We start from the raw sequence: 128,803 nt of genomic DNA on the forward strand, positions 1-128,803 counted from the left end.
ACATGGAAGAAATTTTGTGTGATTATTAAAAAATAAAGTTTTAATATTTTTAATAGTAGCCTAGTAGTAGCAGTATGTACATTCTGCTAAACAACAGTAATATATTTCTGCCGCAGTGTTAAAGCGAAGTTAAACCGAACTTTTATTTTGACGGGTTGCCGTTAATACATTTACAGTTCTGTGTATATGATATGCAACCTAGCTAACGAAACGAAAGTGAAAGCAGATTGTTGTACATGCAGTGTTTACACTTGACCGTAAGATTATTATTATTATTATTTCTTTTCATTAAAAAAAATCTGATCATCAAACCGTTTTTATTACTGGCTGATGTGGGAATATACATGTAAATAATGGGAAACCAAGGACACTTTGAGAACTTGTCTAGTAGCTGAACATTTTGATCAAAGCAAGTCTTTAGCTGTGGAGCACAAAGGCACTTCCTTATTAATGTAAGCATAAAATACTAACTTCACCGTGAAGCACTCAAGAAACATGATTAATATGGACAAACAGGGATTACAAGATTGTAACATGTTTCACTCTAATGTCCTGTAATCATGTTTTAAACTTTTATATAACTAATATAATGATGATTTTAAAGTAGCCTACTGTTGTTACCCCATTGGTTGTTTTACACTGTAAGTAATATAAAATGTAAAATGTATTTGTGTCATAGATATTACTCATGCATTACCTTTCTTAATTACTATAAGGAGAATATATCACTTATGTTCTTTGTGTAATCGTGAGTCAGAAACACTTATTTACTTTATTTTCCTCTTGCAACTACTCAAAATGAATATGTGCTTCTAGAAACAATTTAAACACAAAGTGCATTTCATAAAATAATTACAACAGATACACCCATGATATTGGTTTGGACTAGAACACTGTATTTTCTGTAGTTGATGACACTATAAAATGGTTAATTTTCTAAGAGAAATTTCATTGCATAAAAAAAGCCATCAAACACTGTTTTATTTTTTAGGTATGTTCATAAAAAAGTGGCTATGACTCAGTGATCAAGCTGACATGTAACATGAAGTGAGGACTATATCTCTTCTATTTAAATGGCTTTAATATAGCAGTGTTATAATTTATGCTGTCTTGACTATATAACCTACAGGTTTTTACCTAACCAGAAGAAACGCAGGTTTATTATTGTACAAGACAATGGCCAGAGACATAGGCAAAAAAAGTGTAAATAGCAATTAGATGCTTGATTTACACTAAGTGAAAATAGCATATTTTGGTAACACTTTACTTAAACCCTTCATGTATAATGCATTATAAATTATTATTAAAGGGTTTAATCTGAAAGCAACTGACTGTTTTCAAAAACGTTTCAATGCCATTTTCTATTCATCTTACCTCCATATAATGCTGTTAAAGTAGTGTTTAATAAGCAGTGAGAATTATTCCCTGAAGTGTTACCTCAACAACAAATAAATTAGTTTCAAATTTGCTTAAAATTGGAAACCAGTTTTAGAATCAGCCCATTTGTTTTTGAAAAGGTGTAATCAGCCATCAGAAATCATGATTGGTGCATTCCTGTTTGTCAGTGTTGTTTTGTCTCTTTTTTTACCTGTAATTTGTCAATTATTTCACTTAATGGTCTGTCAGATATGTTGTGTGTGGGTCTGTTGATGGCAGACAGTGATTCTCCACATGGTTTACTCTCATCTCAAGCTTTCTTAAATTGTTCTGGTTTAACAGGTTTAAGTTCTGAAGAAAACGTCCCCCTCCAGAGTCCTATAAAAATGCAGAATTGAACGTTTCAGAACTTCTGCTCAAGACAGAGTTAACTGGAGAAACATCTGCATCATCATTATTCATGGTTAGCAAATAATACTACTTCATGAGATACTGAAACATATGGATTTGAAAGTGTCATGTGCTGTATTGATTCTACACTTATAGTATCAGACAGCATTGAGGTATTATTTACATCAGTTTTTTGTTTGTTTGTTTTTTGCTTACAAAACTCAAGGCAATTGTATCAGATTTGCTGAAAACAACTTTCTGATGATTCATGTCTCTATTCACAGCTTCATAATCCAAATAAAATTTGAGCACTTAGGTCCACATGTTAAGAGTTGAAGTACTTCAGATGTTTTCTTTTTCTTGACAGCCGTGAGTTGGTGAAGGATGATGGCGTCTGTTAAAAAACTGCTTGTGGACTCACTGAAGGAGCTGGTAGAAGCTGACCTGAAGGACTTTCAATGGCACTTAGTGAATTTATATCATAAGCGTATATCAAAGTCTGAATTGGAAAAGGCAGATAGACTGGACACAGTAGATATGATGGTAAAATGTTTTGGACCAGAAGAAGCTGTGAAGGTCATGGTGGACATTCTGAGAAAGATGAACCAAAATGATCTGGCTGAACAGTTGGAGAATGAACACAAGCAAGGTAACATTTAATTCACTGTGACTGTAACATGATTATTTACAAGTGAAATCTATTTTCCTTTTTGCTCTGCTTATGTGTTTGTGAGATAAATGTTTCCCAGTGAGTAATTCTTTCTCGCTCTCACAGCTCAGACTGAGGGCAATATGAAGACATCTGTTTCTGTTGGAGGTAATTCACAACATATCTGGAGTAAATATAAATCACTGTCTGTAAATGGAAAAAAAGAGAAAATATAACTGCAAGCAGCAATTACAGGGACCAGTCACATCAGCAGCAGATTTTATACAGATATATAGAATAGAACAGTGTGTCCCCAATGATACCCAGTTTACAATGGTCTAAAAGCCTTAATTAAACATCTTATAATGTGATTAAACAGTTTATTAAAGTTAACCAATAGGTGGCACTGTCACCAAATTGATTCAGTATCATCGAGACATGATTACAATCACACATGCTAAGGTTAATTTAACCCGAAGCCCACACTGGTGCATTCTGTCTGGTATTTTCTTTATGACCGCAAAAATAACTAAAAATACTTTGTCATTTTTGATCGTACAGATAAGAATAAGGTATCGTTTGAAACTGCAAAGGGTCTACTTTTATTTGTGTATAGTCATAATAACAAGAAAACAATGTACTTTTGTAAAATAAAGAAAATAAACAGGGTGCGTTCTCCACCATCTCGGTCTCTGTCACCTCTCTTCACAGACACGTAAATAAAACAACATGAATCTCCACGAATACTCACCTCAAAAGACATGAGAAATATATGTATAGAAAGCTTGAAATGTCTTTTAAATGAAGTAAGTCACGTCCAAAACAAATATTCTCAGATAAAGTAATCCGTATGAAACCAATGCGATGTCCAGTCTTCCTGTCTCAACTCATTATTCCTAATGCGGTCACGCCCACGAGCCGATCATGCTTTTCAAATTATAAACATCCACGTGAGACGTGCGCAAATGTAAATGCCCCAATCACCATAAACAAACGTGAAGAGTTCATACCGGCTACTTTTTGTTTCTAGAAGACGACGCGCTGAGAGGAATAACCCAGAATTTACCTCAGAAGAAGAACACAACGCGATGCATCGCGCAGCTAGATCCAGTGGAGAATATCATTCTGATGAGTAGCCTAAAGGCCTGGCTATACTTTCATTGCACGTTCCATTCCATCTCACGCACAGGACGACCTTGACACATGCGCAGCACCACCTACTTAACTTGCGCTGTCTCAACATTCACCTTGTGCATGCGTGGGTGTCCACTAGCCGTCCTGATGACGAAAATGACGGACGGTGCGAGGACACGGACGGCCGAAGTATACTTGGCCTTAAGATTACTATCTGTTATTGTGTTACTGTGACATAACTACACATTTTACTAGTTAGACTTTTCCCAAACCATAATTCCTGACTACATGTATGAAATCAAGTGAAACATGAGTAAACAGGATAATTTTCACATAATTTTGTAGCTAGTCTACCACATTCAGTTCTCAAAAGTCTTGTGAACAAGTATTCTGTATGTATTTTATGGCCTTATTTTAGTGACTTAAAACACTTAATACAGTGTTATCAGACTTTACCATAAATATGTTTTTAAGATACTGAAACCCTCCTCCCCCCCACAAATGTCAGGGCATGTCAAAACTTCTCCAGGACCCCAAAACACCCTCAGACCCCAGAGGGTTAAGCAGGTTAAAACACGTAAATACAGCCTCACATTCTGTTTGATATGCTAGATGTGAGCAGTTGGTCCAAAATGGCTAATTTGATGCAATATTAGTATAATCCAATAGATGGCGCCGTAGCCTTTATTGCGGTATATAAAACCTGATTTACACCGCCTGCGCGGCCACCGGAGCTGATTGTGGCCACTCTAGTCAATGCTTGTGTTCACACTAGCCGTGCCAGTACCACAGCATGTTTCAGCAGCGGCTCTCTGCACCGCTTTGCTAAAGATAGGCGCCTAGTCTATTTTTGACGGATGCTGCGTCCAAGAATAAAAAGTAAAATAAGATAGAGATGGTACAATAATAGAACTGCCATGTACGTACAAGTATACATTCAGTACAGTAGTGAGTGAGTGTCATTTTGGAATAAAAAAATAAATCAAAGCTTAATTTGTCATATATATTATGTGGCCCCTCACTTGATGTGGAAAACTTGATGTGGCCCTTGGGTCAAAAAGTTTGCCCATCGGTTTTTAGTAACACGGGCCAGCATGGCCTAAAGATGATCTCAATCAATACAATACGTGATCTGGAAAGCAGTATGAATTTTATCTGTCTGAATCAGTTACTAATAATGATAATCATGCTGATATGAAAAAATGTGTCAAATTTGTTAATGCTTTTTTTTTTTTTGTCTATTATTTGTTTTTAATTATAGATCTGCAAAACGTCTTGAAAACTCACAAAAACAACATGAAGAGAAAGGCTAAATATATTTTTGAGGGCAACAAAGAAAATGACACAGATCTCAAGGCTGTTTATACAGAACTGTTCATCACAGAGGGACATATGAAAGATGTCAATCAGGAACATGAGATTCTGAAAATTGATGATGCTTTCAAGAACAAAAAAACACATGACAAACCAATCAAATGCAATGATATATTTACTGAACTGAGGAAAAACAATGAGGAGAAGATTGTGCTGACCAAGGGAGTCGCTGGCATTGGAAAAACTGTCTCTGTGCATAAGTTCATCCTGGACTGGGCAGAAGGAAACACCAATCAGGATATAGACTGTGTGTTCCTGCTTCCATTCAGAGAGATCAGTGTGATTAAAGACAGAGAGGTCAATCTCCATGAGTTTCTGCTGAAATTTTATCCTGAATTTAAGGATCTGGTGAAATCAAAGCTATATGAGGAATGTAAGCTAGCATTTATATTTGATGGACTTGATGAGAGTCGATTGCTATTGAACTTTAAAAGCGAAACATTGAACACTGTTGAGGAAAGAGCATCTGTAGATGTGCTGTTTACAAGTCTGGTCAAAGGGACTCTGCTTCCATCAGCTCTTGTCTGGGTGACCTCACGACCAGCAGCAGCCAATCAGATTCCTCCTCGTTATGTGGGTTTGTTCACAGAGGTGCGAGGATTCACTGACCAGCAGAAGGAGCAGTACTTCAGAAAGAGAATCACAGATGAGACTTTGGCCTCCAGAATCATCTCACACATTAAGGCGTCTCGTAGTCTCTATATCATGTGCCACATTCCTGTGTTCTGCTGGATCACAGCCACAGTACTTCAGGATATTCTCATGGAGAACAATGCAGAGAACATCAGCACAACACTCACTGAAATGTACATTCACTTCCTGCGGATACAGATGAACATGAAGAGTCAGAAGTATGATGAAGAAGAAGAAAGAGAATGTTCAGAGCACTTACAATTAAATAGAGAGATGATTTTGAAGTTAGCCAAGCTAGCATTTGAACAGCTGAAGAAGGAAAACATATTGTTCTATGAGGAAGATCTGAGAGATTGTGGTATTAATGTGTGTCAAGACACGGAGTTCACAGGAATGATCGCTGAGATCTTTAAGAAAGAAGTCGGACTTTATAAGACAAAGGTCTTCTGCTTTGTGCATCTGAGTGTTCAAGAGTTTCTTGCTGCAGTGCATGTGTTTGTCTGTTACCTGAACAAGAACAAGCGAGAGCTTCAGTTTTTCTTTGAAGATTCACAAACTACAGTCATACAAAAGCTTAAATTCTCTTTTAGAAAAGTCAAATTTCATGACTTAACAAAGAGAGCCACTGATAAAGCAATGCAGAGTGAGAGAGGACATCTGGACCTGTTCCTGCGGTTTCTGATGGGAATTTCACTGGAGTCCAGTCAAAATCTGCTCAAAGGCCTGATCACACACACTGAAGACACCACAGAGAGCATCAGCCAAATAACTGAATACATTAAACAAGTACAAGACAAGAATATCACAGATGAAGCTTCAGTCAACCTATTCTACTGCTTACTTGAGCTCAAAGATCATTCATTATATGAGGAAATCCAGAGTTACCTCAGTTCAGATGACCATCCAGGAAGAAATCTCTCATCTTCAATGTGCACAGTGCTGACCTGCGTACTGCTGATGTCAGAGAAGGTGCTGGATGAGTTCAACCCAAAGAGGTTCACGTCGTCATCGTCAAACTACACAAGACTCATTCCAGCTGTAAGATGCTGCAGAAAAGCACTGTGAGTAATTCCACTGACTGTTGATCAATCAAACGTTTTGTTCTACATCTCTAAACAATTAAATGTCAGAATACAATGCAAAATATTTCCCCTGATTATAATGTTTTTGCAGGAAAACTGAACATCAGAAAATAATTTGGCTAAAAACATTCTGTTTTGGCAGATTTGACAGCTGTGGTTTTGATGAAACATGCTGTGAAACTGTGTCTTCTGCTCTACAATCATCAAACGCCCATCTGACTGAGCTGGACCTGAGTAACAATGACCTGAAAGATTCAGGAGTAAAGCTGCTTTCTGATGGACTGAAGAGTCCACACTGTCGACTGAACATACTGAGGTTTGACTTTCACTTTCACTGAATCACTATGTTCAAATATGTGGATAAATAGGTGTTTCGTAACTATAGCTAGCAGACATTTTTCCTGTCTATATTATAGTTTGATTGTATCAGTGGTATTTTCTCCAAGAACACAAGGCAGGCAATCCCTACTCAAAAAACCTGACAGGAAAATAGTCAGGGTCCCCAACCATCCTGGATAACCTGGAATAATGACTTCTTTCAACAGTTTGTTTGAAAAAAAACGTTCATTTTCATTTAAAAATATGTTCCCTTCCTTGTGGATTTAATTATTACAATACCTTTATTTTCACTTCATCAGTAAATCCTCAGTTCTGAGAATCATATTATTCTTGGCTCTTGCCTCATTTCAATAGGACAGATTCAGTGTGTTGACAACTTAACAACGACTGTGACCGGATCAGTTTGATTCATGAACAGTTTGCTGCAGTGTTGAGCACAAATGCACTGAGGTATTATTAGCTGAACCATCAGGAGTTGACCCTGAGGCTTTTATCAGGCCTTGGAGATGTTGTGACATTTGTATTTACTTAAGTTACTTTTTAATGGATATAATAAGTATACAGTAATAAAGTATTTACAAATTATTTGCAAACTATAGTTAAATCAATAGTTTATAAACTGTTGTTAATACATTAATAGACTATATACGAACAGTGAGTTCTTTATTCATTGTGACTAATTAACTGGGGTCTGAGGGTGTTTTTAGGCCCTGGAGAAATTTTGACATGCCCTGACATATACATGGCTAAAATCTAATAACACTGTAATCAGCACGAATTGGGATACAATAATATGTGAGCAGCATGTATGTACATGATTGAGTTTTTGAGAAAGCAATGTTTATGCATGGTTAGTGAAAAACTAAAAATTTAAAATCACTTGAATAAGGCCATAAAACACACATAGAACATTTGTTCACAATACTTTTGAGAACTGGATCTTGTAGTCTAGAGTTTTTGCTTAAAAATTATGTGAAAATTATCCTGTATTTTCTAAGTCTCTTTTTGTATAGAAAGCCAGTATGCGAGGAGGTGTGAATGATCATGAATAATAGTGTGATTCACACCTGAGAAGACAAAGGCCCGCATAAGATGAACAAAGATGGTGACAGTATATATACAGTATATAGGTTACATTACCAGTCATAAGTTTTTAAACAGTGAGATTTGTCATTTTTGAAGAAGTCTCTTCTGCTCAACAAACCTGAATTTATTTGATCCAAAGTACAGCAAAAACAGTAATACTTAGAAATATTTTTACTATTTAAAATAACGTGTTTCTATTTAAATATATTATAAAATATCATTTTTTTCCTGTGATTTCAAAGCTGAATTTTTAGCATCATTACTCCAGTCTTCAGTGTCACATGATCCTTCAGAAATCATTGTAATATTCTGATTTGCTGCTCAAAAACAATTACTATTACTATTATTATTATTATTATTATTATTACTACTACTACTACTACTGCTGTTATTATTTCTATTATTATTATCATTATTGTTGTTGAAAACAGCTGAGTAGAATTTTTTCAGGTTTCTTTGATGAATAGTACGTTCAGAAGAACAGCATTTTTCTGAAATGGAAATCTTTTGTAACATTATGAATGTCTTTATCTTCACTTTTGATCCATTTTTAAAGCATTCTTGCTAACTAAAAGTATTAATTTCTATAATTTCTTAACACCCCCACTAAAATAAGAAAATAAATAAATAAATAATTAAATAAGCAACTATATTATTGAATTAGCAATCACTAATATTGCCCACGTGATTTTATATCAGAGATGCACACATGCTTTGTACAGTACAAAAACGACATTCTATATCTGAGAAACTAAATTATTATTGTTAAAGCACATGTTTGAACGGATATTTGCAGACAGAGTATTTCACAATAATGACTGGTCTAAACATTCTTAGACATTACTTTTATATCGTCTAAACAATACTTTTATATAGTATTGTTTATAGAACATAAAACCATCCTTACGCCGTACAACATTTAGATGTAATGAAAGGTTGCCTATCATAGTTCAAAATTTTGCACTCTATTTCACACATTTTAGTCTGGAATTATAGTTTGGGAAAAGTCCAAATAAATGCCTTCAAGTTTTTGTCACAACAACACATTATCTAATGCAAATAAGAAACATTACATAGTCCGCACGAAAGATCTCCTCCGCTGGCTCTAGCCGCGCTCAAGTTCTGTTTGGGAGGTAAACAAAGCTTATTCCTCTCACCACGTCTTCTGAGGTAAAAACAAGGCTTTTTCCTCTCAGTGTCTTCTTCTAAAAACTAAAAGTATCTGAGATGAACATGTTGCTGCTTTGTTTACGGTGATGTGGGCGTTTACATGTTGCGTGTCTCACATGGAGATTTAGAATATCAATACTACGGCAAACAATGCGTGGGCGTGATCTAATTAGTGATAATGAGTTTAGAAAAACTGGACCTGTCGTTGGTTTCATATGGATTACTTTATCACAGAATATTTGTTTTCGGTAAGAGTTAACTTCATTTAAGAGTAACCATGTCAAGCTTTCTATAGACATATTTCTCATGCCTGTATGTAATGTATTTGCTGAGTTTTAGTTCATTTTAGTGATGTGTTTCTAAAAGCAGTTCGCGGAGACAGTGAAGACTGAGAGCACACCCTGTTTGTTTTCTTTATTTTACAAAAGCACAAAATTGTGTTGATATGGTGAGCATACACAAATAAAAGTAGACCCTTTACAGATTCAAGTGACGTATTACTTTTATGTGTCCAAACAAAAGTGACAAGAGCATTTTAATGTAGGGTTTGATACATAAATATAATTTAATTTAGCTCAAAGGGAATCATTTATTTTATAGGGAATTTGAACAGAATCACTGTTTTGCGGCTGATCACTGAGTCGGCAGCGATTCACTGAACGAGCCGTATAACATTAATTCTGCACTGGATATTAAAATCCAAAATATAGTGAAAACACTATTAATAAGCACAGTAACAAGATCGGCAGATTAAGACATTAACTTGTAAGCACAAAACACAAGATACTTCTCTTTTCAATATAAATAAGACTTTATTTATATAAACCTAAGACATAAACTAATCTAACATGAACACACGCATTCACACATTCACACGTTGCAGAAAGAGAGAAAGGATGAGTTTAGAGAATGAGAATGTGAAATCCCAAGTTTATAGCAATATGTGCTATCGCATAGACCTGAACAAACCATCAATCACTTAATTAACCTCGCATTGAGTTTCTCAATGAGGCTAAAACTTATATTAAATGCACCAGTTCAGTTAGAATCTGGGTTGTTTTACTGCGTTGCCTTGTGTTACAGGGATTCCCTTCTGTCGTCGTCGTTGCAGGAAAGGGGTTTTCCCGAGTTGGTGATTGGCTGGAAGTTCAGTAGTCTTTGAAGTGATGTCTTGGGAAGCTAATGGTTGGGCATTGGCTGAGGATGGTCGCGGAGTCAGTTGCTGGTTGAAGTTTGAAGCGGGTCCAGTCTGAGCTGGACTTTGCGGCAAACTTAACTTTTGAACACGAGACTCAACGGAAAGAAAAGAAACTAAAGTAAAAGAATAAAATGAGTAACGAGACTAGGTGGTTTTTCTTCTCATCGTGGTGTTAAGTGGCAACTAGCCTGTAGGCCAGAGCACGCTCAAAGAGCGCTAAAAAGCAGCGTCAAAACGCGGTGGCGAGAAGAGAAAAGAAGGGAAGAAGGGATGGTGTCCTGAGTTTTTAAACTCGGCTTTTGGACACATCCCATCTGGTGTCTTGACCAATTAGATAGGCTATTATCTTAGCTAGGGTTGTTTCTTTGCATCATAAATCAGCATGTTATCAGTCACATGGTCCGAATTTTACACACTCTTGCAAAGTATACATTTGGATGTGATTTCAAAGAATCAACTGGAAGAAACGTTTCAAGCTAGAATTGTCAAGCTCATACATACCAAACACGAATACCTTAAAGTCATTCAATAGTTATTAGAAAGACATACATAATATGTGCTTAAAACATGATAGTCTAATGTGTAGTTACATACATAATATAGTGTTATGCCTAGAAAAGGTCCTTTTAGGATGATTTTATATGCATATGAAAAAGAAAGTCTCTGTGTAGTTCTGTGGGGACCAAAAGACATGTTCTTTGGACAGAGGCATTTCAGTCTGGTTCTTTGTCTTCTATGTGTGGGGGAAAAGTCAATCTAAAGAAGCTTGTGATTTCTCTCGTGGAACACATGTGATGGCCATCTCTTTGACCATTAATCTTGATTATTTACCCCAAATTTGACTATCTCCTTCCTGCGTTGGACTTATCAATAAGTGTTCTTTTGTCTTAATGTTGTGAGCTGTTCTGTGAAAGAGGCTTGATGGTAAGGCTTGCTCCAGACTCATGGCGCTAGGAATCTGATTTATGATGTCCTGTTTTCTTGGGGCCTCTCCTGGAATTTCGGCTCCTCATGTTTCGATGTTCTGATCGAATCTTAGTTTTGTCTGACTCGTTCTGATGCTACATTAAGTTCTTTCCTCTGTCATCTGGAAAATATGCAAGTGCTCCTGCCAGCGCTTTGCCGACCCCAGGGGGTTAACTCCCTGGGGTCGGCTGTCTCGCCGGCGAGACCAACTCGTTTTTTTTAAGATCAGTGCAAAAGACACTAAAAATACTCTGTTGATTTTGGTCACACAAATAAGTGTTATCAATCGAAACTGTGAAGTGTCTACTTTTTTTTGTGTACACTCACAATAACAACACAACTTTGTGCTTTTGGAAAAATAAGAAAACAAACAGGGTGTGCACTCTGTCTTCTCCGTCTCTGCGAACTGTTTTTAGAAACGCGTCACTAAAATGAACTGTAACGCAGCAAATACTCAACACAGGGACATGGGAGTTATATCTATAGAAAGCTTGAAGTGTCTACTTTGTCTCCTATCGAAAAACAAACATTCTGTGATGAAGTAATCCTTATGAAACCAACACGATGTTCAATCTTTCCCGTCTGACTCATTATCTCTAATGTGATCCCGCCCGCTGCTCGCACAGTTCATATGTAAATAGCCGCGTGGGACGTGCGCACGTGCAAACGCCCAACACAAACAAAGAGACCAGATCCTCATCGCGGCTACTGTTACTGTTCGCGCTGAGTAAAGCAGGATTTCCCTCGAAAGAAGAACACGATTTCATCCAGAAGAGGAGCTCAATCTGATGAGTAAGTAATGTTTCTTTTTTGCATTAGTTACCGTTTTATTATGACATAAACTTGAACAGATTTACTAACAGTTGGGTTTTCCCCAAACGACAACATGATGAATGCTACGCGTCTAAGAATGTTTAGACCATGTTTATTATTAATACTCTGTTCACAAATAGATTTTAATAGCGTACTAAACAATAATAATTAGTTTCTCAGATATAAAATATCCTTTTTTATGGTACAAAGCATGATTGAGTCTGTGGCTACAGAATCATATCATAGGCTACTATAAAATGATACATACTAGACTATATGACTACAAAATCATAGTTGAGTTTTTCCCAAACTATAATTCCTGACTACAATGTTTGAAATCGTGTAAAACATGTTGAATATGATAGGCAATTCACTGTATTTAAATTTCTTACGGCGCGATGATGTTTTCATGCTCTATATAAAACAATAAAAGTAATATGAGTGTACACTGTAACATGATGAATGCTACAAGTCTAAGTATGTTTAGTACATGTTTATTATTAATAGCCTACTCTGTTCAGAAATAGATTTTAATAACGTGCTAAACAATAATAATTAGTTTCTCAGATATAAGATTTCTTTCTCTTTTTTTATTATAGTACAAAGCATGTGTGAGTCTATGGCTACAAAACCTATGTATATATATATATATATATATATATATATATACACACATACAGATGTTCCTGATATTAACATGCTCACAAATGTTTTTTTTTGTTTGTTTGTATTTTATTGAATCAGATACCAGCACCAGATGTATCCTGATGTCTCTTCAAACTGTTTTCCTCTGAGAGCGCTGTACCAACATCAGATGTTCAACTACACTGATATTCTATGTTAAAACAAGCTCCTTTTCTACTGATTATGTTTTTTTCTTCTTGAATCCATGGAAAGAAGTAGAAACACTTAAATAAAACACGTAAATATCAGGTATGATTTACTTGTTTCACTTGTTGAACAGAATCTGTTGCAGGAATGACTCAAAGTCTGTTAACATCTCTATGGTTAGATCAGTGTGCACAATAATGTGTCTTTGACCTTCATTATGTATGTTTTGATTATACTGTGTTGTAAATAAAATACAAATAATTAAAAAAAACCTTTTTTTCAATCTCCTCACATTCTCTCTTACCTGCCTCACAGTCACACTGATGGGGCATTAGGGGAGGGCCCTTTGTCTCTCAGGTGAGACTCACTTAATATTCACGGCCATTGCCACTCCCTCGCATATAGACCCTCGACCACAAAACATGTCTTGAAAATTTTAAATCAATATATTGTTTTCTGTGAATGAGTAAGCAGAATGATTTTCACATAATTTTGAAGTAAATATTCTAGCCTACAAGACTGATTACTCAAAAGTCTTGTTCAGGACTATTTAGTGTGGGTTTTATAGCCTTATTTCAGCTACATTTTTTTCCCAAAACGTACTAACCACGCATAATATTTTTTTTCTAAAAAATGCAAACATGTACATCCATCTTGGTCACATATTATTGTAGCACCGTTTGTGCTGAATACAAAAAAAATTGCATGTTGGTCAATAGTATGTTTTAAGTAGCTGAAATAAGCACAAATATCAGGGCATGTCAAAACATCTCAAGGGCCCCAAAATGACCTCAGACCCCAGAGGGTTAAATGCCAGAGACAACCTTGTGGCAGTCATGTTTAATTATGAATAATTGCTATACGCATTCACCCGTGTACACTGACACTTAAAACAGACACATTATAAATTAATATTAAATGACCTTTGGTCACCCAGTGTCATAAATCAAGCTTCCATCCAGTTTTTGCTGTTTTGTTATTGACAAAGAGTATGCGTTAAAAAAAAAAACTGCGAAATTTGCTGTCTACAGCTTGTTTCCATCCAACTGGCCTTTTACAGATAAAATGGTGTGCGTGATGACGTCATCATCCATAAAAAAAAACGAATTGTCGCATAAGTTTTGGTGTATCACAAAAAAAACAATTGCTCTTGAGCTGTTTCCATACATAATTTCACCTATTGCGTAAATTATACGCTATAGGCTAGTAGCCTGTTCTTCATCCATTTGAAACAAAACAGTCTATTATTAAATTGTATAGGCCTACATAAAATTATTTTTATTAACAAGTGTCATGAGTTTTTTTGTACTTTGTTATAGACTATATTAGATAGATAGGCTACTTGATAACCAAGCAATAATCATAAACAGGTGCAGTTGTATTATTATTATTTTTCTAATTAACTTTTATAGGAAATATGAATGTTCGTTTTGGTTATCTTATTTCTCCTAACCGACGGTCGTTATGCCATATTAACCGTTAACCGACAAGATTGTTAAATTACAATTAATTAATTGTGCTTATTGTTGTGTTTATTGCTATGTCCTGCTTTATGTTGTAGCCTACAGACAAAGTTAATACACTTAAAAGTCTAGTTATGAAAGATAAGGATGAAAACCTGTAGCCGTTTTAGTCATTTAAAATACATATTCAGTTAAGCTAATTGTGTGTGATGTAAGGGAAACAGGTTAATTTAGCTCAAAGGGAATTATTTGTTTTATAGGGAATTCTCTAGCAGGTATGATTCTGTCTTAAAGTGCCAGCAGCCTAATAAACTTGCTATCATAATTTTAATTAAACGAAAATCCAAAGTAAAAAAAAAAATACTTAGAAAGATTCAAGAAAAGATTGCTCACAGCTCTGAATAACAGTATCTTTAACAATAATTTGTTTATATTCAATTCACACAGTGAACTTTATGTTTTATTTTTACACTCATTCAGTGTCTTACATGAATGCTACTGTTATAGAAAATGCACCTACTGTAGTTGAAAATATTTATTTATTCGTAATTTTATAATTTTTTTTGTAGCTTTTGTTTGTTGTGTTATTTGTAATTTGCATCTTTGTTTTTATTTTAGATTTTAACAAATTTTTATTGATCAGTTAGCTCATATATAAAGAGTTAGATAATGCTTTGTAAACAACTTAAACGCAAATAGTTCTCACTTTAGGTTAGGTTATGGTATATCGAAACATACAAATACTTACTAGATCATGTTGTTAAAATACATCAGTTAGGATTAGGGGTAGGTTTACAGTTAGGCATAGAGGGGACAGGATATACAGTTTATACAGTATAAAACAACTATTTATATGGAAGGTCTCTATAAAACATGGAAACCCAATGTGTGTATTTGTGCTTAATGTATTTGTAAAGATTTTAAGGAACACTGAATATGAATGCAATTAATGTTCAACAAAGGCTGGTTTAAATCACTTAATGTATGACATTTTCGGATTTTCTGTGACCTAAAGTGAGAACACTCTATGGTTAATAAGTTGTCAACAAAGCATGATCTAACTCTTTACGTATGATGTATTGAAACATATTAATTACAGAGACAATCAATGATGAACTCACTACTTGTTCATAGTCTAATAATGTATTATCTACAGTTTATAAATTACTAATGAACTATAATATTTTTGAAATAATTTGTACGTGCTTTGTTATTGTATTCCTATTATAAAGAGTTATTCAGTACAAACATGCACTCCAGATTATAAACTATATAGCCTATCTGATACATTCACATTAATATGGCTATTTGTTTTGTTCTTTTCACAGGCTGTGTGGGTGTCATCTTACTGCTCAGTCCTGTGAAAGTTTATCTTCAGATTTACAGTCCTCAAACTCTGTCATGAGAGAGCTGGATCTGAGTAACAATGACCTTCAGGATCCTGGAGTGAGACTTCTTTCTGATGGATTGAAGGGTCCAAACTCTAAACTGGAGATATTGAGGTTTGAGTTTGAAATACTTGATTATTTATTTATTTTGATTTTTAAAAATCACAATGTTAAGATTAATTCTGTATGCAATTACTCTGTTTATCTTGTTCAGATTTTCCATATGTAATCTCACTGCACAGTCTTGTGGGAGTTTGTCATCAGTTTTACAATCCTCAAACTCTGTCCTGAAAGATCTGGATCTGAGTAACAATGACCTGCAGGATTCAGGAGTGACACTTCTTTCCGAAGGACTGAAGAGTCCAAACTCTAAGCTGGAGATATTGAGGTAAAATGGTTTTCCATAAAATAATTAACAAAATGCTACCACAATAAACATTGAATTTGAACATTGTCAACAAATGTTGTATCTGCTCTCAATGGTGTGCCAGAACAAGAGACAAAACATTTGCAGTCATTTGTTTTCATGTTTATTCAGTTGTCTGTAGATGTGGATTATATTGAGATTGAAATATCAAAAAAGTCTGAAACAATTACTGAACAAACTGCAAAACTGCTGCATTTTGAAGAATAACTTCTGACAGAACTGCACAAGCAATCAGCATTATCTAGTAGGGGTGGTACGCGTACCGAACCACACGGTTCATGGGGCAAATTCCAGATGGAAGTGATCATCCCTATCCCCTTGGAGTGGGGACTTTGGAGTGAACAGGGCACGTGCGCCATTTAGTCGTTTGAAATGCACTTGGCAAAGGGAGCGATCTAATTTCCTCATAATCTTCAGCTGGGATGCTCCTGTGACAACGCAGCACGGTGTGCGTCAGTAGATGTTGCTGTTTTAATGTCATGTCTTTTTATTGTTGTTAGCATAACTGTTGCAAATGAACATCCATTTTATATTTTAAAACGTTTTTCAAGTTTTTTGCTATAGAAATATATAAAAACTAATATGTATACAACTTTTTAAAATATAAAATGTATATTTTTTTATGCCGGTGTCAGTCAGCGAATCTGCTGTGCTGCGTACCGTGCTGCGTTGTCATGGGAACATCCCAGCTGAAGATTGAGGAAATTAGATCGCTCCCTTTGCCAAGTGCATTTCAAACGACTAAATAATGGATCACACGTGCTCTGCTCACTCCAAAGTCCCCACTCCAAGGGGATAGGGATGATCACTTCCATTTGGAATTTGCCCCGTGAACCGTACGGTTTGGTACGCAGGATGCCCTCAGCATCTTAACTTGGGTCCAAAATGAACATGGCTCTGTCGATTATAGAAATGTATGATTATACACATATACAATATACGAGTGAAGTCTGACACTGTATTTCACTGACACACAAGAAACTCAGTTTGCAGTAAATGCTGGTCGCATTAACTCATCTCTGCCAGCGCTGTGAGTTTGGGCCACTTATGATATGGATTTGAAAATAGTATTTACATCAGTGGCGTTCCGTCCATATAAGCTGCGAATGTGCCACATACCCAGGCCGTCTGAGAGAATGAGTTCACGGGCTAATTAATATAAACATGATTATATTATTAAAGTTTAATAAAGCGTTGGGAATAAGTATGTAAAATTATTTATGAAAAACAACTGTAATTTTCTGTAAATCTACGTCAGTGACGGAAGCTTCCGGGTAAGCGGATTCTCCGCAGCTTTGGCGCCTCCGCTCTGTTGCTGTTGATTGTAGCGCGTTCTCAGTGTTTTGTTGGTATGCGGCTGATTTCATGCGCGAGGTAAGCTGTCAGCGAAGCGCTCACCCAAGCGGAAAAATGCACTGTTGCTGCCAGATCTCGATTGACGAAAATTACATTGTGTTTGATGCAAAACCAACCCGACGAAATCATATGAAAAAAAACATCATAACTGTATATTTTCATGCTTTCTCAAGCAAAGCAAATTTTGAAAGTCCACTAAAAACATATCTGGTCATAGACAATATTGAAGATGTTATTGTCAACATGTCTAAGTAGTAAAAAAAAAAAAAAAAAGTTTATAAAAATGTGTATAAAATTTGAAATAACAAACATCAGGAAAAAAAAAATAGGAAACAATACCTTTGTTTTCCTTATACTTGTGTCGCAGAAGTTAAAGTCCTTCTGTGATTTTATTGTTGTTTGCAACGTTACTTGGCAATATTTTAAAGATATTATGTATTCACTGGGAATACAAAATAAATGGAAAAAAACCCCAAAATCATTCAGTTGATGTAGAGACAGGGGGAATCCCCCATCTCCCCACGCTCTGAATATTACGTATCATAACGTAATTACGTGTAAACGTTATTTGGCGGTTTTTACTTGGAAAATCAGCTGTTTTCTAGCATTCGAGTAACTATGGATAAACCTGAAACGATAGAAGAAGGATTGGAGATTAATTTCATTAACAAATAACCTAAGGTAGGAATGTGCATATTTTTAAATCGACACCTGCCACGGTGTTTTCCTCTTTGAGTGTGTCCTAAAAGCGATGGGGGGGCAGTGTTAAAAAAAAAAAAAAAAAAGTCACCGCTCACCACTGATTTACATATAATATGTTTAATTTTTAAAATACGTACACATTCACTCTTAATTGTTTGCCTAATATGCTGCAAATGACTCTGTTGAGTAGTGAGTTCACTGGATATTACTGATATTCATTTACTGTTTGCAGTTTCTGGAAATCGTAAAGCCCTGCCTGAGGCTTAAAAAAAAAAATTTTAACTTGTCATTCAGACAACAAAGTGGCTGGTGCATAATGAAGTTCAGCAGAGCACAATGAAGAATGTCAAATAATGGGGACAGTTTGTCCATATCTGATTATTGGTAAGCACGTGTGCTTCTCAGTGTCTGTGGTGGTTACAGTGAAACTTTACTGGATGAAAGTAAAGTAAACGGAGGCCCGGTTTCACAGACAGGGCTCAGACTAAACCAGGATTAGACCATAGTTCAATTAGGACATTTAAGTAATTTTCATAAACATGCTTAGAAAAAAAAAACATTACTGGAGTGCATCTTGAGACAAAACAAAGATCAGTCAGTGCAAGTTTATTTCAGTTGAAACAGCTAAGACTTACATTTCAGTCTAGGACTAGGCTTAAGCCTTGTCTGTGAAACCGGGGGAAAATGTTTTAAGTTTACACACATTTAGATTGAATATGCCACTCTCATGACCAGTCTGACCAGTCAAATGCCAAATGCACAATAATCTAAATGAATTGAAAATTAAAAACCGCTGTCGCAAATGATATGAAAATTAAAATGAAGTGTTGATTGTGGCATTAAATCTGCTCATGTTGCGTCATATTTCTTTTTATGCGTTTTTACAGTGTTGTTTAGTGTCTACAGAGTTTATGACATGACACCCATATCTTGTACTTGCCTAAAAAGATGGGTTTATGACGTACATAGTTAATAGATTACATTTGCATTAGGCTACTTCTTGGCTTACTGTGCGTTCACACCAGACACGACTTGCGCGAATAAATTGCGCTATTTGCGCGTAGTTGGACGCTTGAACATTTTGAGTTTACTTGCTTCATTCGCGCTTGAAATTCACTTCACAGCAAGGAGGGGCTTCTGCCAGGCGACTCCAGTCTCATTACACTACACTGTTCCAATCACAAATAACTATTTTTTACTATACTATTGTGAGTGTATTTGCAATAGGATATAATTAGAATGAAAGTACAAATGTTTGCCATAAGTAACCTATTCTAGTCTTAACATAGAAATAATATTTTTATGTAACAAATAGGCTATAAATTATGATTTACTATGTTGTGCACAAAGTAACACACCAAGCAAGATCCTTTTTATTCCTGTTTCTATAAAAGTACGAAGATGAATCGTACAGCTCCGGGTATCCACATACAGCGACGATGATTTTGTCCTCCATTGTTGTTTCGGATTTCTGCCTCCCTCGCTACGTCGTAATCACGTCACTACTAGAGCAAGCTCCTGATTGGTTAACGCGGCGCGAATTTTCCCCAAAGTTCAGATTTTTCTGAACGTTACGCGCGTCAAGCACAAATAAATAACTGTTGCAATGCTACTTTTTCACAAAAAAATGGCAATGTACAGTGAGAGAATTTCAAGATTTACAAGTCATTAATATTAAAATAATTGCAACCACATTTCAAAATATTTCGATATGAAAATTCAAAGATTTTTCTACTAATATATTAGTCTGCATTTGCCTATTTTGACAAATTATATCTTTCTCCCATCCACTGTTATGGTTATCCACTTGGCATGAAAAACAAAACATTTACTCATATTCTGAATGGATTATGCAAATAGCATACAAATAGCACTTCCTTTATAAAAGCTGTCCCTCACTTCAGTTCATCGTGATTTCCATTATAATCAATGAAATCAAAACAAATCTAGAGTTTTGAGTGATGAATGGATTGTAACTTGAAGGCAATGGCCAATCAGATATGTTTAATAAATAAACAGATGTGTGTTGTGATTGGCTCAATTGCTCAACACTACAAAACATGGGTCACACTTTATTTTAATCTAAATTTAAACAGAGAGAGTGTGTCTGAACCCCAAACGTTATGAGGAAGGTTACTCCAGAGTTTGGGAGCCAAATGCGAAAAAGCTCTACCTCTTTTAGTGGACTTTGCTATCCTAGGAACTACCAAGAGTCCAGAGTTTTGCGACCTTAGGGAGCGTGATGGATTGTAGCGTGATAGAAGACTAGTTAGGTTCGCAGGAGCTAGACCGTTAAGGGCCTTAAAAGTAAGTAGTAATATTTTGTAACTGATGCAGAGACTGTAAAATTGTGGTAATGTGATCATATTTTCTTGACATGGTAAGGATTCTAGCAGCTGGATTTTGAACTACCTGTGGCTTGTTTGTTGAAGATGCAGGACAACCACCTTGCATTATAATAGTCCAGTCTAGAGGTCATGAATGCATGAACTAGCTTTTCTGCATCAGAAACAGGTAACATGTTCCTTAGCTTGTTTCTAAGATGAAAAAATGCTGTTTTTGTAACATGAGAAATATGATTTTCAAAAGACAAGTTGCTGTCTAATATAACACCCAGATTTTTGACTGTAGAGGAATTAATAGTACATCCATCTAGATGCAAATTGTTATCCAAGAGATTCTGTGTACTGTTTTTTGGTCCAATAAGTAATATCCCTGTCTTATCTGAATTTAATTGGATGACCAATAATTTTCTCCTATCTTTTACATTTTTAACACACTCTGTTAGATTATACAATTTCGAAGTTTCATCTGGTCTTGTAGAAATATATAGTTGAGCATCATCAGCATAACAATGGAAACTAATCCTGTATTTACTAATAATATTACCAAGGGGCAACATGTACAGTATATTGAAAATAGCAGCGGACAGATCCTTGCGGCACTCCATACTTTACTGCCGATAATTGAGATGATTCGCCATTTCAATAGACAAAGTGATAACGATCGGACAGGCGGGATCTAAACCATATTAAAGCCTGCCCTTGAATACCCATATAAATAATAGTTTTGAATTTGATATGTGAGTATGTCATGATCTATAGTGTCGAACGCAGCACTAAGGTCAAGTAAAACTAGTAATGAGATGCAGCCTTGGTCTGATGCATGAAGCAAGTCATTTGTCATTTTAACAAGTGCAGTTTCTGTGCTATGATGAGGCCTGAAACCTGACTGAAATTATTTATAGATATTTTTTTGCAGGAAGGAGCACAATTGAGCAGACAACTTTTTCTAAAATTTTAGACATAAACGGAAGATTTGAAATGGGTCTGCACTTTGCCAGTCCACTAGGATCTAGTTGTGGTTTCTTAATAAGAGGCTTAATAACCGCCAGCTCGAATGGTTTTGGGACGTGACCTAGAGATAATGACGAGTTAATAATATTGAGTAGCAGTTCTTCTGCTACAGGTAACAATTCTTTCAATAGTTTAGTGGGTACAGGATCTAATAAACATGTTGTTGGCTTAGATGCAGTGATAAGTTTATTTAGCTCTTCTTGTCCTATAGTTGTAAAGCACTGCATTTTTTTCTTTGGGTGTGACAAATGAAACTGTATTACAAGACGATGTAGATCCTATATTTGTTATTGTATTTCTGATGCTATCCATTTTATCAGTAAAGAAATTCATATACTATTAAACTGTGAGGGAATATTTAGTTTGGGTGACGTCTGATTATTTGTTAATCTAGCCACTGTGCTAAATAAAAACCTTGGATTGTTTTGGTTATTTTCTAGGAGTTTGCAGATATCAGTTGTGGCAGCTTGTAAAGCCTGTCTATAGTTGGACATATTGTTTTTCCACGCAATTATAAAGACTTCCAAGTTAGTTTTTCTCCATTTACACTCAAGATTACAAGTTTGTTTCTTGAGAGAATGGGTATCACTGTTGTACCATGGTACAGTACGTTTTTCTCTAACATTTTTTAATTTGACGGGGGCAACAGCTTCTACTGTATTAGAGAAGATAGTGCCCGTATTGCTAGTCATTTAGTCTAGTTCATGTGTATTTATTTGTACACAGAGCAGTTGAGAAATCAGGCAGGTTATTCGTGAATCTATCTTTGGTGGTTGGAAAAATAGTTCTACCGGACGATAATGTGGAGCCATATAGTTAATATCAGTAATACGCAGCATGCAAGGTAGTGGTCAGTAACATCACCTCTTTGAGGTACAATATCTATATCAGTAAGAACAATTCCATGCAATATATATTTTAAATATATATACACATTAAATCTAGTGTATGATTAAAACGAGTTTAATAAATCTGTAAACACAAGTCCTAACGCATCATTTATATTATCAACGTGAATGTTAAAGTCTCTGACAATTAGCACTTTATCAACATTAATCAACAGGTCTGAAAGAAAATCTGCAAATTCTTTTGGGAAATATGCATATGGCTCTACGGTCAATACACAGTAGCCAGAGCAGGAGATAGGAGAGATTTCTTTTGCATATCTGACAGTGTAACATTAAGTAGAAGTATTTCGAATTAATTAAACATCTGTCCTCTTTTCTGAGTAACCACCGCTACGACCAATCTGACGGGGCTCACAGGAGTGTGTGTGTGCCATTCTTATAGTGTGTGACTGATGAAGTGATGAGAGACAGGTGACTGCAATTAATGAGTGCTGATGAGTCCGGGCAAAGGATTATGGGAAATGGAGTCTGAGGTAAAGTGGCAAGGTAAAGTGGGAGTCTGGAATGGAGTGCCCTCTAGCGAAGCTCACGGGCACTCCAGCTAGAGATTGTGACAAATACGCTATTAATAGTTAAAATGTTTTAATGTATACGAGATTAAAATAATTCTAAAGTAGTGATTTGGGCCTCTAGCGACCTGGCATACTCTGCACCCCCATAACAGTGCCCCTGACAGCAGCCTAGCCCTGGATTAAAAACTATTGGACAAAGAAGATTTTCTTTCACTGCCCCAAGGTCATGGAATATATTGCCTATTACAATTAGGAATACCCCTACTTTAAGCTATTTTAAGAAATTTTTATTATTATATTATTATTATTATTGCATGATTAATGCATTTGGTTCATTTTATGTACTTTTTTTTTTAAGTTATACTAATGTGTTTTGTACTAGCTAGGTGTACTAATATATATTTTTGACTTTTTACTTGTAGTTTTATCACACCGCATTGATTGTATAATATGCACTTTCATTTTTAAAAAGGTACTTTATAAATAAAATGTATTGTTTTTTTCTGCTCTCAGTCTTCACCTGCATCTTTGCTGATGGCTTTTCTTTTCTCTTTTTGTCTAAGTATCTCAGTTCTGTTTCCTTTTTTGCAAATACTCTGCTCTGTGCTCAGGCTCATCATGCATACATTGTCTGTAAAGTAGATTTGTGTTGAATGTTTCGTTCATCACTAAGCAAACTGTTCAGTAAACTAAGAAAAATCTAAATTAATTATTAATAAAAATATCTGAAACTGGAAAATTTTTGTGAACAACTGTTTTTATTGATCAATTAGTTCAATATAAAAAGGAACAACAAACAAACTATTCTCATGTGGACTGTTGTTGTATGTTTTTGTAGGTTGTCTGGCTGTATGGTGACAGAGAAAGGCTGCCATTATGTGTCTTTAGCTCTGACTTCAAATCCTTCACACCTGAGAGAGCTGGATCTGAGCTACAATCACCCAGGAGATTCAGGAGTCAAGCTGCTTTCTGAAAAACTGAAGGATCCAAACTGCTCACTGAACAAACTCAAGTATGTCAAGCAGGAGGAGTTTTTGGGTTTTATTGTTTAAACATTAAACGTTAGAGTCAATATTACAGTAAATTAGTTGACATTACCTCAGATTAACCCTTATGCGCTGTTCGTTTGAGGTGGACACTCAGGCTGTTTGGGGTCCCAGAGAGATACAGTGGGTACGGAAAGTATTCAGACCCCCTTAAATTTTTCACTCTTTGTTATATTGCAGCCATTTGCTAAAATCATTTAAGTTTATTTGTTTTCCTCATTAATGTACACACAGCACCCCATATTGACAGAAAAACACAGAATTGTTGACATTTTTGCAGATTTATTTAAAAAGAAAAACTGAAATATCACATGGTCCTAAGTATTCAGACCCTTTGCTGTGACACTCATATATTTAACTCAGGTACTGTCCATTTCTTCTGATCATCCTTGAGCTGGTTCTACACCTTCATTTGAGTCCAGCTGTGTTTGATTATACTGATTGGACTTGATTAGGAAAGCCACACACCTGTCTATATAAGACCTTGCAGCTCACAGTGCATGTCAGAGCAAATGAGAATCATGAGGTCAAAGGAACTGCCTGAAGAGCTCAGAGACAGAATTGTGGCAAGGCACAGATCTGGCCAAGGTTATAAAAAAAATTCTGCTGCACTTAAGGTTCCTAAGAGCACAGTGGCCTCCATAATCCTTAAATGGAAGATGTTTGGGACGACCAGAACCCTTCCTAGAGCTGGCCGTCCGGCCAAACTGAGCTATCGGGGGAGAAGAGCCTTGGTGAGAGAGGTAAAGAAGAACCCAAAGATCACTGTGGCTGAGCTCCAGAGATGCAGTCGGGAGATGGGAGAAAGTTGTAGAAAGTCAACCATCACTGCAGCCCTCCACCAGTCGGGGCTTTATGGCAGAGTGGCCCGACGGAAGCCTCTCCTCAGTGCAAGTTTGCTAAAAAACACCTGAATAAGATTCTCTGGTCTGATGAGACCAAGATAGAACTTTTTGGCCTTAATTCTAAGCGGTATGTGTGGAGAAAACCAGGCACTGCTCATCACCTGTCCAATACAGTCCCAACAATGAAGCATGGTGGTGGCAGCATCATGCTGTGTTTTTTTTTTTTCAGCTGCAGGGACAGGACGACTGGTTGCAATCGAGGGAAAGATGAATGCGGCCAAGTACAGGGATATCCTGGACGAAAACCTTCTTCAGAGTGCTCAGGACCTCAGACTGGGCGAAGGTTTACCTTCCAACAAGACAATGACCCTAAGCACACAGCTAAAATAACGAAGGGTGGCTTCACAACAACTCCGTGACTGTTCTTGAATGGCCCAGCCAGAGCCCTGACTTAAACCCAATTGAGCATCTCTGGAGAGACCTAAAATGGCTGTCCACCAACGTTTACCATCCAACCTGACAGAACTGGAGAGGATCTGCAAGGAGGAATGGCAGAGGATCCCCAAATCTAGGTGTGAAAAACTTGTTGCATCTTTCCCAAAAAGACTCATGGCTGTATTAGATCAAAAGGGTGCTTCTACTAAATACTGAGCAAAGAGTTTGAATACTTAGGACCATGTGATATTTCAGTTTTTTTTTTTTTTTTTTTATAAATCTGCAAAAATGTCAACAATTCTGTGTTTTTCTGTCAATATGGGGTGCTGTGTGTACATTAATGAGGAAAAAAATGAACTTAAATGATTTTAGCAAATGGCTGCAATATAACAAAGAGTGAAAAATTTAAGGGGGTCTGAATACTTTCCGTACCCACTGTATATATAATTTTACGCAGTTTATTAATGCTTTTACTCCACATACTCCTCCAAGTTTAGTCCTAGAGAGAACGGCTCTCCTGTCCTGCACAATGTAGCTGCAACCCTGGAAAAAAAAAATCACACTTCAGTAATCCTGAAGACATTGATTAGCTTGTTCAGTGTTTGATTAGGGTTGGAGCTAAACTCTGCAGGACAGTGGCTCTCTAGAACCAAACTTGCCTACCCCTGGATTAAGCATTCCTGTTAATTTTTCTGTACCAATTTTGAAGTTTAAAATGGATTATGGGTAACAAAATGCTTTCACTGTTTGTAGTCGTTTATGATAATGTTAGTAAATATATATTCAAAAGCAAAACCTAAAAAAATTAGCAATTATGTTTGAAAATACATGTATAAGCAACTAATGAAACACACATGCCTAATTTAATGATTTCGCTCCATTAGCCTATAGGTTGTAATGAAAGAGAAGATGTCTGAAATGTACATCTAATTCATGGAAATTTTAGATAATAAGCCCAAGTATTACATTTAAAAATAATAACACTAGTATCAACTGGTATCACTCTGGGTCTTCTGTGCTAATTCTGGTGTCCCCAAAGGTCTGATTTTAACTTTATACTTAAAAAAAAAAAATTTCATAAAAAATTACTTTTACTCCACAAATCTATGAACACTAATGTGTCCAGATCACTAGCAAATAGACATCATTAACAAATCACAATTTTTTTTTAAAATTCAACATGTTCATTCAACACAAAATTAGATCAGTTAGCCTCAAAACAGTTTACACTGACTAAACAAATACTGATAGATGATCCATTAAATGAGTAATAGTTTAGACATTCATCAAAAGTTGAAAAGAGATTTGGTGTTTATGGTCAAGAGAAAATCATCTTGCCCCATCTTACCCTACTCTAAATGACTGGACTTACATTATTTCTCTGTTTCTGTCAGAGTCAAACTGTGTAATTCAGCTGCTATATTCAACATTTACCTGCATTTGATGCAGCTGTTGATTTCGTGGTCTGGTTTGAGACTCAAACACTCATCTCACTCTGCTGTTTCTTCAAGCTCTTGTGAAGTGCAGGAAGAAATGTTACTGCTGCAGAATTTCTGATTTAGATCAGTTCAGTCTCTGTGAAACAACAAGAATAAAAAATATTCATTTACTTTTTGCTATAATAATTTTAACATGTTTTATCTTGATAATCTTTCAAAATATTTGAAAGGCTAAAGATGGGAAAGATCCAACACTATGCCAGTATAGACCCATTTCTTTGGAGAACCTTCATGGAGATCTTCATATATTGACTTCTATTTTAACTCAATGACTAAATAAAATAATTACTAATACTATAAACCCAGATCAAACTGGATTAATAAAAGGGAGATACTATGCCGACAATATAGGCAGATTATTCAATATAATTAATTATTCATTATTAAAAGGGGAAGAGGCTGTGATTATACATTGGATGCATATAAAGCATTTGATAGCATGTCCTGGCAATTTCCATACTATGCAGAAATGCAATTTTGGACCTACTTTTCTTAAATGGGTACATACCTTGTACTCCAATCCACAAGCCTCAACTAGAGTTAAAGGGATAGTTCACCCAAAAATGAAAATTCTGTCATTAATTACTCATCCTCATGTTGTTCCAAACCTGTAAGACCTCCTTTCATCTTCGGAACACAAATTAAGATATTTTTGTTTGAATCTGAGAGCTCTCAGACCCTCCCATAGACAGCAAGGGTCCTTACACGATCAAGGTCCAGAAAAGTACCAAGATGATCAACAAAGTAGTCCATGTGACATCAGTCTGTCAACTGTAATTTTACGAAGCCATGAGAATACTTTTTGCACAAAGAAAACAAAAATGATTTTATTCCACATTTTCGTCTCTACTGTTTTGCTTGTGGATGCGCCCTCATGACAGTACATGACGCAAGCGCTGATCCAGATCCAGCGTGATGACGTTGAACACATGCCTAGCAACAGCCTATTAACCACCCCAAGCACCTTAGCAACTGCATAGCAACCACCCAGAACATGTTATCAACATCATTGTAACCACCCAAGTACCCTGGCAACTACATAGCAACAGCCTAGCAACCACCCCAAGTACCTTAGCAGCAGCCTAGAAACCACATCAAGTACCTTAGCAACCACATAGCAACTCCTTAGCAACCATCCTGAGTACCTTGGCAACTGCATAGCAACAGTTTGTTGACTGACTGAATGTGTCTGTGTGTTTTCTAGTGTGGATCATGGAGGAGAATCCAGGATTACAGCAGGACTAAAGAAATGTACGTCTACAAACACACACACACACACACTGTAGGGATGGGAAGATTCCCCGATTAACTCGGTGCATCGGTAAAAAAAGTTAATGATGCGATGCATCGGATACAAGTTGGCATTTGTATCGCGATGCATCGTTTCTAACATATCTGCATCGGTAAAAACTGATTTATTTATATATAATTACTAGTGGATGCACTACACTTTTATTATTTAGAAAGTGACCAATAATCTGTGATCAATATTTTATATGTAGATTGATTTCTCCTCTCGAAACTGTTTCTCAAGCGCGTTCTCTCATCACCGCTGCGCGTGAATATGACGAATCGCAACAACACTACGGACACCTGAGGAAAAGTCCAAAACCTGACTTGAAATAACCTAACAAATCAATCGGGGCTAAAGCGGTTACATAAACGACAATGTAAGTTCACGCAATCTAACTAATTTGTGCACACTTATTCTTAAGCAGCCCTTAATGTCGATCATGGATCAAATCGATCCACCATGGCAAACAGCGAATATATCTGTGCTGTTTAATGCATTTGAGACGTTTTGTTTTCCTCAGTGCATAACTGACATGTCACAGTATATTTTTCATCTGTAAATGTTGGAAAGTCATGCAAATATATCCATTTTGCTGTCAGGAGTTGGCGTCTGGGCAAGGCATGCATGAGTGTGCGCTAAACAGATGGAACACAATAATTCTTTTTTTTTTTTTTTTTTTGCACTCTCACTTTTCTTTTTATTTTTGTTATCAACATTTTTATTTTCATACATAACATCCAAAAGATAAACAAATAAATAAAAATACAAAATAATAATAAAAAAACAAAAAACAACAACAACAGACACATACTCAATATCTCAAAGTCCAGTCAAAGGGAGGGAGAGAGGAAGGACAAGAAAAACATAAAGTCACTCCTTTATACAGTCACGTATATCAAAGAGAAAGCACTGCCAAGCATCAATGGTAGAAGGCTTGGCCCCATTGATTCGTGCTGTTGTACATTCACAAGTCACTATTTGCAGGAGGCTACGGATCCAATATGTTTTTCCACACATGTGCGGTGTAAACCAGTTTTGTATTATTGTCTTCTTTGCAGCTGTAAAACCAGCAAACAACATTCTCTTTTGCATTGAAGTTATACAGAGGCCAGAATCATCATTAAGAAGACACAAACTTGGATTAACAGACCAATCAATATGCAGTAAGGATGATAGAACCAGGTTTACATGTGTCCATAGACTGATGACGACAGGACATTCCCAAAACATATGCAGAAAAGTACCTGACGATGTAGTATTACATATATGGCAGTTGAGATTCGGTTGTAGTTTCATTTTAAATCTTTTGTAAGGAGTTATGTATGCTCAATGAATGACTTTGAAGTGAATAAGACGATGAGCCAGATTTTTAGATGTTAAACTGAGATTAGACCACACTCTCTCCCAGTCGACAGACAAATTAAGGTCAGACAATTCCCTATTCCAAATAGTTTTAATAGAAAGATGTTTTGTAATGCAATCAATAATCTTATTATATATTAAGGAAACAGACGGCCGACCAACAGATGGTGCAATCCAATCTTGCATAGGATGAGAGGAGATGGGAGATGCCCAAGGAACTCCATACGCTTTGAGAGCAGAACGTAATTGAAGAAAGACAAAATATGCGGATGCTGGTAGACAAAATTTGGTTCTTAATGTCTGAAATGAACATAAGCCCTGGTTATCATATATATCACCGCATTTGTTTACACCCAAAGAGGACCAAGAGGGTTGGACAAATGGACGATTTCCGCATACAAAATTAAAATTGTGCCATAAAGGTGTACTATTACAAAATTTGAAGGTTCCTCCTATCCGACGTTCCACCGTTTTCCAGATTTTAATAGAGTTGGCCACAACCGGACGGAACACAATAATTCTGAGTCAATTATGCATTTTATGATAGCAGTAACTGTAAAGGGACTATTGTAATGGGTAAATAAAATGTAAGCTAATACAGTCATAATTACTAAACTCAGATGAGTTAATTTGTGTTTCTTATAGCAGTTAAAATGTAGTTTAAATTGAGTGATTTTAACTTTTAGTTTAGTGATTGTTATGTTATAAAACCAGAGAGAAAGGCTGCATGGCCATGATAGTATGTGAGAGAGTCAGTGGTAATATCATTGCATTCCTATTGGTCAGTGTTAGAGGAGCTCAGCTTAGCCTGACAGTTTGCCTGCCTTGAACCAGGTTAGCTTTCCAGCATAAGTAGCCACAGTGACTGAAGTTGATCTCTGTTAAATTTGCTTTATGGAACCAAATCATTTGACAGTGAGTCAGACTAACTGAAATAAGCCTGGTCTATTTGGTAAACTTGTTTTAAGAAACAGGCCTCGAGGCGTTAGAAGTCAGAAGACACAAGTTAATTTATGATTTGCTGTCTGTCTGAACCAAAGAAATAGAAGCGATCATATTTTTTCCATTGCATCGAATCGCATTGTGTTGAATCGAAACGAATGGAAATCGAATCACACTGCATCGTAATAGGGGTGAACAGCATCGCATCGCTAGCTGCTTCATATGTATCTTCAATGTATCGTATCGTATCGTATCGTTGGCTATGCATCGAGATGCGTATCGCATCGGCCTCAGTCATGAAGATGCACATCCCTACTATACACACACACACACACACACACACACACACACACTCTCTCTCTCTCTCTCTCACACACACGCATACGTGTTTTGCTATACTCTTGAGGACTATGACTACACAGCATGTTGTGAGGACCCCCACTTGAGTGTAAGCCACACTGTGTCATGTACTAAACCGTCCATCAGGACTTTCACCTCAGCTAAGATGAAAGTTCTGACATCCATCACAATACAAACTCCAAAATTAGAAATCAGCAGATTTAGTTGTTTATTAAACAAATTATCAACGCCTGCAGAACACTTTAAGGGTTAGTTCACCCAATAATGAAAATTCTGTCATTAATTACTCAGCCTCATGTCGTTCCAAACCCGTAAGACCTTCGTTCATCTTCAGAACACAAATTAAGATATTTTGTTGGAATCCGAGAGCTTTCTGGCCCTGCACAGACTGCAACGCACCTGAAATGATCCCAGGTCCAGAAACATAGTAAGGAAATCATCAAAACAGTCCATGTGACATCAGTGATTCAACCATAATTTTACAAATCTACAAGAATACCTTTTGACTATTTTACAGTTTTACGTTTCTGGACCTGGGAACATTTTAGGTGTGTTGCAGTCTATGCAGGGCCAGAAAGCTCTCGGATTCCGTCAAAAACATCTTAATTTGTGTTCTGAAGATGAACGAAGGCCTTACTGGTTTGGAATGACATGAGGGTGATTAATTAATGACAGAATTGAACTAACCCTTTAACATCAGTATACAGCAGCAAACAAGAACAAACAACTTAACTGAGCATCTTCTTTTTTCTCGACTGAATTGTATTGTGTACATGATTCTTAATGTCCATTCAGTGTCTCCTCTCAAGTGCCGATTCTGCCTCTATGCACTCTAGGCATTTTTCTTTGCCGGGAACTTTGTCCAAAGTAATATAATTTCCCAACTGCCTCCAAACAGCTTTTTTCCCCCCATCACTCTAGGGCCTTCTTTCTGTTTTCTTCTGCATGGCAGAACCTAAATAAACAGTTAACAGAAAAACACATCAAAGCCAATTAATCATAATCATAATGGTAAGTCATGTTAATAAACAGCCTACAAACATGAGAAACACTATCAGTTGATGTTTAGATGGTTTCCAAGTTTACCAATAGCCCATCAGTGCCCAAATGGGAAGTTGGTATTGTTTATCCATTGTGTGTTAGCTGCTAAACAAACTCATGTGTATATACTTTATGTATATAATTAAATAAAGCTTATTAAATAAAGCTATTTACAGGCATAGTTCATTGTTAGTTCATTTTAACTAATGCTGAACAGATACGTTGTTCATTTTTAGTTAATGTTAACTAATATATTAATCAGCATTAACTAATTAAGTTGTTAATGTGAAGAGAAGCATTAGTATATAAGTCAACATGAGCAAATGCTGAACAGATGTGTTGTTAATTTTTAGTTCATTTTATCTAATGCATTAACCACAACGTTAAGTGGTTAATCTGTTAATGTAAAGAGATGCATTACTAAATGTGTAAGTAAACATTAGCAAAACATTAAAGGGGTGGTTTACTGCGATTTCACTTTTTTCATTTTAAATAGTGTGTAATGTTGCTGTTGGTGCATGAACAGAATCTGCAAAGTTGCTGCGCTGAAAGTTCAACGTAAGCGGAGATATCGTCTTTTAAAAATCAGAAAGTTTAATGCCTACAAAAACGACTCGTATGGGACTACAACGAGATACTTCCCGGGTTGCATACGTAATAAACCCATCAACCCCTCCCTCCGGAACATGCAAAAAAGGGGGCAAGGCCATGTTCTGCGGCTTTGTCGAAGAGGAAGAGTTATAGTGGAGAGTTGTAGCCATGCCGTCGAAACGGTGTTATTTTCACCCAGCTGTCAGGTCTTCTGTGTTCGGGCTTTCTACGGACGCTGTAGTTTGTCAACAATGGTTAAAATTTATGTTTGATTATGTTCCTGACAATTACAATCCTAATTTAGCTCTCTGTGCTGCACATTTTACGGAAGACAGCTTCCAGAATCTACACGAGTTCAATGCCAGATTCACACAGAAACTATTACTAAAACATGGAGCAGTTCCAACTTTAAAAACACAGGCAGCAGTTGTTGGGCCACAACCTGTAAGTAAGATTTCATAATTTTAAATGTATTTGCATGTATAATTTCAGACGTAATGTTTTAGTTTTATCAAGGTCGTAAACAAATGCCAACGCTGGCTTTAGTAGCCAGTTAGTTAAATGCTATTTTGTGTCTATGACAAACGCGTACAAACATTTTGGACCCGAATTTGTAATTATGTACTAATTTTGTAAATGTATTTTCCATGTATAATTTATGACGTAATTTTTCGATTTGATCAAGACCGTAAACACAAGCCAACGCTGTTTGGTTATAGTAGCCAGTTAGTTCGATGCTATTTTGTGTGTATAAGACAAACGTGTACAAACTTCAAACAATATGTAATCACAACAGCAAACTTCCATTCAGAAACGTTTTGTAAGAGCCGTGCTTGCGGAAGTTCTGCTTGACTCTCTTCATTACCGCTTTCTGGGTCTGATTCTCGCTCAAACTGATACGGCAATATTGACACCATTATTTACATTTGACCGGAGCACATGTAGCTGTCGCCGTAAAGGTAATGGGCGTGAAGTTTCGGACAATGTGCAGTACGCGGTTTAGCCAATCACAACACACCGGCCCAACTAACCAATCTGAGGCCATTGCCTGTTTCTGAGGGAGTGGTTTCATAGAATCAGGAAGTCACCCGGTCGTTCAAATGACAGAGGAGAAAGCGGCTTACAATAAAGGTGAAATATATGAAAAATAAGGCGTTTTTTAACAAACGAAACACGAAGACATGTTATATTGCACCCCATAAACACAATCAAGCAAAGAAAAAAAGCAGTAAACCACCCCTTTAAGTAATCCTGAACATTCGAGTTGTTCATTGTTAGTTCATGTTAACTAATGCATTAACAAACACATTAGTATATGAATAAGTTAACATGAACAAAGATTAAGTAATGCTGAACAGATGCGTTGTTCGCTGTTAGTTCATGTTAACTAATGCATTAACTAATATTATACTACGGGGCCATTGAATGCTTGAATCTGATTGGCTGCCGAATGTTCTGAGGTGTGCAATTATTTTCAGGGAAACGCATGGCGAACGTAGTTCCAGGCAGCTCTTGACCTCATTACATGACCATATCACTTCGGCAAATGATTTCTGTTATTTCAAAGGTCTTACAACAGCAAAATAACCAAGACCCACAACGACACTGGCCAAATAAATAAATATAGTAAACAATATGATAAAAACGACAGATCATGTCCATGTTTTTGCCACAAAATTACGCTTTATTATGTACGGAAAGCACATACTCTATCTCTCCCGCTCTCTCTCCCTCACAGACCGCACATTCACACACTAGCATACATCGCGCTGATGTTGTTAGCGCTACTCTGACGATTTTATCAGTAAACGACTTAAAAACTACATGAATTCTCACAAGCGAGGTAACAACAACGGTGCTGTTCGTGAAGGAAAGGAACTAAGTTTCATAATAACTAGAGACATTGCTGCCAACACTATTGAGAGACGCACAGAGGTAATTCTCTCTCTCTCTCTCTGTCTCTCTCTCTCTCATAACTTAGTTATTAACAGTATTAACTGCATTAATCTGTTATCAATGGCTCAAGCCTCCGTTACTAGGTTTAAAATGGTGTTTTGGAATTAGCAACGGAAGCGCTGGATGAGATGCGGAAGAAATAATCCTACTCACAATAGCGATTTAAGTAGAAATACGGACGAATGCCTTGAAATATATCATCTGATCGATGTCTTGAGGTGTGACAACCGTAGTATAAGCGGAATAATTGACTTCGGTCCGTTGAATTATTAGAAAATAATGCACACCGAGGTGGTGATGCGGTCACGACGCAAAGCGGAGTTTATTTTATTATTTCTTCCGCATTTCATCCAACGCCTGATGCTAATTGACTCGGTTCGTTGAATTATTAGAAAATAATGCACACCGAGGTGTAACGGCCACTCCGCTTTGTGTCGTGACCGCATCACCACCTCGGTGTGCATTATTTTTCTAATAATCCAACGGCCCGTCGTCAATAATTCCTTACTTAACTAATACAACCTTATTATAAAGTGTTACCCATTTTGCTTATATATGATTTTAGAGAGGTTTTCTATAGGTTTATCCCATATATGAAATACCCATATTGAAATTATTATAATGTAATGTATGCTAATGCCAAATAAAGTGTGTGAACAATGTCTCATTTATGCAGGTTAATTTAATCAGTATATATGAAAAAATACTGTATGCTTATATAGGATTTCATATCGGTTTTATATAGGTTTATACCATATATAAATTACCTATAGTAAAAATCTGTATATAAATATAATTAAAATATTTATGTGATGTATTTTTAAGTTACCCTATGCTAAGTCAATATATGTGAACAATTTACTGAATGTCTACTTAATATATGCAAGTTTATTTACACAACATATATGCAAACATTTGGTATGTTTATATAGGATTTTTTTATAGGTTTAAACCACATAGTAAAATTAGTATTAACACACATTTTTTTATAACGTAATGTATGTTAATGCCATATATGTGAACAATGTCTCATTTATATATGCAGGTTGATTTAATCAGTATATATGAAAAAATACTGTATGCTTAGGATTTTATATAGGTTTATACCATACAAACAATACCTACAGTAAAAATTTGTATATATGCATGTGTGGTATAGTATATATGTGACCCTGGACCACAAACCAGTCATAAGGGTCAATTTATCGAAATTGAGATTTATACATCATGTAATAATGTATTTGCTTCACTAAAGTAGAATTTCACAAAGTTGTATTGGATTGCACAGGTGTACCTAATGAAGTGGCCGTGAGTGTATATTACATCTACATAGACATCACTTGCACTTTATTAGATTTTAATGCTATGTATAATTGTGCTTATTTGACAATTATTTATTTATGGTTTGACAATTTTTTAAAGGATAACCCCTTGCATACCTGTCAAGTTTTGGATTTGAAAATAAGGGAAATTTTTCGGCGCCCACCAACAAGCAGTCCCACCACCCCAACCAAGCTCCAGTATCCCTTACATTTTAAGACAGGTGTTATAGCCCAAATGAAAACACAAAAGGGTATATATGAAGAGCATTTATTTAAAGGCTTATTTGCATATTTTCTGTTCATTTAACATTGCTTGTCTTTACATTTTATTTTCATTCCACATTCTTTTTATTTCATATTGCTTTTCTTTACTCTTTTAGTGAGTTATTGTACAAATTTGTTGCAGACTTTGCATTCTTTAAGACTGTTTTGGAAGGAGTGTATGGCTGGGCCAGAGTGGTTCATTTTACATGAGAGTAAAGCGCAAACAGTTCTGTTGTCTAATGTCATCCTATTCTCTGTAACAATCTTTCGTACCATGCCTCGGTGGCATTTCTCGTCACGAATGCTGACATCGCCTGGGCATGTTTTTGTGCCTCTAGCCCACGCTTGTGCTTGGCGGATTTCTCGTGCTGACAGACATCATTCCTTCCCCCGTGTGAGATGCTAAAGTCGCAGTTACAAAACTTACAAAACGCGTGACTGTCCCCCACCCTGCTCCTCTTCAGAAAATTAAATTCGCTGTCCCATTGATCGCGGTATTTACACGAGGGTTTTGGTTTTTTGGCAGGAGTGCCTTCCGTCACTGTTGTTACCTCCATTATCCGTCTCGGTTTTGTTTTTTCCCCGCATTGTCACTCATCATCTGACCTCACACACTAACCTCGCGACAACTGCCACCTACAGTACTGTAGGCTACTGCAGATGGCAGTTATCGCGAGGCTAGTGACAGCTCAGATTGGAAATGTTTTTTTTGTTTTTTTTTACTCCGGTGTTATTATTTTTTAATAACGCAGGTTAAAATACGGGAGATTTATGGGAAAATACTAATACGGGAGGACGGCGGGAAAGAAGGGTAAAATACGGGACTTTCCCGGCCAAAATGGGATACTTGACAGGTATGACCACTTGAGGTGAACCATCTAGTTTTCAAGGGGGGCCTTAAACACATACACTAGCGGTCAACAATTTTAGAACACCCCCATTTTTATAGTTTCTGTTTAAAAAAATAAGTAGTTCAAGTCTAGTGAAAAACTTTGAATTGTACAAAAGTAAGCAGCTAACTGCCAAGGTTAAAAACAGCGTTTACGTCACCAAGACAGATATTTTCAGAGAGATAAAATAAACAATTAAATTAAGGAGTTTTGTTAATTATTTCACTGTATGATCAACCGATGACCAGCTGCCCTGTCTTCCTTCATTAATTGCCATTTTAGTTGCACTATTGTAAAAAAAAAAAAGAAAAAAGCTTCTGACAGAGGCCTGTCATCACAGGTGTTTACTGTATGTCTACTGTGTGTGTGTTTAATGCACAGCTAGCCGTTGATTATCCCTTACTTATGCCATGGTCTGTCTGAATACTCATTCATCTGTCATTTCCCAGCATTCACATATTAAAGATGTTAATAATATTTGCGCTGCAATATTTGACCGGAACGGAATATATATATATATATATATATATATATATATATATATATATATTACAGTGTGCGATTTGTAGGGGGGATGGGGTTTCCCCCCCTCTGGTCTATGCATCCCTGCCTCTGCTGAATTATTTTTTATCTCCGGTGGGGATAAAATGATTCGCGAAACGCGATCCGATTGGAACGCTTCGAAACAGCGAATCATTTGCGACGCAATGGTTAACTGACTCGGGAGTTTCTAAAAGCTCCGTTGTGTTCTTCGCATGCTTTCTCTATATAATTTATTCGTTGTTTGAATCACAGGGAAAATTAAATCATTACAATTAATAGGCCTAACTCCAGGGGTGTATTCCAGAAAGCATGGTTAACTTACCGTCAGATAAACCCTGAACTTTCGGTTGATTAACCCCAAACCTTGCTTACTCGAGGTATGTGGTTCCAAAAACGCATCCGGGAGTAAGTTCATTCAACTCAGAGTATGTTCCTGGTTAAGACTGAAGACATTCTCAACAGAGCGACGAATCGACGAGTCACTATGGAAACGGACGCTAAGAATAAGCGCGCCATAATGCTTCTTTCTTCTTCTTCTGTTCAAAGGTCATGTAGGCCTTATGCTTAGTGCATATCGCCACCTAATTGATGGTTTTGCAATCATTTGTATTTTTTTCCGTTTAATCTTTAATCCTTGAGAATAAGAATTATATTGTTTGTTTGATGCTAATTATATATTAAGTCATATCAGATATGTATTTTTATTATAGAAATACATTATAGAAAATGCCGATCCATGTGTGAGATGATAATATAAAATGTAATCAATATATATATAGGCTAATATAATAAATTAAACATTACATTTTCATAATAGTGTTTTATAATTTATACAGATAACTGTTATATATGCCAATAAAATATAATAACCATATTAGAGCAATATATAGGCTAACCTTATTTATTACTTATATTAGCGCTTTATCATTAAAATAGCATACAACTATATATATATAGTAGGCTATATACATAACTGTATTGTAATAATATATAATATTGTGAGCTATCTGTCATGCCCACTGAAGTCTCGTCAGTAGATCATACATGCTCTGATAGCGCTGAAGTGAACTAACCCTGAACATAACCTGCTCCTGAGCAGGTTATCTTCTGAGAGCAAGTTGCTATGGTTACTTACATACCCTGAAAGTAACCTCCGATTTTGGAACCGAAAGCTGAGGTTATCCGCTCACTTATCCTCAAACATACCCAGGTATGTCACATAACCTGCTTTCTGGAATACACCCCAGATGTGCACGCTTTTGAACTAAAAGCCCTCAGGGATGTTGTTTTGTCAAGTGTTTTCATGACGATCATACAGGAGTTTTTCTCTGAACAAATGCAGCTGATGCTCATATTTCAAACAAAAGGTATGGACTCCGTTTTTCACATTCATAACTTCTGACACAAATTACGGTCACTATAAAATTTTCAGAGTAAACCAGAGGTCAATAATTTAAGCTTGAGCTCTTTTTAATGATGTTTAGTTTGTAAAGGTAATTACATTAAATCTTACAGTAACTAAACATGCAGCGCGTCGGCGTCCTCATAAAAGTTAAAAAGATTACTGGCGTTAAATATTTTTAAATATAATATATTTATAATATATAATATTCAGCTCCACACTCTCTCTCTCTCACACACACACACACACACAGCTGTAGTGATTGTTGTTATTAATGTCTCTGTTCTTGTGTTCAGATGCCTGTTTTCTCACACTGGATCCAGACACAGCAGACAAGCGTCTCATCCTGTCTGAGGAGAACAGAGAGGTGACACGTGTGAGAGAGAAACAGTCGTATCCTGATCATCCAGACAGATTTGATGTGCGTCAGGTGTTGTGTAGAGAGAGTGTGTGTGGACGCTGTTACTGGGAGATTGAGTGGAGTGGATATGTGTATATATCAGTGTCATATAAGAGCATCAGCAGGAAGGGAGAGGGTTTTGAGGGTGTGTTTGGATATAATGATCAGTCCTGGAGTTTGATCTGCTCTCCCTCCAGTTACTCATTCACACACAATAAGATACACACTGATCTCCCTGTGAAGCCCATCAGAAGAACAGGAGTGTCTGATAATATCTACAGAACAGGAGTGTATGGTAATATCAGTAGAACAGGAGTGTATGTGGATCACAGCGCAGGAACTCTGTCCTTCTACAGCGTCTCTGACACAACAAGCCTCATCCACACAGTCCAGACCACATTCACTCAGCTGCTCTATCCTGGGTTTACTCTTTGTCTTATTGGATCATCAGTGAAACTGTGTTGATGAATCTGATTAGACTGTGAAGAGATTCTACCCATAATGCTTTGAGCTGCATGATGAATCAGTAACAGTGAGATGTTATGAGTCTCTTCATGACATTAATACTAAAGCTCAACTTCTGTCACTGAAATATCAGAAAACATTTATAATAAATCCTCATATAGATAGTAAGATCAGTGTGTGTGTGTGTGTGTGTGTGTGTGTGTGTGTATTTGTTTTTATTGTCGTGTCTCATCAATCATTTGTTTTATTACTGTCCAAATGTAAAAATGTCACAGACACGATTGATGAAGAACAATTAATTTCTCTGTTGTTTTTGTACAGAAATAATAAAACAATGACAAATCAGCTTGAGATCAGACTTTAATTGATGTTTGTATCATGAATATAATCGATTCCTCACAAGACTGAAATGAGCTTCTGACATTATAAAATATGACATTAATCACAGCATTTAATAAAATATATTGTAACTACCCATACAGAAGTCACATAGATTGAAATACATTAATAATAAATATATTTTCATTTATTTAAATATCTTAAATTCAAATAGAAGAAAGTATATTTTATATAATATATGTAAATATATTTTAAAATATATTTTAAAATATATTTAAATATTTGATTTTGGCCACTTTAATATTTTTCACATATATTAAATATATGTAAATATATTTTTATTGGAAATATTTACATATTTTTATTCCATTTATATGTAAATACATTTAGATATCAGACAATATTGTAAATATATTGTAATATATTAATTTACAATATATGTCTATATATTAATTTCTCATTTGTTAACATATTGCATTTCAGTACATGTAAATATATTAGATTTCTATATATGTAAATATATTTTAAAACATTCAAATATTGAAAAGAAATTGGAGACTGAAAATGTAAAAATCTCCAGACAATGCAACTTAAAAACAGTGACAATATAAATTGACTTGTACATTCAAATTGGCAGTACATTCAAATGGCATAGGTAACACCTACTACAGAAAACGAGCATTTTATTGATGTTGACAAAACGTTTAAAGAACAGAGTGCACATAAACTGCACATTAAAACATAAGTCAAATCAGCAACAAACAGACTATTACTGGGATGATATTACTGAGATGACTATTACTAATACTAGGGATTATGCTAGAACCTGAAGAGTAATTCATCACTGGTTCCTTTAAGGTTTTTATAGTGGAGTTTTTTTTTTTTTTTTTTTTGGTAATTTATTAATAAAATAAAGTCTGTGGTAAACAACTTGACAATACTTTGATGTTTTGTTCTACAAATTAAACTACACACACCCAGCCCAAAAACACAAATTTTGATACAGTTATATTCATTTTTATATTCATTACGTTTTTAATAGGTGACTAGATAAGACAGTTTGGGGTGTGAGTGTGTGCACTTTGTGTTGTAGAAAAAAACATCAAAGTATTGTCATGTTATGTTTACTTTATGAAAAAACACCATTATATAAATCCATAGGAAATCTTAAAGGAATCAGGGGCAGAGTTTGGATGTTCTTCCTTCACCCTCTCTATTAGACAACTCTAAAATTGTAAATGTGAACTGCTTTTTTTTAACATGTCTCCTTTTTCTTGAATTGGAACCTCAGTTCCGCCAACTTGGAATTAATGACCTGTCCCAGTTGGACTGCAGTTGCCTTTTCATGGCGTTTTATGACAGCATCTGCAAAACAAAACAAAACAAGAAAGAAGATAAAAACATTTGGATTAGTCAGTTGTTACTTGACATGGTTCTGGTCAAGTTTTGTACCCTTAACCCTTAAAGACCTATTTTGGGGGCACCTGACATGCCTGCACTTTTCTTTGTTTTTTTCAGACCTATTCTAGCAGTCAGCATCAAGTCCCATATATCATAATAAACAGAAGAACTTGCAGTTTCAGCCTAACTGATTTCAAGTACCAATCTTCCTTTTTTTTTTTTTTCCTCAAAGAATGAATGAATTTTCAGAATTTTAAGAAAAACTCAAGCCACGATTGGGTGTTTTTTTACTGTGTACTCAAACAGAAACTCCTGAAGTTTGGCTTTTTTTTCTTTAGAAAGTTGTATCTGGGGTGTTTTACACTTCCAAATAAAACTTTGTCTACATATTTCCCAAGCAAGTTATAGCCATTTATTGCAATATTGTTATAGGTGGTTTTCAGTGAAAAACAGGTCTATTTAGTTTACTAACAATATAGATGTGTCCAAAAAGGTTTAGGAAAAGAAAATGGAAACAGTTTTATATAATAACAAAACACAGTAAAAAAAAAGTGACTTTTGTGAACCTTTGTGTTCCCTCATTTGCAAGCAAATGCAAAGTTTCTTGGTGAAATGCAAACAATAGCTCTAAACTGCGTTCAAATTTTGATTCTTATCACCTGACGTCTGCGATTTTCATATACCAATTCAGATGGGACTAACATCTCCGTGTTTGTTACAGAGGTGGGAGGGTCTGTTTTGGACATCTGGGCATCACAGAGATTGCGTATAGTTATTCGGATTGATTACCATAGTATAACCACAGTTTTACTAAAAATACCATGGTGAAGCTATATGGCTAAAGTGTGGTTACTTTAGTTTAACTTTTTTTTTTTTTTGGAAGTAAAACCATGTTTAATTTTCATAAAGGTACATATATAATTAAAACATAACGTAATTGAATGCAGAAATTAAGGTGAGTAATCTTACCTGATGTTGATATTACAGTAGCCAGTCTTAACAGTTTACGTGATCTGGATCTTGATTTTATTATTGTTATTTTTATTTCTTTGCTGGGAGGCAAGCTTATCAAAAATGAGTGCAGTAGTTGAGTGTGTACAGTACATTACGTTGGCCAAAACACACAAGGAAACGTGTTGTGAAAAAAAATATCGTCTGCAATCACAGACATTCGCATTCAGACGGGATTACTTTTCTCAGAGGATCACTGAGTTTGCTGAAAAACAGTAGGTAATTTGCTCTGGAATTATTACAGAGGTTGTGTGAGAAAAACACAGACATGGCAGATTCAGATGGGATTAAAATCGCAAAGTACATCTGTGAAACAAATTTCTCTAATGACCCCCTGTAAAACTAGTCCCGTCTAAATAGGGCTAATTTTAGAGCAAATGTTAACGTTTCTCAGAAGAACACAATTTTTGTGAGAGAAAATGAAAAAACATTGACAATTTTCCCCCACATCCCATATTTTCTTCCATCACAACTGGAAGAAATGCTGTATGCTTGAGGCAGGCTCAGATACAAACATCTTCTATAACTGTATGGTTAAGTCATATGTTTAAACAGACCAATTCATAAACTTACTCATAATTGCTTTGACCTTCTCTGTATCTAGGCCATCTATTGACTCTTCTCCACATGTGGTCTTGGATTTTCCCCCTAAATATTGAACAGGTGGAAACATTTTGAATATGATGGCATGTTACTATTAGTGCTTGTAAATTTACCTCTAAGGTTACTTTGAAGAAGAGTCTCCATATCAAAGACACTCAGGAGGAGACACCGGACCATAGCAGTGGCCGTATTAGCATGTGATGCTGCCCTCCATGCACTTCTGGAAACAAACACCCCTGATCCAGGATGGATTTCAACCTAAGGGTACAACAGATCAAATGATAGGTAACAGAAAAAAATTTAAGGCCAAAGTATTGTGGGAAAAATGGCAAAAATATCACACTTTTTTAAAATCTAAAATAAGAACAAATATGCAAATTACAAATAACACAACAAACAAAAGATACAAATAAAATTATAAAATTACGAATAAATAAATATTTTCAACTACAGTAGGTGCATTTTCTATAACAGTAGCATTCATGTAAGACACTGAATGAGTGTAAAAATAAAACATAAAGTTCACTGTGTGAATTGAATATAAACAAATTATTGTTAAAGATACTGTTATTCAGAGCTGTGAGCAATCTTTTCTTGAATCTTTCTAAGTATGTTTTTTTTTACTTTGGACTTTCGTTTAATAAAAATTATGATAGCAAGTTTATTAGGCTGCTGGCACTTTAAGACAGAATCATACCTGCTAGAGAATTCCCTATAAAACAAATAATTCCCTTTGAGCTAAATTAACCTGTTTCCCTTACATCGCACACAATTAGCTTAATTGAATATGTATTTTAAATGACTAAAACGGCTACAGGTTTTCATCCTTATCTTTCATAACTAGACTTTTAAGTGTATTAACTTTGTCTGTAGGCTACAACATAAAGCAGGACATGGCAATAAACGCAACAATAAGCACAATTAATTAATTGTAATTTAACAATCTTGTCGGTTAGTATGGCTTAACGACCGTCGGTTAGGAGAAATAAAATAACCAAAATGAACATTCATACATATAAACGTTAATTAGAAAAATAATAATAATACAACTGCATCCGTTTATGATTATTGCTTGGTTATCAAGTAGCCTATCTATCTAATATAGTCTATAACAAAGTACAAAAAAAAAAAAAACTCATGACACTTGTTAATAAAAAGAATTTTATGTAGGCCTATACCATTTAATAATAGACTGTTTTGTTTCAAATGGATGAAGAACAGGCTACTAGCCTATAGCGTATAATTTACGCAATAGGTGAAATTATGTATGGAAACAGCTCAAGAGCAATTTTTTTTTGTGATACACCAAAACCTATGCGACAATTCGTTTTTTTTAGGGATGATGACGTCATCACGCACACCATTTTATCTGTAAAAGGCCAGTTGGATGGAAACAAGCTGTAGACAGCAAATTTCGCAGTTTTTTTTTTTTAACGCATATTCTCTTTGTCGATAACAAAACAGAGCAAAAACTGGATGGAAACTTGATTTATGACACTGGGTGACCAAAGGTCATTTAATATTCATTTATAATGTGTCTGTTTTAAGTGTCAGTGTACACGGGCGAATGCGTATAGCAATTATTCATAATTAAACATGACTGCCACAAGGTTGTCTCTGGCATTTAAGGTTATTTCATACTTTGTGAACATCTGGAGTCATGGATGCTGGTTTGCTTGAGACTCATTGTAGTAACCTACAACCTTATCTTGGGATAGAAAGCAAGAAAAACCAAAACAGTCAGCAGCAATCAGGGAAACAAAATAACTACACATTTGATATTCAGCTGCCTCAAAATGGAGCAATTGTCTCGAAAACAGGCTGTAGACAACAAATTTTGCAACGTTTTTTTTTTAACGCATATTCTCATTGTCAATAACAAAACAGCAAAAACTGAATAGAAACTTGATTACTGTAATCATCACAAACGTGGCTACAATATTATGTGAGCTGCATGAATGTATGTTTGTATTTTTTAGAAAACGTTTATGCGTAGTTAGTGAAAAACTAAAATTTAAGTCACTAAAATAAGGCCATGAAAACACAAACAGAAAAACTGTTCACAAGACTTTTGGGAACTAGGTGTGGTAGACTAGTTTTTGCTACAAAATTATGTGAATATCATCATGTTCACTCATTCACAGAAAAAAAATATATTGATTTAACTTTTGTAAGACATGATGTGTGTTAGAAAGCCATATGCGGGGAGTGACAATGACCATGAATATTTAGTGATTCACATCTGAGAGACAAAGGGCCTCCCATAATGAGCCATCAGTGAACAATGTGACTGAGGCAGGTAACAAAGAATGTGAGGGGAGTAAAACAATGGGGGATTATTTGTATTTTATTTACAACACAGCATATTCAAAATATACAGTGAAGGTCAAAGATACATTATTGAGCACACAGATCTAAAGACAGAGACTTGAACAGTTACACCTTTGTGCCATTACTGACAACAGATCCTATTCAAATGTTGAAACAAGTAAACCATACCTGATATTTCCAGTGTCTGCTGCTTCTTTCCGTGGATTCAAGAAAAAAAAACAAAAAAAAACAGCCACATCATCAGTAGTCATGGAGGTTATTTTAAAATAAGTGACCCTGGACCACAAAACCAGTAATAAGGGTACACTTTTTGAGATTTATACATCATCTGAAAGCTGAATGAATCAGCTTTCCATTGATGTATGGTTTGTTAGAATCTGACAATATTTGGTCGAGATACAACTATTTGAAAATCTTTACTTAATACCCTAATGATTTTAGTAAAGATTGACCCATACAATGTATTTTTGGCTATTGCTACAAATATACCCCAGCGACTTAAGACTGGTTTTGTGGTCCAAGGTCACATATTTTATGTAAAGCATCAGCCCAGTGTGGTTGAACATCTGATGTTGGTACAGTGCTCTCAGAGAATTGAAGTCTTCAAAGTATCTGGTCAAAAAAAGAACATCTATTAGCATGCTGATATAGGAGCAACTATATTGTTACATAAGTAATCATTAATATTGACCACTCATAACTATTAAATAAATAAATAAATAATATGATTTTATAATCATAAACACAAGCATGCTTTGTGTGTATTATACAATACAAAAACATTTTATATCTGGGAAACTAAAATTATTATGGTTAAGCACGTTATAAACATCTACATGTATTCGCAAACAGAGTACATCACAGTAAAGTTTTGTCTAAACATTCATAATGTATTTATAGAACATTAAAAAAAACATCCTGGCATTGTGAGACATTTAGATGCAACGAACGAAACATACTTCATAATGTTTCACTTGATTATAGGCTACATTTAGTCAGTAATTATAGTTTGGGAAAAAAGTCTAACTAGTAAAATGTGTACAAGTTATGTCACAGTAACACAATAACTAATGCAAGTAGGCTAATAAAAAAAGGCTTACACATGTTAATGATATTCTCCGCTGGATCAAACTGCTGCATTTTTCTTCTGAGATAAATACAGTACTAAACTTGTTCCTCTCAGTGCGTCTTCTTCCAGAAACGAAACGAACTATAACACTACTGTCTGATTTTGTGCCATTTCATCAAGGAAAATGGTTCCAAATAAAGTAACAGCTCAGCCGCTGCGCATCTAAGCAAAGGTGTTTCATTCATGAATGAATGTGCATTTTTAAACGAATCTAGCGAGTCAGTGATTACTGATTACCTATTCATTTATTTATTCACTTTTTAACGCCATGCCTGCATCAAGGCTATTTTCATGGTGATCTCTGAATAAATTATACAAGGTATACAATTAAAAGGTTATAGAAGATATTTCAGGTGTACACTAGACAAAAATTCTAAAATACATTCAGGTGATATATTTTTGATTACCCATTCATAAAGACAGTCACTTGCTTCATTCCCGAATGAATCAGCTGTTCAAACGGAAAAGATCAATTCACGTCATTAAAAAAAACGATTAATTGGAAAATCTCATGTGCCCGTCGTCGACTCATCATGCAATGGGATCAACCAGTGTTTCCTAATATATCGATTTATTTGTGGCAGCCTGACAAATTATTCACATTGACTGCCAAAAAATATCCACTGCCCACTACCAGCAGCTCCCACGTCTCTCTCACACAAACAAGCGCAAATTTAGCCATATATTTATCAACTTTCAGACCCTTTTAACGGCTTTTTTCCATAAAAGGTACATACAGGACAAACCTAGCGACTTTTTTGGATAAACTTTAGGTATGGTTCAGTTGGAAGATGTCTCCAGTACTGCCCCGCGAGCGTGAGGTCCGACTGTCCCGGCGCAGTGTCGCCTCTCTCTGCATCTATTCTGTGCAGTGAGCGGCAGAGAAGCAGCGCATTCAGTTGACCGTACAGCAGCAGACTCATCAGTAAATTAGTACAAAACAGCGTTTCCAAGCATCTGTTGCTTACTGACTTTTTGGGCTTATAAATATGAACACAGTTTTATTAACACAGTTTTCTTACTCAGGCGCAGGCAGCACGCTGCATGAGACAAAAAAAGGAATTAACCAAAACCACCACATATAGTCGCACTTTATTTTATCAGGATTTAAAGAGTAGAGTGAGAGTGATTCCTGGTTAACATGTATTAATAATGTGTCGTGTTTAGTCACTATTTATACTTATCTTATATATGAAAACAGAAAATATGTAAATGTTAACAGTTTTATTGGGCATTCAGTTGTATTAAAGTATGTGACAGTTTAGAGAACGCAAACTCGACTCAATGACGTCATACATATGGTAATTAATGTGTGACGTCACCTGCCACCACAAGTCTTACAAAATCCTGTGGAAAACTCTGAAATCACTGTAAAGCCCAAAACACACTGCACAATTTTAGCAATCTTATAAGATCACTGCATGTCACACTGTGTGACATGGATCTAATAAACTTAGCTACAATATGTGTGTGTAGACTGTGTGATGATGACACCTATCGACTCGTATGATACGACGCACGTTACTATAGTAAAAGTCATCAGCATGCGCCAGTTGTAAACAAAAAGAGCACGATAAATCACACTTTAACAGTTGTAGTTTTTGTGTGTGCTGAAAAAAAGTGGAAACAGTGAAAACGGAAGGGATAAGAGCTTGAGTCAAGCAGTTTTATGTTTTAGCACCAAGTCGCATTGATTTCATGTCGTATTTTTATTGGTTGGTCAGTAAACGTGGATCGTACCAGCAAATACACTGTGCGATGATCATGCTGTATTGTAGGCTAACTTTGGTCGCAAGACCGTGACAACAGCCGTCTTTGAACCTCTCACTGTACGACCGATTAGGAGCCACGATCACAGAAATCGCCATGATTATTTCACGATGTCAATCTTTTGTCTGGGACAGCTGAAAATCACTTCCACTTTAAAAAATTGGTAAGAGATTAGAACAGTTTGAATAATCAAAAATAAGGAAGGTTTGTTGGTCAAAAAATAATATCAAAATGTATCAAAAGAAAGAACTGAAATGACTTGTATTTGATGGAGAAACTTACACTAGAGCTGGCAGGATTTTCTTGTAATGGCACTGGGTAGTGCCCAGGTGTTACCAATCCTTTGAGTTCCTCAACAGACTGCTGAATTACACGAAGTGACTTCCATGTTTCTGATTCCTAAAATGCAAGAGCAACAAGATACTTAGTACTGATGTCAAGAATAGGGAATATATGTATATAAAAAAGTTTTTTCCTTCCTAAGTGATATTAACAGCATATTACAGATATTGTGCAGATCTTACTCTCTACGACACATTCTTGTAGCTCCCATATGTCCTCTCTTATTTGCTCTGGTTCTGACAAGTCTTTTTTCTGCGTCTCGTGAATCTTCTGCGTAAGTGCTCTCTGCTGTGAGACTTTCAATGTCTTCATCTTGGTATATAAATACACAATAAGAAATGTGTAAATAACACAGGGTAAACGTACCTATTAAGCCCACCAAAATCTACATTGAGACATTTTTAGTGCACAAGGTATTGGTTTCAGTACAAAAAGTTATGTTAAAATAAAATATTAATCTCTCACACAAAAATATTTAATTTAATTTTAAATGACAAAAGCCTTTCAATTAAGATATACATCATTAAATTCAAAAAGTCTGGCTGTGCTTAATTGTACATTTTTGTACCCTTTAAGCACACCCCTGTTCCCATTAATCTTAAGTTTTATTAATGAATGTTTATTATAAACAACCTTTTTAAAGAATAATTGAAAAATATATATTTTTTGAAGTCAATCATAAAAAACAGAACACTAAAACCAAGCAACAAGGCATTCAATTTGATCAGTTATATATTCATAATGAAGTGTCATCTACTGTAAGCACATTGCAACATCTATACTAGTCCACTTTCAGCTAAGTAACACGTTCAAAAATCAAATAAAACAAACCATTAAAGCATTTAACATTTAATTCATGGGGATGAACACAGAAACTAGTCTCATTATGAAACCTCTTTTAAATGGATGTCAACTTATCTGTAGTCTCTTAAAGGAACACTCCACTTTTTTTGGAAATAGGCTCATTCTCCAACTCCCCAGAGTTAATAAGTTGAGTTTTACCGTTTTGAATCCATTCAGCCGATCTCGGGTCTGGCGATAGCACTTTTAGCATAGCATAAATCATTGAATCCGATTAGACCAGTAGCATCGCGTTCAAAAATGACCAAGAGTCTCGATATTTTTCCTATTTAAAACTTGACTCTTCTGTAGTTACATCGTGTACTAAGACCGGCGGAAAATGAAAAGTTGCGATTTTCTAGGCCGATATGATTGGAACTATCGCCCATTCCGGCGTAATAATTAAGGAAGTTTGCTGCGTAACATGGCCGCATCAGGCGCAGTGATATTTCCCAGCGCCTGAAAGTAGTCCCTGCTGCTGCCATAACATGGCCGCAGCAGGCGCAGTGATATTATGCAGCGCCTGAAAGTAGTCCCAGCGCTGCGAAATATCACTGCGCCTGCTGCGACCATGTTACTGCAGCAAACTTTCTTGATTATTACGCGAATTGGCGATAGTTCTAATCATATGGCCTAGAAAACCGCAACTTTTCATTTTCCGTCAGTCTTAGTACACGATGTAACTACAGAAGAGTCAAGTTTTAAATAGGAAAAATATCGAAACTCTTTGGTCATTTTTGAACGCGATGCTACTGGTCTAATAGGATTCAATGATTTATGCTAAGCTATGCTAAAAGTGCTATCGCCAGACCCGGAGATCGGCTGAATGGATTCAAAAACGGTAAAACTCAACTTATTAACTCTGGGGGAGTTAGAGAATGAGCCTATTTCCAAAAAAAGTGGAGTGTTCCTTTAAGGCTGGAATACACTGGGGAATTTCCCTTGCGGTAATTTTGAATGGCTCAAAACCGTGATATGCGGTATTATAACCATATATATATATATATATATATATATATATATTTTGTGACGAGCGTCCCGATCTCTCATCAGCGCTGCCCTGGAGACAAACGAAAAACACCTGCACCTGCTCATCACGGCTGGGTCGGTTGCACTTGAAACTAATCACCACACGGCCATATAAGCCGGGTGCGGCAGGGTGAGAGTGAGAACGAACTTCCTCCAACATAAGGCTTAATGTGTGATCTCTTCTCTCCTTCCAGAGGCAAGCGAGTGACAGACCCAGCGATGCAAGCGATCAAATAAATGAATGAATTTAAAATATTTGTGATAGCCTAACGCAATGTAGACTATATGCTGTTTAAATGTGTTTCCACTTGCTTGAGCAACTTAATATACAAATCTATAGCCAAATGCATTTAATACGTTGTTTATTTAAATTGAGTTTAAACATGAATATGTCTATGAAAGATTGTGCAACTACACAGTGATAAAAGAGGATCACAATGCTGAAAAAGCACTTTCAGTATAGGCTAACAACATTTGGATTTGAAATCAAAATAATGGATAAATGTTGTGTTTGTGGTAAACAGCCATGGATCAGGAGCGGACTGCAAACGTGTTCTGTGTGAAAGCACAATGAGTCCGTGCTGCTTCTGCACCGCATACATAACGCACACGGGCTGGATACGCACTGCAGATGGAGCATGTGTGAAACAGGGATAACATTTACAGACGGAGAATATACCTGTGAAATGTAAGTTACACATTAAGGGAAACAGCACATCTCAAACACATTAAACAGCGCGAGTAGCATCTCTGTCAGCGGCATCTGACGGGCCGAGTCACTTAAACTATGCGAAACTATAAACTATACTATGTCTTACCAGATTTTAAAGGCCTTAAAGCAGAGTCCTGCACGCGGGCGGGTACCCGCGGGTACCCGACGGGTGAACCGCAAAAATTGACGTAACGGGTGGAAATATATTAACGTGTCGGGTGCGGTGCGGGTGCGGGTCGGACTGGTGACAGGCACGGGCGGGTTGCGGGTACAATTTTAACCAAGACTATTTCGACTTAATCCAGTACACGCTGATAAGCAGCTCCTTTCTTTCAAATTGTTCCGTGCTTGTGTTCGCGCGCTCTGTCTGAAGACCGGGCTTCTACAGCGGGATTTGCAAACACTGCACACTGTAGCCAATCGACAGCTGTATTGACATTGATTGACAGCTAGCCTTTTAGACCTGTTTAAAATAGATTGATTACGCAATAGTTTTATATTGTTTTTACACGTTGGATGTTGTGCGCGCTCTCTCTCTCTCTCTCTCTCTCGATCCTCGACACTGCTGCCAGTCCTACATATTTTTATGCAGCCTATAATGTTGCTTTCTCTCTCTCTGTTAACTTGTTGGGCTGCGTGTGTTAAATGTTATTATTAATTTATAAACGCATTAACATTAACTCAGAATGACTTGTTAATTGCTTGTTACATTAAAAATAAAATAAAGGCGTTTTGTCCGCCTTATGTAGATTTAATGCGGGTGCGGTTCGGGTCGCGGTTTTTATGTCAAACGGGTCGGGTCGGGTATTCGGTTAACTACTGCGGGTGCGGGGCGGGTGCGGGTTTATCAAACAGGACCCGTGCAGGACTCTGCCTTAAAGGTCCCATGAAATCAAAATTTAAAGTCCGTGTAAAGTCAATATTCAATGTGTGTTCTGAGTTTGTCACACCACAGAAAAATGTGTTATTAACCACCCAACCAAATTTGAATGCTAAAAAAAAAAAAGTAAATAAAATAAGGTATCAAAATCTTGAAAAAATAAGCCGTATTCTCTGCTCTCAAGCGCTGGGGGCACTGAAACCACACCCACTCGCGGGAAAGCTGCCGTCTCTCTCAACTGTCTTCCTCTGCAGCTTATTTAAAAAGGAGACCGAGCTGTTTTGTAAATGATCGCAACCAGGTATTATGCATTTACGTGACGAAGGCATAGGTAGCTAACAAGTAGGCTATAGTAACTAACTGTAATGACAGTAACTCGCGATTGAGCCGTGAACCACTAAAGCTAATGCGCTCTAGTTATTAGGTGTGTTCATCAGTGTATGACATCAAAGTACCGCGAGAGCGATTCAAAAGCATCAGGAGCTCTCTGTAGCTCTCACTGTACTTTGATGTTACACACCGGTCGGTCTGCAGCGCTGCTTCAATCAAAGACACGTTTTATAGTGTTGGGGGAGGGGCCGTGCGCGGTGGCTTGACTGTGTCATCGAGTCCTGATTTAGCCTGCCCAAAAAATCCTGATCACGAAAATGGTGAAAATCCGTTTAACGGTCTAACTCCACAATTAAGTGCTACATAGTTCTTTGTAATAGTCTTTGTAACATGTTTCAGCAATGCATTTCTAACATTTATAATGTGTTTACAAACAATTCTCAGAATTGACTTTACACGGACTTTAAGTTTTTTGAGTGTTAATATCAATATGTTAGTCTTAAGGTTATCTGTATGTCAGTGTGCTACAAAACAGTGACAAAATTCACATTTAGAAGATATAAGCATTCAAAGCTTGCAGTTCATCACTTCAGCCAAAACAGCACAACGATTTTTTTGACGTCACATCGTACTTCATCTTCTCATCAAACTTTGTCCAATCAAATGCTCTCTAGAATTCGAAGTGCCCGGCCCCTACACTATAAATAGACGCTGAAGCCGTGGCTGAAATAGGTCACTTGTTCACAGAATTAGTATTTTCTGTACGGTGAATGACACGTAGTGCACTATGGGGACAGGGAACGATTCAGACAGTGTAAATATGCTTTCCATTGAGGAAAAAAAAGTCTGGTTTCGCTAACCACCGCACCGCACATGGTCTCCGGTCCAGAGACACGATAGCATGGAGCGGATCACATGTGCGAGTCGGCACAGACCACAAAACGTATTGGGCCTAGGGATGTGCGATATATATTGTCTGCGATAATATCATAATTGTTGTTTTAACCATGTGCAATTTGACATTATCGAGTATTTTGCAAAAACCAAACAAAACACCCTTACAGAGAGCACGCACACGAACACTGTTTTTTGCATCTCTGAGCAACATAACGATAGGGGTGGGCAATATGACCAAAATCTTATATCACGATATGACTAATTTTATATCACAATAACGATATATATCACAATATAGTTTTTATGATATTAAAATCTTTGATACCATAGAATTTTCATAATCCTTTTCACCAATGTCAATATCAAACTAATACAAGCCTAAAAAGAGACACAAAAAAACAACCTCAAACTCACTGAAGATAAATAAACAGTCAGTGATGAAATAAGGATAAGAAACTAATTGCAAGCAACAGGACAAAAAACTACAATAAATAAGAAACGCTACATACATTGTGTAAATTAATTAGTATTCACTGTGTTAATTATATCTATCTATCTATCTATCTATCTATATATATATATATATATATATATATATATATATATTTTTTTTTTTTTTTTTTCTTCTTCTTAAAGTTACAAAAGTGATTTAGTCAAGAGCAGTGAGAGATTTTCTAGCAATGTGCTATGATTAATATGAATGCCAGACAGAATGAATATTGGACAGCTTCCCCTTTAAGACCAAAGTCCGGATCCAATATACTGTTACATATGCGTTTCTCTTTCAATCGCTGTGTTTATGAGGATACTTGCAAAGACGGGTATTATGACGCATACAAATGTGTTTATGTAAGTGTTCAAAGCCAATTAAAAAAAAAAAAAGCGGCAAAAAAATTAAATTAAATAAAAATGCGCGGTCCTCTCACACAGAAACAGAGACGGCGAACGCAACGGCTTAAAATCGGTTGTTTTAAAACTGCAGTGCTTAAAAACGTGTGTCCATGCTACAGATGTAGTCCCTCGTTTAGGAACGAGCTCCTCGTTTTGTCCCGGCTGGTCATTCTCCACCTGGTTCTGTCTCCCCTTCACGTCCTGTGGGTGGCGTGTAAAGATCGCACTCATCCAAATGATGAAGTAGTATTACCGTAAACAATGTATTTTGCGACACCACGAAATAAACGATAGAACATAATATGAAAGGATAGACTTTTTATTTCGTCCATCCGATATATATCGTCATATCGCACAGCCCTACATAATGATGTTTGGTTCCTGAATGAATCAACCATTAAATGATTCGGTTCAGTAGCAATGACTCACTTGTTAACAGTGACTTGCTGGCAATACATCTAAATGCAACTTCTGCAAAGATTAATTTAGTTGATACTGGTTTCATTTGTTTGGTAATATCCTAAATGTCTTATTATTCTAATTGACTGATTAAATGTAACAATTTGACTCAAAAGATGCATACTTTTAGAAAAAATGGCTTTGTTTAAAGGTAAAATTGCCCATAAAAGGTAAAAATCAATTTAAACGTATATGAAAAGATTCATTTCTATCACTGATGTGAACTGACAACACAGAATATGAAGAATATCAAAAACTGCAGCTGTCCACGGTAGTCAGATATCAGCACAATAACACACTCTGCAAAATATTGTCTAATTATCGTTATCGAAAAAATCCCAGTGCAATAAACAATAAGTTAATATTAAGAGACTTACGTTTTAGACACCATATTGCCTGTTTTTGCTCCATTTCGCCAACAAAAAATAATTCCAAACAGCTACAGCACTGTTTTGCATCTCTGAGCAACATGAAGATGTTGTTTCGTTCCTGAATGAATCAACCGCTTAAATGATTCGGTTCAGTAGCAATGACTCACTTGTTAACAGTGACTTGCTGCCACCTACTGGCGATTTTAATTTCATATTCAAAGTATCTTTTCATTTTAAAATAATCTCAAATATCAGTATTCAATGTTTTATGTTTAAAATATCAAAATATTATGCATTTGTAACTGCAGGTAAAAGCACTCCATGTCCCTCTGAGCTGCATTAAACAGTGTGTAAATACATCTAAATGCCACTTCAGATGCAACTTCTGCAAAGATTAATTTTGTTGATACTGGTTTCATTTGTTTGGTAACAGTCTAAATGTATTAAATGTAACAATTTGTTTCAAAAGATGCACACTTTTAGAAAAAAATGGCTTTATTAAAGGTAAAATTGCCCATAAAAGGTACAAATGAATTTAAACTTATATGAAAAGATTAATTTCTATCACTGATGTGAACTGACCACACAGAATATGAAGAATATCAAAAACTGCAGCTGTCCACGGTAGTCAGATATCAGCACAATAACACACTCTGCAAAATATTGTCTAATTATTGATATCGAAAAAATCCCAAAAAATATCGATATCATTTTTTTTCAATATCGCACACCCCTAATTTCAGGGGACCTTTAATATAAAGCGTGTCACATGTTTAGAACAGATTGGATTATGCACTTTCTCCGCAGCAGCTCAGCCTGTGTCCTCCGCTATATTTTACAGATGCGCTCGTATCAAACTACTGTATACTGTATATCGATAAACGGTATTGCCACATATCGTATCGCTTATAAATGTCACGAATCTGGTCTGTAACTTCCATTCACTCACCACCAGAGTATTCATTGCACTGTTGCACTTCACCATCTACTACATTTCCCATCATCCATCGCACAGATCACACAGCTGTCACAGATTACACATTGCACTGATTACACAGCTGAAACCCATTAGACACTCTTTATAAGCCTTGGACTTTCCCTGCCTCACGGCCGAGTATTGTATGCATTATCGCTGCCCTACAGAGCCCCGTTAGTTTCCCTTGCCTTGCCTTGGTCGGATTGTATTTTCCCCATTTTTGCATATGGATCCGCACGTCTCACGTCTCGTCAGCCCCGTAACAGAATACTCGGCCGCACAAGGATCCAGTGGCTTTTCATGCGGATATTGGCCAGGTATGGACACTGCGAGACTGTTATTAACCCTCGAGCAGGGCTTGCGATCGCTCGAGGATTATATACAAGAGTACTTTGAGCTCGCATATTTTTCTGATCTGCCGGACTGTATGCTCATAGACTTCTTTTGTGAGATCATTAACCAGCCGCTCAAATCATTATTAACCCTTGAAGGTCCCCGTTCGTCCCTAAGGGATTTTATGGATTATGCTCTATTGACTGTGGGTTCATCGTTCACTGTGGGTGTTGCGGAGGAACGCGACACCGCACTCAATTGTGTGATCGCAACCGCGCAGGAGCACGCTCACAAGATGGCGGTGACAGTGGAGCCCGTTCACAAGATGGCGGCCAGAACAACACCCTGTCATGTTCTTGCTGCCAGCCAGTTAAGCCGAGTCACAGCTGATCTTCACGAGTCAATCCAAGTCACAGCTGATCTTCACGAATCAATCCAAGTCACAGCTGATCTTCAAGTCACAGCTGATCTTCAAGTCACAGCTGATCTTCAAGAGCTAAGTCAAGTCACCGTTGATCGTCACGAATCAAGCCAAGTCAAAGCTAATCTTCACGAATCAAGCCAAGTCAAATCTGATTTTCACGAGTCAAGACAGATCAAAGCTGATCTTCATGAGCTAAGTCAAGTCACAGTTGATCTTAAAGAACCAAGTCTAGTCACAGTTGGTCGTCATCAACTGAGTCACGTCTCAACTGATCTCCCAAAGTCACGTCACGTCTCCGCTGACCTTCCAGAGCCACGTCACGTCTCCGCTGACCTTCCAGAGCCACGTCACGTCTCCGCTGACCTTCCAGAGCCACGTCACGTCCGGGCTGACACACTCAGATCATCAAGGTCAGTTGCCCATTATCCCAGTTTGATGTCTAGTGTGAGGAATGTACCGCTGGTGTCTGCACGCACGGCTGGTATCCCTAAACCAGCTCACTGTAACCCTTCTGTTCCTGTTCCTATTCCCCTGTCCGAAACGCCTCCCCTGATGGGAATCGCTTTATGTTGTGTTTGGGCTGCGTACACCACCGCAGAACTGTCTGAGGTGGTGGCACATGCTGCAGAACCTCCAGAAGCGGCAGGGCTCACCTCAGCCCCTTGTATGGTGGTGGCGCCCAGTAATGTACTCTCAACCTGTTGTGTTGCGGCCGAAGAGACCGTTACTAAACTGTCCCTGTGTCCTGAGTTTACTGCTGTAGATCCTCCAGAGGTGTCAGCGGTATCCGTCGGTGAACTCGCGCTCTGTCCTGTCTTGGCTATGGAGGCCGTCAATGAACTCTCGTTCTGTCCTGTCACGGCTATAGAGGCCATCAATGAACTCTCGTTCTGTCCTGTCACAGCTATGGAGACTAATTATGAACTTTCTGTGTTCCCTGCCTCGGTCCTTGGGTCCGTGCATGTTCTCTCTCCTTTTTATGTCTCTGTTCTCCCTAGGTCCCAGGCTCTGCTGTGGGTTCCTGATCCGTCGTGGTGGGCTCCTGCTCTATCTGCTCCGCTCTGGTGGTCTTCTGCTCCACCTGTTCCGTCTGCTCAGCTGTGGTGGTCCACTATCTGGCTCTGGTGGTCTTCTTCTCCGCCCTGGTGGGCTCCTGCTCTATCTGCGCCGCCGTGGTGGTCTGCTGTCTGGCTCTGGTGGTCTTCTGCTCCGCCCTGGTGGGCTCCAGTCCCGTCGGCTGTTATTAAATGGGTGAATCGTTCATAAGACATTGCTTCGTTCATGGAGCAAGCGTTCGAACAAATCGGTTCTTCTATATACACATAAACCCACAGGACAATCTCAACTAGCAGCATATTTTAATTATTCTAGACCTATTTTAATATTTGAGGTGGTGTATTGTCATTTAGAATTAATTGAAAATGAACGAAGCAACAATAGTTCAATAAATATAACATTTGTAGCCTACAATAAACTTTTATTTCTTTATAAAAATTAATGATTTATATATATATATATATATGCATACATATTATTTCATACTGACTGTTCTCCTTTACCCTTACAATGTCATAATTGTGTTTGAATGGAAAAGGAGAATATTCCTGGTGGGAAAACCTAAAATGGTGGTATAACCTAAAAATCAAATGAACTCATTTTCAATTCCTAGGGCAAAATTAGCTGAAAAATGTCCACATGTTGATGAAGAAACAACTGGCAATTCATGCAAGTTTTTCTTAAGTGAAAAACTATGTTTTGTTGTCTTATATATTTTCCCCTACATATTACAATAATGTTGCTTAAAAAGGTTGTTTTTCATTAGCAGGGCTCCGGAGTCCAATAAACTTAGCTCATTCTGGTCAGATATATAGCACAATGTTTCCATTTCTTGCACAACGCCTGCGCCTGCTTTCCATATGTCTCACATTGAAAATTAACTACACTCACGACTGCCGCGTTCCGTATGTAAGGGCCTTTAGTGGGAAGATGAGCAATGTGCATGTTTAGCTCTAGACAAAAACATGCTCATTTCATACTGTAGAAACAAAATGGTGCTACCATTGTCATTATGGAGCCAAGCCAGGTTCTGGAACCGGACCGCGGTCCGCCAATTGAGGACCACTGTGCTAGGGTGTACAAGGTGGTTCTATATTAGCAACAAATAAGCTTACCATTTCTGTCTTGGATGATCTCTTGACTACAGTCTCTGTGTGTGCCAGGGCCTTGTGCGTACGCGATGACATCACCTGCTTATTCTTAAAGGACCTTTCATTTCGTTGTCCACAGCTATGTGCATCATTAACATTTTCAATAGTTTTAACCTCCCTTAATCATCACCTGGTTACACTCTTTCTTGTGAATTCTTGTGAATTCTTTACTCAGGTCACGTTCAAATTTTGTGAGGCACTGCATAACATCCTCATTTAGTGCCTCTGTGTTTTTTTTGTCATATGTTTCAAGTAGCATTTTAGCTGCCTCGCCTTGGCGCCTCCGGTTAAACAGTATAATTTGTGAGAGGATGGTTTCACTTAGCATGGCGTATGCTTTGGGATCAGGACCTTCTCTCAGTTTCTCCATGGCATTTTCTTCAATGGACTTCAAATATTTTTGAAGCTGAATTACGTCTTCAGTGAGAGGGATCATTTCCTTTTTGTACCACTTGTTTTCTTCCAGGTTTTTCCTTGCACTTTGTGAGACATAGTGGTCCCATTCTGAGCTCAGTAACCCCAGAAAGCTCCTGACCCTGTTTGCAGCTACCTCGTCTTCTGCTTTTACATAATGACATATCAAGATATCACCAAATGTCATTAGAGAGTGTCCTAGTTTTACAGCAAGAGATGGTCGATCATAGCGGTATTTTGATTTGGTGAAGCCAGATGCCTTTTTAGCTGCATCAACAGCCAACATGAACATTGGTGGAACTACGATATCCTCAAGTTTTTTCACCTTTCTGTTTAGTGCCTTTGCAGCAATCACAAATCTCATTTTCTGACTCGCATAACCATCTTTGGATGGATCGCTCCCATGCTTCTCCAACAATCTGTCACCATACTCACAAATAAGTGCATCTGATTTTAAGTGAAGAGACGCCTCATCACGCAGCATCTTACCAATGATTTTACGACATCTCTCTGTTGTATTACCTTGTATTGGAATGAGACAGGAAGCTGCAGCTTGGACTCTCTTTTTTTTCCTGGATTCTTCCCGAGGGAGACCCTTTCGTTTTTTGCAATAAATGTCATGCTTCCAGAGGTCATGTTTTAGCAAAAAAAACAAAACAACAATTGCAGGGCAAGTACTTATGTGGATCTATTTCTTCTGTAGGTTGTCTAAAGGTCACTAACTCCCCTTGTCCTGTCTGCAAGACAGTTACATTGTGGTTATAGTCACCTTTATAGCAAAGCTGATCCAACAACAGACATCTTTTCTTTGATTTTTTTTTTGGGAAAGCATATTGCCCTAGCAACAACATCATCTTGATTGTGCTTTCTTTCTAAATGACATGCAATTTTACTCTGTGGCTTTTTGCAGTAAATACAGTAATGTTTTTTGTCCCATTTCCTTTTCTCTCCCTTCTGGCACCACTTCACTGTTATTTTCGACATACCCTCCTCCTTCTCGTCATCTACCTCGTCTGTGGCAAGTTCCAGGTCGCTAGAGTCCCTTTCGAGCTCATCAACTTTCTGAGTTAAGGTAGTGTTGATCTGAGTAGTGAGGAAGCTGGTGTTGGCACATATTCACTTCCATCGTCAGAATCTGATGCTTAAAAAGATTTAAGCATCCTTAAACAATGCAAAACAGAGGAATTTTGAGTTTCTACTACTGAATCCTATGGAGAAAAATCACTACCTGCCCTCTAGCTGCAATTCGCGCGTCATCAGAATCATGTGATTGCAAACAACCTATTGTTTCAGTTTGGAACATCCAATCAAATCAGCTGGAAACCTCATGCCAGTTCCAGTCTTATCTTTTAGCAATACTGAAGAATTTTAAGAACTAAAGCTCTTTTGCAGCCCCACCCACTACAACCTCAATAATAAAAAATTAAATATAATTATCACTTTCTGACAATGTCAACAAAAACAGAAAATGTATTTGCTTCACTAAAGTAGAATTTCACAAAGTTGTATTGGATTGCACAGGTGTACCTAATCAAGTGGCCGTGAGTGTATATTACATCTACATAGACATCACTCACACTTTATTAGATTTTAATGCTATGTACAATTGTGCTTATTTGACAATTATTTATTTGTGGTTTGACAATATTTTAAAGGATAACCCCTTGAGGTGAACCATCTAGTTTTCAAGGGGGGCCTTAAACACATACACTTGCATTCAAAAATTTTAGAACACCCCCATTTTTATAGTTTCTATTTAAAAAAGTAAGTAGTTCAAGTCTAGTGAAAAACTTTGAATGGTACAAAAGTAAGCAGCTAACTGCCAAGGTTAAAAACAGCGTTTACGTCACCAAGACAGATATTTTCAGAGAGATAAAATAAACAATTAAATTAAGGAGTTTTGTTAATTATTTCACTGTATGATCAACAGATGACCAGCTGCCCTGTCTTCCTTCATTAATTGCCATTTTAGTTGCACTATTGTAAAAAAAAAAAAAAAAAGCTTCTGACAGAGGCCTGTCATCACAGGTGTTTACTGTATGTCTACTGTGTGTGTTCTAGCACTTTCTTACTCCATGCACAGCACTTTCTTCTTCTGTTTATGCATAAAAAATCAATTCTATGTGTATAATGTTAGGCTAACTTGGAATTGTTTACAGCACTTGCATACTGCTCTTCTTTTGTTAGTTTAACTGCTTCTGTTGTCCTCATTTGTAAGTTGCTTTGGGATAAAAGCATCTGCTAAATGACTAAATGTAAATTTGTGCTCCTTCTGCTCTCTCTGCCTGGCCTGGGCTATGTCGCTCTCACATGCTCTTTCTTCCTCTATCTTTCTCTGATGCCTGTGTGAACAACCAGTCTGTAATACACTGCACTGACAACTAGGGTTGCACAGGGGCAGTAAATTTCGATAGTTTCCATAAACTTTACAAGGGAACTTAATCTAGGAATTTTGTAAATATTACAAGTTGGAAATTTAACAGGAATTTATAGGAATTTATGAGAATTAATTGAAAATTTGGGGAAATTTATAGAACATGTAACATCTGCAAATATAAATAGAAACATGGTGGTTGGTCATAAGATCACATGCTTGCAAACTAATACAAATTTTAAAAATGACATTTTTGGATTTTTTTTTGTAATCTGTGATTATTTTTACAGGATTCGTTGATGAATAAACACTTAAAATGAACAGCATTTATTAAAAAGTAGAAATCTTTTTTAACAATATAAGTCTTGCCTGTCACTTTTTATCAATTTAACACAGGGGTGTCAAACTCAATTCCTGGAGGGCCGCAGCCTGCAGTTTAGTTGCAACCCTGCTCCAACACACATATCAAGTAATTCACAGAGGCGGACAAAATACACAACTTCCTTACTTGAGTGAAAGTACAGATACCACTGGTCAAATACTACTCCACTACAAGTGAAAGTTGTAAAGACGGATTTTTACTTAAGTAAAAGTACGGAAGTACATGTTTTTAAAAGTACTTAAGTATCAAAAGTAAAAAGTAAATGCATTGTTTTATTGTCACATTGTTGTATACTTACAATACCTTATGCCACTAATGCAACCTACTGAATACACTGATTAGCTTGCATTATCTTTGGAATCAAGAGCTTTTATGTTACCAAACCTATAGAAATGGAACAACTGAATGAAGATAATCATCTTTATCTTTTTTATTTAACACTCCTACAACTACATTGAACTCATTTTAATACTTGTTTAAAAGTTACAAAGTTCTTTTTCAAAGAAATATTGAAGTCTATGATATGGTTCAATTTAGGCAAACATTGAAAAGAAAACAAATCTTTAGTCTCTTCAGAAAACTGGATCATACTCTCTCAGTATGGCCATGGGTGTGCAGGTTGCACCAAAGAACCGTCTTTTTGAATTTTGCCATCAACTGATCAGTGTTCATAAAATGCTCAGAAATCAGTGAACTTCACAACATGTGGCTGGGTTGGGTATTGTTTGAATTTTATCCATTCAGATTCTGATTCTGCTTATTGATTTCAGTTCTTATTGATTCCCAGTTTAGATTCCAAAGTTTTCATTTAGCCGACTTTTTGATCATTTGTTTGCAAAAAAAAAAAAAAATGTATGTTTATGTATTTATGTGCAGTGTTTTGACAATAAAATAATGTTCAGATTTATATACTTTATATATTTACCAGTAGGCCTAAGTTTATATATAGCCTATATATATATACAGTATATATGTGTGTGTGTATTATATACATATATACACACACACACACATATATATATATAAGTGAGGGCAGCGATTTTTGACAGATATATTAGCCTACTATTTGTATTGCCATAGTTTAATTACAAAAATCAAACTATAGTTAATATAATGAAACTATGGTAAATTTGTGGTTACTGAAGTTTTACTACAAATAGCATATGGTTACTATAGTGAGATAATAGTACATTTGTGGATACTGTGATTTTACTGCAAATACCATAGTTATGGTTACTATAGTAAAAACATGGTTAATTTTCCAAAGGGTTTTAATGAGTTAACACATGCCTTTTTAGAGCGCTTTTAGCTGTGCAGTAGCGCAGATGTTTACATTAGTTTAGTTTAATGGAGAAGATCCCAAGGTTGCCAGATTTGCGTAAAAAAATCATCCAAATGTCCATTCAAAGCTAGGCGGAAAACTGCAGGCTTAGAAATACTGTAAGACTTGGCAACACAAGAAGGTCCTGGCAGATCGCAGGCCGGATTTTTGCAGAAAAAAAGAGTTCAGTGAATCTGAAAATGCACACACTGTAAAAACTGCTACATATAACGACTTTCTACTTGGGGACCTTGATATAAATGTAGTTGAGTAAAAAGTACAATATTTGTCTTTCAAATGTAGTGAAGTTAAAGTCGCAAGTTTCCAGAAAAAATAATACTCGAGTAAAGTACAGATACTCAAAAAGTGTACTTAAGTACAATACTCAAGTAAATTTACTTCGTTACTGTGGCCCTCCAGGAATTGAGTTTGACACCCCTGATTTAACACATCCTTGCTGAATAAAAGTATTAATTAAAGAATCACTGACCCCAAACCTTTGAACAGTACTGTACTGTTAAAAATTATTTGTATTTTAAATAAATGCTGATCGGAACGCCCTCCAACCCAGCCCCTTTTTTTTTTTTTTTTTTTTACTTGTCCTGAGAAAAGTATCACAGGTAATGAGAAAAAAATATTAAGCAGCATATCTGTTTCCAACATTGATAATAAATCAGCATAGTAGAATGATTTCTGAAGGATCATGTGACACTGAAGAAAAATTCAGCTTTACATCATAGAAATATTATATTTTAAAGTACATTAAAACAGAAAAACATTATTTTACATTGTAATAATACATCACAATATTACTGTCTTGTTTTGTATTTTTGGTCAAATGAATGCAGGCTTGATTAACATAATAAGAGATTTCTTTGAAAAACTTTAAAAATAATAATGTTGACCAGTACCAAAACTTTTGACCAGTACTATACTTATGTATGAGAACAGAAACAGCTTGAGCAAGCTAGCTCATAGCTTACATCTGATTTACTGGCTGTAGCTAGCTAATGTTACTGTAAAGTGTTCGAATGCCTTGTCTAACCAAAACAAATGTTTAAAATATCAAAACAGAATAAAGCATCAAATCCCCGAACTGCAGAAGGTACTTATGCTTAAAAAATGACTAGAATAATTGATTGATAATCAAAATGGTTGCCAAATTGAAGTACTTCAAGCACGTGTAAGAACCCTTAATGTATATTAAACTAATGCTAACGTTAGCTAAACAGTCACTGAATGATCCTGACGGCTAGGCCAGACTATAAAAACAACTCAACCTAGTTTAGGTAAAATTAAATATGTCTTAGTAATAGTTTTTTTCCTGTGATGGCTGTTTTTGGTTCATTGCATCTTCATATCTCCGAGCACATTGATCATGATGCTCCCTCAGTTTCTGTAACCATCGTGACATTCGGAGGTCTGTCATGTTCCTAATCGATCATGATGATGTTTTCAAATCCTCGGGAAGAGTGTACAGCTTTAATTCTTCATGTTGGAGGGACATTTTTCAAAATGGTTCAACTCAAAATGGAGTCGAAATTGCTCATTAAATTCAAAACGATTCAAAAACTATTTTAGGGAGAGTTTACTTTACTCTTTAAAAGAGTATGTTAAATTGTAATAGAGAGGTGCATTAGATATTAACATAAAACATGATTATTCTCTGTCATCTATGTTAGAGGATGCCTATACTTACTCAGAAGTAACTGGGATTGTTGTTTGGCCTTGGAGTAATTTTACAACATGTCATAGCTTCAGCAGTTCTCCAATTTAGTATAAAATGCTGTTTCTTCAGTCAGGGACTTTTTTCTCCCCCCTTTCTTTATTTTCTCTATAAAATAAAATAAAAATTTATTTTTAATTGGGGTTAATATTGGTTTACATTCTATTTTATATCATTATGTTACATTATTTGTGCAAAATCATTTTTCACATAAGTTAAATTTAGATCATATTTAAGAGATTCAGAATCAAAAAGAGCGTTATTACCAAGTATGTTTACAAGTACAAGGAATTTGTTCTTATGACAGAATTTTCCAATACACAGAGACAACAACACACAGATAGTAAGAAATAAAGGGTAATACTTTATTGTAAGGTCCAGTTCTCACTATTAACTAAATATTAAGTATGACTTTGTCCTCAATAAACTCCTAATTACTGCTTATTAATAGTTAGTAATATATCAATTTAGTATATCAATCAATTTATAAGAGACAATACTGTAGAAATTAAACTTGGATATATTTTAGAGTAGTCAATGTGCAACTTGTATAGCAGTAAAGATTTACTGTTATTTAAAACATGTTGATGATAAAACAAACTATTTTGACAATTAAATGATATATACGTCACCAATTTCAAACCAAAAAAAGTAGATTCAGAATGTATTTAAACTATTATATCTGACATGTAAGTTGGTCATCAAGAAGGTGGGACAAGAGAAAATTGTCATTTTAGGGGGTACTTGAGAGCTACTTGATATTTTGATTTAGTCTCAGGACAAGTATATTTTAACAACAAGTGCATGTTTTAGTATTTTGCATATGGATTATTTGAAATTTTATGGGTGGGACAGAAAATGTCCTCCAATTCTGGAATATCCAGAATTGTGGAGTTCACACACACTCTTAGAAAAGATGTGTTAAAAAATGACACATTTTATGTGTAACACTCTAATTTACACATTTTGTGTTAATATTAAATAAAAATTTGTAGAAAAGAATAACTTCTTTTACACATATTTATGTGTAGTTTAAAAATCAACGCAACTTTGAATTTACACACAGCATTTAACACAATATGTGTAGACCGACGTGCTAACACTTTATGTGTAGTTTTTAAAGACATCCGTTATTTAAATTAGCTAATGTGAACCAATAGGGACTAACGTTACGTTAGGGTTTTTGAACGGAATCCAGTCAGCCCATAGTCATTTTAGTCTGTTATGACAGCGACATGCCATTTCGTTTTATTTCTGTATTGTTGTAAGTAAAATATCGCATTTATACCATAATCACTTAATTATATTAATCGACTAACCTTCGCATCAGAACTGCTCGTCAAAACCACCTTTTCACTATGGAGGAGACGATTCGCGCCGGAGACTGCTAGCAAGATTCCTGAGGTAAGATGTAGTTGAAATCATATTTTGCTTACATTTATTAACAAAAGCAATGTTTCCTGCTGCTGTTGTTTTAATACTGTTTTAAACGTGTGGTCACAGTGAAATTTTGTGGGCAAAACCCGGTCATTGTCAATAACATTAGTTAGCTGAAGCACATTAGTCACGTAACTTTACTGTAAATCAAGCAGCTTTCTGTTGGTTAGCGCGGCGAAAACGCATTGAAAACTGACTTAAAATATTCAATCTTTTCTCACTTTCACTCAAAATTCCCGAGAGAAAAGACACCTTTACAAATGGCTGAATTTAGAAAAGCGAAATTTCGCAAAGCAGTGGTAAATATGACTGCACTTTTAGACTCTTTTTTTGTCAATAAAGAAATGGTGCTAGCAATGCTCTTTATTATGTCTAAAGTATTAAAAACTTTGCTGAAATGATTAGCAATATGTTACAAGTGCTTTGGAGCCACTGGTGCAGACCAGGTAGCTTACAATCTAAATTTGCTAACATTATATCAAATAAGTGATGTCTAACATTATGTTTATTACACAGCAAATGAACCAATCAGAAGATGTTCACCCTGCAGGTAAGTACTCCAATAAAACTCACACTAAATCATTCATTCATACCAAATCAAGCATTTTTTAGTTTATATTTTAGCATTATTTTGATCTTTCATTAAGCAGAAGACTTTCTGCCATTGCAGTCCCACTTGACCAGGAAGGTACCTAACATCAGCACACAGGTGGGTTAACTACTGTAGAAGGAGAAAGATCATCACATAGTGATTGCTTGCATGTGTCTTAGTGTGTTTTTGTCTCAAACAGCTACCCCTTCACTGCAGACAAGCTGAAGGCTAAATGCTCAATTGGAGTCTTTCTCTCTATGGATCTCAGCATTTTTGGACAGAATTTAGAATATGTAAGTTTTAAAATTAAATCTGACAATTTAGTTTACAGTTCAGCTGAAATGTTTGTATATGTTATTGACAAGCTGTTACTTAAAAATATATATATTCTTATGCTAGAGTAAAAAAGGTTTACTCCTCCCACTCTGTCTTAATATAGTGTTGGAACCAGGGATCTCCACTGAAGGACTGAGTACATTTGTGTTTGTGGACACGCATACAGACCAGGGAACATTCTGATGTTGGCAAAGTTCTGAGCAGGATCCAGTCTTCGGAGAAGTTCATTTATTCCCAAAGGTGGACAAAAACATTGTGTTGGCTTTTAAAAGGCTATTTGATAATGACTTTTACTCCTATGCTGTGGAAAAGATGGAAGAGTACAGACATTGCTAATAAGAAATATTTTTTGAGCATCTTTCAAAATACTTTTGGCCAGCAGTGTACATCAATCCAGCAAAGTTTGGAAAAAAGTGAAATGACTATGAAGGTAGGGTTATGTGTCATGTTACCTAATGAGATGAAAATAACCTTTTGGTCCTGTGTTGGACATTTCCTTTTTGACTGCTTAAAATTGTATGTACTGTATATATAAATGTGTGTGTGTGTGTATATATTCTGCAGTTCTATGTAATTGTTGATATTTCATCATAATAAATATTTTGACAATAAGCTAAACAACCAATAATTTTTCCATTCATTTTGTCAAATGCGAACATTTTGTTTAGAATTTTATGTATGTTTTTTTAACATACTCCCAGATAGCACACGTACGTCTGCAAGATGTCTGTTAAAGATCTCTTGATCTGGAAAGCATCTGCTGTCTATAAACGTCTGACAGACGTCTGTAAGATGTCAGTTTTACATACACTCTAAATCATAAACATCTTAAAGACATCTAATAGACGTCTATTTGACATCTAAAAGGAGACGTCCTATAGACGTATTGCAGATGAGCAAACACCCTAAAAAATACGTCTTGCAGATGTAAATGCAGACGTCAAATAGACGTCTCAGAGATGTACGTGTGCTATCAGAGCTGTATGCAGTGAAGGACAGCACATAATGTGTTAAATTATACACGTTTACACATCTTTTTTGATAACCTTCAAAACAATGAATGAGTAAAAATTAACACAAAAACGTCCCAGAACTCACCCATTAATGTGTTAAAATTTAACACAGTTGTGTCTTTTTTTAACACATCTTTTCTAAGAGATGCCCCTAGCGGAGTAAACACAGAGTAAGTTCATTAACTTTGACAATCTGTACTTGTCAAAATACTTTTTTGTTGCCTTTTAGAAGGGCAGGTTCATGCTTTCTCAAGTGACAAACTGATTTATCTATCTTAGTATTTATCTGAATATGTTTGTTTAGAGTTGTGTTAAATGTGGTTTTTCGAAAGAGCAAATACCAGTTTAGCATTTTATGAAAAAATAGAAAAAAAAACTTATGGTGGGCAGGTGACTTATGGTATAACAACTGGTAGGCAGGTGAGAAATAGCAGGGTCTGGAATGACGAGAGGTTAGTAAAACTTAGCAACTGGAATGGAAATGGAGAGGAAATGGAGTCAGAACCAGATGAAATTGATGCAACCATGAAACATGCTAAAAATATTTGCTAGGGCGGAGTATCGTAAAAATTTAAGATACTAGTACCAACATTAGTACCCTTAATGTGATACCAATTTCAGTAGAGTACTTCATTAGATACCTTTGTTTGTTTAAACTTCATTTGATACCCATCACGAGAATGCAAGCATTGCCACCACTCCTTCTCATCCAAATGAAATGAAATGGCATTCCCAAACTAAAACAGACACAGTTAATGAAGTCTTTGCACTAAAAGCATATGGTCTTATTTGAAAGCAATACTTGGCAGTTTATTGTCTCACTTCAGATGTTTGTTCTATTTGACCATAAGTGCCCTTATATTGTGTCACACTTTATTATTTATTAATATTATCTTTTATATAATCATATATACTGTATATTAGGAGTGGCACGGTACACAGATGTCTTGGTTCTGTACGTACCTCTGTTTCGGGGGTCACGGTTCGATACGATTCCGGTACAACGGGGAATCTACTATGCTCAGTTTCTTTTCATTTATTTTGAACATACAGTAGTGCAAATTAAAAAAATTTATATTTACCGGTATATAAATTATATAAATATATTTTATTTATATATAAAACCTGTTTTGATTTCATTGTGAGTGTACACAAATAAAAGCAGACCTTTATACAGTAATTATTAATAAGACAATAAGTGTTTAAAGTTGATTCTGCTGGTATAAGGAAACCAGCATTGCTAACTTGACAGCACAGTTGGTACTTTATCAAAATAAAATACAGTGAGCCAAACATCAGCGCGCCCGCCTCTGTGTCACTGTTGGAACGCGACTGAAGTACAAAGGCTATAATTTGCATAATAAATAATAGTCTAGCATTCAGATACGTTACATCGCAAATATGGAAATACAGTTGAGTGTGCAAGCCTTTAAACTATACTCCCTTGTCAGTCTATGTGAGAGATGCGTTCAGAATCAGAACATGGTCACCGTCTAGGGGGCTTTGTTTTCAAGTGCGCAACTCATGGCATTCGCTGTTCTTCTGCTGGCGGTTATCAAACAGCGTTGCATTACTGCGGGCGCCCCCTTCTGGATTGGGGGTGAATTGCCTTTATTCGTCATAAGGCCTCACGCACCGAATCGAGACGCCCGTACCGTGACGGTTCAGTACGAATACATGTACCGTGCCACCCCTAATATATTACAGTGTGCAATTTGTAGGGGCCTATGCATCCCTGCCTCTGCTGAATTATTTTTTTATCTCCGGTGGGGATAAAATGATTCACGAAACGCGCTTTGAACTCCCGTTCTGAATCAAATGATTCGCGAAACGCGATCCGATTGGAACGCTTCGAAACCGCAAATAATTTACGATGCAATGGTTAATAGTGACGGGAAGTTTGGATCATTTTACTGACTCGGACCTTTGAGTCTCGTTCAGCAAAATGAATGAATGTTTTTTCGAGTCATTTCGTTAATTTTAGCAAAATATAATTAAAATGTTATGTACTACTTCCCTAACACATCTACTACTTATACAAACGTTGATCACACTACAAACAATACAAAACTAATGCTATAAGAAACAGAAAAGATTAATTCATTGTTTACCTGGGTCTTGATTAGCTCACCTCACCTCTTATCTGACAAGCATTCGGGTTTGAGTCGTTCGTTCATCACGTGACAGCCTCATAAGCTAAACCTATGCAGTCAGAGCCGGAAAGAGAATTGATCAGTTCATCTCTCGAGTCTTTCGAGTCGTTCATTCTTTTGTCACGTGACGTGACATCATTGGACAGATAAATTAGTTAATTTACAAGCTTCCTTACAAACAGGTGCATAGTTATTATTATTATTATTATTATTAACTCTTACAGTTACGTGATGCATTTCTGGTCTCAAATTGTAGCTTTTTAATTACAGTTTATTAATGTGAATTTCTGTCATGATGGTTCTTTCCATAACACTGAATGTGGTAACAAAGGTAATAAACTAAAGAGTTGGTTATTATTATTATTATTATTAAGTATTTTTCCCTCAGAATGAATAGGTTTAGCTTATGAGGCTGTCACGTGATGAACGAACGACTCAAACCCGAAGACTCGAAACAGATTAACTAATTCAGTGCAGAACCTGTAGGATGTTGCACATGCGCGACTGAACGAATCACTCTCCGAGATGACTCGTTCTTCCCGAGTCACATTAAAGATTCGTTCAAAAACAACGAATCGTTCAAGGTCGACCCATCACTAATGGTTAACTGATTCGGAGTTTCAAAAAGCTCTGTTGTGTTCTTTGCTCGCTTTCTCTATATAATTTATTCGTTGTTTGATTCACCAGAACAATTAAATCATTACAGTTAATAGGCCTAACTCCAGATGTGCACGCTTTTGAACTAAAAGCCCTCAGGGATGTTGTTTTGTCAAGTGTTTTCATGAGTTTTTCTCTGAACAAATGCAGCTGATGCTCATGTTTCAAACAAAAGGAATGGACTCCGTTTTTCACATTCATAACTTCTGACACAAATTACGGTCACTATAAAATTTTCAGAGTAAACCAGAGGTCAATAATTTAAGCTTGAGTCTTAGCTCTTTTTAATGTTGTTTAGTTTGTAAAGGTAATTACATTAAATCTTACAGTAACTAAACATGAAGCGCGTCGGCGTGCGTCCTCATAAAAGTTAAAAAGATTACTAGCGTTAAATATTTTTAAATATAATATATAATATTCAGCTCCACACTCTCTCTCTCTCTCTCTCTCTCACTCACACACACACACACACACACACACACACAGCTGTAGTGATTGTTGTGTTATAAATGTCTCTGTTCTTGTGTTCAGATGCCTGTTTTCTCACACTGGATCCAAACACAGCAAACAAGCGTCTCATTCTGTCTGAGGAGAACAGAGAGGTGACACGTGTGAGCGAGAAACAGTCGTATCCTGATCATCCAGACAGATTTGATCTGTGGTGTCAGGTGTTGTGTAGAGACAGTGTGTGTGGACGCTGTTACTGGGAGATTGAGTGCAGTGGACGTGTGTTTATATCAGTGTCATATAAGAGCATCAGCAGGAAGGGATTGGGTGATGAGAGTTGGTTTGGATGTAATGATCAGTCCTGGAGTTTGGACTGCTCTCCCTCCAGTTACTCATTCAGACACAATGACATAGTGACTGTTCTCCCTGTGAAGCCCATCATCAGAAGAACAAGAGTGTATGGTAATATCAGTAGAACAGGAGTGTTTGTGGATCACGGCGCAGGAACTCTGTCCTTCTACAGCGTCTCTGACACAATGAGACTCATCCACACAGTCCAGACCACATTCACTCAGCACCTCTATCCTGGGTTTACTCTTTGTCTTTCTGGATCATCAGTGAAACTGTGTTGATGAATCTGATTAGACTGTGAAGAGATTCTACCCATAATGCTTTGAGCTGCATGATGAATCAGTAACAGTGAGATGTTATGAGTCTCTTCATGACATTAATACTGCAGCTCAACTTCTGTCACTGAAATATCAGAATACATTTATAATAAATCCTCATATAGAGTAAGATCAGTGTGTGTGTGTGTTTGTTTTTTATTGTTGTGTCTCATCAATCATTTGTTTTATTACTGTCCAAATGTAAAAATGTCACAAGCATGATTGATGAAGAACAAGTAATTGATTAATTTCTCTGTTGTTTTTGTACAGAAATAATAAAACAATGACAAATCAACTTGAGATCAGACTTTAATTGATGTTTGTATCATGAATATAATCGATTCCTCACAAGACTGAAATGAGCTTCTGACATGATAAAATATGACATTAATCACAGCATTTAATAAAATATATTAACTACAGTAAATCTGTATTAAATTATTATCTTTCAATAAGTGAGAGAAGCTGTCAGAATATATTTTAAAAATATTATTTTCTGAGTTTTAAAGTTAACATGTTTAATCACAGTATATTTATACACAAAATCCTAATTTTCTTTTTAAATATTTTTATTTATCTATTTGTATATTGAATTGATATGAAGAAGTATTACCTTAGATATAATGTAACATTACTTCAGCTTACATATTTGTATAAACACTTTTATTACATTTAAATTATTTACTAAAATAAATAAATAGTAATAATAGCAACCAAAATATGAATTTAAATTCATTTAAATTGACAAATTAATAAAAATTTCATGATTATAATGCTATTGTACTCTTAAATAAGCAGTCAGAATTTATGCATGTATGTAATAATTTTTAATAATAATAACAATAACATGAATAAATATTAATTTTATTTTATTATAATTTTATACATAGTAAAAAAACGGAATATTACAATAATCATAGCATAAAATAAAAGGTCAGTATTTAATAATAAAATAAAATGATTATTTTGGCTATTATTATAATGTAAATTATAAAAACATAAGAAATTAATGCAATAATCATAATAAAAATATAAATAATAATGTTAATTATTATTTTATTATTTAAATTACAAAAACAAAACTGTTATTGCAATGTTATTAAATATTATTGCAATATTTATTAAATAAAAAGTCAAGTTATTTATTATTCAATAAAACCCCAAATCTGAATTATTATAATCATAAGCTGATAATAAAATAAAGATGTTGTAATTACAACAACAATAATAATAATATAGTAATATAAAATAAAATTATTATTAATAAGAATAATTATAATAATATCATTAAAATACATACTTTTTTACTTTACAGCAATTGTGCCTTTTTATTGATTTATAATTTAAGTGATAATAAAACAGCTCATATTATTATTATTATACAGTACAATTGGATTATTGCAATCGTAATATATTTATTTGCTCATTTGTTATAATTAAACATGTTTTTTTACATAAAATAAACAGAAAACAAAATAATATTAAATATTAAACATTTGGTTTATTTACTATTATTATTATTAAATACTGACATTTTATTTTACAGTGCAGTATGATTACTGCAATAGTAAGAGATTTTATTTATTTGTGAAACTGTTATTTACAATAATGTAAAGATAATATTTTGCTTGTTTTGTTAACAACAACAATAATAATAATAATAAAATAAAAATATCCAACATATTTAATATTTAACATGTTCAAATATTTCAATTGTATTTTTCTTTAATATTATAACAATTACAATTAATAATAATAATTGATATTGATATAAACATTGCAATTACAACATGTTTATCATCTTTTAATAATAAACAAATTCATATTTTCGTTATTATTAATAAATACTGACTTTGTATTGAATTGCAATAAAAACTGTTTTGATGGATTTTTAAATTGTTGTAATTTAAATACAATTATAATTAATATAATATTTTAATATAATAAGAAATAAAAATGTTATGATTGCAATAATCATAGCAAAATATAAATGATATAATATATTAATTATAATGTATTTAAATTACAAAAACAAAACTGTTATTGTTATAATATTATTGCAATATTTATTCAATAAAAAGTCAATAGTTCTTTTTATTCAATAAAACCCAAATAATATAATTATAAGATGATAATAAAAAAAGATTTTGTAATCTGTCACATGTGTTGTTTCCTGTTCCTGTTTATTATGTTCCAGGTGTGTCTCGTTTTCCCCTCATTAGTTCCGTCTATTTATAGTGTGTTTTGCCCCATGTTTCCTGTCTGCTGTTATATCTTCACCCCATTTGATGATTCCTGCCACTTTTCGTCCCCGCAAATCCTTACATAATAATAATAATAATAATATTGCAATATTAAATAAAAACTACATATTAATTAATTAATTAATTATCACAATAGTAGCAATCTTACAATTACATCAATCTTACAATTTTTAATGGATTTGTTATAATTAAATAATAAAACAAAGTATTATTATTATTATTATTATTATGATTGATTAATTGTTATATTTAAGAATACAATTACTATTTTAGATATTATTACTAAATACTCCTTTTTTATTTTACAGTACAATTGGGTTATTGCAATCGTAATAAAGTACTTTGCTTATTTGTTATAATTAAAATAATATAAATTTACATAAACATAGAAAACTTAAAATAATATTAAATGATACATTTGGTTTATTTATTGCTATTATTATTATTATTAAATACTGACGTTTTATTTTACAGTGCAGTATGATTACTGCAATAGGGCTGCACCAACGATTATTTTGATAATCGATTAATCTAACGATTGTTAGAACAATTAATCGACTAATCGTTGATTATTTCACTGATTAATCAGTAGACTTTGATTATTCAGCTTTTGCAATTAGTTAAAATATTAAGTTATGCATATTCTAACATAAATAAAGGTCACTTCAGCTTTAGAAAAGCATATTATGTAATTACAATTATTATACAATTAATTGGTAACACTTTACAATAAGGTTCATTGGTTAACATGAACTAAGAATGAACAATACTTCTACAGCATTTATTAATCTTGGTTAATGTTAATTTCATTTATAAAAATCACAAGTTGTGTTTTTTAACATTGGTAAATGCACTGTAAACTAACATGAACAAACAATGAATAACTGTATTTTTATTAACCAACATTAGCAAAGATGAAATACATGAATTTAATAAATGTACTGTTCATTCATGTTAATTAATACATTACAATAAGGTATCATTTGTTAACATTAGTTAAAGTGTTACCAATTCATTATACAAATAGATGTATTTGGCACACAAAATGAGATGACTACGGTGGCCGAGAGAGCTCAGCGCGGTGCAAATATAAAAAACACCTGCAAATTAAGAAAACAACTTCATCAATTTAACAACACACGAGCTGCAAATGCTCACAACACAACCAAACAAAGAAACGCGCTACAAATAATTTTTTTTATTTGGTTGTGTTGTGAGAATTGGCAGCGTGTTTCTTTATTTGTTTGCGTTGTGAGCATTTGCACCACCTGCTGTCAAACTGAAGAAGATGTTTTCTTGATTTGCTGGTGCTTTTTCTATTTGCATGTGTTTTCTGAAGTTGCAGCGCGTTGAGCTCTCTTGGCCACCATAGATGACAGACAAAGACACTCTCTCACCATTTAATTAGCTACATGGAAAAGTAACATATCATTCTGCCTAACATCTCCTTTTGTAAGTGATAAAAATCAAAATAAAGGTAAGTGATGAGATGCTTTGGATAAACTATTTTATTCAAAACATAATGTCTTAAAATAGCCTACCGTACAAGGTTATGATAACCAAAACAGTCCTGGGGCCTCATTTACAAAAGAGTGCGGACAATTCCTACTAAAAGTGAACGTACGCCAGAAAATTGATAATGGTGTACGCAAACTAAAATTGAGATTTATAAAACCTTGCGTACGCACACCTGCACGCAATTTTTGCTTTATAAATTACAGCCTACCTGATAATTTGCGCACGTGAAAAAATTTCACATTCCGCCCTTTTCACGCCCACATTTAACCATATATAGTCCATGCAAATCACCTCATGAATGGCCGTGCATTTTAAAATGAGCCAGCAAATTAATGCTTTTTATGCCCAACAATGGCAGAAATGGAGACCAAGGCGAAGAAACGGAATTTCTCAGACACCGAAATAGAGGTTCTTGTAACGGACGTAGACAAAAGACAAGTAATTTTGTTTGGTAGCCACAGCAGTGGCATTACTAATAAAAAAAAATATGTGGAGTGGCAACATGTCACTGCTGCAGTGAATGAAGTTGGATCAGCCAACAGGACGGTTCCGGACATCAAAAAAAAGTGGTCTGACTTAAAGGTGGGGGCAAAAAAAAGGCTTGCCTGTCACAGAAAGAGCGTGTCTGCGACTGGTGGGGGTCCTAGTGCGCCCGATCTGTCACCACTGGAGATCCGGCTGGCTTCAATCATAGGAGAAACCAGTGTGTGCGGCATTTTTTGTGAGAAGGAAGGAGACACAGACATGCTAGAGACAGGGGAACCAGGTAAATAATTTATTGCATGATTGATGATACAATTACACAAAATAGAAATATCACAATAGGTTATTATGTCTTAGTTCTTCCAGAGGGTAGGGGAGCACAGGGCGGTGAGAAGACTCCCAGCGCGGAGTCTGCAGCAGCTGTGGAATGTCCGGAGGTCCCCAGCACGAGTGCTCCCCGACCACATGGCACGGGTGGAAGTGGCCGCGTGCTGACTGAGGCTTTCCTTCAGACACAGAGGGACACAATTAATGCAATTACAGTCATAGCAGATGAGCTTAAGCAAATAAGGGTTGTTTTGTGTGATATTGCATCTACATTAAAAGATCTAGTTAACAAATGAACCTTTGTGTTGTTGTCCCTTCACAAATGCTGCATTACTTCCTCACGGAGCCTTGCTCCATGATAATGCCATTCATGTTGAGGAGGGGGGTGTGGGTCAGGTTCCTCATGCTGGTGGTAAGGGAGGTCAGGAGGAAGAGGGAGTCCATTCCTCTGTGCCATGTTGTGTAGGATGGCGCATGCAATGATGATCTTGCAGACTTTTGGTTCATATAAAAGTCTGCCACCCAAAGCATCAAGGCAACGCCATCTACACTTGAGGAGGCCAATGGTTCTCTCAACTACAGAGCGCGCACGAGCGTGGGCATCATTGTAGTTCATTTCCTCTGCACTCTGAGGGTTTGGGAATGGGGTGAGAAGCCAACGTCTGAGGGGGTAACCACTGTCACCTGCACAGTATGACAGATTAATTGTACACTATGCTTGAACTGTTAGAAAACATATGTACATAGTTTTAACTTACCAAGAAGCCAGCCATCGTGCACGGCACCTGCCTCAAGTCTATTCCCTACACTGCTGTGCGCTAGAATAAACGAGTCATGTGTTGAACCAGGCCATCGTGCCACGACATTTGTCAGAATCATGTTGGGCTCACAAATAACTTGCACATTTATTCACATTTTTCAGCACACAGATCCAAGAGCATGGCTCTAGGGAACCTAAATCGGCTTATTAGCCAATCATCATCGTGGGCCAGGAAATCTGCATGGTCTCTAAACACTCTTTCCCTCCTAAGTCTGCCATTGACATAGTCCTCCAGCAATGCCAGTGCATCCATCATGCAATACTATATGCAGAAGTGTTGCCGCAGAATTTATATGTTTACAGCGATCAGATTCAATCCTTTACACCTTGTCATACAAATCAGACAATGAGTGGTAAACCCATACACCTTGAGATCATTAGAGAATGGAAATTAAGGAAATTTAATTGATGTACTTTTATTTTATTATTTATTGCCTTTTATTTATTTAATTTGGTATTGTGAGCATGCATTAATTTATGATTAGGACGCATAATGAGGATTAAAATTGATTTGTCTGTTTATTGTAATAGGGATCTATAAAGAACTTTTCAAGTTCAATGTTTCATTTCCATCATCTGGCGTCAGTCCCACGACTCACCATCGGGTGTCACCAAACTGCTCTATCTCCAAAAAGTCCGTACGCATGGGTCAGAGTTTGCGTGTATATTCGCAAATTTTCCCGTCAAGTTTGTTTTTATAAATCACACCTTTTGCGTAGGAAGTGGCGTACGCCTCTTTCAGGGCAGTTTTTGTGCGTACGCAACGGTTATAAATGAGGAAAGCGCGCAATATATATTTACATATTCATCAAACACTGCTCAGGTTCGGGTGTGTCTTCTTCTCTTGAGTAGAGTGGGGGAACTATGATGTCACTTTGTAGGCGAAAACCCGGAAGCGAGTGCATTTGATCACTTCTGGTTCCATTGTCCCAGAGTCAATAGGTTTTTTAAATGGGATTTTGGTTAAATCCCTTAAATAAGGTCCGTGGTTCACACAGGCTCAAGATACTTTCACGTTTTATTCTACGACATAAAACACACCAGTTACACCACACTCGTGATTTTTTTAAGCTGTTACGTTTCTTAAAAAAGACGGTTGCTAACAAGCTGCTAAATGGGACTACAGGCGCTGTCTGAGACATTAAACATCATCATGCCGGACAGTTTATCAATTTAATATTTTCCAGTTGTAGAATAATTTATAATACAATTAATTTTAGGATAACCAATGAATAGTTTACTGCATTTTATATTGTTGTTCAACAATGTTTTTTTGCTTTGCCCCGAAATGCGACACATGTCTTCGGAGGGAAGAAGCTCGTTTTATTGTTTACTGATGCGGAGACTCTGGGTTTGTACCACAAGGTAAATTCATATTATGATTATTACATGTAAACACCACATTTACTGACTTTACGTGGTGAAAGTGAAACTTTAATGATGCATAGTGCTTAAAGCCACATTAAAAATAATTGTTAGAAAGAGATTGTAGAAACAAGGATAAAATAATATTTTGTGTACCCACACTAACAAAATGAGAGCTGAAATGTGTTACTTTGTTCACTAAAATAAGTTTAATCTTACCATATCCAAAGACTCGCTCACTGTTATTTAAAAGATTAAATACGCAGGGATACGTTTTAAATTAAAATATTCATATTAATCAAGGATTTATTGACTTTAAATGCACCTTATTTCGAAATGTACAGAAATATGTGCGTTAAATGTCCTTTAGTTATGATTATTTAATTTATTCACTATACTATTTATTACTAATGTCTCATACTGTAAAATAAAAAATGAGTATTTAATAAAAAAACGAAATATTAGTTTTTAAATGATAACAGTTACTATTACAATAATGCTGTTGCACTGAATTAAAAATCATTATTATTATATCAAATGTCAGTATTTAACAACAACAAAAGTAATAATGATAGTAATAATAATAATAATAATGACCAAAATAATATTTTTTTATTATAACAATAAAATGTTATGATTGGCGTAATCATATCACACTGTAAAATAAAAAGTGAGTATTTAATAATGACCAAAATACTAATTCTATATATATATATATATATATTTAAATTACAGCAGTTACTATTACAATAATATGGAGGGCCAAATTACTGAAAATTAAATAATTAAATAAATGTTGAAATATATAAATAAATCGTTAAATACATAATGAAATTATTAAATACATAAATAAATATATAACAATTAATTTATTTATTCCTTTATTTATGTATTTATTTATTCATTCATGGCACACATTGTTCAGAGGAGAACGCTGGAAAATATGACAGAATTGATGTCTGTATTTACAGTTCACAAGCTGCGGTTCAGCTGCGCACGACAACGCTGCCCGTATGAAAGCACAAGAGAAAGGTGCCAAAATTAGAAAAAGACCAAAGAAATCGAGTTTGAAAGGTGACGCCACCCACTGAGTGATGTGCGACAACCATAACCCTGAAAATGAAATGTGGAGGGAGGAAATAAATGAAGAAATGAATGAATAAATAAATAAACAAACAAATAAATAAATGAAGAAATTAATGAATATTTCTATATTTATTTCTGCATTTATTTATGTATTTAATTATTTCATCATGTATTTGACGATTTATTTATATATTTCAACATTTATTTAATTATTTAATTTTCAGTAATTTGGCCCTCCATACAATAATAATGTTGCACTGTAAAATAAAAAGTATAAAAATTATTATTATACACTGATCTTCTATTTATAGTACAATGATTTGTTTAATTGATGAAAACCAAAGTGAAATTAATATTTTGTTAATAATAATACACTCAACAGATTTATAAACGCTTCTCGTTACAGATGTGTGAAGATGGTTGATGTGTGCTGTTTTAAATGTACATTATAAGCGACTCAAATTCTGTTCATGCATGAAATCAATGAATGTTTTCCTCTGTTAAGAATAATTGTATTTGTAGTGATTTTATCCACATGTTTATCAGGATATTTGAAGTCACTGAGAAAAATCTTTTCAGATTTGCAAACTTTTATTTCTAGAGAGTCAGGACCTCGGTTTAACGTTTGTCAGTAGTGTCCCCATCACTATACTGGGGCGTTAGGACCCACACAGACCACAGGGTGAGCACCCCCTGCTGGTCTCACTAACACCTCTTCCAGCAGCAGCCTAGTTTTCAACAAGCGTTCTTTCGCAGACTCAGAGTGAATGTGTTTGACTGACTGCCTGCAGTCCAGATCTGTCTCAAACTGAAAATGTATGACCAGTCATGGAGTCATGCTGCTGATCTTGTATCAAGCGAGATTGGACAAAAATGTTGCTTGCAAAATTTCAACAATTAGTATCCTCAAACAATGAAACATTGTAATTAAAAGGACAGTTTATGTGACACAGTGTTAAACGTGCCTCTGTCCCAACTTATTTGGAGTGTGTTGCAGCCATCAAAATAAAAATTTGTTTATATTCACAAAATAAAATTCTTGTTAACATTCTTAATTTCATGGCTTTTCATGGAATTTCATGAAACATTTCTGGAATTGGGGTTGTATAATGAAATAATCAATCCAGTTGTACTTTTAATCTCTTGACAGATGCATTCAGTGATCAAACCATCTCTGATGCAGATCTTGACTGGTGGGTGAGGGGAATGAGTGTTGATGCAATATAGACTAGCAACTGAAACCAAAACCTCACATGCATTTATTTAGAAGATATTAAATTTTTTGACAAACATCAACTTTATTTATACAAAATCTGGCATACTTGCATTTAACACTAGAAATCAATGAGGAAAAAAACTATATTAAGATATTAAGTTATAAAAGCTTAATAACAGAGTTTATAGCTCAGAAGTTTTGGGGTTTTTTTGTTTCATTTTGTTTGCATGACTGCTCTGTTTTTGTTCCAGGTCTTTTTGGGGGGGTTTGAAACAACCGCAGTGGCATGTTATTTTGGCAATTCATTTTCATCTTTAATTTGAAGAAGTTCTTCATCACTTTCGTGTTTCTGGGATGTTCTTTGAATTTATATAACATGCATGTTTTATGTGAATGTTATTAGGCCTAGGAACATCTCTTAGATGTCCTAGGCATCAGTGTGGTTCAAGTCGAATAGTGGTCCAATAAAGGTCTTCAACAATACTGTTAGAGGTCTGTCTTGATTTGTTTGAATTAAAATATGCCACTGAGTTTTGTGACACAAGCTAATCCAGGTTTTAATATTTTGCACATTGTACAACAATGATATGCACTTTTGGGAATATTCTTGCTAAAGAGTTTTTGTGGCGAATTGATGAATGTTCATCTGTTTGGTGTGGTCCAGGAGAAATTTGAATCCTTGGTCTAGGAGCAATTGTTGTGTTGTTGATTGTACAGTCATGGCCAAAAATATCGGCACCCTTGGTAAATATGATCAAAGAAGGCTGTGAAAATTAATCTGAATTGTTGATACTTTTGTTATTTTATTTAAAAAATTCATGAAAATCTAACCTTTCATTAGATAATAAGAATTTAAAATGGGGGGAAATGTCATTATGAAATAAAAAAATTTCTCTAATACACATTGGACACAATTAACGGCACCCTTTTATTCAATACTTTTTTAAACCTCCATTTGCCAGTTTAACAGCTCTAAATGTTCTCCTGATGCCTGATGAGGTTAGAGAACACCTGACAAGAGATCAGAGACCATTCCTTCATCCAGAATCACTCCAGACCCTTTAGATTCACAGCTCCATGTTGGTGCTTCTTCTCTTCAGTTCACCACTCATTATCTACAGGGTTCAGGTCAGAGGACTGGAATGGCCAGCAGAAGCTTGGTTTTATGCTCCGTGACCCATTTTTGTGTTGTTTTTGAGGTTTGTGTTTGGATTATTGTACGGTTGGAAGATCCAAACATGGCCCATTATAAGATTTCTAACAGAGTCAGTCACTTATTGATTTTTTATCTGTTGATATTTGACAGAATCCATGATGCCATGTGTCTAAACAAGATGTCCAGAACCTCCAGCAGAAATATAGGCCCACAACATCAAAAATACAGCAGTATATTTCATTGTACACATGGGGTACTTTTTATCCCTGTGTTCCCCAAACCCATCTTGAGTGTTTGCTGCTAAAAAGCTCATTTTTTAGTTTCATCTGACCATAGAAGTCAGTCCCATTTGAATATGAAGGAGTTTGTTTTTGGATGAGCTAGGAGAATTTTTCTTGAAACCCTCCCAAACAACATGTGGAGATGTAGGTGCTGTTTGACATTTTTTTTTTTTAAGGTTTTCTGACCCCGAGACTCAACTATTTTCTGCAATTATCCAGCTGTGGTCCTTGGAGAGTCTTTAGCCACTCAAACTCTCCTCCTCACTGTGCATTAGGACGATATAGACACATGTCCTCTTCCAGGCAGTTTCGTAACATTTTATGTTGATTGGAACGTCTTAATTATTGCCCTGATGGTGGAAATGGGAATTTTCACTGCTCTAGCTCTTTTCTTAAAGCCACTTCACTAATTTGTGAAGCTCAATTATCTTTTGCTGCACATCAGAAATATATTCTTTGGTTCATAAGGGAATTTGGGCTTTGTCTTCCCTCCTATTTATATTTCTGTGAAACAGGAAGCCATGGCTGGATAATTTCATGTTCATAATCACCCTGGAGTGCTCAAAATTGTGAATATGAATGGGAATATACTTCAGAGATATTTTACACATAAGAATTTCTAGGGGTGCCAATAATTGTGTCCAACGTGTATTTGAGAAAAAACTATTTTTTGATTATGGTATTTCCCCCCATTTTAAATTCTTATTATCCAATGAAAGGTTAGAGTTTTGTGAATTTTTTTAAATAAAAGATCAAAAGGATTAACAATGCAGATTAATTTTCACAGCCTTCTTTGTTAATATTTACCAAGGGTGCCGATATTTTTGGCCATGACTGTATATATATATATATATACAGTCATGGCCAAAAATATATATGGCCAATTTTATGGTTTTGTTTCAGTCAACAAAACCATAAAATTGGGTTATACTGAAATTTGGTCTGCAGTATAAGTCAACTAATTAAGTAAAAATACTGTTCCTAGTCAGAATAGTCAGTAAAGCCAAACAGTAGGCGTTTCCATAGGCGTGAAAAAGGTATTAAACACAAAATATTTTAACTGATAATTTTTTTTAACTGAATATGTAGTGCCAAAATAAGTGAAAGTACAAGTGCAATTTCCTCATATTCATTGCTGAAAATACAAGTTAATTAAAAAAAAAAAAAAAATTTTTGGAGATTATTTGCTGGATAAAATCTATGAATGAGCTTATAAGAAACTTCTTTAATCTTATTTCAAAGATAATATTTCTGCGGTAACAACCACACTTTTCTTCAGCAAATCAATTTTCCATTTAATAAAAAGGTCCAATGAGACAAAACATAAGGTACAGTAACAATTTCTCTTTGGAAAAGAGTACGAATAGCTCTATTATTACTCTTGGGATTTAATGAAAAACTAATTTTACCAATATAAGATTTAGTCACATCAAGAGAAGCTGAATCAGGAGAATGGTCTTTATTAATACCTCTACATAACATGTGAGTACCTGAAGAGATTGAACAAATAACAATTGAGTAATTGGTATTTTACAATAAAAAAGTAATTTATCATAAGAAAATAGTGTTCCTTCTTTGTTGTATAACTGACTAACCAATTTAATATTGTTGTCAAAACAGAGTTGTCAAAAAAAAAAAGAGATTTGTGTTTTGTTAACTGCTTGAAAATTTGCATTTTCACTATGGGTGTGTGTAATTTGCATTGTAGAGCAAAAGTATTGTCAAGTTATGTTTATCACAGACCATATTTTATTAAATATTAGTTAGCTTCAAATTGAGTGATTTTGTATTAGTATGGGTCTATATAGCCTAATATATCTATATAATCTAAATGAGGAAAATAGTCCCTTCAATGGTGTTTACAGAAGACAACACAATATGCATTTCTGCCTAGACTATCTGCGCTTACATGAAGAAAGTACTACAAACAAGTCTGGGGAAACATTGTAGAGTATTTCAAACTGACAATGGAAATGACTTGAAAGAAAGCATAGTGTGCACACAGAAGTGACATGAGACGTATTGGTGAGCTAGTGAACCAGAGTATTTTTAATAAGAAATGAGAAAAAAAGAAAAAAAATTGTCCCTCACTCTCACACACACACTAACAAACAGTGTGTGGGGTGCACAGTCACCCAGATACACTCTCACACACTAACAAACTGTATATGGGTGACTGTGCACCCCACGTCCAGCATTTACTCTCCGGTTGAGGGTGTCTCTGCAAATAAGCATGAATGCTTCCATGTCCTGGACATTTTCAAAACTGAACGTGAAAGGCTCCTTGGCATCCCACTCCGTCGACTCCTCCAGCACCCTCCATGCATTCATCTGGTCATCATGATCCATCAACATGTATGACGGTTCTTGCACCTGGCCAGTGAAAAGCCCAGGACTGTTCCTCACAATGTGTGGTAACCGCCTGGTACATGTGTTTCAATGTGAGGGGCAGCTCCTCCACTTCTACCTGTTCCTCCTTTGATGAAGTAAAATACCATAAATTAAGACTACCCTATAACATAAGATGTTTTGTGTCTTTCAAAAGGGGCCTAAAGACATCTTTTCAGCATAAATTAAATAGTTATTATGAGTTATGGTTTGTATATCACAGTATTTTCATTAGACTATTGATTGCTAACTTTTGTATTGTTTTTATTTGTAAGCCACTTTGGACAAATGCATCTGCATATAACCATATAATGCACAAAGAAAATACAGGTAGGTCTCAAAAAATTTGAATATTGTGGAAAAATTTGTCAATTTCAGTAATTCAATGTAAAACGTTAAACTCATACATTATATAGATTCATTAGACACTAAGTGAAATATTTCTAGCCATTATTTGTGTTAATTTTGATGACTATGGCTTATAGCTAAAGAAAACCCAAAATTCAGTATCTCACAAAATTAGAATATCACATAGAACCAATAAAAAACAAGGATTTTTAATACAGAAATGTCAGACTTCTGAAAAATATGTTCACGTATATGCACTAATACTTGGTTGGGCCTCCCTTTGCTTGAAATACTGCATCAGTGTGACGAGGCATGGAGGCAATCCACATGTGGCACTGCTGAGGTGTTATGGAAGCCCAGGTTGCTTTAAAAGCAGCTTTCAGCTCACCTGCATTGTTGTATCTCGTACCTCTGATCTTCCTGTTGGCAATACCACATAGATTCCCTTTGGGGTTCAGGTCAGATGAGTTTGCAGACCAATCAAGCACAGTGACTCCATGGTCATTAAACCAGGTATTGGTACTTTTGGCAGTGTGGGCAGGTTCCAATTTCTGAAATTCTGGATATTTCAGTTTTTTATTTTTTATTAATTTGCAAAAACTTCTACAATTCTGTATTTTGCTGTCATTATGGGGTACTGTGTGTAGATTAAGGAGAAAAAAAATGAACATAAATGTCTCTAGGAGATGGCTGCAATGTAACAAAGGGTGAAACATTGAAAGAGGTGTGAATACTTTCCGGATGCACTGTAATAATGTATGTGCACTATTTTTTTAGCCTGTGTGCACTAAATGTAACCTGTCCCAAATGTCTTTTTATATACCTTAAATGTAACACCACTTGACCCATGGTGAAACGTTTTGTCTCACTATACACAGTGTATATGGTTGAAATGACAATAAAACCCACTTGACTTGAACTGTTGTATAAATCTATATAATGCATGAGTTTCAAGTTTTACATTGAATTACTGAATTAACAAACTTTTCCACAACATTCAAATTTTTTGAGACCTATCTGTATAGAATGCATACGTGAAAATGGTTGTCTGGTTAGTTTGGCCATACCTTGTAAAGCAGACCAATGTTTTACTGCTTGAAATGTGTCCTACCTTGCGACTGAGAATTTCTCCAGAATCTGGAGACACCACCACTTCCGAATAGATGGTATGTCAGCCTGTAATATTGGAGTCTTGCATTGTTTGTTTATTAACATTCTTGGATACATACATTCCATGAATTACAACTTACATCCAAAAAGTGAAACTGGGCACCAGTACAGATGCAGAGGGCGTACTGTTAAAGAGAAAGATAATGATTACAGAGATGTAGGACAAACGGGAAAAAATGAGTAGAAGTTGTATAAGTTTACCATAAGCATGAAGATCCCACAGCTCTGTCCATCTGACTGAACTGGAAATGGCTGAAAAGTAATACATGGTTACTCAGATGTGATGTTGACAACCATTGCAGTACAGTATATAGTATATAGTGTCCGCTGAGCAAAATGAAATGCCAAAATTACATAGTAAGCAAAGTTACATCAAAATCTTTGCCAGTCTTCTCCACCCACGGTCCATTAGCCACTGTTCCTGCAAGTTGTCTGGAAAAAAAATTATGCAAAACTGAATCCATAGAACAATGTCTTTTACTCAAACCTGAAACCAGAGAACAAGGCTTTTACTCAAACCTGAAGCCAGAGAACAAGGCTTTTACTCAAACCTGAAGCCAGAGAACAAGGCTTTGCCTGAACAGGATATCAGTCCATTTCACTCGGTTTGATCTGTATTTGTTAAGGCTGTTACACAGTGTCATCAGATTGAATATTTTCAGAGTGCTGTTCAGGCTTAACTGGATGAAAGAACTGTAGAAAAGGCACCCATCATGTATTAACTTTAATTCCAATAGTAGCATGTAACTACATGCACTGTCTGTTCTCTGTGTTAGCCTTAAGCGATGACAGGTCAAACCTTGCTAATGTCCTCTGCTTATGCGTTTCAAACCTAAATATGGTTCGGTATTCCTCATCTCCAAAACCATTTGGACTTAATGAGTCCAGAAAAATAGCCTCCTTCTTAGCAACTAATAATACCTGTGAAGATCATACACCATTAATGCCAGCTATAGGGGCACCAACTGGTTTAAAAAATAGAGGAAACACTAAAAAATGTAACTGTACACAAAGCATGTAGTGGCTTGCTGTTTGTGACCCCCTAGACCATGCTGGCAAAATGACAATATCTTTTGATTCCACATTGTCCTATGAAAAAAAAAACAATTGTTCAGATCTCCTTGGATATCTTCACTTAAAGAGGTGTATCTGCTGGACTTGTCAACACTTTAAGCAAATTACTGGCAAACTAGGTTCCCTTAGTTTCCATGTAGGGACGTCATACAGGTCAGCAATGTGGACATCCATTCCCTGAATAAAATTGTATGTCTGCATTTCATATACATTTATGCCATGGTCTGTCTGAATACTCGATTCTGATTGGCTGACAGGTGTTGATTAAATTCGTTGAACCGCACAGGTAGTTCCAGGTCAGTTTAATCACGTTCTATATTAATGCGCTTCCTATAAACATTGGTAACCATAGTAACATACAGTTACAGTTGCATAGTAATACAGACGAAAATAACCGTCATTTTTATTGTTCCGGTCAAATATTGCAGCACAAATATTGTTAACATCTTTAATATGTGAATGCTGGGAAATGACCATGGCATAAATGGGATAATCAACGGCTAGCTGTGCATTAAACAATTTGAATGCACTTCGCGGAGGCAACCACCCTCCGCTGCGCGTCGGGCGGTTCTTCGCCTCCACGTTGTGCATTCAAATCGTTTAATATTCTGTTATATCTATGCATGGGACAGCACTATAGAAATGAAATTTTGATGCATCTTAAGGTAGTCAGTGTACAGCTTGTTTTGCAGTATAGATTTATTGTCCTCTGAAAATAACTCAACATACAGCCATTAATGTCTATACAGCTGGCAACTAAAACAGTCCACAGCTGTGATTCCCAAAAGCATCATAATTGATCTTAGACCCATCGTCACCAATGGAGCTATGAGTACTTTAAACTCATATTTTGTGCCACCCCATACTGGTTGCTGGCCCCTGCCAGGCCACCTCTATTCATGGGTACCGAAGACGTCACTTCCACTATGCTCGCCACCATATTTGTGTCCGATATGACAAAGAACCTTGAAAAAGAACCTCTTTAAGAACCTCCCTTTCACACATACAGACTTTTGCGGAAAATTACCAGTAAATTGCCATAAAGAGATCATGTGTGAACAGGACCTTTTCAAAAATACCAGTAAATTCGTTCTGGCAATTTACCGGTATGAGAAGTTGTAACATTACCAGTAAATTGCCGGAATTCTGCTGTGTGTGAACGCAGAAGGAAAATTACCGGTATGAGCACGTACGAGTTCAGAACGCGGAGACGTAAGACGTCTACTCCAAGCCAATCCAGAGCCGTTGAAATTCAAAATTCAACAGCTCTGGGCCAATCATAACATTCTGATGCAGATGACGCATTTACTCCGCGCTGTGTTTGAAGTTGTGCGATGTCTCTGGGCCAAAAGAAGCAGCATGAACGTGAACATTTGGCACAAAATGCCAACTAAAGCTCTATCATGCAAAAAGGAAGCCATATGTGAACATGGTCCAGAAGTGCTGTTGTGTCCTGTGGGCCAAGGCTCCTTTAAAATGGACTGTTTCAAAGTGGAAAAGCGTTCTATGGTCAGACGAGTCCAAATTTGACATTATTGTTGGAAATCATGTACACTGTGTCCCCTGGGCTATCAGTGTTCAGTTCAAAAGCCAGCATCTCTGATGGTATGGGGGTGCACAAGTGCATGCGGTATGGGCAACTTGCATGTTTTAGAAGGCACTATGAATGCTGAAAGGTATATAAAGGTTTTAGAGCAACATATGCTCCCCTCCAGACGATGTCCATTTCAGGGAAGGCCTTGTGCATTTCAGGAGGACAAAGCAAAACCACATATTGCAGCTATTACAACAGCATGGCTTTGTAATAGAAGAGTCCGGGTGCTGAATTGGCCTGCCAGCAGTCCAGGTCTTTCACCTATAGAGAACATTTGGTGCATCATTAAACGAAAAATACGTCAAAGATGACCACGAACTCTTCAGCAGCTGGAAACCTATATCAGGCAAGAATGGGACCAAATTCCAATACCACAACTCCAGACACTCATAACCTCGATGCCCAGACGTCTTCAAACTGTTTTGAAAAAAAGCACCATGGTAAACATAGTTTTCATTTTATTCAAATTTAAAAACCGTCCCAATATTTCCGGAATTCAGGTTGTAAATCAATTTTCAACAACTGAAATCTGAGAGCTTACTAGGTAACTTACATTTACATTTAATTTGCTTTTATCCAAAGTGACTTACAAATGAGGACAATGGATGCAATCAAAATCAACAAAAGAGCAATGCAAGTGCTATGACAAAGTCTCAGTTAGCTTAACGTAGTAGCGAGGTTTTTTTAATCGTATAATAAAAAATAAAAAAAACAGAATAGAAAAAGAGTAGATAAGCTAGTGTTAGTTTTTGTTTTTACATTTCATTTAAAAGTCTGTGAAAGTGATTTTGTGCCTCTTTTGGATGGCATCAAATTTTTAATATATATATATATATATATATATATATATATATATATATATATATTTATTTATGCCACGGTCTGTCTGAATACTGGATTCTGATTGGCTGGCAGGTGTTGATTAAATTCGTTGAACTGCAGGTAGTTCCAGGTCAGTTTAATCACGTTCTATATTAATGCGCTTCCTATAAACATTGGTAACCATAGCAACATATAGTTACAGTTAAATAGTAATACAGATGAAAATAACTGTCATTTTTATCGTTCCGGTCAAATATTGCAGCACAAATATTCAGTCCCTCCAGGATTTCACGATTTTTTTGTGTGATTTTTGCGATCAAAATGACTGATTTTGTGGTGATAATTTCCATAAATTTGTGACAAATTTGCGAATTTTTTTTCTTTTAAATTATGATATCACCTTTACCAGATTAACTCAAGTGAAGTCACCTTTATTTATATAGTGCTTTTAACAATACAGATTGTGTCAAAGCAGCTTTACAGTATCAAATAGGAAAATAGTGTGTCGGTAGTGCAGAAGAACAATAGTAAACACTCAATTTTCAGTTAAAGGTATTTCATTACTGAATTCAGTGATGTCATCATCCAGCTCAGTACAGTTCTAATAGTATTTGTGCAATCATGTAGACGATATCGCTGGAAATTAAGTGTCCCCATAGGGATTTTGAACCAGCTGGAGTTTATTAAACGTGCAGATTATGTATTGTGTTAGATGCACAATATTCACAAATAACAAACAAAATGCATAAAGCTGGTTTATTTTGTCTCTTAGTCAATTCTGAAACATTTTAACTTTTAAAACAACCTTAGGACCCTTTTTTCCTTACCTATGTAAACATTAACAAATAAGTATTGTAGCTGTACATACTGCTTGTAAATCCAATTCATACATTTGGTATGGTCTCTTAATAAATTCTGATATATCAGAATTTAATATAGATATATAAAAAATAGAAAGGGAAAAAATTAAATAATTAAAAAACACTGCGTCGTCAGCGTTGGTATTGTATCAGACTTTACTGATCAGTGTGCACTGAATGCACTTAACATTATATGAAATTCAAGTTCAAATGGAGTTAAAGTTTTTGACCAGCGAATGACGGAGATGGAGTGTCATTAGAACGGCTGCAACTGTTATCTGAGGCAGCAAGTGCATCGCAATATATGCTTTCATCAACTTTTACAGGTTATATAACGTTTATTGTAGCTAGATGGGCGCTTAGTTTTTCTTGTTGTTTAATACACTTGGTCAAAATCTCAAATTAAGCGCGCACAGGATATTTAAAACGTACATTGTATATTGGCTAGATGGCAAATAACCTACTTCTCCGCTCTTCAAGCACACAAAAACATTAGCCTTTACAGACGTAGTGTTTGAGTAAAGAAAACGCTGTACTATTGAAACATCAGTTATTTACCCTTTCATTGCGAAAAAGCCAACATGATCTCACAGAATTCCGTGTAATGTTCACGGACTTAATTAACCTCCGAATCTGTGGTGGCATCACGGAATCGCCGAAAATTCCGTGATGGGCTCACAGAAGAAATTCCGTGATGGGCTCACAGAAGTGATACCAATGTAAGTCAGTGACGGGCATCAGCCGTGCTCCACGCACGGATCCACTGGTTCAACACTTTAAATAGGAAACCCTTAGCATCAATATGCCGACGCGATAATTTATCATCATCATTATTGTTCAGAACTGGGTAGGTTTAGGGTAGGGGTGGGGTCAGGTACTCCAGTGAAAGTATAACTGCATCGGAGTCACTCTTTTTACGTGGTCCGATGCAGCGCTGGTGTTGAACCAGTGAATCCGTGCTGATGCTTTCTGTGAGCCCATCACGGAATTTCCGGCGATTCCTTGATGCCACCACAGATTCGGGGTTAATTAAGTCCGTGAACATTACACGGAATTCTGTGAGATCAGGTTGGAAAAAGCGGAGATCTGTCTCCTCCAGGCTGTGCGCAGCGCGTCAATCTGAATGAAGGCGGGTGAAGTTACGAGGTTTCACTGAGAGCTTGATGATCCTGGCGTTACGAAGTTTTACAGGTGAACAACATCTGAATCCACGTAACGTAAAATAATTCAGTTAGATGATTATAATTTTATGTTATGTGAGGTCTTTTATTTATTTTTTTGCGATTATTTTGCGGTTAAATGACGAATTATGCAGGATCACAAAAAAATGCGACATTTTGCTTATTTTGCATTGTATTCAGCGATCGCGGAATCGCGAAAAACTGGAGGGACTGAATATTGTTAACATCTTTAATATGTGAATTCTGGCAAATGACCATGGCATAAACGTATAATCAATAGATAGCTGCGCGTCGGGCGGTTCTTCGCCTCCACGTCGTGCATTCAAATCGTTTAATGCACAGCTAGCCGTTGATTATCCCTTACATATATATAATCACATTTTCAAGATATATTTTTTTAAAATAAGTCCAAAAACACTGAACTCATGGCACAGGATTTTTTTAATGCAACTTATAATACGCAACTTTGATCTTTTTTTTGTCTCATCACAGATTGCGACATTCTGTGTTTCTGGTGAGGTGTGTTTGAATGAGAAATGCACGCCTTCACCAAGTGGATCGGGGTAATAATCGGGACAATATTTGCGACTGACAATTTAAATTCTGTTCTGCACCTCATACAAAACTAGCACTGCATCAGAGAGGACTGCAACTGCAATGCATCATCATTTGGACTACTTTTGGTACTGCTTTTGACATTTTTGCAATAAATAAATAATTGTGATTGCACTTGTCTATCTGTCATGTTTTTCTTTATAGTGTACATATTTTTAAGAAATGGTTATGGTTAGATTTAGAAGTTACTAAAATAGTAATTTCCCTGCATGTTTTCATCATTATGTTTTATATTCACAATAAAATGGTTATGTGTAGGTTTGGGGGTCGGTTAAGGGGTCTAAAAATGTAAATCATTAATCCATAAAATGATAAAAATTGAATGATTACATTATAAAGATATAATGTAATATGTGAAAATCACGTGTTTCAGCATTAATTAAAACATTCAAAAAAGTATTGTTTTTTTAAACAATGAGATCAGGCTGAGAATGCAGCATTAAAGCGAAACCTGTTGCAGTTTAAATCTCTGAAAAAGAAACAGAGAAAGAGTGAGAAATCACCCAATGTTCTGTTCTGCTCGCTGATTAACTTTTGTAGCTTGAATAAAGATTAATTGATATTCAATTTATAGTTTACATTTACAATTTATTCTTTATGTGAAGATTGTTTTAAGTTCACTATTTTTAATAGGCTAATAAATGTTAAAAATCGTGGCTTTCAATGATACTTTAATGCTGAATGGCTATAATTAATTGCTGAATTTGAAGGGAAAATGCGTTTAATAAAGACACCAATAGCTGTATTTGTATCAATGATACTGGCCTTCATTATTAATAGGCTACTTGGTAAAAAGATGCCATTAAACAATATATGTTAAATACACAATCTTTGTTATTTCTACATTATTTGGATATTCAATGTGACATTATGACAATGTAAATATATTATATAAATATGCAATTAATTACTGAAAATGTGCAATTAATTTTTTGTAATCGTTTGACAGCACTACTATCAATTGGATGTCTGTTGCTTTGTGCCATTAAACTTGTATTTGTCTCTTTTCATCTCAGACCCGATGGCACTGAAAGAGGAGAGTCAAGAACTGAATGAAACCGAAGAGAAAGATCAAATTGAGAAACAGCATGATTTCAAAACTGAAGAAAAATCGACTGGTTGTTCACAGAATGAAAAGAATTCAACACCAAAAAAATCTAAAAAAACGCAAACTACAACCCTCAATTCCCACATGAGAACTGACACTGGAGAGAGACCTTACACCTGCCAACAGTGTGGAGAAATTTTCCATCGAAAAGAAACCCTTAAAGTCCACATGAAAATTCACATTGAAAAGAAACCGCTCATATGCTCTCAGTGTGGAAGGAGTTTTACACGGGAAAGTCACCTTAATATCCACATGAGAATTCACACTGGAGAGAAACCTTACACCTGTAAACTGTGTGGGAAGAGTTTCAGACGAAATGGAGATCTTAAGACTCACATGACAGTACACACTGGAGAGAGACCATACATATGTATTGAGTGTGGAAAGTATTTCAGAAAAAAAACTTTAGTGTCCACATGAGAATTCACACTGGAGAGAAGCCTTATACCTGCAAGCTGTGTGGGAAGAGTTTCATACGAAGTGGAGGTCTTAAGACTCACATGAGAGATCATAATGGAGTGAAGCCTCACACCTGCAAACTGTGTGGAAAGAGTTTCACACGTCAAGAAAACTTTAAGACTCACATGAGAATTCACACTGGAGAGAGACCGTTCATATGTGTTCAGTGTGGAAAGAGTTTCAGATATAAAGAAAGCCTTAATTATCACATGTGGATTCATTCAAGAGAAAAGAGTTTTAAATGTCATCAGTGTGAAAGGAGTTTCACAGACACAAATCACCTTCAGGATCATGTTAAAATTCACATCGGAGAAAAGCCTTTCATGTGCCATCACTGTGGAAAGAGTTTAAAAAACAATGCAAGCTTTGAGAATCACATAAGAGTTCACACTGGAGAGAAACCTTTCACCTGCCCTCAGTGTGGAAAGAGCTTCACAGTAAAAAGGAACCTAAAGATTCATGAGAATTCACACAGGAGAGATTCTAAGCAGGAGAGATCTAAGCAAACTGAAACATTTGCAAACTCATTCTGGTAAGAAATTGCTGTTTCTTGGATTACCCCCTTCTCATTTCTTCAGAAAGATGCAGGAATGGTATTACATTAAAAGTAATATCCCAATTTTGAAACTTATAAATCCCCTGAGCATCTTTATCTTTGTATGACATCTGAACTCAATTTGAAGGATCTTGTTTCTAGATTTGTTGTATATTTCAATAACTCAAGGGTTCCTCCTATCCAACATTTGAAGATGTCCTGGGAGAAAGACCTCAGTATAGATATTTCAGAAGACTGAGGCCCTTGGGCAATGTGGGCCCTAGTATTTCTCTATCGTGTTAAATGTGTACACATTTGGATTAATGAAGTCCTAATGATAAAAGCCCTAATGGAGTTGTTTTGTGCATTCCTGTCATCACAAATAAACAGAGCACCTACTACTGAACAAGTATGTGTGTTTTCTTTTTATGTGAAATAAGGATAAATATGATTTTTTTATATATATAATATGATTTTTGGTACATAAGAATATTGCTCCTGAAGTCTTTAAAGGGGTCATATGATGCGATTTCTTGTTTTCCTTTTCTTTAGGGTGTTATGTAGCTGTTTGTACATGTATACGATCTGCAGAGTTACAAAGCTCAAAGTCTCCCACAAAAGGATTTATTTAATCTAAAAAAGAAGGCTGATCCAGACCGGGCTAAAACGCCTCATTAAAACACGCCCCCACATGTCTACGTCATGATGTGGAAATATTTGGGTAATGCCACCCAAATGTTGTTTCAGTGACCACAGTAGTGTTGATGCAGCCATGTCAGGGAGACGCTGGCTGTTCCTGTGCGAAAGCAAAAGCACTTTATTTGGCCAAATCATTGGTTAAGATTTGTTTACAACAGAACAGCACAACCCAAATGTTCGAATTTGTGCAACGCATTTTATGGACTACAGTTTTGTGAACCTAGGAGAGTACAAGGCTGGCTGTGCACGAAGGCTATTTAAAAAAAAAAAAGGTAAATTCTGACTATGACAATCTGGTGCTTCTGAATCAGCGACTGTAAGTATGTTTTGTTATTAGTTCGAGTATGTGGCATTGACTGTTCAAATGAAAGCTTGAAAGTTGAAGCTCGCGATTATGGTAAGGGGGCGTTACATTTCCGACGCATGCTTGTGGTGTTCGGTCAATCACAATGCACTGTGTCAGCTGGCCAATCAGAGCAGACTGTGCTTGTTGGAAGGAGAGGCTTTGTAGAAAACCATGTGTTTTGAGAGAGGTGGGGCATAGAGGACCTACAATAATGTACAGTATTTGAAAAATGTGTTTTTTGAACATTAAAGCATGTCAACATATTCTGTTACACCAAATACACAAAATAATGATCTTAAAAATAGCATCATATGACCCCTTAAATTCTTTATGTAAAAACCTATCATCTGCTTCTGTTAAGTTTTCTTTCAGGGTGTACTTGAACCAAGCCCGAGCATGATTTTCCAAACTCACCTTATACCCACAATTGTTCATCAGAGCCACATTAATGGAGGTGATCTCCATCTTTCTTTTCATGGTCGGAATGTTTTGAGTCCAATGAAGATGAAGGCAGAATAAGATTATTAAAGTAAACTCATTTATTAAAAGTAAATTCAGGAAATCCAATAGAAAAAAGCATCAATGATACACCATGTAGAACACCACACTAGCTCTCAACAGAAAAATTACACATAGTCTTGAGCTCAAAGATGACCAGTTAATGAGACTAAAGAATAGCCACAGTGATTAATGTCTGGCAGGAAAATGGAACAAAGGAAATACAAGCTAAAAGTCCATTAAAACGGAAAAAAAAAAAAAGTTCATCTAGCTTCATGCAACAGGTGGGGGAAGCAGAGCTGAAGACCTATGCTTTACAGCACCGAATTAGTTGAGCAAAGCAGGCATATTCAGTTTATTTCGATGGAAGCCAAGCTTCACTGAAACAAAAAAACATTATAGTCATTTTATTTTCTGAGGGGTTTTAAAATCTGTCCTGGAGGACCCTATGCACTGCACATTCTGTATGTCTCCCTTATCCTTATCTGACACACTCAATTGAGGTCTTGCAATCACTACAAATTTTATGTCATTTAAAATTCCTTCCACAAAAAGAACACAAATAGGGTCTCACAAGCACATGACTTTGCAGATGCATCTCTAAATGTGATGGCAGAATACATTTTATACATGAAACCTCATATGACTGTTAAAGTTTCCTTTAAATCCGAAACTCTTTCCACAATGATGGCAGGTGAATGGCTTCTCTCTAGAGTGAACTCTCATGTGAGTCTCAAGGTTTCCTTTAATGGTGAAACTCTTTCCGCACTGTTCGCAGGTGAAAGGTTTCTCTCCAGTGTGAACTCTAATGTGATTCTTAAGGTATGCTTGCTTTGTGAAACTCTTTCCACAGTGATGGCACATGTTAGGCTTCTCTCCAGTGTGAGTCGTTACATGAATCTCAAGATGATTTCTGTCTGTAAAACTCCTTCCACACTGATGACATATAAAACAGTTTTCCCTTGAGTGAATATTCATGTGGCAATTAAGTGATTCTTTACATCTGAAACTCTTTCCACACTGATCACATACAAAGGGCTTCTCTCCATTGTGAATTCTCATGTGAATCTTAAGATTTCCTTTTAATGAGAAACTCTTCCCACACAGTTTGCAGCTGTAAGGTCTCTCTCCAGTGTGAATTCTCATGTGGGTATTAAGAGCTCCTTTACGAATGAAACTCTTTTCACACTGATCACATGTGAACGGCTTCTCTCCAGTGTGAACTTTCAAGTGAGTGTTGAGATTTACTTTTTGCGAGAAGCTCTTTCCACACTGTTTGCAGGTGAAAGGCTTCTCTTCTGTGTGAACTCTCATGTGAGTCGTAAGGTATTTATTGAATTGGAAAGTCTTTCCACACTGGTGGCACATGAAAGGTTTCTCTACGGAGTGACTTATTACATGCACTTCAAGGCATTTCATGTCTGAGAAACTCTTTCCACACTGATCACATGCAAACATCTTCTCTCCAGCGTGAACACTCTTGTGGGTTTCAAGGTTTTGTTTTCGTCTTCGATTAGAACTGTTAGGTTTGGTCTTCTGAGCTCTTTTTCGTGAGGAAATCTTTTCAGTTTGTCTGGGTTTTTCACCAGTCATGAAATCATGGTGCGTCTCATACTGATTTTTCTGTTCACCTTCATTTAGTTCTTGACTCTCCTTTTTCAGCACCATCAGGTCTAAGGGGAAAAAATAGAGACAAATACAAATTAACCCCAGTGTCAAAATTTCACCTGTCTACGCAGTCCTGATGAATGATGGTGATCAGATTTGGCTGTGTCAGTGTATAAGTATTGGGCAGAAGGGAGAATGGAGCTTCATTGGCTCTGACAAAATAAGCTGCTGCTGCAATGGAGAAAATAAAGTGAGAATGGAGAAAGGTAGCAGGAGGGAATAAAGTTTGAATTACAATAAAGTAAATGGATTAAAACAATGAATTAATTTGTTCTATTGAATAAATACACCAAGGCCCTGTCTACACCTGGAATTAAGAAGCGTTTCAGTCGATTGAATGACAAGTAGATGAGAGATAGGTCTGCCCTCGACTAAGGATTTTTCTGCTCGACTAGTAGTCGTTCATTTTAAGCATTAGTCGACTAATCGCACGTTTATTAATAAACCATTCAAATCATTATAATAAGCCTTCAATTGCCTAATAAGCTCTCAAGCACACAAAGCATAAAGCTTGCCACGGCACACCAGCAGAAGCAATGATTATGAATATGTCAGTGAAAAACAGTTCGGAGACTGCATTAACATTTTAATAATTGTATAAAATAGTTTCTTTGTTTTCGGCTTAAGAGATAAATACGGCGACACGTCATCTCTGCAGTAGTGGACACACCTGTATGCATGTTTCACGGATTACATAATCTGAGAATTTGTTTTCCTTTTGAGTTGACCATATGCACGGAGCGCCATTTAGAACTTCCAGATAAAGATAAGCCAGCTCGTAATCTTCCGGTGAAGCTCATTTTATATGTGCTATATATAGGTAGAGACTCTCACAGAAACATCTCTTGCCTCATTTTTATCAGAAACTGAGAAACAAAATAATTGCAACACTGTAAATAATGATTGCGGAATTAACATACAGTTTCATGTTATTAAAGAACATATCATTTTATATGCAGAGTCCAGGAAAGTACCCAAGTAAGTATAACTACATTTAAATGCTGACAAACAAACACTATCGTAACTGTTTAGGCAATTAGGCTAATCTCTTAAATGACGTCTTAATGGTATTCTCGATAATCAATATCTTGCCTTCAAAGCCATGAACCCATTTTTAAAATCTTATAAAATTTTAAGGCATTTATTATTTCTCAACTCTGTGTGGTAAAATTCCCATTATTAAAGGTTCAGTTTTCATTCATGAAGACGACGAAGAAATATGCTAAAAAAGTGTCTCGGCAAAAAAATAGACTTTTTAAGATGAAAATGAATTAACCCCTATATAACCAAGAGATGGCAGTAGTGACCAATTTCATGTAGATGTCACAGTTACGTCACTCACAGCTGCGCGCGCATCGTGGTGGCAGAAACACACAGTAACAAGCGGAGTGAAACGGGAAAGATCCACAGAATAAGAGATAAAATGTACTGTTGTGCCTTTGGATGTCAGAATCGGAATGCAAATAATTTTTCATAGAATACCGTCTCAAAAACGCCATTAGAAGCTAAACGCAGACGTTTAAACGGACAGACATTTAAATGGACAGACTAATGGATGAAACCTGCTATGATTACTTTTAAAGCATAAATTTGATTTAAACAATTGGTCAACATAACATTCACATATACAGTTCATAGGAAATTAAATAGTATTTAAACCTATACCAATTTTACATCACGTTACCCGTTTTATCCCACAATTATTTTTTGAGACTTTTTTTCTTCCAACTTTATATTCCGTATTTCGGACTTTATAACTCGATTTAACTCAACAATAGCGAGTTTGTCCTTTCTTAGGGGAAAAAAGTCAGATGTGTGGGATATAACTCAAAAGAGAGAATAACGAGTTGATTTTTCTTATCAGACTTGTGAGATATAATCTCGGAATTGCAAGAATAATTTTAATTTGAACGCTGCTGCCACTGCCAGACAAAATAAATAATAAATAAAATAAATAAATAAACGACGACAGCTGTGGTTAAACGAGATAAAGAGCAGACTGGACAGAAACAATCATAAGAAAAGCTGGCGTTTGCAGTGCACACTTCTTATCAGAAAAGGTTGTTGTTATGGGCGCGTCTAAAGATTTCTTATGGATCCCAGTACTGTCGTGTATGAAATAATGTCTGCGTGCATGTGTGTAAACCAACAAACTGATGATTTATATGCTTAATCATGTGTAATTATATATACGTTGTTATGAGTTATTGCGGCTGGAATAATAATGTAGCTGTAAAAATAGTTGCCTGCTGAAATTGAAATATATATTACATTTTCATAGATACACGGTGAGTTTGTCTTTACTATACACGTTAGTTGTGAGTCACTCTACTGGAAGGAATCCTGTCAGATTGTCCATCCTTTGCGTGAGTACAGGTCAGCCAATTTCGTCCCTTAAAAGTTAACCTTTTCAAATAACGCAGTCCCGGACAGTATGCAGGTATGCAGCCCTTACATATGCAGGTAAAATCGGAATTTCTCAAGTTATTGTTAAAAAAACAAGCTAACAGACTTCATAGCTAGCGTTAGTGAAGGGATCTTTCTGCCACCACCGAAGCTCCGCCCACAGAAAAACGTCACAATGTTTACTAACAGGAAATTGGTCTATAGCAGTGTTTCCCAACCACTGTGCCGCGGCACACTAGTGTGCCGTGACAGGTTGTCGGGTGTGCCGTGGAAAATTATCTAAAATTCCATATCTCTATTATATTTCGTTATTATTATTTTAAATCAGTGCTATTGGTCAGCATTATGTCTGTTTGTGGGGTTTACAAATATTTAACCAATGAAAAGCATTCAAAAGAGCTTGCGACTTAACCTCGTAATGCCATTGGATCCTCAAATTGTCAGTCAAACCTCATAACTCCACCCCGCCTCCATTCAGAATGAAGCGCCGCGCAGTTTAATGACAGACGTCTACTTCTTCACAATGCAAGGTTAGCTAAATAAAGAACTGATGTTTGAATAAGAGCAGCGTTTCCTTTACTCAAGAAACGCTGTCTATGAAGGCTAATGTTTTTGTTAGTTTAAAGAGCAGTCTGTCTTAGCATTTGCTGTCTAGTTGTAGCCAATACACATTTGTACGTTTTAAATATCCTGTGCATAGCGGTTCGTCTTTTATATCGTGAGATTTTGGTCAAATGTATTAAACAACAAGAGAAAGTGAGTGCCCATATAGCTACAATAAACTTTAAACCTGCAAACTAATGAAAACGTGATGCTATTTATTTACTACCTCAGATGCGGCCGTTCTAATGATGGACAGATCTCTGTCATTCGGTCATCAAATACCTTGTTAACTCCATTTGAATATGATTTGAAGAAATTAAGTGCAAGTGTCTGATCCTATGTAAAGCCAAAATACCAACTCTGAAGACGCAGTGTTGAATTATTGGGGGGGGGGGACTTTATTTTCCCATTTATTGACTGACAAGTCTCCAGTCCCCATATTGGGAGAAATCGGAAGTGCAGAGGCGTTGTGTGCACTGTGTGAACATGATGTTACTGTAGTTCTAGATTAAGTCAAGTCAAGTCACCTTTATTTATATAGCGTTTTTAACAATACAGATTGTGTCAAAGCACTTAACCGTATCAAATTGGAGGATAGAGTGTCAGTAACGTATAATTAAATGTGAATGTGCATTAATTCATCCCACTCGAAAAAAAAAAAAAAATTGTATTCATCAAAATGAATTAAAACAGTGAAATGCAAACTCAGAATATGACGTAAACCTGCAGTAATTAAATGTTAAATAAATGTATCTAATCTCATTTTATTAACCAATGTCTTTGCTGCTGACCTTTGATGATCCAGTTCAATCATACTAATAAGCAAAAATGACTTTAGATAAACTAACAATTGTGCTTCATTGTTTTGTTCAAGAGTGTTGAAACTTTTTCTCCTGCGTTCTACTGTACAGACGTGAATTTACTTTTCCTTCAGCCTGAGGTTTATTCATTACACTTTTTGGTGCGAAAGGGCTTTTACGTTTGCTATAAATAGAACTTATTAATATTAAAAACAATCAAGCCCTGCTCATATTTAAAAAGTAACGCAAAAGTAATGCAACGCATTGCTTTCCATAAAAAGTAACTAAGTAACGTAATTAGTTACTTTTTTAGGGAGTAACGCAATATTGTAATGCATTACTTTTAAAAGTAACTTTCCCCAACACCGGTGGTGTGCCATGGGATTTTTTACATATCAAAACTGTGCCGTGGCAGAAAAAAGGTTGGGAAACACTGGTCTATAGGATCACTCATTGTCTGCAGCTGCCATTTCAACTTAGTTTTTCACGTCTTTTGATTTATTATAAAATAAATATTATAACAAATTTAGTACTTTGTTGCACTGAAGCATAGCAAGTGCAGGAAGTCAAAAAGTCACAGCCTATAATGCTGAATTATTTAAATACCTATATAGTTAAATACAAATTAAATAAGTTGGTATAACAAATAAATAATGCATTCAGTATTTTGAAATGTTTAGATTTAATTTAAATAACTAGGCTACATCGTTTAAGTTTCATCCAACACAGACCTGTAGTTTTGTTAGTCTGAATTTAGTCTGAATCACTTAATGCACAGCTGTATGTTGACATCGGCTCGTCAGGTGATTCACTCCGTTGCCGCTGTCAATCATAGCAATGACTCGCGGCATGATTTAACGGATTCCCTCGCGTAAGTTTAACATTAGCATTTATCAGGATACTCCTCTTACGGCACAGTACACTTGACTGGAAATGACTGAGCTGGCTCATTAATAACCAGGAAGTAACCGTGCATAAGGTCAATTGGTTAATTTGAAAGTTTATTTTATTTTTAATTGTTCCTGTGGCTCAGTGGTAGAGCATTGCATTAGCAGCGCAAAAGGTCATGGGTTCAATTCCCATACTGATAAAAAAAATTAAATAAAATATGTATAGCCTGAATGCACTGTAAGTCACTTTGGCTAAAAGCGTCTGCTAAATGTAAATGTCTGTAAGGCAAAGATACACGGAGTTTCACGCTCAATTTCACAGACCAAGGCGACAGAAAGCGTTCATGTTTGCTTTCATTATTTTATTAAAGCACATTTTGTTGTTATTGTGAGTGCACACAAATAAATGTAGAGTCTTCGCAGATTCGAAAGATGTATTACTCTTCTGCATGACCAAAAATTAGTATTTTAAGAGCAAGTGAGAGCACTAGTGCCTCCATCTGTCTTGCAGTGAGCGCTACTGTTCAGCATCCACACTGCACACAGACACTTTAATAGTGCACTTCTCTAGGTTAACATTAGATTGAGTGGCCACGTAAAGTTGCTAATACTTACATATTTCAGATGATAAGCCATATTTGAGGTTGATGAATGACAGGCAAGCGTTTTTGATGTCCTGACAGATGTACTATATTACCAGACACTAGGCGTTAATGATCTGTTCGTCATGGACTGCATGACTTCACCTGTGGATTTTTTTTTTTTTGCGACTAATACAATTTTGGTCAACTAACTAATTTGAAGGATACAACTTGAAGAAAATGGTAAGATTTGCACGTTTCCTTTTTAAAATAGGCCTACTCAGGGTTTTTCCTGCTCAAAATGAAGCGGAGGTGGTACCATCCTGATCATGTGCACACAATGTACCCAACCCTTCAACTGGCTGAAACAAACACTTTTTTTACCCAATGTATTTTAGGTGTTACAATAATTATATGATTGATAAAAAATTACAATTATGAAGTTGCATTTTACAAAAACAAACCTGTTACAACCCGAATTCCTGAAATGTTGGGATGTTTTTTAAATTTGAATAAAATGACAATTAAAAGACTTTCAAATCACATGAGCCAATATTTTATTCACAATAGAACATAGAGAACATAACAAATGTTTAAATGGAGAAATTTTACACTTATCCACTAAATGAGCTCATTTCAAATTTGATGCCTGCTACAGGTCTCAAAAAAGTTGGCACGGGGGCAACAAAGGGCTGAAAAAGCAAGAAATTTTCAAAAGATTCAGCTGGGAGAACATCTAGCAACTAATTAAGTTAATTGACATCAGGTCTGTAACATGATTAGCTATAAAAGGGATGTCTTAGAGAGGCAGTCTCTCAGAAGTAAAGATGGGCAGAGGCTCTCCAATCTGTGAAAGAGTGCGTAAAAAGATTGTGGAATACTTTAAAAACAACATTCCTCAACGTCAAATTGCTAAGGCTTTGCAAATCTCATCATCTACAGTGCATAACATCATCAAAAGATTCAGAGAAACTGGAGAAATCTCTGTGCGTAAGGGACAAGGCCGAAGACCTTTGTTGGATGCCCGTGGTCTTTGGACCCTCAGATGACACTGCATCACTCATCAGCATGATTCTGTCATTGACATTACTAAATGGGCCCAGGAATACTTCCAGAAACCACTGTCGGTAAACACAATCCGCTGTGCCATCTGCAGATCCCAACTATGCAAAAAGGAAGCCATATGTGAACATGGTCCAGAAGCGACGTTGTGTCATGTGGGCCAAGGCTCATTTAAAATGGATTGTTTCAAAGTGGAAAAGTGTTTAATGGTCAGACGAGTCCAAATTTGACATTCTTGTTGGAAATCACGGACGCTGTGTCCTCCGGGCTAAAGAGGAGGGAGACCTTCCGGTGTGTCATCAGCCTCATTTATAAAACTCTTCGTAGATTTCATCCTAAAAGTGTACGTAGGCACAAAATCTCGATTTTGCGTACGCACAAAAGTTTTCAGATGCGTACCCCAGAACCTGCGCAAAGATCCCTTTATAAATCCCAGTCAGGGGAAGATTGTGCGTACAAGCATCTCCACCCCGACTCCTCCCCGAAATCACCATATATGGAGCTCATAACGCCTAGTTTTACTATGCATAACCTCATCTGCATATAATTTCCATGCAAGTTTGTTATAAGTCTTAGTTATAAGTTCAAGTTATAAATCCAACCTATTGCGTAGGAAGTGGCATATGCCTCTTTCAGGGCAGGTTTTGTGCGTACGCAACGGTTATAAATGAGGTCCCAGTCCAGATCTTTCACCTATAGAGAACATTTGGCGCATTATTAAACGAAAAATAGGTAAAAGACGAACTCTTCAGCAGCTGGAAACCTATATCAGGCAAGAATGGGACCAAATTCCAACACCAAAACTCCAGAAACTCATAACCTCGATGCCCAGACGTCTTCAAACTGTTTTGAAAAGAAGAGGAGATGCTACACCATGGTAAACATGCCCCGTCCCAACTATTTTGAGACCTGTAGCAGGCATCAAATTTGAAAAGAGTTAATTTTGTGCATAAAATTATAAAATGCTGTGTGTCACATGACACCCCTGATTGCAACTACAGTAAAAAGGCTTTTACTGTTCAAAAAACACAGATTTGTGAGTATTATTGGAATTGAGGATGTTAGAATAAACTCAAAACACACGTGATCGCTGTCATGTGGTGAATCTGGCCAATCGTGACATAGTTGTGTCACGTGGCATCGGCGCCGTCTCAAGTCAGACAAAATTTCTAACAGGCATGCACTGCTTCAAGTCAGATACTTGCGCAGCGCCACGTTAAGTCAAACACACCTTTTGTGTAGTCATGTGATCTCAACATCTGTCCACATGAGGCGACCCGCTCCATGACAAATTAAACCACTTAAAATACAACAGTCATATGAGTTTCTTCAACAATATCACTCATTTCTGTACAGCTAGACATTTTAATAAGGATCAAATGAGTGAGTTCAGCTTTGAGAATGAAACCAACCTGTTTGTGTCTCAGTATCTTCATGTTTGACTCTGAATGTTTCTTCAATCTTCATGTCTTCACGCTCCTCTTTAATAAACACCATTTTATTTGTTCCTCAGTATCTTCATGTTTGACTCCGAATGTTTCTTCATTCTTCATGTCTTCACTCTCCTCTTTAATAAACACCATCTTTGTTTGTTCTTCATGTTTGACTCCGAATGTTTCTTCAATCTTCATGTCTTCACTCTCCTCTTTAATAAACGCCATCTTTACAACAGTGTGTCACGTGGATCTCAGCTGCTTCAGGAGTTTTTCTGTGTGTTTGGACACTTTGTCCTGTTTAAGTTGATATAGTTAACAGAAAGAATAGAATAGTTAACAGAAAGAAAATTAAATCCAAACTAGATCTCTGGGTGCATCTCAATCAGATCCCTAGTTCAGTAGTCAGTGCACTAGTAAAGCGGAGAACACACTACACGATTGTCAGGCCGACAATGAATGTAATTAGATATTGGCAGCTGATCGTTCCCAGTCAGACCGGGTCTGTTCCAGAGCTCAGTTGCGTCTATCAGCCCAACCCTAGTTGCCAGTCATCTTCACAAAGATTTTTTTTAAACATGTTTAATATTTGCGACTGATTTTTTTCATAACGAATAGCCTATTCTTCTATAACTATATATATATAACTGAAAAGACAAATGCGTTTACTCAAGCAATAATTCCAAAAAGACACAATGCTCTGACATTTATTAGGAAGACCAGCAAAGCAGGAAAGCTAATGTGTTCTGTTATATTAAGCACAAACTAAGAAAAGTAAAACAAACCTTAATGTTTCAATAGGTAAAAGCACCGGTGTTGTCTTTGGTGGAGCGAGCGGCTGAGGGAGCTGCTGTTTTTGAGTGGTTTTTTTTCTTTTGGTTTGGCAGAATTTGTCCAGTCGTGACCTGCAGTCGTTAAGTGTGTCGTGTAATAACTCAGTCATTAGGTTTGTGGTCCTCTCTGACTGTCAAACACTAGAATCTGCTCCAGTCGATGGAAACCGTCTTTAAGTGTGTTGAGGTCAGTCTTACAATGTTTCCGCTAGTCGTGTAGTGTGTCCCCAGCTTAAGAGAGTCAGTCAGAGCGATAGATAATAGCCTTAAATCACCTGATAAGACAAAAACAACCAAAACTAGAAAAATAAAAAATAATGAAAACTAGAATGAAAAATAAAATCTCACCAGCACTTACGCAACTTATTTCCGCTCGGCTGCTTCACTCTGCATTCACCTGGCTGCTAATCTCCATCTCCACCGAGAAAAAAGAAAAGGAGAAAAAAAGTTAAAATCTGCAGTATGGGAATACTTTAAGAATAAAAAATAAATAAATAAATAAAACGAACGCGGGGTTGTCCTTGAGGACGGATCCAATTTGCAAAAAAAATGTGGATGCAAAGTGGCTGCAAAAACAGGCAATACATCCAACATCTTCGCTCACATTCGGGGACACCATCCCTCCGTGCAGATAAAGGTGTGTCGCATTTATTAAAGGTTATAAATTGAGGCCGAAAAAGTAGATATTATATGTGTCTGTGAATATTAAAGCGCAAAGAGACTGCTATATGAATAATCTTCTTGTTTCTGCATGTCTCTGAGTGACGCTGTTTTATCTACTACACACTGCATGACGCTAAGGGTATTTAATTAATATTGTTTATAATAATTAATTCATAATTATTCAGTTTTAATTTGATAACATTTGAATACATTAATTAAAATGTTAAAGTGTGCTATAGCTATACATAAGGTGTATAGCTTTATTTTTTAATCGTTTTTTAAAATGAAATTATTTTTTGAGAAGAGAGAGTTCAATACTTTCATTAAAATGGTTTCAAGTTTGTTGCAATAAAGGATTTGTTCACTCAAATAACTTGTTCTTATTCTTTTAAGAGTCATTGTTACTGATAAGAATTATTGTTTAATGTATACCGTGAAGCCGTGATATTTTCTGTTACCAAACCGTAAAAATCGTGAGTGATGGATATAATTGCCTTAAATCACCTGATAAAAGACAAAAACAACCAAAACTAGCTCTCAGAACACAAGTAAGTTTTGTATAAAGATATCTGGTATTTACTGATTTGTAGGTTTTATTTAATTAGATTCTACTTCCATGAAAACATTAGCAGCTGTTTTGAAAAAGTTGTCGCTACATGTTTGTGTTTGTTTGTCGAGCAGCAGATTCGAACGATTCAAATCAGTGAATCATTTAGCGACGCAGTTGATTCAGTTGACTCGGAGTTTAAAAAAAGCTCCGTTTCTTATCACTACTCACCAGTGACTGAATTCATGTTTATGATAAACTGATTCACGAAATGAGACGCAGCTTTTCTGCGGGAGCGCTTTTACTTAAAGCACCAAAGTGTTACATTCGGTCATATTTAATGTCGCAGTTATACACAATTCTCTAAACGAGTTGTATTGATTAAACACTTTAATGGTTGAAAGCACTCACTTTTCTTCAGCCGAATCACAGACGGAGCGCGGCGCAGCCTTATGACGTCACATCGACACACCAAAATAAGAGTCTTTTTCAACAAAATCATAGGATTCACATCAGAAAACAAATAATAAAGTATATGATGAACTGAAGGGAGCTTTATATCTAGTCTTATATCTAAATGTAAGCAACTGTAAAGTCATGATAAATTACAGAGCATTTGTTAAACTTCTGTATCTTGATTCAAATTACAGGATTGGAAATAACTTGCTGAATATTTCAAAATCATAAAGAATTTGTAGATCAAAATTAAATTGATGTTGGAGAGAGATCATCTATTCAGTTTAATAACTGAAACTGAATACTAATGACAATGTAAGTAGACCAGTATCAGAAATGTAATGATTTTATGGTGTATACAAATTAGAAACATTCTGATTTTATATTGTAATTGAATTGCTCATTACCATAAAGCTGACCTGTCTTCAACTGGACACTTGTTGAAGTGTTACAGGGACTCCATGTTCATCACAAGTAGAAGAAGAGGCTTTTAGTAAAACATCTAGGGTAAAACCCGCTTCAAATCCTGAGACTAAAATTATACATTCACCATTTTATAGTATTAGAAATAAGTTGTTGTTGCCACAAAGAAATATGTATACTGCAATTGTTGTTGTTTTTTTTAGTTTGTGGCTCAAGGTTTAATTTTAGCGAATAATTGTTTTTGTTGAAGCTCTTCCAAAAAAAAAAAAAATCCATCAAACAAAAAATGGAAAAAATGGTTTGTTATAGAAAAAAGACCCTTGAGATAGATAGATAGATAGATAGACAGACAGATGTGGGTGAAATGCTTTCATTGCTACTTATTTTCAGCACATGATTAAACAACGTGGATTTAATTATGTGTTTCACCAAGAATTCAACTCTGAATGCTGCCTATGTGTTTTATTACTTGCATGTGAATTTCAGCGCACTTTTGTAATTTTAGGATGAGGGCTTTTATTTTGGAGTGGAGCTGTGACGTCATGCGGCTGCTGTGTTTCTCGGCTGAGGAAAGATCAGTGTTTTGAAGCATTCAGCGTTAAAGTCACAGCAAACCGTTCAGGTAATTTCATATTTTTTAGGAACTGTAAAAGAAATGCTTTATTATTGAATGTAACATTGTAATGCATTATCTAACATCAGTGCGCGTTATTTTGTGCGAGTAAAGCGCGTTATTCACACGAGAGTAACAAGGTGCGTCTCGTTTTGCTCATTTTATCACGAAGCAGTTTGTCACAGAGTTCAGTCGAGAAGAGAAGACCAGAGAAGCAGAGCTTTTAGAAACTGAAGCAAATGATTCGCTAATGATTCAGTGTTTCCGAGTCAATCAACTGAACCAAATGATTCGCTAATGATTCAGTGTTTCCGAGTCAATCAACTGAACCGAATGATTCGCTAATGATTCACTGTTTCCGAGTCAATCAACTGAAGCAAATGATTCGCTAATGATTCAGTGTTTCGCTTGATTCACCACATGATGTCTAATAGTTTAAATGAAACGAGAAAACACCGTTTTAAAGGGAATGCTACTTTTAAATTTTACAGATTACAAAATAATGCTTTAAAAAGCATTTTGTGTCGTATTTCGTTAGATTACTTAATTTTAGTAACATAATCTAAATACTTTGTGATACCTAAATTAAGGGGTATATTAACTTTGATGTCTTGTTTTAATGTTAACCACCTCTAAATAAAAATGGGTGGCATTTATGCACTTAAAACAATTATAAGTGAATATATGAAATGTTTAGTTTGTGTTCTTTGTAGTTCAGTAGTCAGCGCACTGTTAAGGGAGTCAATAAGACTGACAGAAAGCTGATTGAGATGCATTCAGAGATTTAGTTTGTATTTTACTTTCTACTAATTGTTGTCAATCTAAACATACCATTATAAAGATGGCGTTTATTAAAGAAGAGAGTGAAGACATGAAGATTGAAGAATCATTCAGAGTCAAACTTGAAGATACTGAGACACAAACAAAGATGGTGTTTATTAAAGAGGAGAGTGAAGACATGAAGATTGAAGAAACATTCAGAGTCAAAAATGAAGACAGTGAGGAAAAAACAGGTTGGTTTTCATTCTCAAAGCTGAACTTGCTCATTTGATTCTTATTAAAATGTCCAGCTCTACAGAAGTGAATGATATTTTTAAGGAATGAGTGTCCTAACAGGGTCTTTCCTGAGTCAAAAAGGGTCTTTGGTGGTGGCAGACGAACATAATCATTCACATTCTGCCCATGTGAACTGCGAGCCATTACTGATAATAAATCTAAAATAAATGCAAAGAAACCATTTGTAATATTAAATGTCCACTTCTGTGTTTGAGTAACATCTTTGCCTATGAGATGAGTATTACATGTGGACCTCTTTTGAAAACTTTAGTATGCTTTTACTATCACAGTTGCCAAGATCATGAATGTTGTTGACAGAGCATTATATTTAGGCAGCGGCATAGATTCTATTCTGTGTTAAAATAGCAAGATTTTCTGCTATTTATACTACTTATTGCAAATAGTGGCAATTATCTGCACCTCAGTATTGCAGTACATTATAGAACAGTACGCAATAATAACGTATTGAGTGTAAATTATAATTTTAATTCAAATTATTAAATGGATGCTACCTTACTGGGTCAATAAAGCCCTCCCTAACCCTACCCGATACTTTATTTTCAATGTTTTGATTATTTCTTACATTTTTATTGAAATAAATGCCTTTCCGATGCGATATGAGATTTGAAAAAGGAGGAAAAAAAAGTTCTGCAAAAGGTGGGTTCGAACTCGGGTCGATAGCGTTAAGATGCACGCGCCTTACCATCTACGCCACTGAAACTGATAAGTGACAGTTTTTTTTCCAGTCACACGTTGGTGGGCGGAGTTAGTGTAAATAGCCTCAGCCAACAAGGCGGGCTATTTGCACTTAGTGTAAATGCAGTCCGTTATATTTATATCTACTCCCACTGAGTTTGTATCTCACAATTCTGACTTCATTTCTCAGAACTGCGAATTTGTATCACAATTCTGAGAAAAAGTCAATTGCGAGATGTAAACTCCCAATCGTGAGAAAAAAAAGTTGCAATTACCTTTTTTTTTTTTTTTTTTTTTTTAAATTCAGTGGCAGAAACGGGCTTCCATAGTTTCTTGTTCCTGCAAACTGCATATATATAGCTTTTTAATTCCACGCGCTTTTCAACAAAACAAAATGGTTTTCCAGGTATTCCAGACCTTACATTTCTAACAGCTAAATTTAAGCACTTTGTGTGAACCCTAAATCACACAATATCCACCTTTGATCTCATACTGTATGTGGCTGACCCACTACAAGATATGAGAACTGTCTGTCTTGACCACAGGTATTTCACTCCTGCCTTCACTGCAGGTGTTTGGCATCTCAATTGACGCTATTTACACTGCTCCAAGAAATAGGCTCTTTGATTGAATGCTGGTTTTGGTGCTATTGTTGAACTGTAGTGATTGACAGCTCCAGTGATCATAAAGAGTCCTCTTTGCTTACTTTCTTTATATATCATTTTTTTGTGTAATTGTAAAATTTGTGTAACAAATGTAACTTTGTTTTCCATTTATTGCTTAAAGGTGCAATAGGTGATTGTCTTCAGAAACATTTTTGTTATGCTGGTTGAAAGTCTCTTCGCATCCTGATAGCAATCACAAAGTTAATTGGTCTAATTTTTTTTAATATGTATTTATATCGTCTGGAAGGCGTAGGACCATAAAATGTTCGTCTAATCAAAATGTTCGGTCCGAGCGTTATGATAGGCTGTCCTGCCTGCCTGTCAGTCAAATATGTATTTGCATACCTCTGCGCACCCTGTTTGCACAGACATGATACGTCATCGGCACGTTCCAGCGAGAATGAAAGGCACTATTATTGTAATATTATGTGCTTTGTATTGCAAAGTTTTCTCACTGGTGAATGAGACATGGGGTAATCTGACAACATTGCATTCAATCCTTCTCCAGTGCTGTCTCTCAGTCCTTCACCAACGCTGTCTCTCATCTTGTTGCAGGTTAGTCTCTGGTCTGCCTGAGCGCGTTCATGTGTTTTGTAGGAGGCGCGGCTTTGCAAAGTGATTATTCAGGGAGGGTGGTGATCTTGCTTTCAAAGCTAGCTTGTTATCGCTAGCCTTTCCAAAATTGCCTACCCTACCTTTAAAGCACACTCTATCGAAGTACTTCGATAAAGTGTGCTTTAGGCCAGTACTAGCCTAAACGATAAAGTTTAAACATTATTAAAGGGATAGTTCACCAAAAAATGATAATTAATGACCAGAATTTCTCACCCTCATGTCGTTCCAAACCCGTAAGACCTCCGTTCATCTTGGGATTGTAAAAAAAAAAAAAATGTACTGTACTGTTACATCCATCCATTTGGATCTAGATGTGTGGAGATTTTTTTGGTCTTTTGTTTTGTCAGAATTAGTACACAAAAATTACTAGCCATCCCATATTTGATACCTTTAATACACTTTGCTAACTTGGAGAGATGTATAGTTTGTTGAGGTTGAGTAAGAAGAGGTTGAGTATCATTGCCATAATAGTAAAATATAAGGACAATGACTTCCAGGGTAAACGTACAAGAAGAAAAGAGAACCTAATACTGAGCCCTGTGGCACTCCATACTTGTGTGATAAAACATTCCATGGTCTGTCTGAATACTGGATTCCGTTTGGCTGGCAGGTATGCAGTAAAACCATTTAATGCACAGGTAGTTCCAAGTCAGTTTAATCACTGTTCTATATTAATGCGCTGTTTTAATTGATGCACACTAACCAGCACTCATCACTCACTTACTCGCTCGTGCACACACACACAGAGAGAGAGAGAGGTCTGAGATCACAGATTGCGCTGCACACACACATAAACTTGTTGTCAACGCTTCTCCGAGAGTTTTATTAATGAAAAAAAAGATTGCTACATTATATTCCCAGCAACGAGGTGGTAAAATTGCTGTTTTTGAAGTAATTGTTTGTAGAGAAAGACGCGCAGATGCAGCATGCAGGTACACACAACTGTCATCTCTCTCTCGATAATTAATTGAAATGCATGCTATAATTCATTCAAATAAATGTGGTCTTACCGCACTATTTCAACTCTGTGTCTGATTTGAAGCGGGCAGAATGCTAGAGCTAACGAACGTAAGTGATGAAAATAACTGTAATTTTTACTCATTACTCATTTGGTCAAATATTGTGCTACAAAGAGCAATACTAGTTTTAACTCGTCTATAACTTGGCAAATGACCATGGAATGAGCGGGATAATCAATGGTTAGCTGTGCATTACAGGATTTCGTGTTGGGTGGTTCTTTGCCTCCATGTCATGCATTAAAGGATCTAGCCGTTGATTATCCCTTACATGTCATAGTCTGAGTTGTGAAAAATCTAATAGCACTTGTAGAAAGATGCCATGACTAGATGCCAAATGTAAGTTATTTGTTTATAAATTTAATAAGCATAAACAATGAGGCTTAAATCCTGACTGAAAACAAATTAAAGCGTAAACAATATGGTGAAGAGGTTCTGAGCTTAGTGGGTATTTCATTCAGCATACATGCCTAAATGTTTGATGTCTTTTGTTTTGTCATTGTTAACTTGTATTTGTCTCTTTTCACTTCAGACCTGATGGCGATAAAAGAGGAGAATGAAGAATTGGATGAAACACAAGAGAAAGACCATCATGATTTCACAACTGGAGAAAAATCATTTAGTTGCTCACAGACTGAAAAGACTTCCTCACGAAAAACAGCAAAAAAAAAAAACTATAAGTGACTTCTCCTGCCAGCAGTGTGGAAGGAGTTTCAGAACAAAAGGAAGCCTAAAAAGCCACATGAGCATCCACACTGGAGAGAAGCCTTGCACCTGCCCTCAGTGTGGAAGATGTTTCACTCGACATGGAAGCTTTAAAAGGCACATGAGAATTCACAATGGAGTGAAGCCGTACACCTGCAAACTGTGTGGAAAGAGTTTCACAACAGAACTTAACCTAAGGTATCACTGGAACAGTCACACTGGAGAGAAGCCATTCACATGTGATAAGTGTGGAAAGAGTTTGGGACACAAAACAAACTTTAAACGGCACATGATGCTTCACTCAAGAGAAAACTGTTTCACATGTCATCAGTGTGGGATGACTTTTACAGACAATATACTCCTTGAGAATCATGTCAAAAGTCACACTGGAGAGAAGACTTTCATGTGCTATCAGTGTGGAAGGGATTTTACACTTAAAGGAAACCTTCAGACTCACATGAGAATTCACACTGGAGAGAGACCTTTCACCTGCACTCAGTGTGGAAAGAGTTTCACATCTAATGGAAACCTTCAGACTCACATGAGAGTTCACACTGGAGAGAGACCTTTCATGTGTCTTCAGTGTAAAGAGAGTTTCACGTATCAAAGAGACCTGAAGCGTCATTGGAAAACTCGTTGTAGAAGTGCATTGCAGTGCACTAGGATTAGGTCTTACGACACTATATCAGCTGAAATATCACGATACCAAGTAGTATCATGATACCCTACACACTGGTCTCAAATTCAATTCCTGGAGGGCCACAGGTCTGCACAGTTTAGCTCCAACCCTAATCAAACACACCTGGATCCAGCTAAAAAGTAGACGTGATTTGGAGCTATACTCTGCAGAGCTGTGGCCCTCCAGGAATTGAGTTTGAGACCTCTGCCCTACAGTATTGTGCTGATATAATGATTGAGTTATTGAATCCTTTAACTGATCCGTTCAAAACCACTGATTCACTCAGGAATGAAGCAAATTAATGTTTTTATGAATAGCTCAGTGAATCATTCACCTAATTTGTTCAAAAACACTTTGTAATTGCTAGTCCAGGTTTGGCTGAAGGCTGCAGAATGATCAGTCTTGTTTTTGAAACTCTCATTAGCTCTTAAAGGCGTGTTGTTTCTTGGAAATGTCATTCTGTTTTCAGGGTACACACCATCCTGTGTGCATTTTCATATCGATGATAACCTGTGTAACCTTTAACATTTTTCAGGAATGCACGGGCAGGTGCATCACAAACCATTGAAGAGAGTTTGAAAAAGTTAACAACACGCATTTAAATTCAAATCCATTAGCTAATTCATTTATTTCAGAGATGTAGTCTTCAAGATTCAGCTAGTGTTGTAGGTTTACATGTGCCACAAAATAAACCTATTGTCACTGGTTCCTCTTGTTTGATATTTTGCAGCGTTCCTAGAACGGGCCAGAACTGTGATGGTTTGCCTCTCTACAAGAGTTCAGCAACAATGTTGACCTGAAGCTCTAACGTGTGAATGACTACGTTTACATGCGCACGAATAATGCGATTATATACAATAATCAGAGTAAGGACTTAATCGCATTATGATGTTTACATGTCAGGAGCAAAGCTCTTACTCCCGTTTACATTCAATTTCCATTATTCTTATTATTCGCTAAGAATTGTGGTTAATTCTTTTACTGCCATTATTCACATACCCCACTGGACAGCACAAATGATGGACTCAGAAAGAGTAGGTGTGTTACTGGCTGCTGTTTTAATTTATTTACGTCTAATGAAAGACTTTTGTATGGTTGTATTCCACGCTTTTTCGGCGCCATAGAAATGTGATGGCAATTCGTTTGCCTACGCTGCCGTCGCGTTCTACTCGTTTGTGGATGAGGGTAAGAAACAGAGACTGGTGGCAGTGAGTTTTCCCCAGAAATGCGATGCTTTCTTCCCCTCCATCGCTTTTAATCTGCGTATTATTACAGGTGCGTGTCACGCCATTCATATATGTCACAAGCGCATGCGCACTTTGGTCAGAGCGGCAATACTGCGATTAAGGTGTTTACATGTCTGTATATTTCGATTAAAATCGGCATATACCACCTATGTTAATACGATTATGCTTGCTGCGATTATGAGCTTAATCGCATTATTTAGATCGAAGTATTGCGTTTACATGAGGTAAAGTTTAATCGCAATATTGCCAAAATCAAGTATAAGTGATAAAGACTACAGATGATTAAATAGAAAATATGGAAATTAAAAGTAAAGATTAAAAATGGTTACAATATCCAAACTGAACATATTCTGCTAAAACTAAGATAAAAGTCTAACAGTCTGAGTATAGTAATATTCAAGAGCCGAGAGATGAAGATCTTCAAAGCATGCAATAAGAGGAAAGAGAAGAAGCTGTCTGAAAATCCAGTTGGAGTAATATACACACGTGGTCAGAATTATTGGTACCCTTGGTAAATATGATCAAAGAAGGCTGTGGAAATAAATCTGCATTGTTAATCCTTTCGATCTATTATTAAAAAAATTCACAAAAATCTAACCTTTCATTGGAGAAAAATGATTTAAAATGGGGGGGGAAATATCATTATGAAATAAATGTTTTTCTCTAATACACATTGGACACAATTAACTGTACCCAGTGACCCATTTTTGTGTTGTTTTTAAGGTTTGTGTTTGGATTATTGTTCGGTTGGAAGATCCAAACATGGCCCATTATAAGATTTCTAACAGAGTCAGTCACTTTTTGATTTTTTATCTGTTGGTATTTGATAGAATCCATGATGCCATGTGTCTAAACAAGATGTCCAGGACCTCCAGCAGAAATATAGGCCCACAACATCAAAAATACAGCAGTATATTTCATTGTACACATGGGGTACTTTTTATTCCTGTGTTCACCAAACCCATCTTGAGTGTTTGCTGCAGCTTTTTTTTTTTTAAGTTACATCTGACCATAGAAGCCAGAGCCATTTGCTGGAGATTGTTTTTTGGTGAAAGCATTTTCTTTTTTCTTTTTCTTTTTTTCTTTCTTGAAGCCCTCCGAAACAACGTGGTGATGTAGGTGCTCTTTGATAATTTTTTAAAAAGGGGTCTTCGGATGCAAAATTCACTTTTCATGTTGTTTGAACATAAATGTGTGTTGGAAGTGTGTGTACACATCCATTGTATAATGATAAAAATCCACCCAGTGGTTTGATTTAAATCCCTATTTTAAAATCCCCTTTCTCAAATCAAGCTGTTCTGAGACTCCTGTCAGAATTACGTAGTTCTGTACAGGCCCCTCCCACGATAGTTGATTGATACGGCCATCTTACCTTACCTTACCTTACTAACCCTGAGTGAGCTGTAAACAGTCCAACTGCCATTGTGTCGACTTCAGTGCAGGGAAAGACAAGATGTCTCTGATTAAACGATTGAGGTGTTTTGTTGTTGGATGTAATAATGAATATAGCAGTCGTCATTTACTCCCGACATCTGAGCCACTGAAGACACAGAGGATTAACGTTATGTGCTTTGAAGTGAATGCGCCGATCCCCAATCTGCCTAAATGACTGTTCGCGCGAATCATTCGTGATCCAGCTTCCTCTGCAGAAGTGAGTGTAAGGGTTTTTATGAGTCTTTGCAAATCACCTTTCCTAATAATGTGCTAGTTGGCCAGTTTCGCGGCTAAAGTAAACAGTACTGCTTGTCACTCCAGGAAGAGAGGGGTGGGGTCAGCAGAGCTTATTAGTATTTAAAGGAACATGGACTAAAAAATGGCTTGCTGAAAACAGCTGATTTTGGCAGGGTAAAAAAAAAATGTTACACTACCATTGAGAAATTTTAACCAAAGTATGTTATAGACTTTTAATTAAGACCCTAAAGAATCATATCAACTTGTGCAAAATGGGCATCCGATGACCCCTTTAAGGTTTTCTGACCCGAAACTCAACCTTTTTCTGCAATACTCCAGCTGTGATCCTTGGAGAGTCTTTAGCAACACAAACTCTCCTTCTCACCGTGCATTAGGACGATATAGACACACGTCCTCTTCCAGGCAGTTTCGTAACATTTTCTGTTGATTGGAACGTCTTAATTATTGCCCTGATGGTGTAAATGGGAATTTTCACTGCTCTAGCTCTTTTCTTAAAGCCACTTTCTAATTTGTGAAGCTCAATTATCTTTTGCTGCACATCAGAAATATATTCTTTGGTTTTTGTAATTGTGATGGGTGATTAATTTGAAATTTGGGCTTTGTTTTCCCTCCTATTTATATTTCTGTGAAACAGGAAGCCATGGCTGGAGTGCTCAAAATTGTGAATATATTTCAGATATTTTACTCATAATAAGGGTACCAGTAATTGTGTCCTTGTATTTGAGATAAAACATTTATTTCATAATGATATTTCCCCCCCATTTTAAATTCTTATTATCCAATAAAATCTTAGATTTTTGTGAATTAAAAAAAAAAAAAAAGATCAAAAGGATTAACAATGCACATTTTTCACAGCCGCCTTTGATCATATTTACCAAGGGTACCAACAATTCTGACCACGTGTGTATTTACTTGAGACATCCTTTTACTACATCACAGGATGTTTATGTCCGATCGATAAATGTCAAACGATTTTATCCGTTACGTCTCACCAGCTGTTCCCCTACCTAAGCTGAATTAAGTTCAGGACCAGGTCACAGTGGCATGACCTGTGAAATGCAGTAGGTAGAAATCAGCTAAAAATAGAGAACTTGGTTTGTGGTTTTACATCCTTGGAGCAAAAACGGCAATCTCTGCAAATCTTCAAATATCACTAGGCTAAATATCATATCAACTCTTAGAAGGGAGCGCTTAATACCAAGAAAATTAAAGACAAACCAAGCAACATCCGTGCATGGATAAAAATACCTGGCAAGTTTCCATCATCCGGTTCAGACATCATTAACATAACAAGATGTACCTTTTTATATGTTAAACGAAGGAAAAAATATATTACGCAGACTGTTGTTTTGTCAAATGTACCAGGTACTGGATGACCTAAATTAAACTTCAAGGAGTATTCTAGAATATATAAATGAGTATAACCGAATATTCCTATAAAAATGGAATATAATATTCAGAAATTGTAAATCATAGCCAAAATCATAAGAGAATCATAAGATGAATATTCTTGTAAAAATACATAACTGAATAAACTGATCAAATATAGAATGAATATATGAAAAGATAATATTCATGAGAGAAAATTTATATTCCCACACAGCAAGTAGGAATTTGGATCAGATTCAGTCTCGTCGATATGAGAGACACAGTCCATAAATGTGTCTAAATCATTAATTTGACATTGGCAGGTGTTATTTGAGTCACTCTGCATGCAACCCAACTCCTTACCCTAAGTTGTTGCTTGTACTGTCTGCAGGTGTTGATCCACCTTTGTAACAGCTCTCTTATGGTCACATAAAGAACGAAGGAGATCCGTTCATCCAAGAGCAGAGCTAAGTGGATTTGAACTGAGAGTCAGTAACATACAAACAAGAGGAGTGTAGATTAAAGATACAAGAGCATATATATCAGCAAAATATCACATCAAGCATTTCAGTCCAACACATTCAGGCAGCAGTGAAGTCAATTTCTCATGAATCCAAAACAGTTAAAGTAAAAGGTAAGTATCTTACGATGGTTTAACAGTTCAGCAATGAACAATGTGGCCCAAAGAAAACCCTCTGAACAAATATACAAAACACAAATCAGAACACAAAAAAATCACAATAATAACAAACACAAGAGTTACAAAATAAATAAAACTTACATTGAGCTGTAGAACAAAAGATGTTCCTCATAACCTCCCAAAAAAGCTCCCTGCACAACTGAGTTGAGCACACACATTCGCTGCGTCCAAAACCGCATACTCAACGAGTACTTCATTTTAATACACTAAAAAGAGTATGTACTCTACAGCCAAATCTTGGTAAGTATGAATGCAATCCAGACATCATCCATGTTGACGTTAACAAGCGCAACAACTTAAAAGATATGAGCGACAGGTTTCATCTATCTGTTCATATTTTGATGTTGATGAAATTTGTTCATTTTGTGGTCTTGTTGAAGAAACAGCTGCCCTTTTATTGTGATTGTAGTATAACCAATAAATTTTGGGTCAATTTACGTTTTTATATTTTTAACTCTACTAATATGACCCAAAATCATTATCTCTTGAATATGTTATTAATTTCTTTATTTTATGTGCAAAATAGTTCATCCACATGCAAAACTGGCTTAAATCTCCTTTGTTTTCCTCTTTTTCTTGTTTAATTTAACTCTTATCCCTCAGGCTTATAAATAACAACAACAATAAATGCAGTTTTTTGATGCATTATGGTTATATTTATTATGATTATACAAAGATATTTAATCATTTTTTCCCCCTTTGTATATAATCTCATACTACGATGTATGCAAACTCATTTAAGTAGTTTTTTTGTCATTATCGTGAGTCATTGTTAAAGATACAACCATCTTTCCCTGAGCTTGAGTCTGCACAAAACAGGCATCGATCAGCAGCTCAAACATCTTGCTTTGAAGAAGACTGTTGATTTTATAATGGTAATGGTAATTATTGCTTAGAAATTAAGATTACCCCAGAATGCATTACTAGCCCACCACAACACTTATGAGCAATAATGATAAATGCTGACCAATAATTAATTATATACAGTGTTAAAGTCTTTAATAATTAACCCTCATCTTCTATTCAAAAATGGGAGAAGGGGGTCCCCCTCTGTCCGTTCGCCGCGGGGCCCGGTGCGACCGCACCAGTTAGATGGCCCTGTATACAAGAGCTAAAACATCTCATAAGGAAACCATTCTTAGTAGTAGACTAACACATTATCAAACAACAGCAGCAGCATTAATGTTTCATTTATTTTTTATAAGCATTTAGATGGTGGTGACTGAAGAATTTTGGCAGCAGTTCACGTGAGGACTCAAACCTGACCTTGCCCTGAGAGAGAAGGCCTACTTCCTACAGCAGCAAAAGAGATGGGCTCCATACCTGTATGTGCGGCCTGATCAGGAAGAGCTGTGAATGAAAGATGAACTACAGTTGAGACAGCAGCAGAGAGAGAAGACCCTCTTCCAAAATCAATGAGAGATGTAGACTCTATGTGTGAACTGATTGGGAAGAAGAGCTGAAAAAATGGAGAACCATGACAGTTTTGCATAGGTATAACTTGAGGGCAGGACGGGTGGCTTCATGTCCCCATCACTTTTTGCCAAAGTCAGCTCTGTTTCATCCTCTCTTTGAAAAAAATAAGCATCTCCAATCAGCGTTCTTCATAATTTAATTCATTCATGTAACTCTGATCTATAAACCTTGTCACACACAGATCGGGATTTATAAACAATAATCGGCGTAATCATGTGCGCAGCACCACTTGCTCTGGACTGGACTCTACACACTTTTACTGTGTGACAGAGATGAAGTAAACAGGATGCTTTATATTTACAAATTCAGATTAAATATAGGCCTACCGCTCTCATGAATGGAGTTAAGCAGACACAATACATGCCATAATTATCCAGAAGTTAAAAGATTCTATAGAATTTAAGGTGAATTTAAGGGAATACACATACTGATAAAAAAAAAAAAAAGTATTGCCTGAATGCACTGTAAGTGGCTTTGGATAAAAGCGTCTGCCAAATGCATAAATGTAAATGTAAGTGAATTTCTATAAATGGAAATATGAATGTGCTGCTTCTGGAATAGACACACTTTATGTGTTAATGAGAGCGAGGATTGCTTGGCTGTGAACATTCTTGCCTTAACTTGTGTTATATTGCAGAAATTAAACTGAGCACAAAGAAAATATTTTTATCAGAATAATGATCAATAATGCACACTTGATTCAGACAGCACACATAATCTGCTGGACGCTTTCGGTGGTTCAAAGAGAGATGCTTACTGTACCGCTGCCGCACATGTGCTGCTGGTGTCCTGCAGATACTGTACTGTACTTTACACATCCAGGCCTGAACGCCATTACTTTTTTAATGTGGTACTTATTTTCACTTTTTATTATTTATTTATTAAATTAGGCTATCAGTGCCGTAACCATCTGAGCAGGACTAGTCCCGCCCCAGTAATTAGAAATGACCAGTCTGTCCCCCGATATTTGAAATTCTTTCACTGATCTGCTGCACTCCATTACACAGCGCTCTGTTTTTAGGATGACAAAATATTTTAAAAGTTACTTTTTCAGCATGTTCTGCCATTTATTTCCAGAAGTGCTCATCGAAGCAGTGTATCGATTCTCCTGGGTATGTATATTTTTCAATGTGCTGTAATTATCTAGTTGAATAAACGCCTGTTAAAATGAGCATCTGAAGGATGATTTCATTACAAAGTCACACTGTCAACACTTTATACGGTATAAGATTAATTAGCCTAAATGTTTAACATTGTTAAATCTCTTTAAAGCTGCAGTCCATAAGATTTGCCTCTTTGTCGCCATCTCTGTTTGAAAACCTGCAATTGCAGTTATTTGCGCAATTATCTTAATTACGTGGGTTGTACACCGGCTCCATCCTCCTGATGAGGATGAAGACAGAGAGCAGGAACAATTGGAATTGGACGATGGTGGACAGTCAAGAGATAAGTTTTCTTTCTGAATTCATACTTATATCCAGGGTTTAAATTGGGCCGGGGCCGTCTGGGGCTAAGCACATAGACTCCAGGGCTCAACATTAACGCTTCATTAATGCCAGACACGTAACATGATTAGTTAGTAAGTGGCGAATAGTGGATATAGCTACTGTATATAATGCATCTATTGACAGTATAAGGTTGCGCTGCTGAGGCGAGGTTCACGCAGCATCTCCAGGAGAAATCAAAACACGCAACACTAAGAAACTCAGCATGCTGAGGTAAAAATTCAAAATGGAAAGTTTTTATATTTAAAATACAATTAGTTAGGCAACATCACTCAACGTTTTCCCCATTGCGACTGTTTAATAGTTCTATAAACGGTTCAATGAGCAAATACAATAATATTAGTTTAGTATTAATATTGACAAATATGTTTCATTGAAAATCTGTTATGTACATTTGTAAAACAGCCACAGTTCAATTTCATGTAAGAATGACATTTGATACAGCCTTCCAGGTTTTTCCATTGTAAGTTTAACTATTTTTTATTTTGGACAAAGCCCTTTTTTAACATTTCTCTTGTAAAAAAAAAAAAAAAAAAAATCTTCTTAAATTAGGATGTTCTTGGTCATCTGAATGACAAATGTAAAATTAAATAAAATAAAAATCCAAAATTGGAAACAATCCCAGTGAAAGGAGGGACTAAAATGCTGATCATGTATGTGAAAACTATCACACAGTTCTAATTAAACTATAGTATCTAGTAATGCTTGTGTCAGTAACAGGATTGACAAAAATAACAAAACATGAGGTACAATAATAGTCATAAAATAATAAATTACATAGTCTGAGATGACACAATGCAATTTCTTGTCATTTTAAGGTGTCTTCATTTCATGGATATTTAAAAAATGTTAATTAAACTTATTTTATTTTTCAATTTTTCCAAGTGGAAAAGGCACCAATTTCATTGGAATGACCCAGCTATCTGTAAGTGAAGTGTTTAATGTAGGTTTTTTGAGCAGTGGGGTTACCCGAGCCTGCTTGAATGCGGTGGGGTACAACTGTGACTCGAGTCTGACTTAAGTCCCAAGTCAACCTCTGCATCATTATCATCCTCATCCTCAGAGCTGATGTCACATTGCCAGTCCATTTATTCCTCCATTTCCCCTTCCTCCTCTTCCACCAGCCTAGGAGTTGATTCGAGAATGCCTCTGTACATGCATGCTACAGTCTGCTGTTTGAGTCTGAGGTCATGCAGTTTTCTCTTAAGTAGGCTGATGAGGCCCTTGGACCCCTCCTCTGTGAATCCATTCGGATAGCCTATAAGTCCACACATGAAGAGTTATCAAATTACTGTCACACTAAACATTTTATCAGAGAAAGCTTATTCATGTTAAGACAAATATTAAATACAAAGTCAAATTGGAAAAAATAATTTAAAAAAATTGGATAAAATAATTTTTGAAGGCCATTTAACCTTAGTTCTTGAGTCAAGTCAAATCACCTTTATTTATATAGTGCTTTTAACAATACAGATTGTGTCAAAGCCCTTAACAGTATCAAATTGGAGGACAGAGTGTCAGTAATGTATAATGATAAGATTAAACACTCAATTTTCAGTTAAAGGCATTTCATTATTGAATTCAGAGATGTCATTGTCTAGCTCAGTTTAGTTTAAATAGTATCTGTGCAATCAAATCGGCGATAATCGCTAGAAATTAAGTGAGCCAATACAAGCATGCTTGCTTTTCACTTGAAAATAGTTTGACCAAAGAAATTTAAAGTGCATAAAGCCAGATAGTTTGATTTACACAGCACCCATCAGTGACTGGACCTTTGCTAAGGTCCTTAAGGTGCTGACAGTGCTGCCATCATCTCCTTCACAAGGATATGCTTTTCTTCTGTCAGTCGTGAGACAAGCATTAGTTGGTCAAAGAGCTTCTTCTTGGTGATAATGTCAACACCGTCTGAAGGAATGAAAATATTAGCTATACATTAATAAAAAAAATGGATGATGATACATTTTAAATAAACACAAAATGATAAATCTTCATACAACACCTACAGTATGTTCTGTTCCTGCCAAAGCCAGATCATGCTCTCTGCTGCTTTGTTGGAGAGTTTCTGCACAACTGAGTTTGTGTCCACAGGGTCACCATCAGGTTGTTGGTTGTATCTCTGGATCTCTTCTAGCAAGCGTTTCTTTTCTTGGGCAATCTTCTGACTAATCTTCTGACACCTTTTGTTGCAATCTGTAATAAGAGCAAAAACAGTGGTATTACAATAGAGCTGCCATGGCATTTAATGAACAGAACCAATATAACTTCCATCTGCATCACTTACATTTACTAATACATACAATTCTGTCTATAAAGGTAGACCAAGTGCTTCTTCTGACAAATGCTCACAAAGAGTGCTTCAATGGAGATCTGCAAACGATGAGCATCAACAGGACTGGTTGCTGCATTTCCAAAATTAAAGATAAGAATAAAGAAAAATGTTAAAACGCACTTAAGTTCTGTTAATTACACATAGTCCAGCAGCAACGGACAGACTTTAGGACAATGTTTAATTTGGACAGCAATATCTATCTTGTATGTTTTCTCAGACCGTACTGGACCTCCACTGACTTCCATGTTTCAGCAACAATTAGGGACCAAGCAACAAAGAGACATCAGCATCTGCTCTGTGTAAAATAATCTTTATTGCTGCTTATGGCTCATCTGGTTATTGGAAATGCTATTTCTTAAGCTTCTCTGATTTGTTGCATATGTTGTGATTAAGAAGTAATATGCTTGTTGCCTAAAACTTAAAGTCTATGTATCGGTAAGGGACTTGTCAACGCTCACGAGGGTTGTCAGATTGAGGACACGTAACACAATGAGCGCAATGTCAATAGGAGGCAACAAACCGGTAACTGATGTGTTGATTTGAGTTTTATATGCTGTGGTTATAGAGCTTCTATGGATGTTGAAGATTTTAGGTCAGGTTGAATCTGCGATCTCTGACCTAGTTAATTTGCTTGCTTCTATGGCTGCAGTACGTGTTTGCTGCAAGCTGGCAACCTAAGCTGCCAAATTCTATTGGGTTTTCTGCATCTCTAATCTTTTTCAGGTACTGTATTAAGGGGCCTGCTGCTCTTTTAGCTGCTGTTTTTCTCCCACTGGAGAGAACACCCCTTTGCTGCTATAACTGCAGGGGCCTGATGTTCAATCCCTCCCTTTGTCTTTTCTCTTTTACAGGAATGGAACATGGATTTGGTTTTGGGGGTTTCTTCTTTGGGCGAGTTAATACCTCTCATTGTGTTTGGGGGTTAATGCTAAAGCTCTTGTATGTTCAAATAATTATGGAGCAGGAACCCCCATAAGGAACCATACCGCCAAAGATAACTTGTGTTCCATAACTCAAAGTAACTTGCCAAAGTGGTCCTGCCTGAACTGACTTTCTGTGCAAAAAATCCTCAACTGTGTGGTGTCATTATGATTATTTTATTCTTTCCGATCAAGTGGAAGTCTCTCCGATCCCAAATCATAAACATTGAACATGTTTGATATTTACAACTCTTGATCAGGCTGAACCCTGTGTTAGAACCCTGGCCAAAACACAATAGAAAATGTAATGGTTTTAATGGTTATAATGGAAATTGTATTGGTTTTAATGGAAACTATAATGGTGTCTACTGGTATGTGATGGATTCTATTGGATGGATGTTAAATCCTATTGGAAAAATGCCGAAAACACACTACGAAAAGGAATTTTGTAATGGGTTTTACTGGAAAAAGCTAATGGTTTATAATGGTATTGTAATGCAAACCATTAGAATTTCTGTGATGGTTTCTATTGGGCTTCTATTGTTTTGTTTACCAGGGCAATGAGAGCGAGCAAGCTTCACCAACCAGATGCTTTCATTACTAAAACATGGCAGCCACAACCACATAGTGAAAATGGAGAATTAAGGAAAAAGATCAACTTGTAACAACTATGGCAACAGTACAAGTGCCTTTATATTATGTGTCAAACTAAGATTGCTGTGGGGACAAAAAGTAATGCCATCAAGTTAGCATTTTTAAACATTCACTCACTTAAAAATAAATATTTTCTGATCACTGACTTGGATTTTATGTTTCTACATGAAACGTGGCTAGAAGGCAGCTGCAGTGCAACAGTTCTAAATGAAACAGCCCTTCCTAACTTTAATTTTATTAGTGTATGCAGAGATGTTAGGAGAGGTGGAGGTGTAGCTGCTCTATTTAAAGATGTCTATCAATGCAAGCAAGTGTCATAAGATTTCTAATACATTAAACAGTTCCTAGACACAGCTGGCAGCCTTATTCCTTAGCTTAAAATGTGTTGTATCAATATAATACAATGTTTGATCAGAGCAACTGAGAAAAACCGCAATGTATAGCCGAAGACTTTCAAGATGACCCAATGAAAGGAGTAAAATCAATTCAGTGCAGAAGATATGAAGAACACTAGACACTTTGCCAGACTAGATGACATTCATGTTGGGATACCTTGCCAAAAGCCACTCTTGACCAAAAAAAACATAAAGCCTGGCTTGAATATCCTAAAATTCATTTGGATAGACGTGTGGATAACACGTCTATCCAATCATTTGGATAACTTTATCAACCCCATAGATCAGTGGTATGTCTGGTGCACAAAAGGCAAAGCTTATAAGCAGAACACCATGTCCATGGTCAAACATGGAGGTGGATCAGTACCGTTATGGGGGTGTTTTACTGTTACACAAAATGGAAGTCATGACTGTATGAAGGACATCATGAATTCTGTGAAATATCAGGCCATTTTGGCAAGAATTGTGATGTTATTGCATTAATTTCAATAAAAATCTTAACACATTATTTTCCCATAACTAATTCATTAGATTAATATGTTAAATCGACAGCACTAGTTCTTAGTGATCTTGGCTGGATTTTCACTCCTTTGCAAAGTAGCAACAATCCAGAATTTTCTACACAGGGTTTCTTACCATGGATACAGAGTTTACTTACTTTTTCCAACTTGTCTTTTCAATTAGAATTCAATGCCTTTAATACAAATTTGAAAAATACACCTGTGCGTTATTAGTTTCGTCAGATTGTGTTTGCCTATATACCTTTTTTTTTTTTTGAGTAATCAACGCAGAAATCCAGATATTAAATCCAAAAAGGGTTCACAGACTTATTCTTTCCACTGAGCAAGGGGACATGGTACTTAATTATACTGTTTAACATAGTTTAAAAGAGAAACTGATATCAAATGAAGCTAAAACTAGTTACATCTTGCTAAAGTATGGAAAACCACGGAGTGCCATGAAGATAAATGGATTTTTATCTCCTGGCATTTTGGAGCAGTCACATAACTGTTATAAAACAGCAAACAAGTTCTGGCAAAATACAAAAACTAGTTATCAACAAAAAATATGTTATTATTGTAGTGGTAATTCTAGAGTTGAGAGTTCTCTTGCACAAATATATAGTTTAACAACTAAAAGGCTAAAATTAAAATTCTTAAACTGAAAGAAAAAGGTATTCATTTTCAATAAAATTAAGGACATTTTTGAAAAGGCGATATCTATTTAATAACTAATAAAAATGATAATTTATGTTCAGTAGGGCCTATGTTGTTATATCATTTTATAT

The 128,803-nt window shown here is 36.1% G+C and overlaps 3 protein-coding genes, 1 long non-coding RNA gene and 1 pseudogene across 8 annotated transcripts; 4 read left to right on the forward strand and 1 right to left on the reverse strand.

Moving 5' to 3' along the window:
- The first annotated feature begins 216 nt into the window (after positions 1–216).
- LOC131538707 (NACHT, LRR and PYD domains-containing protein 12-like) lies at positions 217–72,893 on the forward strand. Of its 4 annotated transcripts, none has more exons than XM_058772752.1 (11): positions 217–257; positions 1,720–1,840; positions 2,135–2,416; positions 2,543–2,584; positions 4,812–6,618; positions 6,782–6,955; positions 15,834–16,007; positions 16,108–16,281; positions 23,993–24,166; positions 28,184–28,230; positions 39,243–40,249. In XM_058772752.1, the coding sequence occupies exons 3-11, from the start codon at positions 2,152–2,154 to the stop codon at positions 39,809–39,811; spliced, it is 3,426 nt and encodes a 1,141-aa protein (XP_058628735.1). In that variant the 5' UTR covers positions 217–257; positions 1,720–1,840; positions 2,135–2,151; the 3' UTR covers positions 39,812–40,249. The 4 variants fall into 4 exon arrangements, with proteins under 4 accessions (XP_058628735.1, XP_058628736.1, XP_058628734.1 ...); XM_058772753.1 differs by lacking the exon at positions 39,243–40,249 and adding an exon at positions 72,023–72,893 and having other exon boundaries at positions 226–452; XM_058772751.1 differs by having other exon boundaries at positions 226–452.
- Positions 72,894–94,698: 21,805 nt separating this feature from the next.
- Positions 94,699–96,155, forward strand: LOC131538831 (gastrula zinc finger protein XlCGF49.1-like). Its single transcript, XM_058772981.1, has one exon. It carries the CDS (start codon positions 94,699–94,701, stop codon positions 95,275–95,277), a length of 579 nt encoding a protein of 192 aa, XP_058628964.1. The 3' UTR covers positions 95,278–96,155.
- Positions 96,156–96,308: 153 nt separating this feature from the next.
- LOC131538762 (gastrula zinc finger protein XlCGF8.2DB-like) lies at positions 96,309–108,803 on the reverse strand (annotated as a pseudogene).
- Positions 108,804–108,967: 164 nt separating this feature from the next.
- LOC131538843 (uncharacterized) lies at positions 108,968–114,508 on the forward strand. 2 transcript variants are annotated; one of them, XR_009270698.1, is made up of 3 exons: positions 108,968–109,076; positions 109,690–109,806; positions 114,378–114,508. It is a non-coding gene; the product is annotated as an uncharacterized LOC131538843 (long non-coding RNA). The 2 variants fall into 2 exon arrangements; XR_009270697.1 differs by lacking the exon at positions 108,968–109,076 and adding an exon at positions 109,201–109,268.
- A 25-nt stretch (positions 114,509–114,533) lies between these two features.
- Positions 114,534–117,040, forward strand: LOC131538825 (gastrula zinc finger protein XlCGF8.2DB-like). Its single transcript, XM_058772974.1, has one exon. The coding sequence runs from the start codon at positions 114,588–114,590 to the stop codon at positions 115,269–115,271; it is 684 nt and encodes a 227-aa protein (XP_058628957.1). The 5' UTR covers positions 114,534–114,587; the 3' UTR covers positions 115,272–117,040.
- Positions 117,041–128,803: the final 11,763 nt, after the last annotated feature.

The sequence above is a fragment of the Onychostoma macrolepis genome, chromosome 04, assembly GCF_012432095.1.
Source record: "Onychostoma macrolepis isolate SWU-2019 chromosome 04, ASM1243209v1, whole genome shotgun sequence".
NCBI classification, from domain to species: Eukaryota; Metazoa; Chordata; class Actinopteri; order Cypriniformes; family Cyprinidae; genus Onychostoma; species Onychostoma macrolepis.

Coding starts and splice junctions, on each gene's coding strand:
- LOC131538707 (XM_058772752.1), top strand. CDS start 2,152: ATGATGGCGTCTGTTAAAAAACTGCTTGTGGACTCACTGAAGGAGCTG. Junction 2,417..2,542: donor GGAGAATGAACACAAGCAAG/GTAACATTTAAT, acceptor TCGCTCTCACAG/CTCAGACTGAGGGCAATATG. Junction 6,619..6,781: donor AGATGCTGCAGAAAAGCACT/GTGAGTAATTCC, acceptor CTGTTTTGGCAG/ATTTGACAGCTGTGGTTTTG.
- LOC131538831 (XM_058772981.1), top strand. CDS start 94,699: ATGAGAATTCACACTGGAGAGAAGCCTTATACCTGCAAGCTGTGTGGG.
- LOC131538825 (XM_058772974.1), top strand. CDS start 114,588: ATGAGCATCCACACTGGAGAGAAGCCTTGCACCTGCCCTCAGTGTGGA.